This window comes from Apis mellifera, linkage group LG13 (genome assembly GCF_003254395.2).
Source record: "Apis mellifera strain DH4 linkage group LG13, Amel_HAv3.1, whole genome shotgun sequence".
Classification (NCBI taxonomy): Eukaryota; Metazoa; Arthropoda; class Insecta; order Hymenoptera; family Apidae; genus Apis; species Apis mellifera.
This window is the reverse complement of record NC_037650.1, coordinates 981,310-1,101,788: the sequence shown is the minus strand read 5'-3', so window position 1 is coordinate 1,101,788 and position 120,479 is coordinate 981,310. Positions and strand designations below refer to the sequence as shown.

Below are 120,479 nucleotides of genomic sequence, written 5' to 3'. Positions count from 1 at the left end.
CGTAGCAGTGATTTATACAATTTTTTATGAACTTTTTGAAATTGTAATTTTTGTGAAATTATATTTTATTTTTTCAAAATATTATAGTATTTCAAATCATTGACGATTTGAAATTATCTTTCTGCTATATATTTGTTCTAACTAAACATTTTCAATTACATTCAGATTCGGCAAGTATATTGGCCATTCAACGAGATATATATTTGATCTGAGAAATATTCTTTTACTTATATGAATTGCAGCATTATTTTATTGAAAAATATAATTCTGTTCTGCAATCCGCATATTTGTTTGATTGATTATTAATCAATGAAATATTTTTGTCTGTCCATACGGTAGTTTATCTCAATCTTTTTGTGATATTGTGATAATTGTTCAGTTTCTTTTTTCATTTGGCAATAAGAAGCTCTTCTTGTTTTCTCAAATTATAAAAATAATAATTCTATTTATCTAAATTAAATTTATTTTTTGTCATTTTATTTTTTTTCTCATTGAACATGTTCATGAGCAAATTGCAAATAGCATTCTTATATTTTTCATTAAGAGAGATCGTTTTTAATCTTCACTATTGAAGGAGGTTTTACTTGTTGTAGAATATGTTTAATATTTCGAATATTAATTGTAATATTAATTTCTGCACTTGCTAAGTTATCATTAAAATTAAATTCATAAAGTTCATAAAATGACCCATTTTTTATGAACTTTATGAACTGTTACTGTTCGTCTTCTATTTTTTTTTTCAACATTGATTAGAATTTTTTAACATATTATTATTTTACAGTTTCTATTTACTAATTTCACAATTTTTGCAATAAAATAGTTTTTATGTTTTTTCATTCATAAAATACGATCTATTTCATTTTGATTTAACTTATTTCCACAATCTATTATTTAAATTTTTTATTTATTCCGATACTAAATGATAATGAAACATTAATTCTGTAGTTCTTCGTTTCACTCAGCAATTCAACTATGATTAAAATATATTGTGAATTCGTCTTATCATTTTGTCTGAATCATAGTAGCTAATGTTTACATTTTCTTTTAATAACTCTTTCAATGTCATCATACAAACATAATTATTATTATACATAATCGTAAAAATACATACAATATATAGAGTACCAGAAAAGTCATATGTATTTAAACATATAGTATTTAAATACACAGTATATAAAAAATATAACATTGTTTCAGATGTGATATCACCCAAAATATTTTAGCTATAAAAATATTTAAATAATAATATATATTTATAAAAATATAAGATATTTGGCATAGATTTTAAACATCAAAATAATAAAAGAAGTTTATATATTTATACATACATATATATATAATCGATAAAGCTTAACAAATTATAATGAGTTATAAGTATTTTATATGATTAATATATGTATTAAATATATGTGTTTAATATCATAACAATATTCTATCATAAAACGAAATATATTATAATAATATATATTCCATGTAACAATATGATATATAAATATTCAATATTTGTAATTATGAACACACATACATGGTTTCTCTTTTTTATACATGTAATAGAAATAATGAATTTCCATTATATTATTATATTATATTATCATATTATTGAGTAATTGTGAGAATTATCTGGTTTCTATTATTAAAAAATTAAAAGAAAAAGTGGAAAATTAAATAAACATCTTTTGAAATAACAATATTACTTTAAAATTTTGAAATAAAAATTAGAAAATTAATTAAAATTTTATTTTATTAAGAAACATATATATATTATAACAATTTATATAGTTATTATTTAGTTTTAATGTTTGTGATAATTCTATATAAGACAATGATAATGATTATCGTTTTATTGTGAAAAAATATTTGAAATTATAATCACACATACATATAACATACATTACAAATAAAGTATTTATAAAATTGTTAATATTGTTTAATAAAAATATATAATAATTAAGAATATCAATAATGAATTTCATAATGTAATAATTTATTATATAATGAAGAAATGAAAAAAAAATAAAAAATAAAATAACTCTAGATTTTGAATAAATAAATAATGATTTTCAAATAATAAATATTGAAATTTAATTTCTAATTTTGATTGTATTAAATCATTTGTCATCACAATGTCTTCAAACTGTAGTTTTTCTTAAAGAAATCGTTTCTCTTACATTTAATATAGTTATTAGTAAAATATGTTGTGTAATCAAACAGAATTTTTAATTATTTAAATGATATTTAAAATTTTTTATTTGAATATATTAGAAGAGATAGAAATATAATTGATTTTTATTAAAATGTAAATTATTATTATTAATTTTTATTTAAATAATGCTGTTATTAAAAAAGATAGAAATATATAATAATATAATAATTAGTAATAATAATGATTTATTTAAATAAAGATACAAATTAAAAAAAAAAACTATCATTTTTAATTACTAACATGATTAGAGAAAAAAAAAATATAAAACTGATAATGATCACTATCATTAAATAAATATAAATTAGGTATTTTTTAATCTAATAAATAATTTACTATTTACAAAAAAATTTTATTATATTATATTATCAATAATACAAATAATTTACAAATAGTACATCTTAATAAATATAATTACAAGATAATATATAATATAATATATACATTATAAGATAATATAGATAATATAAATATAGATAATATAATATATATTTAATAATTATTATTTATAATGATTTTATGTAAAATATTTTTATAATATATGAAGAATATACACTGTATAAAATTTTGCTATAAGGAAATATAAATTTAATCAATTAATATATTATACTAATAAATTATACTAATAAATTGAACATTTTTTTTCTGCCTGAATAAAATGTTTTCTTTTTGCGCCAAAATAAAAAGAAGATACACAATAATAACTATTAAAGAATAATTAATCAATTCTTATGTTAATTTTTCGATTAGACTCGAAAGATAATTATGAAAAAAATTTAGTATTTTAGTATTTTATGAAATACTGAGGAAGCAGTTGTAATTTGTAATCGAAACAAGATATCAAAATGAAAAAGAAATCATAAAATATTTAACTTTTTATCTTTACCTTTATCTTAGATTTTTCAAATGCAATTTTTTTTGTATTTTTTTATTTTTTTCGTTTTCAAAAAATTTAAAAAAATTGCAATTCTCAAAAAAACGTTATCAGATTTTATTAAAAAATACTAGTAGATATTTGTTTTATATTCATTCAGATAATATACGTAAAACTTTGAAGAAATTTTTTTTTTATAATTTTTTCAAAATTATAATACAAAATTTTTATTTGATTTTTATTCGATATATATTAATTATAATATGTAACAATAATTAATTATTATATTGAAGATTATTATATTGAATAATTTTTTCATTTTTTTTAATTTGATTAAATATTCTTTTTATTTCTTTTTATTAATTATTATATATATTGTATATTAGCATTAATATCACTTATTTTCTTATTTTGTATCTGTATCTTCTTTAACATTAAATGATAAAATATAAGTTGAAATGGATAGTTGATATGTTAATAAATCAATATATATATATATATATATATATATATATATATATATATAGTTTCTAATTCATGAATATGCTTTGTTTCTAATAATAATATAAATACTATAATAACATATAAATTAAAAGTTATTACTATTGTATTACTATTGTATTTGAAATAATATTTTTTTTATTTATTTTCTATTTTTCTTATATTTTTTTAATTAATGAAATACTCATTTTAAAATATTTTATGTAAGCTGGTATATCTTAAGGAAGAATATTTCAAAAAATATTAATTAATAAGATTTAATTATTTAAAATTTAATTTCAAATAACTTTATAATATTATAAATATTATATTAATATAAATATTATACTAATATTATAAATATTTTGTTACTTAATAAATTTGGAAAATTCATTTTTAAAATTCTATAATGGAATAAAACGAAAAAATTAAAATTGTATGATCAATTTTTATTAGTGAATAAAATCTCTCTTTAATTTTTTAGATCTTTTAGATCTTTTAATCATATATATATATATATATATATATATAATTATATAATAATATATATATATATATTATTATATATATATATATATAAATACTATAATATATATAATTATATATATTATAGTAATTTTAATTTTTTTAATTATACATTTTTAAAAAATTTTTTTTATTTTTATTATATTATAATATTTCCCATTTTAATTATATTTTTCTTATTTCTCTTCAGTATATTTTAAGTTAATTGATATCTCAAAATGTATATACAAATGTTTACAATAAATAACATAACAATAGAGTAAAAAATATAAATAGGAATTTTTGCAAAATGATAATTTTTTTGTATTCTAAATTTTGTTCAAATTTTTTCTAAATCTATTTTTTGCATAAGAGATATTATTTAGTTAAAAATTAAATTATTGTAAATTATTATTGTAAATTAATAAACAAAAATTTGTAAAACCAATGAATAAAATTTAAAAATAATTATTAATAATAATATTTATAAAAATTATTATTTTTAAATTTTGTAATTGTTTGTAATTGTTTGTTGCTCAAAAAATTTTTTAGTCAAATTTAATTTTTAATAATATAAGTATTATTAAGAATTATTAAAAAAAATTATTATTTTATTATAATATAATAATATTTTTTATAATATAATACTATTTTGTTATTAATAACCATGAATACAAAATATTGTATCTTTATATTTCATTCCATAAAAAATTTAATAATTATAATTTTATTTAAAATATAATATATAAATTTGTAAGTATACACATATTCAGTAATTCAGTAATTCAAATTTGTATTTATTATTATCATAGTTTTATAAATTATTATGTATAAAAACAATGGATATGAAATTTTTCAAGATGTTTCTTCATGATATTTTATATTTAGTATATATTCAAAATAATATATTTATTTGAATTTTTTCTAAAATTTATTTATTAGATATTAAGATATTAATATTGAATTCAATGAAAAATTCAATGTATAATTTACATGTTCATGCTGTAGCAATAGTTTAGAGAATCGTGACTTCACATGTGATGCAATAGATTGGAATTTAAATATTAGCAAGCATTTAGTGTATAATTGTTATTTTATTATAAAATTTCTGTTTTCAGATTTTGAAAATCTTTCACTTATGTTTATTATTACTATATTTTATATTACTATATTTATTATTATTATGTTTACTATATTATTTATTATCAAGGAATTAAGTAATTAGTTCTATTATTCTATTGTTTGTTAAATATGAAATTTCAAAATAATTTTATATTTATTTTTATATTATATTTATTTTGAAAAGAAATATATCAATATTAAAGTTAAATATATAATATTAGAATTATAATAATAAAAACAAAATAGAATAATATTTCGTTTAGCTCAAGATAATTATTATTTGCTTTGATATTATTCGAACTAATTATTAATTATAAGAATTATAAGAATTTTATAATTTAATTAATTTTAATAAAATAAAATATTATTGATTTTTTGTTATCAATATAGAATAATTTAGAAAAATAAATAAGAAAAATATTTAATGTAATTTTTATATATTTAGTATAGAAATAAAGTGAAATGACAAAATTTTAATTATTCAATATTTTAAAATAAGTAATTGCTATCATAATATAATCTATTAATACAATATATTGATTTACTCTTGTAAAAAAAGATTAAAAAAAAAATAGTCAAAAAGAAAAATAGTACAGAATTTATCACATATAAGATAACATGCATGTAAAGATCGTTGTTACAAACTATGTGAAACATCTTCGAAGATCCATCACTTTTTAAGTGGGGATAAAGTGAGAGTATAAAAGGTGAATTCCTTATTTCCTTAGGATCACAAACGATCTGATTTAGTAGTGTTCATCTTTTTCAAAAGTGTTTTCTTTATTAAGAGAGAGATGAAAACAATTGTAAGTAATTTTTATATTTTTATTTATATATTGATCTGTTTTATATCATTATTTTCGTTATTTAAATAAATATATATGTATATATATTACTCTTTTTCTTTATTTTGTAATATATATATATATATATATATATATATATATTACTCTTTTTCTTTATTTTGTAATAAAAATTAAAAATGAAATATTCTGACATCTTCTTATAAAAATCAGATAAAAAATAAAATTATAAATTGAAACAAAACAACAAAAAAAATAAAAAACAAAATTGTTTATTTTAAATTTAATCAATATAAAATGAATAATGAATTTAATATTTTTTATCAATATTTTATTTTTTAAATCATATTTGTAATAACAAATTTTCATAAATATAATATAATATAATCTATATAATCTTAATATAGATTTTTATTATTAGACTTAAATGAAAGTAATAAAATTTATATTATTATTTAATAATTAATTAGTATAAAATTATTATTATTATAATGATTTAATTATTATAGTTTAATTTTTTAGTTATCGTATATTTTTAAAATAGAAAAAATATTGTTTATTAATGTTATTAAAGATCGATTAAGTAGAATATTTTCAATTTTTTCAATTAAATTGTGAGAGAACATAAAATAAAAAAAATTGAATAGGTATATTACAAAGATTTAAGAAAATATTAAATATAGACTGAATTATATATACAACAAATTCTGGAATTAACTGTTGCAAATATTTAATTAAATACAATTAAAAACAATTATTTAAAATATTTAAGTTTTTATTTCAAAAATTAAATTATTAAATTATTATTTATTAGAATATATATTTATAAATGCTTTTTTTATTATTATTTTAAAATTATATATTTTAATTATTTCTGAATAATATTATTATATGAATAATAAAATGAAATCGGCATGGTTGACCTTTATATACTGTTCTTAGAGCTTATTGCTAAACACATAGTATATTATTTCAGTCTATATTGAATATTTGTTTATAATTGCATATTATTAATTTGATTAATTAATTTAATTATGTAATATTTTAAAGTTATATTACAATTATGTAATATATTGTATAGTATTATATAATATAAAGTATTATATATATTATTATATTGTATTATATAATATATTATATATAATATTATATAGCATTTATAATTATACAGTATATTATTAATTATATAATATTAATAATTATATAGTATAAATTAATTATAACTGTTTCATTAAAAATAATAAATTATTTCATTAGAAATAATATATATTTTTTCATTATTATTATTTTATCAAGTCAGTATTTTCTTTGTTTAAAAAATTTTAAGAAAGTTTAAGAAAATTTAAAAAAAGAAATTTTGTAAATTAAAAGAAAAAAAAGTTAAATTAATATTATGCATACCAAAATAACTGAAATATAAAAAATGAAAATAATTGTAAATATTATTAAATAATATTAAATTCGAATTAAAAAAAATAATATAATTCTTGAACTGTTGTTGCGACATGGATAACTGGAAAGAACACGAAGCAATCTAAATCGAAGACGAGTTCGTAAACTCGTAGGTCAGGAGTTAAATGACCCGCATTGGCATCTTACTTTCACTCATCACATTGATGGTGTTGGTCACAGATTTCTATTATTATTAAAACTTCATTTTGAAATACACAATATTACAATTATTATCAAGCGTATTATAAGAACAATAATTAATTTTTTTTAAATAATTTAACAATAATACAATTTTTTTTTTAGATAATAGCAATAATTTTAGGATTTGCAGCAGCACAAGATTCAAATTATGCTCGTAACAATTACCACGAAGATAGACAAAATTCTCCAACTGATGAAAGGAGAGGATCATTAACAACAACACCCATTCCAATTTTACATTGGAATAAACAACAAGAACATGATGGAACTTACAAAACAAGGTAACTATTTTTATAATTATATATTTTTTTTCACAAATCTTATATTATAAAATCTTATATTATATTTTATATAAAATATATATTATGAATGAATCTTATATATAATATTTATATAATATTTAATTTTTTTAATATTTAAAATTTAAAATTATGAAGCATTTATTTATGAAACTTATTTGAAGCATTTATTTATGAAATTTATTTTTTTTGCTTTGATGCAAATTAAATAAAAATATAAAATATTATTTAATAATTAGTTATATAAATTAAAATAAATTAAAATACATTAATTATAATATACATAGTAGTTTTTTAATTACTAATAATTTTAATTTGAAATCCTTTTCATTTTTATCAATTAAAATTTTTAATTATTAAAATTTGTAATTATTTTATAAAATATATAATTATAAAAATTTTTATGTAATTTATATTTATTATTTTTATCCATTATTAAAATATTTTATTTGAAAAATATTTAACAATAACGATATAAATAATAATATTTATTTATTGTTACAATTTATTATTGTTTTGTTATTATTTATTTATTTATTTATTATTAAATTAAAAAAAAATAAATTATATATAAGATAGAAAAAAAATATATTATAAAGAATAAAATTATTCATTAAAATATACTCAATTTAATTAAATGAAATTTTAAAATTTATTATTCATATATGTTAAAAAAATAGTAAAGGTAAATTTTTTTATTAAGAATTAACATAATTCTTACTAATTTATAAACATAATTTATGTTCAAAATTACAAAATTTCTAATTCCTATTAAAATAATTGTAATAAATATAAATTATTAAATTGAAGTAATATCATAATATTATAATAAAATTATGATAAATTTAAAAATAATATGTTTAAATTTGAATTTAAGAATTTATTTTTTAAAACAATTTCATAATTTATGAAATATACATTAATCATTAATCATTTTATTATTTTAATGTGAAAAATATTTATAAATCTCATCATATAATAATATTTAAAAATGTATTTGTAAATTTGAAAACTTTTTTCGACAACACTACGATGTACGTACATATTAAAATAAAGTTTAGAAGAATGTAATTTGAAATGTGATGTGAATAACTTATTCATAGTTATGAAACGGGAAACAATATTATCGCCGAGGAGAGTGGTTACATCAAGAAAGTAGGCGAAGGCGAGGAACAAGGAGAAGCATTGGTTCAACAAGGAAGTTTCTCATATACGAGTCCAGAAGGGAAGCTGATCACCATCCATTATACTGCCGACGAGACTGGCTTTCACGCGACCGGAGATCACATTCCCACGCCACCGCCAGTCAGTGAAGAGATTCAAAAAGGCCTCGACCTCATCTTTGCGGGCATTCGTCAGCAAGAGGTACGTCCCACGACTTTTCCTTTTCTTATTTTCTGTTTCTTCCTTTCTCTATTTCTTATTCTTTCCTGTGTTCTCTTTCAATTCGATTTACACTTTCTCTTTTTTTCTTTTTCATTTTATTCTTTCATTTTATTTTATATTTCAAAGAAGTATACATATATTAATTATATAAGATAATTTACATAAATTGTGACAAATTATTTTTTTTAAAACAACTATTAATTAAATAATTAGATGAGTTAGGATTTATAATCATTTAGAAATTATACATTATATATGTATAAAATTAAACTTTTATTAAAGATTTTAAAAATTAAAATATTAAAAAAAAGAAAAAAAAACAATAAAAGAAAGTTTTAATGTTACATTTTTCTTTAATTATAAATAAATAATTTTTTCTATGGATATTATTAAATGTATTAACATTTATTTTTATTTAAAATAATTATTATATATTCTTTATTTAAAAAAAAACACGATAAATATTTTTACGATTTTCTGAAATTTTTTTATAAATGTTGCTAAGAAAGAATGTTTCTTATATCATAGATATGATTATAGATAATATTATAGATACTATCTTCATTTGAGTAACAAATATTATCGAACATTCCATCCCATTTAATGAAATAATTTTTAGAACATGTTCATTTTTATTATGTGATCTCGAGATCTTGTGAGATTATAATATTTGATGCATTCTTTATTTTGCTCAATGAATAAAAATTTATTATTAAATTTTATCAGTAACATCAAATAAAAAAATGTATTAATGTTAAATTCGTTATATTAAAGAAAAAAAGAAAGGGAAGAAAATTTTTTCCATTTTTTCCTAGAGATATTATCAATAAATTATATAATTTAAATAATTAAAATATAAAATAATTAAAATAATTAAAATAATTAAATAGTTCAAATTGACATTTAAAATAATTTTGGAAAAACTTCAATTTTATAAAACATTATATGTATTATTATAATAAAATTTTTTTTAAAATATATTATTAAAGTATTTTATTTAAAAAAAAGAAAAAAAATATAATTTCACAAATAAAATAATGGTTTTATAATGTTAGTATAATAAAATTTGTTAATTTTGTAAATATTACGAAACAGAAATAATTATTATAATGATAATAGTTAAGCATATCTATTCTAAATATTTATAATATTTATTTACGATATCAAATGCCAAAAATTTTGTGTTTCTAATAATTTATCAAATAATTAAGAAATTCAGAATATGTGATAAATTGAATAAATAATTTATTTAATTTATTATTGATATTATTAAAGAAATATATAGCGTTTTAATGTATTTATGAAATATTTTATTGATTCTAGAAATACAAATGAACAGTTAAAATTTGCCATACAAAAATGTTGATAATTGAAATTTAGACAATTTGTTTATCATATATTCTTCCATTATTATTACATCATAAATAGTTCAATCTAACTATTTAAAATTATTTTAATTATTTTAACTATTCAAAATCAAGATATTCTATTTTTATTATTATTATTAGTTATTTAATTACATTAGATTTAGCATTAAAATTAATAACAAAGAATTCATGTAAAATTTTAATTTATAATTTAAATAAAACTATTTTCTAATAGTAAGTAAATTTAATATATTAAATAATATATTAAATAATATTTTCTTAATAATATTTTATTTATAACAATTAAGTTTTGATAAAATTTATTTTGATTAAATTAGATTAATAGATTTTAATCAATGAAAAATATAATAGTTTTATAATTTTTTTTAATCCTTTAAAATTATTTTGTAAAAAAAATATATTATTTTATAACTAAATTATTTAAATATAAATTATATTAAAATATATATACAACCAACAATAAAAATATGTGATTTGTATTGTATTTTTAGAGTTATATTATATTTATAAAAATATAATTTAAAAATTAAATTATGAAAATTTAATAACAAATATTAATATAATAATATTTATTTATTAATATATTATAATAATAATATTAATATTAAGTTTATTATGCTTGAATATATATAATACAGATATAAGTATTTAAAATCATTTTCTTAATTCTTATTCATTGTTTATATTAATATTACAATATTTATAAGTAATTATATTATAATTTTTCTATAATATAATTATAATATATAATATTTCTATATTTTCTATAAATATATATATACATACACATACATACATATGTACATATCTAATGTAAGGATAAATAAAGTAACAAATATTTATATATATTTATTAAATGTACGAATGTGTAATAATAAAATTATTATTATATTATAGGAAGCAGATGCACGTGAGGCAGCTCAAAAATTACAACAACAACCCTTGAATCAGCAAATAGATCGACGAGATAATTATGATAGAAAATTTCGAAAATGAAATAAATAAAAAATAAATATTATTAACATATGTTTTCAGGTAGTATAAAAATTAAGTCAAACAATTAAGTCTTTAAATTAAGGATATTTTAATAAAATAAATTTTATAATAATATTATAACATAAATATATAAATGTGTATTTTCTTTCATTGATATTATTGATCTTAAAATTTATATATTAATATATTCATAAATTTATATATTAACATATTCGTGGAATATGTTTGAAGAATCAATTTTAAAAGCTAAAATATATTATAAAGTTGTTATATAAAAATTTCGACTGAAACTTATTTAATTATAAATAATTTAAATTTAGATTGGGAAGATAGAATAAACAGAATTATCGCATTTATTAAATATTATTAATTGCTTATAATTCAATAAATAAATCTTCATCGTAATTTTTATACATCAAGTTTTATATTTATTTTATCTTTAGAATCCTCCAAAAATCCACGAATTATATATTAATTATAAAAACATAAATTATAAATTAAAAGAATTTATTAGTTCAAGAGAATTAAATTTAAAATTAAAATTAAAATTAATTTAATTTATATTATAAATATATATAAAAATTTCTGAATATAAAATAACATGTGTAATACTTTCTTTTAATTTCAAATGAAAAACATTAATTTTTTTTAATGAAAATTGTGGATATACAGAAAAATCGATTTTAAAATATAAATATGAAATGATATTTAATAAAAGAATAATGAATATTCTGTCAAATATTATAAATATATTTTATTTTATTTTAATTAAATAAAGTTCTTAATAAAGTTATACTATAAATGAATTGATAGTACAAATCGAAAAAAGGAATTTATATAAAAAAAATAAGTCAAAAATAAATAATATTTTAAATAAATTTTTTTTATATAATAATATTTTTTTTTATATAAAGTTTGGGTACAGTCCAAATTATTTTATCAAATATTTGAATTCAATATTCGATGCAATCAATACTCGGAATTTAATGAAGATATGGAGCTTTTGGTACTAAAGGCGCCCGATTTGAATATGATCAATCTCCATTAATTTTCTGTTTATACTATTTGAAATTCATGGTTTGGCGTAATTCAAATATTTTTATATATCATTAATTAGATATATGATTTCTCTATTTCTATAATTATTTAAAACATTTAAAATCATTAAATGCATGGGCAAGAGAGAACTGATCATTAATTCTTTCAGTTATTAATCATATAAAAAAGATTTCGTTTGGCCTTAGATGCGAGAAATTTTGGATAAAGAATCATTATAAATAAGCCCAAAATTTATTAGTTAATAGTTATATCTGCTAACATCGATTAATATCAATTTTCTTTATAGTTCGTTATTATAATCACATTAAATTATTATAATAATATAAGTATTATAAATTGCGTTAGATTGATTAAGATAATAAATAAAAATCCTTTTCTGTAATTATTGTTTGCAAATTTCTAAACATATACAAAGGATAATATTATTTGAAAAAATTGTCGTTTTTTAGAGTTTAGTCGACATTTATAATTATATATTTCTGATATATTTTATAGCTTGACTGAATCGATTTTAACGATAATATATTCCAAACACGGTTAACTCAATAAATGACATTATTCTAGTTCGAGAAAATCTAAGAGAGATACGCTGATATGTTCCCGTTTATCAAAGATGAGATCTCTATATATAGATCATCACCCAAGCGAAGAATTTTCCTCGCGGACACTGACCGCGATATTATTCGTTATTGGCATGTCCTACCAGAAAACTATGATCCTCCCAATTTAATTGGAAAGAGATTTTCTGAGAACACGAACTTCACTTAAAATCTCATAATCACGTACTCTGACTGCTGGATATGATAATTAGATAGTGTGTGAATACATTGTGCTCTAATCATCAGACATAATTACCTGTTGTTACTGGTAAGGAAAATTTTACTATAAATATGTCGTAATCTGACTGTCAAACAATTACATTAGTTTTGTTTTAACATCACATCTAACCATTATACACGATTTCCTGCTATGACATTGAGAGATCGTGCTTTCTAATATAAAAAAAATTCCGCAAGCTTTCTAATAGACGCGCTCCATATATATAATATAGTGTAATATGTAGTATACTTATAGAGTCCATTCAACTTAAGAAGTACACACTACTTATTACAATATCTATCAAAGGGCATTCGATAAGTATCCAACTATTAGTTTAGAGATAGATGAAACGCGATTACGATAGAAAGAAAGCAATTTGATAAAATTTTAGAGACCGCGAAGATCGAAGTAATCAATGGAGTACTCATATATTGATCCGAATATAGGAAATCATAAATTAGCAATTTGTGGCTCTTCTCTCGTACTCACTACAATCTCTACAGCAAGAAAAAACCACTTTACACTGTTAGTAATTAATTGATTTACATAAAAAATCGAATTGATTTAAAAATTATTTATATGTGAACTACTTGTAATCCAATCATAACATAAAGGACTGCACTATTGAAATTTGTAAGCAATGTAACGGAAAACACCATACATAATGACACGTAAAAAAAATCCAATAAGGCATCTAGATTGAATGTAACTAGTAAAGAAAAAACATTTGTCCATCTTAATCGTCCAGATCCGTAATAACAAAAAATGCTTATGATTCTACCGGATTTTATTGAATTCGGGTTTTCAATCACATTTCATGACATTTCGTAAAAAGATTGACACTCCAATGTAAGATCAACATTTTCATCATAGGGATAAATCATTGTACTTTAAAAATAAAAAGAATTTTTCGCATGATCATATAATTCAGAATTAATTATTTCAATATCGATTTGTCATTTCTCATTTCTTATCAAACATTCTAACTAATCATTTTATTCCTAAAATACAATTTAATTTATCCCATTCAACATTCCATTGACAAACTCCAAATTCAACATTTTCTCCAAAATAAATTCGCTCTGATCAGCGCGGAGACGTTTTTTGAGTTGATTTATGCGTCGGTCAAACTCTATCGCAAATGATGATGAAATTAAATTACAAAAAAACAAAAGTAACTTTGGTTACTTTGGAAAATTAAACATTGATAGTCAACAAAATCCTCAAAATAACTTATTATCATTTAACATTTAACTCAATCGAAACATAATTGGAAAAAATTCCGCAAGCGTCCATACTATCGACAGACGAACGAGTATGTGAACGTCAATTTGTGCAAACTACATCACACCATCAATATATCGCCCAACTTTCTCAAGTTTTAGATGATTTCATATCATCATGCTGCAATGTTTTCTCACATTGAAATGCATGTTCAAGAAAAATCTGTAATTACGAACAGAATATATTCACTTTATGAATGAATATGAACAAATTATAAATTAGGACACATGGAATGTAAAAATCATATGTATTTACACAACAAAAAATATCTATGTATTTACCCCTTTCGAATTTCCCATGGTAAGAAATTGATCCGGCAAGATCAATATACAAATATATTGTTTATATATATTAATATATTGTCGCCATGTTAAACTTATCACTATTAATTATCGGATGAGCAATCCCTTTGTAAATAGCTCCCAATCATATTTACAATCGAGAGATGATTTTTACTTTTCATAAAGGAGAAATCTATTGTAATCAGTAAAGGATAAAAATCTATTTAATCAATTTTCATCTATTTTATGATCCGAATGGTGTATATTCGAACTAACTATGGATGCCTTTCTCGCAGTATAACAACTGATTATTTCGAGACGCGGTAAATACAGCGATATCTATTTTTATCAGACAATATTTTTATCAGATAATAAACAGATAAATAAGCATTTTCATAAACTGCTAGCCGAATTGACCAATAAGGACCAATAAATCAATAATATATAATCATGGACTAATAAATCAATAATATTTAATCCAAAGTCATCATACTCCGGCGATATTTCGAAAGTAGCGATAAAAATCTGTGAAACATTATCTCGAATAAAGTTATCGCATTACTGTCCTTTGAAACCTATTCATCATCACAATACAAGTTGAGGCTATTCTCAATTCTTCTAACTTCTTTCGAATACTAATGATCTAATATCTGTATACTTCTTAATTGGCGACTCATTAATTAAGTGAGAGATTAAACATAAATACAGTGTTTATACAAGAGTTAGGTCTTTCTTTTCACAATGTCATGATCGTGTCCGATGGTCAAAACATGATGCGTAATTACAAGAATTATCTATTTTTCGTATCTGACAATTAAAGTATGATATGTTCACAATAAAATGTTAATTAGATGTTCTTCACAATGCCATAATAGATAATCATGCTTGATAGTCAGAGTATAATGTTCGCAATAAATACTAATCCCTTTCTAGTTTAATTAGAAGGATGATAATTCTTTGATTAGATATAATAATAATCAATAATATCCCGTCTGGTCAATGTCTGATTCGCGACATCTTCAAGTTAGAAAAAAATTTCTTGAATTGAGTGATCAATGTTTAAAGATATCAAAATAATGATAATCAAGCGTACATTTATTATAGATTTTCTCGAATTAAATTGATGTTAATTACTGTTGAGTTAGCTGTCATCACATCATTTTTTGTTTAGGTTTAATGGAGATAAATGACCGATTATAATAAAAAAGAATTTCCATAGGAGAAACTTCTTCGACTAAGCTGATCATAAATCTCGCGAGCAATAAATAATATTAAGCGAAGTTTTAATTGACATAGAAATGCGAACATATTCTTATTTAATAATCTTTTTCTAATTAATTTATATTTCAAATAGTAAAACAATATTCTTGCTATTATTTAAGATGTATCATTTAAAAGTATTCTCAAGTCTAAAATTATCATATTAATAAAGAACAAAATAAAAATTAGTTAATGTTAAAAATTTAAAATCTATTAGAGCTTTGAATATTTTTATAATGTATAATAAAAAGAAACTGATTATTATAAGTCTCGAAGTAAGATGGATTTTATCAAAGTATTTATAAACTACTCATCCATTATAAATCTAATTAATTTAGATTCAAAGAAAGCAAAGTATCATTCTATCAAAAACTATCGATCACATTTTTTTAACTTATTTATAAGATTAATTTCATGTATTAAAATATGATATGAAATTGACTTTAAAAACTATGATAATTTTTTTATTAAAAATGATATTTTTTAAATTTATTTTATTATATTTATAATTTATAAGTTATAAATGAGATAATATAGTATTTGAATTTTAAATAATATTTTTGACTAATTTTAGGTACAATTATTGAAAATTTTTTGAATTTTATTATAGTTTTCATGAAAATTATTATTTATTTTTCTTTTTAATAAACTCATAAATTTTCTTTTTATAAGATTATTTTAATTTTTAATTCATTTTCATTACATATATATTCATTATATATTTTCGTTATATTCATTTTTTTTTAATATATATAATATTGAACAAATAATATTATGATAAATATATTAAATATATTAAATATATTAAATATAATATAATATATTATTATAGATTTATAATATATAATAATATAATTATATATTAAATATAATAAATAATATTTATGAAATATTTAAAAACAAAGAGAAAAATAAAAATAAAACAAAAATAAAACACAAATTTATAGTAAAAATTTTATATTTTAAAGTGAGTCTAGAGTGGTTGTTTTTTGTTATGATCTTTTTTTTATATTATAATAATTTTTAAATTAAATCTTATAATAATAATAAAAAAGATTTCATAATAATTTTTAAATAAAATTGTTTAAAAATGTTATCTGTTAATATTTTATCTGATTGTGAAATATATAGGGCAATAAATATAACAAATACGATAAAAATAATCAAGAAAGTCACAATTTATATAAAAATCTCAAGTAGAATATCAATTACTTATATTATAAATATTTTTAATAATATTTTAATTTATTGGTAATCTTATTTTTTTGTTAAGTATCTTTTTTTATATGTAATTATATGTATTATTGACTCTCAATTCGTGAAGATAACCGATCTTATTAATGACTATTTTTACTTAATATATTCATTTGAAAATAATATATTTTTTCAATAAAATCTTAATTTTTTAATATAATTAATATTAATATATATTTAAATGTTCTCATTTGTTACATATATAATACAATAACTAATAACAGATGTATTAACTTTAGCAAATATATTGATTCTTTCTAATATTTTCTATTATTATATTTGTTATAACATATTGTTGTTTAATAAACTTAAATTTAATGATTTAATTTTTATTTATTTATACATAACAATTTTATTAATATCAACATATTATTTATATTGATATATTCTAATGTGATTTTCGTAAATTTGTATTACAAAAATGATATTTTATATCTGTATACTTTGATATATAGAACTTTTGCACAAGTATATTGCAGTTTGATTATTCCACAAAATTTTTGTTGAATTAATTGTTAAATTACTCATCTCTACATATTTAACAATTTTTTTAAATATATTATTCTTTTTAATACGAGAATTATACAGATTAAAATTATTCATACTTCTATTATAAATAAGAATTATTATAATTAAAGATTATATAAGTTAATTATTTTCTAACTAATTGATTTTCCGATTAGAATAAATATTTTTAAAACATGATCTTTTATTAACATTTTCTGCACAATATATTTATATATATATGCATTTTGAATTTTTCTCTTCTATTAGTAATAAATTTATTTATTTATATTTTATTTAATAATTTATTGTATTTTTTAAGTATTCAATTTGTGTATTCTTTTTGTATATTTTAAATGAATGTGATGAAACTTGAATAAAATGGATTCAACATGTTAACAAATATCGAAGTCAGCTAAATATAATAATCCATCTATTAATTTTCTAATATTGCATTATTTGATCCTTTTTTTCCTTTGATGATAATGTTTCTTTTTATATTTTCAAGTTTTTGTATTTTCAGACATTGATATATATTTATAATTTTATATTTCAAATTTTTTTTAATAATTCTAAAATATATTTGATTTAATTTAATGCTTCTGATATATCCGATATATCCATCATTTCTAAAGTATAGTACTTAATATAATGTATAATAATGCCGATTAACTTCTTAAGATTAGAATTAACAAGAATTTGTATTAAATTTTTATATCATATTCTACTAGTTTGTTTTAATAAATATAAGAGCTTTGAAAAAGGCATACCTGATTTTTATTCTTCATTAGGAATAGTTCAGATTATTCCATATCAGACTATTACTATTTTTTTTAAATCACATTGAACATAAATTAATATGATATTTAGTTGATCTATATACATTTTATTTTCGAAGCAACTAAAATTGTTCACATTGTTTTATATCTTATTATATCTTATTATAGGACATATTTCTTTATAATCTATACCTATATATACATATATACATATCTATATACATATATACATATATCTATATATATAGTTTTGTTTTATTTACTATTAGTTTTATATTTATATTTATTTATAGATTCATTGTGATTTTTTTTTATTTTAATGCTTATTTATTTGATAAGAAATTATATTTTGTTTTCAAGTTTTAAAACTGATTTTCTTGTTTTATTTTGTATTCATATTCTGCATTCATGGCCATTATCAAAATTATTTTCTCATTTCAATTTTAAGTCATTTTCAATTTTATTAATTGATAGCTGTAAATTTTGCTTAAAATTGCTTCGATGATCTTTTAATTTTTTCATTTGAATATTTTTTTTTTTCTTTTCTTCGAAAATATTATTATTATTATTTTCTAAATTATACTACTATTAATCTACAACATGTTTATGTTTTGTATATTATTTTTTTTAGGCAGAATATCTATTATTACATTTTCATCTGTTTTTGAAAATCATTAAAATTCTTTTTAAATTTTCTGATTTTTATATAAAGCATATATCTCGTTTTTTTATCATATTAATATCAGACAACCATAATTTTTATGTTTTAAATTCATTTGAGTATTGAACTATATATTATATAGATATTATATTTATATTTTATACATATTATATTATGTTATACATAATTATACGTATATCATAAATAATATACTCTTACTTATTTGATTAAATTTTTCTATTTCAGATTTCTCTTCTGCTTTTCTAAATGCAATGACTTTATATTTAAACATTTTCACAAATCTAATATATGATTTTCTTTTGTTATATTTTCTATTTATCCATCTATATTGTCCATCATATTGTTTATATATATATATATATAATTATATATATAAATGTAGATCTTAGATATCTATTTTTAATGTAATTTATTATATTTATTGCATCAGTTATCACAATGTTTCAAGTATATATATTTTAATATTCTGTTAATGTTCTATTAGTTCTTTTGGCTATGCCATTTTATTTACGAGCACATTTAATATTTAATTACTTCCTGATATTATGTGTTTCAAGAAATTCCTTAAACTTTTTTGAAATATTTATTTTTTTATATTGTAAGATCTAATAAATTTTATTTGCATTCTAATTTTTTTCTTAACTTGAACTTTATAATTTTTAAATGTATATTTGAATCTATTCTTTACTATTATTACTTCTATATATGTATACTTTTTATATTATCAATAATAAAAAAAAAATAATAAAATATCTTGCATCGTCTGATGAAATTATCTTTATAAATCCACAAATATTGATGTGCATTAATTCTTAAATTTCAGTTTTTCTTTCTGAAGAAATCTTAATCTAAATTCTATGAATTTTTTTTAAATGATATATCTCACATTCATTTTCATTGAAATTACATACTATATATATATAATACATATAATTACCAGATTTTCTTTTTCCAGTTTCTCAATTCTGAATATACAATAATTTATATGTATAATATATATATATATTGATAAATTTTAGTATTTTTATAGATATGATATAATATTGTCTCAGTAATTTCTAACCATTATTAATCAGAATCATCAATCATTAAATTAATGTTTGATATAATTATATATATTTATATATTAGAATTTTTACTATACTTATTATATATGTTTTCATTGCTATTTTTTGATTTATCTCTTTTAGAAATCTATCTCTTATTAGAAATCTATCATTTTAATCTTTGAATCTGGTTTTCAATTTTATTAATTTTACTTTTAAGAAATTTAGTGATAATGTAAATCTCTAGATTTTATGTATGTACAAAAATTTTCTTATTCTGATGAAAGACAAAGTATAAGTTTGTGATTTTAATATCTATTTCTTCTAATTTTCCTAATATTCATTTACATATTTATTTCTTTTCACATTTTACATAGTTGTTTATAAATGATTTCATTATTGAATTTTTCAATGAATATCTTTCAAATATATCTTCTTATATTATATATTTGATATATATATTTTCTGTTATTTATTTGATTTTTATTAATGTTTAAAAAATTAAAATCAAGTTTTTTTCATTGTTGATGTTCTAATCAATTGTGTTTGCTTTTATTTTATTAGTACATCCATAAATACATATTATATATTAATTTTTTAAAATTTATTTATTTTTAGCATTAATAATTTTTTTCATTTAGTTTTTTGATTATATATATTTTGAAATTTATACCAATTTTTAAATTATTTTAGCATATTATTTTATGATTTTTTGGGCCCATAATTTATTAAATTTAATTTGTGCATATGGCTGATAATTAATGGACTTTTGCTCAACTTATATTCATTTGACATAAAATAATATATACACACTTTCAATAAAATCTTAATATAATAATTTTTTTCAATTAGACTTATGACTAATATTAATACGATATATATATATATATATATATATATATATATATATATATATATATTCTCACTTTTCATGCAATGCGTTATAATAATCAATACCAGGGATACCAACTCTAATGAATATGGTGATTCTTTCCAACATATAGAAAGTCCCAAAAATTTGATCAATAGAGATTTGTTAAAAAAAAATGAGCAAAAAATTGAGCATGATTTTTAAAATTAAATTTCTTTTTATTGAAACATATTTGTTATAAGAAACTAAAAAGGAATATTCTTAGAGAAATCATAGATTGCAAATGATCTTTTGCAAAATTAGTTAGATTCATTATATTTTAAATTAATTTTATATATTTTTATTATTATGTAACGATAATATATTATAAATAAATAACATAATAAATAAACAATATTTTAATAGTAATATAACATTAATATAATAATAATCAATAAAAATATTTAATATTATAATTATATTAAGATTTAGTTCTTAATTTAACATATTGAAGCTAATAAAAATTATTCTTTATTTTTATCAAGAATTAGCAAAAATTAATAGAAAGAAGAATCAGGAAAAATTCCTGATCGTTGTGATTGCATTTTGAATTAATCCAGCAATCTAAAATTGCTAATAATCCAAAAATAGTGATTTCTCAGTATAAAAGAGATATTTTTATTTATTGATATAAAGAGAAGCATCATATCATAATCGTATCATTTATCAAATAGAGATTTCACACGAAACAACGAGAAGTTTCATTGAGAAAAGTTGCAAACCTGTTCGTTAACTATTTATATTTGTAGAATAAAAAATTGATTTTTTAGATCAAACATCTCTGCAATAAAAAAAGTATTTTTAAATCTATAAATAATGGAGAAGAAAAATTTTGTTTTGAAATTTAAATTTTATCTTTATATTTTCTTAATTTATTTATTTTCTATTCGTTCCAATATATAACTAAAATATATGACTAAATTTCAAATCTTTATATCTGATTAAACATGTTTTCAATATCTATTATTTTTCAAATATTTTTTATTTTATTGTATTTTTACAGTTCCTTCATTTTGTTCTAAAATATTATTTTCCATTTTAATTATTCCACAGATGTACACAGTTAACATAAACAATATATCATTTCCTTGAATAAAATATATTAACTTAATAATAATAATAAATATATTAACTAAATATATTAACTCTTCCTAGAAAAAAAATTTAGAGATATCAAATTTTATGATTGAGGCAGTTATAAATATCTATAAATCTGTAAATCCAATGAATTTCAAATATATAATCAGATATTATTTAAAAATTGTCTAAAATTTTAAGTTTAATTAATAATTAAAATAAGAATAAATAAGAAGAAATAAGATTCATTATCTATAAAAATCACTGTATGACATTTATAATGCGGAATAATATGCTATAAAAAAGTGCTATTAAAAAATCAGTGCCAAGAAATCATAAACGATTTAGACTTGTTAAGAGAAAAGATGAAAAAATAAGATAACTTATAAGATAGATATTTTTTTTTTGATAATATCTGTTCTACATATTAAAAGAAAAGTTTTTAATTGATTTTTTTATGCTAGCTAATGTGAGAATTTCTACAATTCCAAATCCTAATAATTCTAATAATTAAGAATATTCCTGGAAATTATTTTAATATAGTATAAAATATTTTCAGTAAAACGTGGATTATATTCTAATTTTTTAGCATCTAACGACAAAATTTTCGTAATATAATCTGTTTTACACAGTTCTTATATTCAGTGAATCTTATAAAGTAAAGTATTACTTTCTCACATATTATTTTTCTTATTCTTTCGTGTGAAATCTCTACCCTTTGCAAGAACTTCTATCATTTTGTGTGCGTATGTGTATATAATAATAGCAATGATATTTGGACATTTTTTAAAACTTAAATAACTTTTTTAAACTTATCAAAGGATCAAATAATTTGAATTTTTTAAAGATATTAGAAGAATTAATTTACTAGATAATATAGAAAAAAAAATTATCATTAATTATGAAAAAATCATGATTTTTAATTTTTTTATGTGAATCTATAAAAAATATATCTTTTTTAAATCTAAAAAAATTATATATATGCATAAAGATTCATTAAAATTGATTAAAAAAAAACTATAGATGTCAAAAGATATCAAATAAAATAATTTTAGATTTATTATATATATAGTTTTTATTATATATATATAAACTGAAAATTGTGAAAAACTGCAAATTTAAACATTTTTTTATTATTTATAGTTTATAATAAGTATTAACTAATTTTGACGAAATTTTATAGATATATACAATCTAATCACCTAATCTAATAAATATAAACAATATAATAGTTTTTCCTTTTTTTACGCTAATATATAATATATTATTAATCAAAAAATAATAATTTCTAATGATTAAAATCAATTTATCAAAGTTTAATCTAATTTTAATTTAAAAATGAATCGTTTTATCTAATGAAGAATCAATAGAATTTTTAAATTATTGAATTGTTGATCCAGATTTTGGAAATTACAAATTAAAAAATTTTTTTTTAAATTTTACTAATTTCTATCAATTATCGATATATTTCATATACTGCAGAATAATTATCATTAGTTTCGTTAATAGCATAAAGCTTAGCTTTAAATTTCTCTACTTTCAGAGCATTTTCTAAAGATCGAATGGAAGAATCTTACATTAACACAATTCTATCCCTAGCCTATTATAGCTATTGCTCTTGAACTAGTTCAAATAGCCTTCGAATAATGGAAGTAAATGACGTTATGTGTAAATTTCGTAATTTCTTAGAGGAGATTTGTATTTAAATTCATAGGTTGTTCTAATATAATTATCTTATTCTTTCGACAATTAATAATAAAATTTTCTATCGCATATGAGATGTGTTTGTGAACGTGTTTATTTGTATTAGTTTGATTCATTAATCAAAGTATAATAAGTTCTAACGAATCGTTTACGACTCATGATTTCTTTAAGACTTTAAGATTTGTTCCTTATGATGAGTATTATATATTTTTAATAAAAAAAATTATAAAATTATACTCAATATCAATTTTGCAGTTTTTAAATTTCTATTAATTTAAATATGTAAAATCATTTTTCGAAGTCAAATAATTTTTTGATATTCTATACAAAAAGGAACTAAAATTATATAATTTTTATGACTAATTTGATAATACTAATTAAATAATATATTTTTCAATTTATATTTTTTTTATAATAAACTATTTTGATTAAATAAGATATTTAATTCAATTTATTCTATCTTACTCTTAATATCACATTTTTTTAATGCAAATAATAATTAATTTTTTAATACTAAAATTATTGTACAATATTTGGTTTTCTTAATTATTTTATATTTATTTTATATTTTTTTCCAATTATAATATATTTTTATGTTACTATTATAATATATTTATTTATATATTATTAATGTATTATTAATATTTTTTATTTTTAATTTCATATAATTATTATAGATAAATTTCATTATATGGGCAAACGTAATGTATATATTTACATGTATATATATTTATTGTTTTGATAATAAAATTCACTATATCAAAATGATCAGATAGTACAAAGTTTGGATAAAAAATTTTCATTATACAATAATTTTTATTTATATTGTATTTTATATAATATATATATATATTATAAGTTATGAGAGTAATATATGTTTTAAGAAATCTGATTATTTATGGCATGCAATTCTTTTTATTATATATACATATATATGTTATATTAATGCTAATATTACGCATAGAATTATGTAATTAATTAAATAAATTTAAAAAATATACTTTTAAAAAACTTAAGAAAAAATTTTAACTATATTTGTTTTATGAATATTATTAATATTATATATAAGAACAATCTGCTATGCTCGAAAATTTTTTATATATATCTTAGAAATTAAGATCGAATGATAGTATATATAAAAATTATTCAAAATTATGACTTTAATAATTTATTTCAAGATTATTGAAATAAATAAGAAATCTCTTTTTTTTCTTGCATAATTAAAAATTTGATACAGTTTTATTTCCGTTACATCACCATCTTGTTCTATCTCTACGTTTTATTTCTCTTGACATAATTTCAATAGTTTACAATTTAATAAATGAATCTCAATCAATTTTTATATATTAATTCTTCTGTTTATTTATTTTAGAAACTAAAGATATAGTCATGATCTACAGTTTACATAGGTAGACTTTGTTCAAAATGTCGTTGAAATATACATTTCAAGATAATTGAAATCATGAGGTAAAAACAGTTTATTTTGTAATAAAAATAATAATTATTTCCATTATATATATGTATATAAATATTTACATTTATTAGCACTTTATAATAAAATAGTAGTGATTGAATAGCTTAGAATATTTATGAATTATTATATATCTTTAAAAACTTCTATTGTTATAAAAGAAAAAATATTCTTAGAATCTATAAAATTTATTTTTCTATATATATTTTACATAATTAAATTTTTTTGTGCTATATCTGAGTATTTTTGAAATATTAAATAAAATTATTAGTAAAATTTATTAAATAAAATTATATAAACAACAAGAAATTATATTTTATATATCTTACACATAATTTTATTACATAAAATTATACCGTTATAATACGGATATGTAAAATACACAATCATATTATGATCCGTAAAGGAGAATTGCGAAGGCGTAAGTCCGGTCTGCTCTCCCAAGTACGGATACGTAGATTTTCTTACGTAGGCTTTTAACTGTGATTCAACTTCAACTTGGTTGCGGTGGATCAGTCAGCAATTGTGATTAGACTTGGAAGGATTATATGTTATATCTCTACAAAGTAAAAACAATTTTATTTCTAATATTTTTTTGATATTTATCTATCATAATTTCAATTGAAAATGAAAATGCTATTGTTATTGTTTTTTGTGGTAAGTATTTCTTATTATTTTTATTATTTATAAATTTATATTTATTTCTATATTAAAATATAAAACTAAAAAAATACACAAAAGAATGTTATAGAAATTTAAATATATAATATCTATATATTTATTTGAATAGTTTTTATTTATTATTTTTTATTATTTAAACAATGAAAATTTCTGTTTTAATTTAAGAATATTTCAATTTATAAATAAAATATTTTTAATAAAACAAAATTATTTTTTTGATATTATATTTTGATAAAACATTGGTACAATATATTTATTATATTCAAACATTTTAAAAATTATAATATGTATAATGTATAATATATGTATACATATTATACATATAATTTTATTTATATTTTATATATAATTATTATTTATATAATTATATAAATAATATAAATAATATAAATAATTATATAAATAATAAATAATTTTATTTATATTTTATATATAATTATTATTTATATAATTATATAAATAATATAAATAATATAAATAATTATATAAATAATAAATAATAATAAATATAAATAATAGTGTATACTATATAATATATATATATAATATAGTATATACTATATAATAGTATATAATATAATATAATATTATATTTTATTAGTTGAACTTAGTAAAAAAAAATTTAATTATGTAGAATATTCTTATAAACAAAAAAAATTCTGATTAAAATGTTAATTATTTTAAACCTTATAAGAAAATTATTTAATCATTTTTCTACCACATTTTTTTTGTTAGTAAGCAAATAATTTTTCTGTATTCAATTTCTAATAAGAATTTTCATAATTTTAATTAACATGGTAATTTTTAATGTATATATATTTATATAATAATGCTTTTTAATTTTATATTTGAAATATAGTTGCCTTCATATTCTTAAACAAAATTTTTAATCAAATAAAATGATTAAAAATGTATAAAAGAAAAAAATAAATTTTTCGTGGAATAATTATTTAATTTTCAGTATTTTTATTATAATAATAAATAGATAATTTATACATAATTTTTATTATAATATTGTGATTTTATGAAAAGAAAAAATTGATTTCCATGTAGTAAATTATATTATTTTATTTAATTATTATTAGTTATTTTATTTAATTATTTAATTTATTAGTTATTTTATTAGTTATTTTATTACTTATTTAACACATTGTATCTTTTTTAAAAGAAATTAAGTTCTATTTGAAATATGTTTTTAATTATTATTAAAAATAGTTCATAAGATATTTGCATATAAAAACTCAAATAATATAATCGTTATTAATTAAAATTTTTATGTAATTTTCTCTTAACGATATATTTATGCAATTTTCAAACATTTATTTTTTTCATTATATATAAGATGATTCTTGCAACAAACTATGTATTTGAATTAAAAGCGAGATTAAAAAAAATCGCAATATTTATCAAGGTCTATAATGTGACGCATTATTGCAAATGCGTATAAAGCAATTGCAAATATATTTTTCTGTATAAGTTGATCTAAAGATTTTATTATTATATTTTTAATTTTCTTATTTTTTCTTCTTATTATTGAAAATAATTGTTAATATATAATTAATTATATGGTAACTGAATTTTCAAATAAATAACAAATTAGGGATATAATTAAATATAAAATGATATAAATATACACGATGATTATAATATAAAATTTTATATAAAGGAAGATTTTAAGCAATGTATTATAAAATTTATTATAAAATTTGAATTAATAATTAACTATCATCTATATAAAAAATATTAATATATTTCGACATTTTTGAAGGATCGAATCTAAAAAACAAAACAAAAAAATAATAATAATAAAAATTGATATAAAAATAATTGATTAAATTTATTTATTAAATTAAATTTTCATTAGATGAAGTAAAGATAAAAACAATAATAGTAATGCAAAAATAGAGTTGCCTCAGAGTTCTTATTTCATTTGTAAACTTAAATTCGTTATAACTTAAAAATTAACCTTAATTGATATTTTTATATCAATTTTTATGTTTGTTTCAATTTCTAAAATCAATCTTTCATGAATATTAACATATACATAACATATATACACACGCAAGTTTACTGATTTAAAATCAATCAAATTTATAAATTTTCTATAAATATTATATGCTTCTTTAAAAATATTAAAATATTATAATATAATATTCATAATATTTTATATTGTCAGATGTATTTAATCTCCAACTTATAAACATTTTGCAATATCATATATCTTGTAATATCATATTCAATAATTTCAATGTTATTAATTTTTACTATTATTTTAAGAATATTGTTATAGCTTTTTTAAAAATTATTTTTTAATATGATAAATTATATAATTTAACCAAACATAATTTGAAATGAAATGTTTTATAAAATATAAATATCTAGTAAAATTTTAACAATTAATTTGTTTTTATTAGTTATATATATTTTATATTTAAGCACAATTATTAATTATAAAATAAAAAATATACATTAAAAAATTCATAAAAAACATACATTAAAAATTATAATAAATAAAATTATTAAAGAAATATTATGTCTTAGAATATATAATGAATAAAAAAAAATTAAAAAAAATATAATTTTATTTAAAAGATGTCTTTATTATAAATCTTATTATATAATAATTATCTATAAAAAAATTTTATATATTTTATTATATTTTTTATCAAATGAAAAAATTTATAAAGAAATTTCTTGCATCTTTTAAGAATTAAAAAAATTATATAATATATAGATAATATAATATATAGATAATATAATTATATAATATATAATATATAGATTATATAATATATATGTAATATATATATATAATTATATGGTTATTTCAAAGAAAAGAAAAAATAATAAATTCATTTCAGAAAATATAGAATTTAAAATATAATATATTTATATATTAATAAATAAAATATATTTATTATAGTATTATAAAATGTTTAATATATGTTTAAATTGCTCATAAGAGAACATAATAAAAAGTATTAAAATTTTAGATGTCAATTTAATGTTATATTAATATTTTGCTTATTTTTTGAATTCATAAAAATATTTAATTCTTTGAATATTATTCTATAAACAAATAAAATTGTTTAAAATATATGTGATTTCAAAAAAACTGACAAATGAAATTAAATTTATAAATTTAGCATTACACTAAATTATTCATTTTATATTATATGTTTCTGGCATATATAAATATAAATACAATTGTAAAATAATAATATAAAATGTAATAGTAATATAATATGTATTATTGAATAATTATTAATTTTTTTTAAATTCATCATAATCTGATCTTAAAATAAAGAAAAAAATATGTAATTCTATTTTTAATAAGTTACTTTTTTTATATAAATTATATATGCATATCATAGCCGTTAAAAAATCATGCATCAAATTACACTATTCTATATATATACTCTATATATATATATATATATATATGGTATAGTTGATCTTATTTTGTTACATGTTTCACAGATTATTGATGTTTATTTTTTTTTGATAATATACAAATATATTATATATTTTATATATAGCTTATTATTATTATTAAATTGTTTTAAACTTGTTTTGTTTTAAATTAATATATAAAAAAAAATTTTTTTTAAATTTTTAATATTTCCATGAAATAAATAAATCAAAAAGTAATAATAAAGAATATTTGAGAATAAAAACATAAAACTTATCAAGAAAATATTAAAATGGAAAATATATACAATACTATATTCTATTATATTCTATTATATTTTAACAAGATTAATTGAGAGATTATATTTCTGATTTTATCTATTTCCTGGTAATTGTTTGTTCTTTGTAATACATCGAAAGAAAAGAATACTGGTCTTTGTATGTTCTGTGAAATATTTGTTCTAAATATTTGTTTTCGTAAGATAATAAAGATCATTGAGATAAATATGAATTACTTACTACTATAATATAACAATAAGATATTACTATCAAATGAAAATTATATAAATTAAATGTTCATTTTAATAAACTTATTTTATTTAAGCTTTATTTATATTCAATATATAATTTATTAAATAATTTTGTTATATTTTTTTACCAAAAAGAATAACAAATGAATGAAAGATTTTCATAAAATATAATTATAATTATTTTATAAAAATATTGTTTTTATAAAATAATATGAACTTTTTTTTATTATATAAAAATATGTATTTTAATTTTTTAAAATTTAATATACTTGATTTTAAAATTTTTGAAAATTGTTACATAAAAATTATTTATTCAAATTTTACTGTTATTAAATTATGTTTTTATTAATGAAAATTATTAATAAATTTAAAATTTATATGAAATATTTGAAATATCATTAAAAAATATATAAAGACAAAATTTTCTCTAGAAAAAATGATAAAATATTATATTTTTAAATAAAATATATGAATATTTCAATTTTTTTTTTTAAATATTATTATTTAATTTATACTGATGAAATTTTAAATAAAATTAATAATAGAAATAAGTAGAATTTAATAAATCGAAAATTATCTAAAATATTCTACTTTCTCTTAACATTGATAGTATAAAGCAATACAATAACAAAAACTTGAATGAAAAAAGAGAAAATTTGAATAAACATTAACACGACATATGTAAAAAAGTTTCACCGACAAACATGATGCTTGATATATACGCACACAGTCACATCAATTAATCGTATACGAGACTCGACTCGTAAAAGTGAAAGCGATGTAAACGAAGGAGAAAATATGACCGTGAAACTGGACCAATTGATGCTAAAAAGATAAAATGAATTTTCGTAAATATATAATTCGATCTTCATTTTTTGAAATTTCATATATGAAAGAAATTTAATATTGCATATCAAAATTCAAAAAATATTTATTTTAATAAAATTCAAATTTTTAATTTTGTTGAAATAAATAATTTTTGAATTTTTTATATACATTATTAAATTTTTTCTTAATATATAAATATAGATATATATATATATTTATTTATTTATGTAATAATTATATATTTAAATTAAATATTTAATTTTAATAAAAATATGAAATAAAAATAATGAAATAATGAAATAAGATAAAAATATTTTATATTATAATATTATATATATTAGATATTAGATAATATATATTAGCAACATTAGTGAAATTAGAATTTTATTTTGTAATTATTTTAAGATTTTCATAAAATTTGTATGAAAATATATATTAAAGTATTGAAAAAGTCTATGTTTATATAAATAGGATGGATCAGAATTTTATTAATTATATAATTTTGTAATTATTTTAAGATTTTTAAAATTTGTATAAAAATATATATTAAAGTGTTGAAAAAGTATATATTTATATAAATACTATGGATGTATTTATTAATTGACAATTAGATGCGCGTCATGTTTGTGTAATCATCGCAATGATCATTATTCAATAGCAATTTGAACTTCCTGTACAGGAATATTTATACATAGATAATTTCTCATCTGACCCTGATCAAACTATGCAATACTATTAAAATGCTCATGTAATCTGACATCTTAATATGCGTAATCAAATCATTGAATATTATTATATATTGTTTAATATTTGTTATATTAATTGTTATATTATTTATATTTTTTATTTTTATAAATAATATTATAAAATTATAGTGATAATTTTTTACTTTAATATAAATAATTATTTTATCATAAATATAATCATAATACTTTATCATAATATTTTGTATAAATATTTAATATTTACAATGATAATAAAGATATAGAATACAATTTAAAATACAATATACATAATACTTAAAATACATTACAAATATATATATAAAAGAATATTTTTTTCGACTTATATATATTTATTGTAATAATTTAAATCATAGCAATAACAGAATATGTAAAATTTGTAAAATATAATATATTCTCATATAATATATAATATATAATCATTAATTATATAAATAACTTTTTTTATCGAAAAAATAATTTAAAATTTTATTAAATTTTTTTTTTTATGCTAAGGAAAGAATCTTTTTTTTTTTTTAAGGAAAGAATTAAGAAATTATTGATTAAAAACAGAAAAGTAAATATGTATAAATAATTCATCAATATTTCAAAAATATGAATAAATATATTTTACAATAATTACATAATTGATATATGAATATATATACATATTTTTTAATCTAAAATATATAATTTAAAAAGATATAATTTATAAAAATCTAAGATATAATTAATTTAAGAATAAAAAGAAAATGAGTTATATTGATATTTAAATGCATTACAAAAACATCTGTTTCTCTTTCTTAGTTTATATCAGATACAAAAATAGAAAAATATTCATTATCTTTAAATAGAAAACTAGGTGAAAATGATTTTATGCGTGACAAACAATGTCAGTTCCTTGAAAAAGTAGGAGAACGTTTATAAAGAAAAGAGTGGAGATCTATAGAGAATGGTTGGCGATAGCTTTGAAAATACAAAGCATCATATCGTCTCAGTCCCTATATTGCGTTTGCTCTGTTCACTTCGTTCATATTCGTGCGAGTGATTCACTATAATATATATCGTTTATTTCTTTGTTTTATTTTTTATTTATTTTCGTTTTTATTTATTAGTGAATAAAATGGAAAAAATGAAGAACATGTGTATTAAAATATCATTTTTGTTTTAATTTTTCCTTTGTTTTAATTTTACAGAAAATTAAATATATTTTTTTAGTTACAAAGAATAAATTTCTCATAATACGTTTAAAATAAATTCTGATTTCTTGTTTTGTCTCATTCTTTATATTATTTGTATAAAAGTAAAAGCTCGTAATATTAATATTTTTAATCATTAATCGTGAAAATTAATCTAATCATTAATTTAATTAATTATTTTTAAAAAATATTATTGAAAGATGTACTATATATAATTTTATATATGATCTCAATAAAGAAAAATAGAATGAAAAAGAATGAAATAATAGCACGCTGATATAATTCTACTTCAATTTTACAATTATTGTAATAATTATGTTTTTGTGGATATTAAACTATTTGAATTTATTAACGGTAAGCTATATAGTTTTATTTAATTATAATAGACACCACATTAATATGTAATATATTAACATATTATTTTTAACATATTAACATATATGATAAGAAACATGTGAGATATTTTAGAAATCAATTCTAAATATTGAAAAAAGAAACAGAAATTTATATGCAAAAATGTCTATTAGGGCTTATTTTTGAAGTTATAAACAATTAAATCTTAATCGATATCAATAATAGTCAATCAATCTTAATCAATAATAATTATGTTATTGTATCGCTTGTTGATGTTATATTTCTTATTTAACCAAATTTTTCAACAAAAAGTTTAAAGGATATATTAATATCATTTTGAATGCTTGAAATAAAAAATAATTACATATATTTATTTTTATAATAATGTATATATCTTAATATAATATTATAATATGTTATATGTATAAATTTTAGTATAATCAATTATATATATGAAAAAAATATAGATAAATATAAAAATATATATAAATACATCTTCTTTAAACTTTCTAATTAGAACAAATGATGATCATAATATTATGATGCACATTGATCGATTGATTCGTTCTATTTTCATATTATTTTATCATTATTATTTTCATTTTATTTTTAATGTGAAATTAAATTTTAATATAAACTTAAAAAAAAATTTCAACAGAAAAATTTTTATATGTCAATTTTTATATTTATTTCAATATAAAATCAAAAATTAATTTTCTGAAACATTTTAACATATTTCTTAATATCCTATATAACATAATATAATATGTTCAAAAAATAAATTATAATTTGATATTATTTTTAATTTTATTTTTTTATCATATTCATATTTTTATATGTATATTCTTATTAATTCTGTATATTAAGAAATTATATTAAACTATATTAAAACTATAAGAAATGTATAATTTTTCTATGATAATCAATTTAAATAAGTATAATTTAAATAAACTTTCTTTACTGATAAATTTCAATAATAGAATTGTTTTAAACAGAATTAAGTAGAATTATATTAAAAAACAGGATTTTCTGATAAAATATGTTGAATGAATTTAATAAGAGAATTCAATGACAGAATTTATTACCTATAATTAATATTTGTCGTACATAATTATTATAGAAATGAAATAAAAGATTATATTTCGAAATTATACAGAAAAGGATCGAGTGATATTACGAAAATCTACTTTTTAAGTAAACTTTTTATCTTTTATAATAATATAATAATATAAAAATTAAATATAAAAATTTTAGTCTATTTTTTTTAAAGCACAATTTTTAATGCACTAATCGATTCAAGTCATTACTTCAATAAAACATTACTTAAACAATTTATATTAAAAAATTGTTAAAAAATATATTAAATTTAATTTAATATAGAAAACAGAGATATAAAAGATATAAAAGATATAAATATACAAATAATGTGTTGTTTTTTTCCTAAAATTTTGATAATCATATTATATAATTATTTAAGTATTATAGAATTATTTTTTTTATATTTTTTTTAAATTATAATATTTAATTTTAATATTTATTTATAATTAATATCTCTTAATATGTTATCATAAGTAGGTATTAGAATTTTATGTATTATTATTATATTTTATTATTTTTTTTTAAGTATCTCTTAGTATATTAAAATATTTTTAATATTGGAATATTACTTTTTTTGTTTAATATGTATAAAAATATTAGAATTTTTTTTCTATGTTGTAAATATGCATTAAAAACATATAAAAGTTTGTTTATAACATCGAGAAATAAAATAAAACTTTATTAAAAGTAATTATAATTTAAAACCTTATATTTATATTTATTAAAAATTAAATATTAAATATTAAAAATTCGTTTAAAAACAAAAAATACAATAAAAAATATAAAATTAAATATTTTATTCTTATTTCTCTATATATATGTATATAATATATTATCTTGAATTTTATAAAATTTTGTAAATTATTTTATTAAATTATCATATAATTATAAACTTTTATTTTCTTATTTTTTTGAAAGTCTTATAATTTTTTATTTTCCTCTTTCCTTATTTTAAATCAATTATATTAAATTTGATCATAGTTTGTTATATATTTTAAAATATTATAATAAAATATAATAAATGAAAGAGTACACATAAAAATACAAAATATATAAATATTTGAATTTATAATACTTAATATTTATATATGTATATATAGAGTATTATTCGTGGCAATTTTTAGAGTGCAATCTTTATAAATTGTAAAAATTGAAAAGAATTGATATACAAAAATGCTTGGTTAACACTTATTTATTAAGTTATAAGCAATTTAAATGTGCATTAAATAAAAAAATAAAAACAAAGCGAGCCAGTAATATAGCAGTTAGAGCTGTCTTCTAGAAGACAGTCATCTAGAACTTTATTATCTTTTCTTTGCCTAACTTTGTTTAGCAAATTTACATTATTTATAATTTAATAAATAATATGAATTTTTTGAAGCTTGAAATGACAATCAATTCTATATTTGTTTCGACTTTTTGACTTGAAATATAATATATTATACAAATATATTATAATATAACAACATATATATATATATATATATATATATATATATATATATATTAATATATTATTGATGATGTTAATATATTAACAATCTTTATAGTATATATATTTCATTACAAATGTTTTAGATTTTCTATATAATTTAATTTAATTTTCTTTTATATTCTATTATAATCAAAGTCTAATTAATAATAATAAATATTACATTAGGAATGAAAATTTTATTTTGCATGTATATATTTACAAAAGAATTTAGTACGCGCTATTTCTACGACAAAGTGCTATTGATTAAAATATACGAATAATTAATACAACGTGTTATGCATGTGAATTTAAAATAGTGAAGGCTGTAATTCAAAATAAGAAATGAAAGAACTCATGATGAATATCAATGCTAAATAATAAATAAGATTATTGTTGTCACATTTAATACTAAAGTAAAATTATTTCAATTAGATATGATATCGTATGGAATAATAAAAAAGAAATTAGAAAAATTATCAGTAATTTTATTATAAAGAAATAATTAATATGTAATAAAATAATTTATAATAATAGATAGTAAATAATCATATTTATAAAATATAGTATTATTTATAAAATAAAATTCATATTTATAAAATTCAAAATAAAATATTCAATTAAATATTGTTGATTTTCAATTAAAATAGTTTTATTATATTTTTCTGATTAACAAAATTAACAATGAAAATAGGGTAAAAAAAAATATTGTTATACAAGTATTTAAATTAAATGTATAATTTATATAGCGATACAATTTGATTGAAAACTACAATCGTATTTAAATTAATTATAATTTCATATTTTCTTGTATTATCAAAATTTTTTCTTTTATTGAGAAATATAAAAGATTATTATTATAAATAATTTCTTTTTGTGATAATGTTTAATAATAAATCATTTTTTAAAATTACTAAATAACTACTAAAGTATCGTCTATACAATCTGTGCCCAGTCATAGCATTTTTATTGTTACCTTTCTCTTGCTTCCGTTGTCCTCAATATTGAAGATCTCATTATTCTTTGCGACAGTAAGTCTTCTTTAGTCATTAATAATGCAATATTAAAGCCAAATACTAAAAGCATTTTTCTATTAAAAAATTAAAATAGAAGTGCAATTAACCTAAAATTAGCATAGATAATAAAATATTAGCATAAATAATATAATATTTTTATTTCATATTTATACATATTTTCATATTAATATCATGTTTATATCAAAAATATATAAATATATAAAAAATATATAGTAAATATATAGTATAATAAATTATTTAATTTTTTCACATATACATATTTTATTATACATATTTTTATAATAATAAAAATAAATTCATTTTTAATCTTAAAAAATATAATAAGATATATTATATATTACAATGCCAATTTATATAGCTAATTTATTATAATCATTTTAACATTTTATTTAATTATCAAACTCAATTTATTAGAAACAGTTATAATATTTGTATAATTTATATTTATCATAAACTGTATATAAATTTAATATTATATTATATTATTGTTATGTTATTATATTATATTATGTTATTATATTATTATATTATATTATTATATTTATGTTATGTTTCTTACAAACAATTATTTGTAAAAACAATATGAAATTTATTTGAAAAACTTATAAAGTATTGTTTACATTTGTTTACATTTATTATTTTCTTCTGATATATTAAAGTTATTAGAATCATCAATATATATATGGACATATTTTTAATACAATTATTATTTTAACATTTATTATTATTATTACCATCATTATTATTATTATTATCATCATTATCATTATTATCATTATTATTATATCTATTTTTTTAAATTCGATGAATTTAAATATGTTATCTAGATTTCTTTCGCAAATTTTAGCTCAACTTCTTTGGAAAAAAAATTTCAATATTTTTTTTTTTTTGAAAATTCATCTTTTTGAAAGAAATTTTTAACGATTTTTTCTTTTAAGATATTATTAGCAAATCCAATTCATTAAAAAAGGAAATCTTTTTTTGTAAATAATAATCACATTAACCTTAAATTTCATCAAGTTTAACTTTTTTGAATAGAAATTTTTTTTGATATTCAATGAAATTTATTTTTGAAATAAATATATACTTTTGAACAAATATTTACAAAAAAGATATCATTTATTTTAATGATTTTTTAATATAATATCAAGATTTAAACAATATTAAAATTTCATCATTTGAACAATATTAAAAAGCAAATGCCAATCGTCATTCATTAAAGAGCTATGAGCCAAGAAAATTTAAATTTTCCAAGTATTATTTAACATATATAAATCTAATATTTTTATTTTCTTTTCTTATTAAAATCTATGCTATATTAACATTTTGATATATGGATTTATATTCATATATAACTCTGACAAGATTGACTTCAATGATAACTTATAAAAAAAAACTAATTTATACTTAATAAATCCTTGTTTCCCATTATATTTCCATTATGACCTTAATTTTAAAATCAAATTTTTTATTATTGCATAGTATTCTATTCATAAGAATAAAAAATTTCAAAGAAATTATGGATTAATCATTCTTTTGAAGAAAAATTAATTTTTTAAATTTTTATTTTATTTATTTTTTAAATAATTTTTTATATTTTTCAATTAATTGCAAAAAAAATAGCATTCATTGTGAAACACACAGATATTTTAAATCTATCTAAAAATATATTTCATATTATAAGTTAGTTGTTATGGAGCATAGAAATTTCTAAGAGAGCTTTCGTATGTAAATATAATGTGTATTTAGATAAAATTCATAATATTTTAAGTATAATAAATCTGTACATAAACATTTCGTTAAGGCTAAAACTAAATCTAATATATTGATTTTTAATCAGTTATACCAAATCGAAATAACAGTAAGCCTCTCATAAATCCTGAATACACAATTACATTTGAAAAGAAATAAAGAAATAATAATTTCACATAAAATCAGTACGGCCAAAATCAAATCAAAAAAATATAAATTCCAAAAATAAAAAAAGCTCCGGATTCGAACTATGTAATATAAGACAAAAAATAATTTCGATATTAAAGAAATTCATGTTATTAGAAATACTAAATGATTGTGAAATATCTAAAACTTTTATATGAAGAAAAAACATCAATATCGATATTTCTAGAAAATATATTGAATGTATAAACTATACAAAAGCATTGAAAACTAGAAATTAATAAAAACGAATATAGTTCAAAAGTAAATAATAAAGTGAAAATTCTTTCTAAAAATACAAAGCATACAAAAAAATTATCAGATATTTGAAAATACTAAACACTAAATTTCACATATCAATTCAAATAAAAAAAGATTATAGAATTGTTCTACACAATATACATTATTCAGCAATTTAAGTAAACTGAAGAAATAATTATTGATACTAAAACATGATATAATAAATATATTTAACATCAAACATAACACATAACAAAACCTATCAATCATTGTCACACATTTTTTATTAATTTACAACAGAAACATAATAATAAAGAAATATACCAAATAAAGATGCTAATAATCTTTTTCTAAAAAAAAAAATAGTACAATGTAAAAGATGTCAACAATACAGATACATAACAATACTGTAATCCAACTTTCACTGAAATGTTTAGGTATACACTATCAACTGCATGAAATCAGCTGATATTTCAGTAAATGCACACTAGAAGATGATTATCTTGCCGATTATAGAAGTCACTTCTATAATTTATAAGGAACTGCAATAATATAAATTTCCAACACAAAGACCCAATATATATCCAATATATCCAATACCGTATAATCGAGAATATATATGAATATAATACATTAATAACGAACGATGATTAATAAATAATCAATAAATATTAATTCATCTATGCAAAAATAATCAAATAACGATTCTAAAGATCATCGATAACCATCGACAAACGACATAATACTGTGAACAACAATTTCAACATCTTCGTACAGATTATAGAAAAACTTTTCAAAAATTAGAGCAAATTCTAATAGAATAAAACGAACAAATGAACCTGCTAATTCTATTGATAAATATTAAAAATAATAAAAATAACTTATAAAATATATCATTTTATGGAATGCAAACTGATTCATATATCACAAATATAAATTAGAAACTTTCATCATTTGTCAAAAAATTTCAAATTGTATTTGTTATCGATATTCATTTCATTTTAAAAAAAATTATTAAAAATAAAAGGCTATAACATATATACAATATAATCCGTGCTGCAGAACACATGGTGATATTGCCATAATAATCAAATTTATTATAAAACACCACATACTCTTTCACCACTTACAATCACGATTACCTAATCGTAACTATGATTAATTAACGAACATAATATTACAGAATTAGCATAGCTCTATTATATCATCAATATGCTTATTTAAATATACAATTTCTAAAGAAAATTTTAATATTTTTTTTGTAAGTCTAAATAATAAATTGAATCTCTAATACGAGGCGATTTGAACACAAAAAATGACTTCTGGGATTCGGGAATCATAAATCCAAGAAATAGAGAAAATTATTAACTTTTATTTTTATTTATTAACAAATTAATAAATAAACTAATACAAAAATGCCGAAGAATCCTCTGACACGAATAAAATATCAAATCTCTCTCTCGATATTGTCAAAAGTCTCTCACTTCGTTATATATAAAACATATTCTAGTACTGATCTTTCATTTAACCATCATTGCAATCCTAATATATCTAATAATTGACACATCACAGGCTTTTTATAATAAATATACAAACTGAACAATAATACACTCTTCCGTCAAATCAATGTCTCAATTATAATATTCTTTACTAAAAACAGAGAATGATGTAAAAGAAACAATGGAATATCTAAGAAGTTATATCATAAAAGCAGTTAAATCTGCAACTCCTGCAACAGTTTCATTATTCCTATATTTTCATTATTCCTGTTCCATTATCTAGAATTCATTATAAAACAGATTGCTGAAAAGAAAAAAACTAAGAAGAATATAACAAAACATATAGTTTTTCCTAATAACAAAAGATTATTGAATAGAGTAATCAAGAAACTCATTTGATTATTAACATAAAAATGAATCCTTCAGTGAATATTTAAATAACTAACTAAAGAAACTAATTATTTCCTCATGAAAAGTATTCAAAAGGATCATAAAATCACAAATAAAAATTTGAAATCAATAGAATGCTAGGCTAGGAGTTCTCAAGAAAAGGCACATTCAGTACTTTTTTACTAAAATATTTAAATTCTTTCTCACAAATTCTCAAACAACAGAATCTGAAATTCAAGAGTATTTGCAAGTTCTCTATCAGTTTTCCTATCACATCATATTTGAAGAAATCAAATTAATATATAAGTTTATATATATAAATATAACAATTTAATGTAACTATAAATTATTTCATGCCACAATATAATGTCAAGAAATTTATTTATAATTCCATGAGAAAAATTGATTGTAAATATCTTAAATCATTAAAAAAAAAAATATTGTAAAGCACGATGCACCAGGCAATATCGAGAAAAATAAAAAAATTCATAGTATCAATAGGCTATGGTGATATCTCTTTCTATTCATAAATAATGGAGCGAAAATGCGTCGAAGAAAAGAAAAATTAGATATATTTGAAAAGATACACTAATCATTTCCAATAAATTCGATTCATACATATTTTTAGTATTTTATTTTCCATTCGATGATTTCTTTATTTGTATTTTCGACAAAACTTTTTATATCTTTTCTTCTTTTTCTTTCTTACTTATTTAAATAATACCTTGCATTTCTAGAAATCTCTATATACGTATCACACATATATAACACATATATCAACTCAAACAATAAATTTAAATTAATAACTCATAAAATATCATTTTATCACTTCGAGTCACATCAACTATTTATATGAAGCCATTAATTAAATTGATACATCTTTCAACGTATATAGAGATATTTATAAATTTAAATAGCGTAAAAGAAAGCTAAAAAAAAAAAAAGAAAAAGAAAAAAATATATAGATTATATAATAGCAGATCATATCATTATTTATATAAAAAAATTTTCTTTGCAATTGACTAAAGAATATAAATAAATTATAATTAAAATGAATTTGAAAAGTAACTTTAAAAAAAAAATGCTTAAATTATAACCCAAAGATATCTTTGAAATCCAGAGTGATACGGTGCAATAAAAAAAAATTGATTTTTGTTTTCAAGTCAAAAGTATTTTTGCATGCACTTATATTTATATATCTTTTTGTGTTGATTATTTTTTTAGAATGATTCATACATAATATATTAACAATATTAACAATAATATTATCAATAATTTAACAATGATAGTAAAATTTCAAAAAAATGAAATAGATATACCTTTAGATACATGTGGATTTAGTATTCATAGGGTATGTGATTTGCTACAAAATATATATGTATATAAAAATCCACATTCTATGAATGGAATCTTCATTATCGGTATTTAAATACAGATCCTTTGTTGTCTTTTATTATAGATAGATGATATTGTTAAAAAAAACAATACGATTATAAAAATCTTCTATAGAAACAGCAATAAAATGAAAACATTGAGCTGGCAATAAAATGTCACTTGTATAGCGAACGAAAAGTAAAAATATATAAATGGCTAGTTCTGAATTTTAATATAATATACAATGTATTATAAATATATAACGTATAATATATATTTGTAAATATAAATGTATAATGCAATATATTTATATTGCTTAAAAAAAAAAAATTTATCATTTGAAAGTGAAGATGAAAATTCTTTTTTATCAAGTATTAAAATAAATATTTGAGAGAAAATATTTTCAACATTTTTTTTTACAGCTTTAAATAATCTTCATATTTATTTTTTATCTTACAAATTCTCAGGAAGAAGGAAAAATTTTTTGGAAAAAATATTTTACAAAAAAATTTATTTAATCCAAAAAAAATTTGATTTTAATGAAAGTTTATTAAAATATCGTTTTAAAAAGATAAAATTTTCAATATGTTCTACAAATATAAGTGTATTTTTTAAATCCTACAATTTTCAAATAAATTTTTAAATAAATTTTCAAATAATATAAATTTACAGAAGAATTTACAAAAAAAATGATCTTTAAGATACTAATATAGTATATAATAAAAACTTTTATTCTTCGCTATAAATAAAAAAAAAAGAGTTTTTTCTTTATTTCTAATTTTCGCATTCATATTCTCCACAATTATAAACAATTTTTTCTTGTTTTTCTTTTCCTAATTCCTTAATTTCTATTTTTTTATGTTTTTATTTCAAAGAATTAATCTTCTATTCACCATTTCATTTTATTTTTTATTTTATGATGTTTTTCGATCTCTAGATTTACTATTGTTCGCTCACTTTATTCTATAAATCTGTCTTCTTATTAATTCTTTTTGCAAGTATTTGTATTTAAAATTAATTATTTGTTTCTAAATCTTTTTTATGTTTCTGTAAACTTATTAATTGTTCATAATTGTTATTTCATTACAATTTAAATCACAATATAAATTATTTATATGATATATAAATATAATTTAATTGTTTTTTAATTTATCTTTTTTATTATGTTCAAATTTTATTATATTATTATATTTTATTTATCTTTTTTGTTTCATTTTCCAATATAATTGAAATAATTATATTGGATAATAATTGGATATATAATTCAACGTGTTTTTCTAACATTGATATAAAATAATTTTCGATTAATATATGTTCAAAATAAATGATGTTATTTTATCATTTCAGGTATTTACTTTATGCTTATCAACCAGTGGATTACAAGCAGAGAAAAGTGGTTGGAATTTTGATCCAAATACACAATATCACATTCAAACAGATGAAGGACCTGAAAGGTATTTTCGTTTTCAAACATTAAATGGACAATATAGAAAAGAAAAAAGATTAGTTGATGGAACAGTTATTGGTACAGAAGGCTGGTTAGATCCTCTTGGATATTTACGACTTAAAGACTATATAGCAGATAACAATGGATTTCGAATTTTAAGGTAATTATAAATAAGTAAATATATAATTATAATATTTCAGAAACGTTCCAAAAATGTATTTAAAAAATTATATTAAATATTTTAAAAATATAATATTGAATGTTATTATTTTTTTAAATCTATATAAAATAGAAATAAAAAAAAATTGAATAAACCATTTTTTTAAAATATACAATAATAATAACAATATCTTTATACATAATATCTTTAAATAATTATCAAAATAAATAATCATGATGCATCATTATTTTTATAAGAAGTAAAAAAAAAATCGTTTTATTGAATAAAAAATAAAAAAATAAAAAGTATTTTTTAATTTTTTACTTTATGTGCATATATATATGTGTGTAACATAATTATAATGAATACCTGGCAAAATATTCATTAAAAATAAATTTTTTAAATGCAAAATACTATGATATAAGTATAAAATATGTGATATGAAATATAAAGTTAATAATAATAAAAAAAATGGAATAATTTAAATTTTTGTATTATAAAGAAGAGATAGAATAAAAAATAAAATGGTAGTTGAAATAAAATATTTAATAAATAGAATATACAAAGATATAATAAATACAATTTTTTAAAATATTTGTTATCTAATATTTTGCGACATTTACATATTTAAATATGCGTTGATATTGAAGTATTGGCTGTACATTTAATTAAGATTTTGCTTTTTCATTATTTTTTTTTTGAAAAAAAAAAAATAAAAAATATTATGTATATTTTTATATATATACTTATAAATACTGAAAAACTATCATTATTTTTAATAAATAATAAGCTATGAAATTATGTATATTGATGTTGTAATGTTCAAATTATATAAGATTAGAAATAATTAAATCAGCACGAAAGCTTTGATTAGAATTAGAATAATTAAAGTATAGAGAATAGATATTATTCCTCAAATATTATTGATTTGGATCAATCAATATCAACAAACGAATATATTGATAAATATTATAAACTTACTTTTATATGAAATAGATCTTTAATAAATATTAAACTTATTTATAAAACTTTTTTATAAAATATATTTCAGAAAGATTAATATATTTGATATAATTAATATAATATATAATTGATATAATTGATATAATTGATAACTTGATATAAAAAAATTGAAAATAATAAATCTAATGTTAATTCTTTTTATTCGAAGATAGCAATTTAAACATATTTCTTATAAATAATAATAAATGAATCGCTTTAAATTCAATTATATAGCATTAGACTAATTACAAATCTCTCTATTTACGCAATACTTTTTTACGTAAGTTTTTTTTTATAATAATTCCACAGTTTCAATTTATACAATCTCATTTTACTTCTCATTTTTCTTTTTTGATGATTATTTTTGTACGAAAGAATAATTTAAATCAGATTAATAAAATTAATAAAAATTAATAAAAATTAGTATTAATAAAAAACTATAGATAGCAAAATTTAATAATTAAAATTAATCAATAAGTTGTTACAATAATTTATTATTCAAAGCATCAAATAACAGCAAATAACTATGCTAAACAGTTTAAGTTATATGAAAATTGAATCAAATGTAAACTATGAATAAATCTTATTCAAAATTTTTAAGTTATTTTTTCAACGAATTAATGTTAAGAATTAATGCTTACTAACATTATTACAATTATTATTAAAACATTTGAATTGACTATTACACTACAATTGAAAATAATTAAAATATAATAAAATATTAGATCATTTTTTAAAAATTATTAAAAATTATATTATTAAAATATATATAATATATAATATATATATATTAAATATTAAAAATTTTATTATTAAAAATATATATTAATTAAAATTTAAATGTTTTTTATTGAATGATTGAATTTTGTATTGTATTATTCAAGATATATAATTTAAAAAAAAATTTTTCTGTCCTTTAATTTTGGAAATATTTCAAAAAATATATATTCAATTCTATATTATATGTCTTTCAGTATAGAATATTATAAAAATAGTATATAGAATATTATAAAAAAAGTATAAATATGTCAAATATTTTTCGAGAATTTTCTATGCAAGTTTTATTAAAATCAATATATACATTCTATATATTACTTTATAAGAAGTATAACAATTTTTTATTCTTTTACGCAAAAAACTTGAGATCATTTTTAATTCCAAACTTTTTTCAATTTGTAATTTTTCGGTTAACTTTGATTAATAAAATTCATTTTCAATAATTTCTAAGAAAGATTAATATAAAATTTCTTAACAAATATATGATATCTTGTTTTATTTTCAACTTTTTGAATAGTTTTTTACATAAAACAAATTATGGAAAATTGGAAAATCAAATAATATTTTGTAAAGTGATAATATGTGATTTCATAGTATAGAAAATTTCAATAAATGTATTTCACTTTTCATTTAGTATATTAATATTATATAAATACATATTTTTCAATTGATAAATTTATTTGGATTATAAGTCACGAATAATATATAATATTTTTTGAATTGAATACCGAATTCGTCAATGGTCTGGTATGAAAAGTTTGAGTAAATATATTAAAAATTTTCTTGGTTTTTTAAATATATGTTTTGATCTTTTTGATCCCTTTCAAATTTATTATTGATAAATATCTTCAATTAAAAAGAAATTATGGAAAAAAAATTATTATGATTTATTGTAAAATATAATATATAATATAAATTATTTAAAATATAATATAATATAATAATATAATATATTATTATTATAATATATATTATTATATTATATATTATATTATATATTATATTATTTATAGTAATAATTTACATGAAATTTAATAAATGATATTATATTTAATACTTAATGTAATACTTATAATAATAATATACTTATATCGTTTATATATTAGAAAAGAAATATTTAACGTTGGAACTATATATTACATATTATTTTATATTAAAACTTTATATTATAAATTAAATAACAGATTTAAATTATATACTTTTATTACATAATTTTATTTATTAAATTTATCAATTATATTCTATTTTTTATGTTTTAATTAGATCAAAAATGGTATATGTGGGTAATAATAGACCTATTTATGATGCGGTAACAGAAGTGAAAAAAGTACCTACTCAAACTGGAATTCTTGTAAAACCAAGACGTCCACCAAATCCTTTCAGGTATTATTATTAATTTATAAGAATATAAATTTAAAAATATAATATTTAAACAGTAGTTTTTAAAGTATTTGAGTATTTTTGTAACATGAAAAATAGATGTAATTCTATTTGTTAAATTATTGCTAAATTATTAAATTGTTAAATTATAATTATTGTTAATTGTTAAATTAATAATATAAAATATTATTTTAATAATATTATATTAATTATTAATAATTATTAATATTATATTATTAATTAAATAAATTATTCATATTTATAAAATTTATAAAATTGAAGTCAAAAAAAACAAATTTGAATTCATTTCTTTTATAATTAACAAAAATATAGATAAACATATATTATTATTAAATTTAATATGTCAAAATATTATTGTAAATATTTGAAAAATTTGTGATAAAATTAAATTTAAAAATAATTTTCAAAAATTTAAATATATCCAATTATTGAATATTGTGATATGTACTATTAAAATATTTATGAATTATGAATATAATTAAGTAAATTATCACGATAAATATAATTAATACAATATAATATATAATCAATTATATTGAAAAAACTAAAAATTAAATACATATTCTATAAATTTTATGTAATTGAAAGATTTGAATCTAATAAAAATAAAATATAATATATATAAATTGTAAATTATGATTTTGCTTAATTATCTTTTGTAGTAACTTATTATTTCATTTTCAAAATAATATTTTACATTTTTTTTAAAATAAAATTATTTTTCGATATAAATAAAATATATATTAAATAATATGTATGTAATAATAATATCTATATTAAATATATAATAAAAAATATATTATTTAATTCAATTAAATTTATTTGTAAATAAAATAAAGAAATTTATAATTAAAAACCTTATTTATTATTTATTTTTTGTCAATAAGTATTAATATTAATAATTGTTTCTTTTCAGATCAAAAACAGAGAATGTTGTTCCAGTTTTTGATAATGATATCAATTCTGAATATTATGTCAGCACAACTGCCAAACCTCAAGCTAAATCTCCTACATTTACTTCTAATGATTATTATTACAATACCAATCCAACAAGTTTGTCTTCGGGATTACGCAATTTAAATAATTACTCTCAATCTCAAAATTATAATATTCTTCGCCATTCAAAAATGCCAATTAATCAACCCCATTTCCAATTATCAACAATTCATACAAGCAGTACGTCACAAAATAATCCAACAGAATTTCCTGAATTTGATGGAACATATAATGTTGCTAATGGATTTCAATATTATTTGAGAAGACAATATCATGAAGAAGAACAAGATTCAACTGGAAGTAATGTTGGTTCTTTTGGTTATATCGATCCATTTGGTATTAGAAGAGTAATTTATTATAAAACTGATCCGCAAAGTGGTAGTTTTTATCATAAAAAAAATAATAAATATGTCGGATTTGCGTCAACTCCTTATGATCTGTCACTGCCTAATTTGTACAGGCGTAATTTAAGATCTGTAAATTAATACATTTTTTCTCAATTCATTTTATGATAAATTTGGAATTTTTGTTTCATATAATTGGATTAATTATTATTTGTAACTGAAATCTATTTTGACATTTCTTTTTTTTTCATATGTTGTTAATAGTACAAAACGAAAAGAAATTGTACAAACTTTTGTTATATATACATTAAATAAGATAAATATCGATAATATGGATCTTAATTTTAAAAATATATTAAAGACAAAGATTTGTTTTTTTTCTAATGAAACTAGAAAGGAGGAAAGAAAGGAAGAAATTGACATATAATCATATATAAATAAATATGATGCAAATTTAACTTAAAATTATTGTAAAAAAAAAATAAAAAAAAGAAATTGATGATTCGAAAAGAATGAGTTTTCTTAAAAAAGAATACAATCACAGTTATGAAAAAAGTAAATAACAAATTTAAACAATACAGCAGTAGAAAAATTCACAAAGTTTAAATTTGTTGTTGCGAAAACTACTTAGGAAAGATTTTGAATAATACTTTACATGATTTTGGAAATGTATGATTTTTAAAAATTTATCATAAATTAATTACTATTGAGAAATATAAAAAATTAAAGAATTAAATAAATTAATCAATATATATAATAATAAATAATATATATTGTCAATAAATAATGACCAAAAAATTTAAATAAAAAATCTAAACTTGAATGCTAGCAGATAGTGGTACTATTTTGCTTCACAAAAATAGCCATTTGATCTTATCATAAACTTTTTTTGATGTCAAGTTTCTAATAAAAATTTAATAAAAATTTAATAAAAATTTAAAAAATTCTTTATTTTCTTTTACAAAAAATTAATTATTATTTTATCACAAAATATACATAAATATCTTTCATTCTTTTAAATTTCTCTTATATTTAGTGTTTATTGAATGCTTTGAAATAATTTAGTTAGTAAAAGAATTTTATGTTATATATATTTAGAATTCCAGAATTTTATAATTTGTTGAATTTCCTGACTGAAAATCTTTTCTAAAAAAAAAAAAATAATTTTAATAATATACTATTTTTAAACAATTAAGAATAAAGATATTTAATAATAAATTATATTTTTATAAATAATATTTTTATATATTAAAATACATAATAAAATAATATTTTTCTTTATAACTAATTTATATTCATAAAAATATTTAATTACTCAATTCACTTTTCAAAAATATTTAAAATATATAAAAATAAAATAAATATATCTATTTACCAATAATATTAAATTACAAATATGATCAGTTTTTACTTATAAAGAATTAATAGATTTTCGAATTTATTATTTATTTATTTATTGAAATTCAATTTTCCATATGACATACAATTTTATTACATGTATTAAATACAATAGTACACTTTACTTACAATACAATAGATATTTTTAATTTTTACATTACATTGATAATATAATATATAATATATGAAAAAAGACTTTTTCAATCTTTAAAGCTTAATTTGCATTGTTACAAAGGAATTTTAAATTGTAATAACTGCGTGCCATGTTAAGTTATTATATATGTTATACGTACATATAAGATATTAAATTCGTGAGACACTTTTTCAGAGAATCAATTTTAGAAGTCAAAAACAGTACAAAAATAATTACTATATAAAAATTTCTTGTTTGAGACTTATTCATTTACAATATAAATATTTGAAATTTTAAATGAGATGAAATAGAAGTGAAATTATTTTACTTCCATTATATTATTGTCATATATTATACTGTTTTCATTTTACTTTATCTAATACGAAATTAAATTTTTTATAAATTTCTATAAACATTTTTATATACCAACTTTCATATTTGTTTTTATGTTTACATTAAAGTTACATAAATCAAAGTATCTCGCGAATATATTAATATTATATATATATATTAAAAAAATTTAATATTATTAAATATATATAGTTAACCAAAACTAATTTTTTACTAACTATTTAGATATGATTTTTAAAATTATATTTATTATAATAAATTTTAAATAATTAAAAATAGATATTTATTATCTACAATATAGTATTAGTTCAATATTGTATTTTATTATAAATGGTAATAAAATTTTTTTTTGTAAAATTCTGAATTTTATAATATATTTATTTTATAAAAAATAAGTTTTCTTATAATAATAAATTTACACAATATGAATGTATTATTATCAAAATAAATGAATTTTTATTGAATTATTATTTAAAATTTTATTTAAATATTATATTATAAAATTTTATTAAATATTATATTATATTTGAATTTTATATATTTAAAAATTAAATTATTATTAATTATTGCATAAATTATCTATATTGGAATATACAAAATATTCAATAATTTATCAAACATCTCAGAATTGGAAATGATTATACATCTAAGAACAGTAAAAAAAGAAAAATGTGAGAAATATTCTATTTATTTTTATATAGGGAAATAATAGAAATATCATATAATTTTTTTTTAAATGAACATTTATCAAATAATTGAATTGGATGTGAAAGATTGCTTGCCATCTCGGATTTTAAATTGAGTAGATTCTTTCTTATTTTTGATATTATTTAAAATTTATTACGTTGCAATTTATTGAAATACATGAAATAAAATATTGAAATGTTGATTTAAGCTAGTTCCACATTATACATATGAAAAAACATTATAGCATTATAACATTATAATGAAGCAAACTATTATAATTTATTATTATATTACAATTTATTATATATTTATTATTTAAAATCACGTCTACGTTATGTAGAATTATATTTTGTTAAAAATTAGAGAAAAAATATAAATATGAAAATTTTTTTTAAATATAATAAACTAAAATAAGACAATAATATGAACATAAATTAATTATTAATTAAACTTATCTAATTTATATCGCGTTTGAACTTATTTTAAAAAATCTAAAAAAATTCATTAGTAATATTTTTATATAAAATGAAAATTACAAAAATTATTTTACTGCGTATTTATTTATTTATTTTTGTCATAGCATTACTATAAAATATTATATTGGATCTCAATCATTCAAAATATTCTATTTATGATTATAAAAATATACGAATATTAACTTCATTTTAATTCTATATATATTAATTATAGAAAAAATAAATTCAAATTTATTAATTATTTATTATTATACTTTACAAAATATTATTAATTTATTAATTTCATATAAAAAATAATATTAAAAATTAAATCAAGTCATAATTATATTTATCTCGTCACAAAAATATTCGGATACTTAAAAAATTTACAATAAAATAACTAAAATAGTAATTTTTTATTAATTATTAAATATTGATTTTGATATTTATTACATATTAGGATGTGCCATAAGTTTCTTTCTTTTTTTTTTTTAATACGAAATGAATATATGATATTTATTTAATTTATTGTGTTATATATGAACCATTCTGCTTTATCACTTTCTTCCATCTCTCTGATTATTTCTTTTTTTCCAAAATTGTTGGAGTTTATTTGCAAAATATTCCTCGAAATGCATTTTTATTTTGTTTACAAATTGGAACCGTAATTTATTATGAAGAAAATTTTTTAATAACAGGAAAAGTAATAATTAAAGCAAGATCTGGGGAATACAGAAGATGCGATAAAACGTCCCAATCAAACAGCTTTTCTCTTACAATTAATACAACATGCGGTTTTGCATTGTCGTGATGGCCTCATCAATTTGCCAATTTTGGTTTTTCTGCTATGGCATCTTTCAATTTATCAAGTTGATTGCAATATTTTTCAAAATTGATGGTTTCATCTTCAGAAAGGAACTCATAGTAGATTATACCTTTCCAGACCCAAATAGACAAAAGAATTTTCTTCAAATAAACTTCGCGACAGTTGAAAGTCTATTGTCCTTAAATTAAATGCATTTTCGATGCACATTTTGATACAACATCCAAATTTCGTCTCCAATGACAAATCTCTTTAAGAAAGGATCTCTTTCATGTCGCTGGAGAAGTAAATCTCATGTAGAAACACGATTCATAAGACCGGTCTCCGTCAATAGTTGTAGAATCCAAACTTTACATTGATTGACATATTTCATTCTGATCAGGTGATCATGTATCGTTGTCCTGATGTTATTAGAGATATTCTTGCACACTATTGCAAGCACACTATATCGCGAATTTTCGCGAACATGGCTTTGATATCCGTCGTTGCTGGACAGTTGCTGTGGTTTTCATCTTTCAAGTCAATTTCTTAAACCAATTGCGGATGATAATAATTATAGCACTACTCCCATAAACAGTACAAATCTCGTCCGCAGCATCATTTACTATCATCTTTTTTAAAGCATTGAAACATAACATGTCGCAAATGTTTCCTTTTGAACGGTATAAAAAAAAGTTTTAAAAGAGACTATGTCGTTAACAAAAGTTACTTTAAAAGAACTTTGAGACGATTGAAACCGATGCCATAAATAGCTAATAAATAAGATGGCATATTTATATAAAAATATCCAGTTAAAGTTATTTCTAAGTGCGAAACTTATGGGACATCTTAATATATTATATTATTTATATATATTATTAATTTAAAAATATTATTTTTTAATATATTATATATTATATATTATTATTCAATATGTGATATAAAAAATATACATATATGTTTGATCTTTTGGTTTTGGTTTCTAACTGATTTATATGATCATGATATTTAAGAGATGATTATTGGACAATGTTGAAAAAATGTACATATCATATATAAATGTGCATGTGTCATTTATATATGTGCTCTTAATATAAGAAAAAATCGATGGATTAATGAACGATTGTGACTAAATCAATCATCAATGATTGGTTCTTGCCAAATGAATTATTATAATTAATTAAAAAAAAAAAAAAAAAAGAAAATATTAAAGTATAAAGATATGAGAAAATTGAAATTTTAACCAACTAATAATATTATGTTAGAAGAATTATATTTAATATTAATATTAAATTTAATATTTAAATTTTCATTAATTGAAAGTACTATTTACAAATATATTAAATAATTTACTAACTTTTTGAATTTAATAATTTAAAAATCAATAAATTTAAAATAAAAATGTATTAATACTTTTTTATAGAGATTAATAAATTCCATTAATTGTCAAAATTATAAAATTTTGTTTGAAAAAAAGTGCAAAGTATAATTATATTTTTTAAATATATCGCTGTATAAAATTGTATATCTGTATATCTGCATATAATTATTCAGATTGTTTCATTGATTTTTTTATTTCTAATAATTCTTTTTCTATTTAATTGTTTAAAAAATATAGCGTTCCATGAGATATATTATACATATAAATGTTATTTTAAATTCTATTATTCTACAAAACATATGTACAATTCTTACTACTAATTTAGTAATACTTATGTGATTATTGCTTATACTAATTATGATTTTGTACAAAATATCTCAATAATGACAATACTTTAATAATTATAATACACTTTGTGAAAATTGTAAGATATAATTCAAATAGAACATCTTATAAATATACTTTTATGTATATTTGCTATATATATATATGTTTTACAAATGGAGATTTTAGAAATTCTAAGCCATCTTACTTTATTGAATGAAATGATCTGCTTTTTATATTATAAATAAATAATAGAGAGTATTAAAATTTGAGTAAAAAAATATATTGATTTTTATATATTTAATAATTAATAAAATATCAGTGAAATCAATTGAGAAATACAATTTAAATAATTCAAACATCCATTTTAACAAATAATAAATATGTAATAAAAATAATTTCATTGATATTTTTTATCGTATGTATTTTTTAAAACATTTATTGATATCAAATGAATTATTTACAGAATATCTAATATAATATCTAATATAATCTAATATCTATCTAATATAATATATTTATGCTTCGAATATCAATATTCAATCTATGGCATTTTTTAATAAGTTATTTCTATCTCCATAAATCATTTTTTTATTTTTTCTATACGATATTCTATTTTATGTGATATCATATACCATTTTTAATTTTCTCAATCGAATGTTGTAACCAAATCTATTTTATTATAAATTAATCTTTCTATTCAATCAATCAACATGAAGGAGTTTTTTTCAAATTTTAATCTCATTTATGCATAAATCAATTTTATTGAATTCAAGTCATATATGTATTGAAGTAAATGTAAAAGATATCCTTTTAATTCATTACATTTCATTCATTTAAAATTTTTTTTAGATTTATTATGTCTTTTAGTTAATTCATTACGTTTATATATTTTATATTTTTGACATGTACAATATTGTTTTCAATTAACAAATTGATCATAATTTTCTTTTGCATATTCTAATGATTTATTAATTTTTCAATTTCTGAAATTACATATTTATCAAATTCAATGTTTTCTAAATTATTGGTTATAATCATTTTTGCTCAAAGTATGATCACTCGATATATTGATAACTTGATAACTTATTGAGAATGGTTATTTTTCGTTAGTCTTTTTTTTTTTACAATAAGATAAACTTGATTCTTATTATTTTGCAATATATAAAATCATTCTTTTTATATAAGATGATCGAACTCCAATTTCTATAAAATATAATAAATATAAATATAAATACAAAGAAATCAGAATTTAAATAAGTAATAATAAAAATACTTAAAAGCAAATTAGAGCTTTTAATCATTGAAAATTATATATAATTAAAAAAATTATATATAATTGTGGAACATAATTTTTATCAGATCACGTAGATTTCTTTAATCTAATAGTTACAAGAATTTAATTAACACATGCAAATACCAAAACTTACATCAAATGGAATTAATACTTACTTCTTTCACAAACTCATTTTTCGACCCAAATGCACTATGATAAATCTATATGCTGAACTGATATTTCTTAATAAGCTAGGATTGTTCTTAATCTGTCAATATTTGTTAAATCATAAAATGTTTCATTTAAATATATAATATTTCTATTTTCCGATTTATAAAATAACAGTAGATAAATAGTATTGCTTTAGATATTTCGCCCTCAAATTGATAATATTCAGTTTTTGGATAAGGAATTTTCTTTAATTATTAAATTTATTTCATTTATATCTCTTAATATTCAGAAGACAATGGAGACTACGGATAAAAATTTCTACGAAAAATCTATGTGCGCTCGTATAGCTGTAATTATTTGGGGAAATTATATTCTTTATTAAATAATCTATCTATGAAGATATTATATTCTTATCTTCTTTTGAAGAATAAAATTATTTTTCTTTTTCTTTATTATAAGCGTTTTTTTCCTGAAAAAGATAATACTTCGTCTTTTTCAGATTTTGAATTTTTTTTTCGTAAAGAATTAATTGATTTCTTATATATTTCGATATAATCCATAATATGAAGATTGATTTATTGAATGAAGAAGTTTATTTCATAGAATAACTTTAAACCATATATTTTGATATTTTTTATTCTTTTGTTTTTCTCACTATACATTATTTATCTTTCTTCCCACATTTAAATAATAATAATCAGAGAATACTAGTATATTAATGATAGAGCAATTCTGAATGAGAATAAGTCTATTTTTTTAAAATAATTAATATATTAATTATCATTATCATAAATTTAATATCTAAATTAATATCTAAAATTATATATATTTTTAACTATAAATACATATATTTTTGATATTAAAAAAAAACAAAATAAAAAATAATTATAGATTTTGAAAAATAGAAAATAATTGAATTTTATGCAGGGACTATCTTATTTTGGTCTCAAATAAAAAGTATATATTATAAATAATATAAAGTGCATAATATAGCTAAGTTTATATACTTTTTTTTATAAATTTATATAATTTTTTTTTTAATATGAACTTTGAATTTTTCTTCATTGTTCATACTCAATAAAGTTTTAGAAACCAAATAATTCTACAATAGAAATGCAATGATTGATAAAGAGATCAAAAAACTTCAAATTCAATATCTCATACAATGCGTCCGATAATTAAAACTAAAGTATTCTAAATCTAATATTGATAAAATGTTTTCAAAGAATATGTAGTAATATATTTATAATAAAATCAGCATATTTGTCCTAAATTCTCTTCATTAAAGAATGAGCCAATAATTTAATTATTTATGATATCGCATTATATATTGACATATCATGAATATTGATGATGTATTTATCTTAATTATTTGAGATTTTTAATAGATCAATAATATGCATATGTCTCAACTTCTTCATGGTTTGTAAATGTTGATTCATCAGAAAATAATATATAATTAAATATGTAATTAATAATTTAAATCAATTAATATTATATTTAATTATATATTAATAATATTAATAATATTATATTTAATTTCTTGATTTCCTTCAAATTATGAATTTTTCATTTAAAAGTATTTCAATTATGTGATAACGTTACTAAGGCAACAACATCAAACAGTAAAAACATAGAAACACGGAACCCGAAACAAATAATATAAATATAGATCTCACAAATAATTTTAATAACGATTATAAATTACACAATGACAATCATACTGAAATTTCTCAGTAAACCATTAATACTACTATAGTAAACAAGAGAGCACACTCTTCCTCAGCGGAAATAATAAGTTTAATTATATGAATAAAATTAATAATTTTTTTTATGATTGGATTATTTATCGAATTCTATTATTAATCAGAGAAGTTATAATTTTAAATAAATTCTGAATAGATTAGCCAGAAAATTTTTTTTCTAAAAAAAAGCAGTATTTATAGACATAATAGTAGTAATATGGTATAAAATTCATAGTGAATTGTTTTATATGTCAAAATTATAAAGAAATTCATAAATGACATTATATAGTTGCATAAATTATACTTATTTATTAATATTATTACAAATTAATGGTGCAATAAACATTTTGAGTTCAATAATACACGCAGTTTGTTATGAAATGTGTTCAATGTACTCGTTATTGTGTCGAATATAAACTCATGAAATATGAGATACATATACGAATGATCTGAAAGAGATAATTAGAATTTAAAATTGATTATTTAAGGTTCCTTGATTATCCTTCAGATATTTAAATCTGAATTTAAATTTTTACATTTTTCAATTTCTTTTTGTTTTTTCTCTTATTCTCTAAATCGATTTTATAGTTGTAAATACCAATTACATCAACAGTTCCTAATCTATTGATCGTGAAAAAAATTTTTTTGGAAAATTATTTTTAATTAAATATTTATTTATTTTATATACGTAATTATTTAAATTTCTTTATTCTAAAGAATATGAGATTCCTTAATAAAATAAAAATCTTGATATTATTCCGATATTAATTTTTAAAAATTTTCTTAGCAGTGTATTATTTTTTATAACTCAAAAAAGATTAAGAAATACTAGTCTATACTATTCTATCATATCTCTCCTTAATGCTATTCCAAAATATTTAATAGTACTTGAATTAATTACCTGTGCAAAACCTTCGATGTTGCCTTTAAATAATCCTCCAAACATTTTGCATTGACATGGTTTCATGATATTTATCATTATAATCAATAATAATTTTCTTGTAGCTACTGGTGCAGTGTACCATAAACTATCATAACTTTTAATACAAAAAATTCAATTCAAAAGATTGAATATTTTGTGCAGTATATTTAACCCTTTTAATGCTATAAATTTATGTATAAACATATATAAAATAATTGTTATATGCAAAAATGACAAAAAAACTATAATAATTTCTTGTTTAATTTCTTGCAATTTTTCATTTTTATGTTATCATTCTTATCAATATCACGTATTGATATTGTTCTTATTATTTTGTGATGTTGTTTTACATATGTATTACATATACTTTCAAATATAGTTATAATATAATATTATAGTAATAATATTATTATAATTTATTTATAACATTTGAATATTAAGAAGTTTTTACATTGAAAGGGCTAAATAATTAATTATAATGAAATTTATTTATAATTATTAATAATTGTTATATTTATAATTATTCAGTTAATTGATAATATATAGAGTGTTAATATATTTATGTTATAAAGAATAAGTCAATTCTAAAAAAAAAAAAAAAAAAAAATACAAAATTGTATTAAAATATTAATAAATGTTAAGGCTTATTTATATTTATTTAATCATTTTGAAGTTGAAAAAATGAAAACAGAAAAAAAAATAAATCTACTTTATTATATCAATTTTTGTATATTAATTTTTATGTTTAAGTTTCAAAATCGATCCTCTAAAGAATGTATCACGAATATATTAACATTATATATATAATATAAATATTATATAATAAAAGTGAAAATACATACCATTTTTCGAAAACTTCATTACTATGATTTTCTATATTCTGTCCTAAATAAGTGATTAAGAATAAAAAACAAAATTTACCGATCAGCAATATTAAATTGATGCACAATTTATAAATGTTCTCCAGTTGTTGAAGCATATAAACAACCTATTGTAAATAAAATAAATTTTATTGTAATAATTATTTACATTATTATTTTCATAGAATAAAGTACATTTGCAAAAATTTTTTTAATAAGATACATTAAATAAATACATTTAAAAAAATAAATTTTTTTTAATAAATGAAAATTTAGATTTTCTTTTAACATTTAATTTAATAATTTTACTAATTTTAATTTTTATCAATTATTAAAAATAAATAAACAATAGCAATAAATAGAAAATATCAATAAAAATTATATTAATCGATAATATATAATATTAAACTATACTTATGAAATAATTTCAAAAGTTACTCACATAATATAATTGAACACTGACATCAAGTACATATAAGAATATAGTTATAGTGTATGGAATTTTATATATACCATTTGCCCATTTAAAAAACCTTTAATAATGGAAAATGAAGATTAAAATTTCCTTGAAAAAAAAAAAATCTGACAAAAAAATACAAACTTGACAGCTAATTTATATACTTCAATTGCTTTGATTAGTTTTGTACAAATAATGTAATATATTTCGATTTCATTCTGTCCTTTGTATGTATCCATAGCATGTTCGAGACGATAACTATAAAATATATATTATATTTATATTTCATTTTTATCTAATTATTAAAATTTGTTAAAACAATTAAATTTTAAAGATATATTTTAAAAATTTTTTTAATAATTAATTAAAAATTAATTTATAATTAATTATTAACTCTTGTATCAAAATTTTTAATATTCAATTTTTGATTAAGTTACTATTTTTTAATAATGAAATTCAAAACATAAATTAAAGCATAAATTATAATAAATATACTAAAGCTTTAATAAGCTATTATACTTAATATAATAAATATACTAAATAATGATAACAAGAGTTAACTAAATTATTAATTTTAATTGAGATTACATCATATAAAATATTTTTTTCTAACCTGGCAATTTTGAAAAATCCGCAACAATGTTGAACGAATATTATTATTGTAAATTGAGTGCCAATAATCGTATATAAAATAAAAATAAGAACCAATGTATACAATAAAAAAATACTAGAATACTCCTGTGGATCCACAAAATAATATATATCGCAAAGTATAATAAATTTACGAGATTCGTTTAACGGTAATATGACATTATAAACCATGGGATATAATATCATCAGCATTGTAAGAAAAAAACATGGAATTAGACATACTGAAAATATAATAAGATTAAATATTTAATATTTTTATTTTCGTTTTAAATTAATTAATAATTAAATAAGAAATATATTTAACTTTTGCGATCCTAGTCTTATGTTTCAATTTGTTATATTTTCATTGCAAATAATTATTTAAAAATTAAAAAAAAATATATTAAATCATAATGATATTAAAAAAATTAAATTCAAATTTAATGTACATATATTATGGTAAAATTAAATGAAAAAGTAAAAATAAAAATTGTAAAAAGATAAAAAATTACTTAGTATAATTTGTTTCAAATTCTTACTTGCAAAAAATTTAATTAAATATGTTCCAATATCGATATAATGTTTCATAATTTTGTGCTCTTCGTTGTTATCTAATTTGTAGTAGTTCTTTTCCATTACATTAAAAATTTTCTTAATCTATTATAAAAAAAAAAAAAGGAAAAAAATATTTTTGTACAAATATAAACTGTAATATTACAGTTATTTAAAATTTTATCTTGATTTTTCAAAGACATACTTTGTTTATAGAATAGCAGTATGATCCATACAGTATCATTAATATCAGATTTAATGTAATAAACGATATATCATTTACAATATTATCCAATTCTAATGATGTTGTAAAAATTGGTATCAACTACAATATAATAGAATATATAAATTTAAATACTTATTTTTTTATAATGTTAAAAATAGTAATATATAGATAAATATATAATGATAAATATAATATAATCACACACAAAGACATAAAAACTCTTTATAATAAAATAAATATTATATTAATAAATATATATTATTTTTATACTATATATAAAAAATATTTTTTTTCTTATAAATAATTTTTTCATAAAAATTATATAAAATCTTTTATGAATGATTGCACATATATCTAATATTTCATTTTATTTCCATAATTGAATTATAATTTGTATCATTAACTAATTATCGATTAAATAATTAAATTTAGCCGATACCTGAAGAAATAGAGAAAATATAAGTATAAAGAAATAAAATACTCTTTGAAGTCGTAACCAAAAATCATCGGACAATGAAAATCTGACAATAAATTGAATTACGTTCATTGTTATACGACTATCGAATAAACACTATAGTTTTAAAGGAATGAAAACATAAAAATCTTTAATAACATTTTTGCATTATTTTTTCATTGTATACTTTGAAATGTTTCGAATGAATGGTAGAAGCTATAATTTAAAAGTTATCTCTATTATAAAAGTGAAATTATTTATTCATCAATATCAATCTTGTCTTTACACATTTTATATTATTTCACAATGAAAATTTTTTAGATTCTATGTATATTTCTAGATAATTTCCTTCAATTTTCTATAACTTAATAGCTGCATTTTACTTTAATAGTTTTGCAACAGGTTGAATATCTCTCTTTTTTTTTTATTTGAAATAACAATTGCATATGTATTGTAGATGATAGAATTTTCATTTTCATTCGAATCGCGGAATAGTCAACGTGAATCAATACAAAAATGTGAGTGAAATGAAATGTAAATGAAATAAATTTTAATTGTTTTATATTCAAATTCATCATTTTTGAAAAATTTACGAAAAATAACATGCTTAAGGAAATTGAAAAGTTTTTCTTAAAAATATTCTTAGGAATACGTAAGTTTAAATTATTATATGTATATTACTTTTTTTCAGCATACTTCATACTTTTGCTAATGAATATATCATAAAAAAATTATTTTTATCAATTATTCTATCATTCGATAATTGAATTCGTTTCAAAATTATAAATTTTTTGAAATTTATTTTATTTACATGTTATTATATTATATAATAATATGCATATGTATATTTTGAAAAAAAATATTATATTAAAAGAAAATATTTTTTGTTATTAATATACTGCATGATACTATTTTTTAATCAACTATAACAGAATATACATTAAATAATTCATAAATATTAGTATCTCGATTTTTATCATCATTATTATCCGTATCAAAACATATTTTACATCAAGGATATTTGAATGATTTTAAGAAGAACATTTTGATATTGTTAGTTCTTTTATAAGTAGAAGATATGTTTTTTTAAATGGAATTATATATTTTTTTTACTGCACCAATTGAGATAATTTTATATTTTTATATTTTCTAAAAGAGAATGAAAAAATCTGTTTGTGTCCAAAATCAATTTAAATTATGTGTGAAAAATCATTTTAAATTGTTCATAAAATTTATCATAAAAGATAAGTAATATGCGAAGCGATATTCTATTATTCATATTCTTTTTATTTTTCACATAATAAATTTTATAAATTTCAAAAATTAAAATAATTTAAACTAATGAGTTTTCGACACGAGTAAATTAATATTTTTTTGTAAAAAATATCAAATTGTACCAAGTACAGTTATCAACTAAAAAAATATACTTATTTAAAAAGCTTTATTATAAATTAATGATTTTTATGTTATTACAACATTAGAGCATGTCCTGAAATCAATACCTGAAAAATTTTTTACTATAAATAATAATGCAATACATAAAATTTAATGATAATAATAAACTATTCTATACAAGCTACTCTATAGTAATGATAGAATAACATGTAAAAAATTATATATAGATTTTTTCATTTAAATCGTTTCATTCAAATATTTGACAAGTTTCAGGATATACATAATCTTAACTTTAATTAATTTTTTTACATGAATATATAAAAGTCAAATTTTATACAGAAAGACTTTAATTTTTTAAATAGAATTACATAATTTTTGTTGTACTAATGGATATAGCTCATTATTTTTTATAAAACTTAATATCTTATTTCTTTGAAAAATTACTGTTATACCTCAATCTATAATCTTGGCTATAGAAAATCAATTCTTAATTTTCTTAAATTTGGAGCAAATAAACTATTATGCAAATTAGCAAATTAGCAAATTTCACTATTCTTAAATATAGCTTTAATATCTCTTATACTTTAACATTAGTATAAGCACTAATAGCAAGATTTAATATACTATTATATTTTGATTTGTATCTAAATCAGAAAATCTTTTTTCATCACACATATGAAGTGCAACCATTATCAAGTGTGAATCTGATTTTTACTTCTGTTATATATCTTTTATTATATATTATATATAATATATTTATATAATTATATATTACATTATATATTCTATTCTATATCTTATGCAAATAAGAATCAATATTATTTTTTTTATAGACATTCATTTTATGATCATATTTTTGATATTTAAAACATTTAACAAACCTCTTATTATTATCTACATATTATTATTTTTATAATCTTTCTTTTGTGATTTAAAATATTGTTTTCCTTTAAGCATTTGATTCAATAACATTTGACTATCTTTCGGTTCATTTTTCCTTGAATCTAAATCTTCTAAAATTTTTATCTTAAGAATATCTATTTGGTAAGTTATCTCTAAATTGCATAGCATACTTAAAACCTAAAAACTTTCTAGAAACTTTATTATTATTATATAATCTTATAACAATTTCTTATTTATTTCAATATCTATCTCATATAATTTATCAATCATTTCAAAAAAAATTATTCATTTGTACTTTTATATCATCACTTTCTTACATTCTATGTAAAACAAAATTTATGAAGTAAAACAACCTTTTTGTAAAGATCTTTTAATTGAAAAATTTCTTTTAACTTTTTATAAATTTCATGAGACATCTGTACGTCTTTTTTACTTGCCTGAGTTCAAAAGATTTATCGCCAACAACAAATCAGCTTTCGGATGGAATCAGCTTCTTGCCAAGTTTTAACATTTTTAAAGAAGCTTCATTTTATAAAATTTGGTTTCGAACATTTACCAAGAACATATTTCCAATTTTTATTTCTCATTAATCATGCTTCCATATAGACTTTCCAGATTTCATAATTATCTTTTGATAATTTAATATTAATGTCTCTATTCTGTGTAATCCTGATGCTGAATCCATTTTTTTTATTATAACAAGCACGTGGCGAAAAAGAAATTTAATCTCACTTTCTTTGAGAGAAAAAAAAAGGAAATTACACAAAATCTTGAGCCTATAATTTGTTATAATTTGTGCACAGAGTATAGGAAATATACACAATATATATATATATGTGTGTATATATATATATATATATATATATATATATATGTGTGTATATATATATATATATATATATATGTGTGTAATTAATCAATTAATGAAAATAACTTTTATTAGAACAAATAACACGCGAAAACATACATGTCGCATCGTCAGCTTATATACATGTAACAGCGCCATCTAGCGTTGTATATAGGGTACATTATAGTCTACATTATAGCGGATTATATTATAGTTTAAGAGTCAATGATTTTTTAATCAAAATCGCCAAAATTGATTTTTATTCATATGATAAGTATGGCATTATAGCCATATATAATAAAGCCTCCTGAATGTCAATGGCGGCGATAGGTGCATTGAACTACGGCAGCCTCCCACGCATTAAATTAATAATTAAAAAAAAAAAAAATAAATCACCAAAGCTCAAAATTTATACATTAGTTAATAATATTAGGAACAACATAAAAAATACATATAACAATATATAATTAGCTAGCTGAAATGTAAATCATTATGCGTCAATTTGTTATATAAAATTATATAAACAATCGTTAAATTTAGTGATACCGTCAAAATTGAAATTTGGATAATTAATAATTACATGATAGTTTAAACAAAAAAAATAATCAGCTGATTATTGTTGAATGAAAGACCGTCAGCTGAACAATCAAAGTTATGGCGCGCTTACGACTGCGGACACATAGCTATAAGAGCCGCGAGCATATTTCATTAAAAGTTTTTTTTAATCGCATAGTCAGTTGATTGTTTTTTTATTTAAATTATTATGTCAAGTATTATGATGCATTATATAACATATATAAAGTTACTCTGCACAACGCGCATTTTATGCACATAGTTTAAGTTTCTTGAATAATAAAATAATATAAATATAAATAAATATATACAATATAAATTAAAAAATAAAAAATTAAAAAAATAAATGGAAAATTCATTTCAATAAAATAAAATAAATATTATAAAATAAAATCAAATTAACTATAATTTCACAGATCAATGCACCAATTGAAAAATTTTTGCCTCTATCTTATTTGCATTTGTACAATGATTTTTTATTTTAATATAAAATTACTGAATCAAAAAGAAATAATTAAAAATCTATATCTTGATTTTATTATATTAACATCATTTTATATGCACTAATAATATGCATTTTTTCTTTTTCATATTATGAAATAATAATATGCATATTTGATATTGATATATTGATAATATTTTTATTCACTAATTTCTTCAAATAAAATTATTTTGATAATCAAATTGTTAATTATAAAGAAAAATTTACTTTTTCTAACTCTTATAATTTGCTTTAATAGATTTCGGCAAACAGATACAATATCATATAATAATTTATATATAAATTTAAATAAAATGTTTATACAATTTATTTATAGATAACCACTTGAGTTAATGCCAACTTCAGCGGTGACTTTTCAACACCATTTGATTTATTGATACCGCAACTTGAACGGTGACAATATTTATTTATATTTGATTTTTTTAGAATATCGGTTCATAAATAGGTTTCTTAGTTCTTACATATAATCTTATTATGAAAGAATAATATATTCTTAAATGGCTAAATTTTTTATCTCAAATTAGACCGAGTTTGCGAGTCGGACATTTTTGTTAGTCTGAGTTTGACAATGGTGGCAATAGAAATATTATTTTCGAAGTTTTTGAGTTTTTTAAGCATGGAATACAATAATGAAATTAGTTCAAATGAAGTTTGATTTTTCGTTATTGAATGACGAAATTATTTCTATTCATAAAGAAATTAACGATAGAGAAAGCAGTGATGAACATAGAGATGAAATAAGAGGTATAAGAAGGCGAAAAACAAGAATAATAGACAATGAATATGAAAACAATAGTTCAAATGAAGATATCGCAGAAGACACAGAAAATGTTATGGATAATATGTACAGAATCGGAAAATATACTGTGAAGAATACAATTTGTATCCAGCGAAAAATCTGCAAGACTGCAATATCTTCGAATATAAATAAACCATTAGATTTTTTTAAAACTATTTTTTATGAAATGAACGAAATAAAACAAACCGATGTAATAATAATATGAGTGATAAAAGGAAATTATTGTTTTTGTATTTGTTAAAGACAAAAATCAAGACTGATTTATACTTAGCGATATAAATATATTATCATTTAAAAAAATAAAAATTCTTGACTTATCAAAAAAATATTTTTTTAAATTTTTTATTTTAATTATACATAGCTAATATACTAAAAGTGATTAATTTCTTGTCAAAATATCGAAAATATTTGAAATGTCGAGCCAATTAAAAAAATATTTAAGAAACATAGTAATACATGGGATTTTTATTTCTTCTATTATCTTGAATATTTTTATTTCATATATTTATTAAAGTATTACAATGAAAATTTGATTAATCAATTCGCAATTATTTAAAGTATCGAACATTCAAAGTTTTTAGAGTATCTGTATTTATCTAGTATTTATATATCTATATATTAGAATATTAATATAATCGAGAATAAAATTGTCGAAAGCTGCAGTATGCAATAACAAAAAATAACTTTTAATAGAATAATTCTCAAGAATTTTATATTCTCCTCAAATATATTTATATTCTTACATAAATCTTGTATCTTCCTTTCGTACTTCTATAATTATTACTTTCTATTAAATTCCTTTCCATCATTTTTTAAAGTAATAATTATTAGATAATTACTGATGCAATAACAATTTAATTATAAATGAATATTCAAAATACTCAAAATAAAAGAAAGCAATTTGTATAAAAAAAATTTTATTTCTACTTATTTTCTTTCGGGCTTCAATTTATCATTATTATTTGTTCAAGTTTAAGTTAATCGAAATTCTATATATCTTGATTTCAATTCAACAATGAATGTTAATCTAAATTAAACGACTTTGAATATTATATAAATATAATATCTGAATTGATGTTATTACTTGAAGGATTATTTACTGTATTATCATTTATGTCATGAGCTGATTCTCGTATTCTAATGCGAATTGTATCATTGTTGAATGTATTGTTTCTAATCCAATTGATCCGACCTAGAAAACTATCGAGAGTCTTGGTTTTTCTTCCAATCATTACTTTTCATGATTCAAAATGCGGCAGCTAAGAGGGAGTTAGAGAGATCAATAGTCGTGTTGGAAGGCGGTTTCAAAGCCATCATGACGTCGCATCGTAACGCGTAGGAATCAAAATATTTGTGTTTGCTTCTGTTGGCACTAGGCGCGCAAGAATGATTTTATTAAGCTGCCATTGCTGTTATATTTTTTTTAGAATCTGGAATTGAAAATCTGGAAAGCGTTGGGGAATTATACTCGCTCATAAATTATTGTTAAACTATTGAAGATTCGAACTATCGAAAATAAAATTTAGACTGTTTGACCGCTTTATAAATCTTGATCTTTAATACTAGATATAAAGGAAGATTAGGATTTAAATTTAAATTTAAATTTACATGAAGTATTATAGTGAAAAAAGCAAAATCTATCGAATTTTCAAAATTATTTTGTTTTTTAATCACTTTTATATCAAATATATTGTAATATTTTGATAATGATAATAGAATAGAAATAAGAAATATATTATTTATAATTAATTTTCATTTAATTATATTATTGTATTTCATTTAATTATATATTGCATTATTGTAATATTGTTATTACAAATTGTCTGTATGCATCGAAAAATCATATGCAAATTGTATCATTTCTGCAATTTTCCTCGAAAAAATAGTGATTGTTTCAATGTAATGATTAAATATAGATTAGTTAGAGTAAGAAGTGGTATACTTAAACAAAAACATTTTGTAAAATGTCTATATATGAAGACTTATCGTATATTATCGGATTTAAATAGTTCATTTTTACCTAAATGATAGAGATCAGAAGTACAAACCATATAGAGAAAATATTATAAATAAAAATTTTATAGAATTAATATATATTCTATTGTTAATATCAATCTACATTAAATCAGTTTCACATATTTAGTCATAAGATATTATACTTCTATTAACGTTATAGATCAATATTAAAGACCTCAACAATTTCAAAGTGATTAGTATATTAAGGAAAAGAATCAGGACTGACTTATCAAGCAAATCAGATCAATCATTTGAATTTCAATAGCTTTTTAAATTTTTAATAATAATTTATTAAAGTACAATTTCCAGACATTGTTTCAAATACTTGATAATAATTATTCGTTGTTAAATTAAATTAATTAATTAAATGTGAAATAAATTTGATATAATTAATCAAATATATTAACATAATTATCATATTAAAAATGAAAAACTTATTTTCTTTCAGAATTAAGGAATAAATGTGCGAAACAATAATTATTGTAAATTAATAATGGCCGAAATGACCAATAATAAATAATATAAATTAACAAAAAAAATCAAAAAAATATTTAGAAGAATATTTGATTAAATATTCACTTTTTTATTAAAGAAAAATAAACAAAATAAGGAATAAATTTCAAAAAGACAAACTATAAAGTAATAATAACTTATTTCAATACTAATATATCTAACATGAAACCATCTATTGTGTGGAATATCAAAGTGAAATATGAAAACGATGTACTTAACATCTGAAATACAGAACATTTTATTACTCTGAATTCAAATGATGATTTGAATAAATTATTTGAATATTTATTTGAATAAATTACCGTCGAAAATCCTGTATGACATAGAGTGAACACACCTAAGATGCTAATCATATATGTTATTGAGCTCTGTATCATGATCAACAATAAAATCTTTTATACTTTTAAGGGTACAAAATACCACATAGAAATATATCTATATATTTTTTTATTAGCAATTAATATATGCAATTAATTTCATGAATAAGAAATTTAAACTTACAAGTCATAAAACAATTCTTGACTGTTGTCTATAAGTATCTGACTACTATAATTACATATAAACATGATCATCATTTGAGAGACAAGAAATATAAAAAAGATGAAAATTTCTAATTGATCCTTTCTAATAAGAATCATATTTACTAGCTGTGAGATATTATACAAGTAATTATAATAAATAAGATGCTAATTTTTTAATGAATTACACGTTTATTTATTATAAATTTATAGCATCTTTTTTTAGTATTTTATAATAAATTCAAAAAAAGTTATGCAAATTATGCAAAACTATTTTTACTTATAGAGGATATCATTTTATGATCTATCCATGCAATTATCTTCTAAATTATGTATTATTACAAAAAGAATATTTTATATAAATCTTGTATTTCAAGGGATTGTCTTATGATGATAAGATTTGTTTAGATTGAGATATTTCTAAATCTAAAAAAATTTTTGTTTTTTTTTTTAAATAAAATTGTATATTTTTATTTAGTCAAGATTATAATTTATTTCAATACAAATTCATTGTTCTAATCAGATGGATTTTTGAAAGTCATTGAAAATTATTTACAAATTGTAATGAATAAATAAAATGATTTATGTATGATTATTTTTTTCATTGTTGAATTAAATCATTAATTATGATGAAATAAAATTTATGAACATAAATATTTTATTAGAGTTATTTTACAATAATTATTTGAATTTTGATTTTTTCTTTTTGAAGTTATATAAAGAAAAAATTTTAGTTCTTCCAAAAAAATTGATCTTCTTGATTACATGAAGTTTGCACATAGAATATCTGCCAAATTAATTATAATATTTTTAAGAAAGTGTAATTATTTAGAAAGAGAATAAATTATTGTATCGATATGTATGACTATTCTTTCGAATATAGAATATAGAGAATAATTTCTAGTTAATGAAAAGTTTTGAATAGCAATGAATAATCTTAAATGAACTTCAAAGATCATCATTAGGATAACGAATTCTTAGATTGCAATCCTTAAAATATATATATATATATATATATATATATATATATATATATATATATATATATAATTTTAACTAAAAATTAATTCAGTCATTTTGAAATTTTGAAATATGATAAATAAATTAATTTAAATTAATAAATTATTTAAATTAAATTATTATTTAAACAAATTTAATGGCCATCAAAAAATGTTTTTCTTGCAATAAAAATTTCATATAAAATATTCTTTTAAATAATAAACAATTTAGAAGATAATGTTTTGGACAGATTAAAATAAGATATCATATACATTATTTGAAAATTATGACAATTGCAAATTTATGTTTACTATTATCGTGTAATACAAAAAAAGGATATTTACTTGATGTAGATTTGCCACTGAAATCACGATTAGAATACTAGGCATCATAAACTGTATTCCTGAATTATTTATTGCATTGATAGTCTTCGCCACATAAAATTCATGAATATATTATTATTATAAACATTATGAAATGAAATTAATTTACTAACTCAATAACTTGGTTATGAAAATCCACTACATGATAAAGCTCCACAAGCTTCGAGTTAATTTGCTTCGATGATAAATTAAATATAGTCAAATATGTAATAATCTTTTGTATTCGATAACTAAAAACACAAAATACTTATAGATAAACATTGCTTAAATTTATTAAAATTTTAAAATTTATTTAAATTTATTTCCTTCAATCCACGATTTATAAAATGTTAATCTAGTGAGTCAATTAAATTTTAAGATTTGTTTTCTAAATACGATAATATTTTTTGAAAAAAATTGAACTTAATTTTTTTTTTTTTTTTTAAAAGTTGAACAAATTAATTTCATATGATACAACATTTTTCTTTGTGAAAATTATTTCGATTTTATAACGAATTATTAATGAAAAATCTGGCATAATCAAAATGTGATAGCGTAAATATTATCTATTGTCATACCGCGCCGCAACGATAATATTAAAATACAAATTATATAAACATTAATCAGAGTTGGACATTAACTAGTTAAAAATCTTGAATAAAATTACTTTAAGTAATTACTTATTAAATACTTAAATAATATTCTATAATATAATATTTAATATATAATATTTATTCTAACTATTATAGTCGATCTACTTTCATATAATTTCGGCCGTTTGGCATTACAATTATTTACAATTACTATTATATTTTGAACAATAAATTATTGAAATAACATTATTCGTAAGTTTATTTGTAATTTTAATTATTAAATTTTGCCTATCACTGACAAACAATGAACGAATTACCGAATTCGGCATATGTTTATTTTCATTGTTTATTTAAGATTGACCAATAATACAATTTCGATACTGTCCAAATACGAAAAATTTGTGATTAGCACTTGTTTTTTATCAATAACTCATTAACGAAATCGAAATAAAAATTTATTAAAAAAAAAAAGTTGCTTGAATTCGTTTCACAATTTCCAATCAAATTTTATCAAAATTCTGGAATATGTATATCACATTAATATATTATATACTAATATATATTACCTAATCTATATTAACTTATCTTGTATATTAATATCTTATAAGTAATGAAGAAAATATAATATTTCATATAATATTGACATAAACTTATGAAGTTATGTAATTGCATTTGGCTAATTATAATCTTATAAATATATATATATCTTATAAGATTACAAATGTTATAATATTATAACATTATATAATGTATATTAAGAAATTCAAATCCAGTTACTATTAATACTTACTATGTAATAAGAATTATATGCGATGAATATGATAACTCACTCAATAATTTTAAAAAACAAGTTTATGTGGTAATTATAAACCGATCATTGATTCCATACATATTATAGATATGAAATTATTGCAAGAAATATATAGTTCAACCATAGTATATCAATATAGATGATTCGACTGTGAAAAAATATTGTAAAATAATGAATAATTCGTGTACGAGATTCGTTCAAAGGGTTTATAAAATCCAATATTATAGGATACAATAGCGATATACTGAAGAATGCAATAACTGCATCCCTAAAATTTGAAATGATCATTCAATAATTTAATTATACGTAATTCGAATATTATTTTTATTATTATGAAATATTATTCTTTGTAAAAAAAAAAAGAACGTTTTTTAGTATTTTTATTATAAAAATATTACGAATAAAGAAATTAAAAAATATCATCAGTTATATATATATATATATATATTAGGTGTACAAATAAATTCCTTTCCTTTTTTTTTTTTACAATCATAACTTCTGATTGAATTAGAATTACTTCCCATTTATGGTGTCATCTGAAAAAGCGTTCTTTTGTTTTTAAGAAGAGTCGTAATGAGCGCTCTAAGTTCTCAATTTCCAATTCTATGCAATAATTATAAGCAATATGGCGTGCAGAAAGCATTACTTTTTGCATTTCAGTTTAAGAAACCAATTATTGAAGCTAAGTGCGGCACTGTATCTTACAGAACATGCAAGAAAAAGTAGTACCAAAGATTTAAAACCAGAAATGTTAATTTAGAAGACAATGATCATTCAGATGCATCAAGAAAGTTTGATAACAGTGAGTTAGAGGAATTGTTCAACGAAAATCCGACCCAAACATAAAAAGAATTGGCAGAAAGATTGGAAATCATTAGACAAACAGTATCTATCCGACTGAAACAATTGGATAATCTTGTATCTGATTTATATAATAATAAAAATCTTGAATTTAGAAAAAAAAGAGGAAAGAATTTATTTGCACATCTAATATATATAATATATATACACTTAATATATAATGTATAAAAAATATATACAATAAAAATATATAAATTACAAATAAATTTACAAATATTTTTTAATACGAAAATAACAATGATGTTAAAAATTGATATAAAAAAATTTATTCAAATTATATATATATTGCTTACAAAAAAAAATATCGATCATATGACAAGAATCATCGATATATTTTTCGTATCTGTGCTTCTATTGAATCTTGTATTATATTTTCCTCCATTTGCATGTAATGAAATAGAAATTTTACCTATATGGAAATAATATAATTGTGGAAAAATATTTTTCCATGAAAATCAATAATTTTAATTTTGACTCACCGTAGGAAAAAATATCATAAAACCTAATAAAAATCGTAATAAAGTTATCATAAGTGAGCAGATTGTAAACGATATTAAAGTACAGCTTTGTAACGTAATTTCAGATCTTAGAAATATTACAATCTAAAAAAATATTCTATTTATTAACTAAGATATGCTTGAGTGCTAGTTTGTTGACATATAAAGTACTATTACTTTAATCGTGTTTTTAAATATATTTTCGGTATCACCTAATCAGTAATTCAAAATATGTATATAAATGATACTATTTATTTTAAATAGTATCATAAATAAAAAACACAAATTGAAGTAAAAAAAAATGATGTAAATATGAAAACAAAATAAAAATTAATTTTAATATGTTCCTCTTATACATATGCAAGATCTGACTGAAAAATCATGTATAAGAAAAAAAAAAAAAGAAATAAAACAAAATTTTGTTCTTAGAAGCTTTTTCGAGAAAATTAAATTTAAAAATTTTTTAAGTCATTCTCAAATATTTTAATTTTTTAATGTGTATTTTTTTTATAAGTGAAATTGACTAACTTTCGATTAGATACAAATAAATTATTAAAGAAAATTATATACATGAAGCAAAAGATGTAAGATAAAAATTTATCATACTATATATATAATATATAATATAATTTAAGATCGTAACATACATATCTATATTATTATTTATATTATTTATATTATTATATAAAATTAAAATAAATATTTTATATTTTTATATCATATATTTCATATAGATATTATTATTTCGGAGAAAAAAATATTATTTTAAATAAATATCTTATAAAATATAAATAAGTACAAATTAAATTACAAAAAAAAATCAATTTTTATTACCTGAAATATTATTTGGCCAAGAAAGAATATTAATAATCATAATCTCTGGATATACACATAAATCGAATTATTATATGGCCATAGTCCTATGATTTTCATTATAGTACGATAGGAATGATAGGATTGATGTTTGTCAAATATATCCATCTTCTTTAGATTCTAAGATATTGTATAAGATTGCCGTATAGAACTCGAAGAATCATATGTTTACACCTCGGCTTCATATATTATTTAATATTTTTCCTTCTTATATTTTTACAGAGTCAGTTATCTATGATATAACAATCTGCTATGTAATAATTGCGGTAAATTACAATCGATCGATTTCTTCATACTCTCTGCAAAAAATTTTTTTCATAATAGATATTTGATTACAAGAAAATTACAATTTTCAAATTTTTTATTTATATTACTAATCTTTGTTGTCTTTCTTTTTTTTCTTTCAATGTTTTATTTATTTTTTCCTCTTTTTTCCCGAGGTGTTAGAGAATAAAAATTTGTTATGACGAATAGTATTTTCTAATTACTTGATATGACAACTTCTTCCTTATTTAAAAAAATAGTTCATATCGTTATTTCATTCAATAATTGAGAAAGAAAGAAATTGAAAGAAATCAATAAATGCGTTTTAAATGAAAATGATAATATAAAATAATATAAAAAAAAGTTATAATGATATGTAATGATATGATAGGTAATTATTGTTTAAAGTAATTTTTATATATTGAAAATAATTATTATTCCATACTATTGATTGAATGCAATGAATTGATTGAAAATCATAAATATTTATTTATTTTTATAATATTTTATTATTTTAATTTTATTTTTCACGAAATTATTCGCAATTATATATATTTTATATATTTCTAATTATATATATTTATATATATATTAGAATGATGTAATGTGAAATATATATGAAATATTTTAATAAAATTCAATACAATAATGATTATACAATATTAAAATGGAGAATGGATCACAAAATAAATATCATAAAATCAATTGAAAATATAAATTATAAACAATGATCAATATAATTTTATTATCAAAATAAATTTATAACTGAAAACAAATATTATATTAGATAATTCGAAGAAATGTATATAAAACTTTTTAAAAATTGCTTCAATAAATAAGCATAAAGCATAAATAATATACTATACAATACAAATCAATTGTGACAAACGCTTCAAATTTCAAAATATATCGTTTTTTAATATTTTTACTTAATTTTCAATTATTCATCAAAAATAGAAATTTTTGCTATTATTGTTTTAATATTTATTCAAATTTCAAATTTATAAAATATATATAATATAGATATATAGAAATATTATATAGAAACAATGCGTTATTATTTATAACAATAGTGAGAGAATTTCTTACTAAATACTGAAAAAAATATTTTCAATTTTCGTGATTTTTTTGAAAATTTTTTGATATTCTTTTAAAAACTCTTCAATATTATTAAATCAAGCAACGATTTTATAATATGATCGTTAAACATGATTTTGTAATTTTTAGAAATTTCATCTTAAGCACATGCAAAGTTTGAAAATTCTTTAATTTGTAAACTGATAATATATCATTATCCATAAAATTGTTACCTAAAGATCGTGAGTCCTGATTATTTTCAATTATACTTTTGGAAATTCCAGGCTGGAAAATCTTATTATCAACTATATTCATGGCCATGAATAATGAGGACGTAGATACTTCCAAGAAACATCGAATGTAATAAAAAGAAGAGAGTTGATCAGAATTGATCAGAGTTGATCATTTCCCAAATCGTAATTCTATACTCTCGATCATCAGTCTTAATTTTCGATAAGTTTAAAAACCTGGAAAAAAGTAAATCGAAGTAAGAATTAGTAATGGTTTGTCCATTCGAATATAGTGAACACTCAGAACGCAACGAACATAATCGAATAGTAGATTCTCGTGGAAACATCTTAATTCGCCTTAGAAATACCTAGAATAAAAAAAAAAACATTCGTTTTATTTTATTTTAAAATATTATACTTTAAAATAATTAAAATATTTCATATTCTATAATTATAATTTAAAATAATTTTAAAAAAATAATTAAAATAATTAGAATTGTGTTAATACAAATATTATAATCTTGTAATCCATTTTATTTTCATTTTAGACTAATCTTTCAAATTAGTATTAAAAGAATCTTAATTGGCATATTACATGCAAGATCAGCCAATTTTGAGAAATTCTTATCGATCAATCACAGAGATACTAATAAATATATTACATTAAGAAAATTTATAGAGAAAATTTTTAATTTAAAAATCTTAAAAATACCTATTGTTAGATCAATAACAGTACAATTCGAAAAACCAAAGAATATTTGTAATTTTTGCATCCATATATAATAACCATAACCGGTATTATTATATTATTTTCTCGTTAATGTAATATTTTACATTTTTTATTCTATAAGAGGAAAAAATCACTGACTTAATTAATATATCGATTTTAAAAAGGACAATGATAAAAAACGAATCATCAAAGTTGAATAAATCGGTGCGAATATTATATATTAATATTTGTCATGATAATTTATAAAAATCTAACTGAATATAATTTTGAGTATTTTGAATTGCACGAAAATATCTCATTAAATACTGTCAAAGGATCGTTCATGTTTAAGATTATAATTATTTGTATCTTGAATGAACTAATCATGATTGGTTTCAACTGTTTACAACTTACCTGATGATTTACTTAAAAGTACAGATGAATTCCTATTTTCTGATTATAGTCTAATTTTTGCAAATAAATTTCTCTGACATCTATCTACAATCTGATCTAGATTTTATTGGATTTTGAACTATGATTCTATCCGAACTCTATTTCAATTCTAATTATGATTTTAAAAAACTGTCGCGAGATTTCGTTCTCTCTTCAATAATTAATCTCTTCTTTAATGGAATAAAAAAATTAAAAAATCTGTATTAAAAAAAAATGCCCGAACTTGAATCCTAACTGTAAATAACCAATTTGTCAGATTTGAGTTCTGTTTATTGTCAGAATAATACATGATCATTAAATGTTGTGTGTCAATGTTAAATAATATTTTAGCGAAATAAATACTATTTCAAATATTATTTAATATCTGTGGAATTTTTTTAAATAAAAAAATATTTTAAATATAAAATTTTTGTAATATTTTATTTTAATTTGATATAGATCTTAATTGAAAAATTAAATCATCTCGCATATAATATAATTTTTTCGATTTATTTTTTAATTAAAATCTAGGCTAAATTTATTAAGACATTGATCTAGAACAAAAATTAAAAATTTTTATCGTTTAAAAAAAAGAAGGAAAAATAAATGAAAGGAAAGAAAAATATTATTATAAATAAATAATTAAAAGAGACAAATTGTAAATAATGATAATAATTTAAAGAAATAATTATTAATATAAAAAATATTTATTGCAAATGGAGAAACTATCTACCTAGTTACTATCATAATTTTCGATACATAATAATATAAAAGAAGGAAACTATCTATATTCATAAATGTATTGAATATGTATTATTTCCAGCAACAATATTATTTAAAAAAAAGAAATTAGCATAAATAAAATATTTCAAAATAAAATCCAAATATTTTAAATATTTAAAAAAAAATACTATTTTTAAATATCATTTTAAAAATTTACTACATCAAATAAATTTGTTTCATTTATTTTCAAAATTATATTTTAAAATAAGTAAAATTATTTAAAAATTATTATTTAAAATAATATTTTAATCAGGCTTTGTACTATGGAATTTAAATGATAGATATCATTGGTACAAATTTCATATCAGTCATATAATTCCCTTTTGTCTTTAACATATCATTGAATCATTGTATATCATTATCACATATTTTGATATATTTTGATGTATTAATATATGTATATATTTGCATAATATGTATACATTAATTTGCATCAAAATTATTTTTCAAAGATTACAAATTTATTTAATTTTCTAATTATTAGCATTTTATAGTATTTTAATTCATATATTTTTAATTTGTTAATGAATTCCACATATCAATACAATTATGAATTATAACATTGACTTAAAATTTAATTCTTATAATAATTTTCTTTTTTAATATTTACTTGATTCACTTTATTTTAAAATCCAATTTATTTATTTAGTTTAAATAAAAAAATAAAAACTCGCCAAAAAATATATTTTAGAATATTGCGATTAACAATATTATGCAACGACTAAGAGTATTTAAGTCTAAGAGCAATTATATGATTGTTTGAAATAATATATATCTAATTATGGCACATTGCATATAAAAAATATTTTAAAATGCTCAAAATTTTGAATTTGAAATCAAGTCAGAATGTTAAAATGTATTGAAACTTCTCGTTGTCATCTCTTCTAAGATACATCATTCTTGCACAAATCTTCTCTATCAAGTTACTAATTATTATACTTATGTTATCTTTGAATTTATAAATATTGAAAAAAATGACAAAAATGATTAATAAGTCAGGTAATTTATATGATTGGAAACGAACATAATAATTGATGTTTAAATTTTGAAGCTAAAAAAAAGAATATCTGTTTGATAAATTAAAATTAATGATATTTATAAATATTATTACATTCGCCTGTTCTTGATAACTTTAATTACTATGTATGCAATTTAATATTAACTTAGGATTATTTTTACAATGATGATTCGTTTATTATAGAATACAATATTTTCGTGGACAGAGGACAATATGTCCGTCTAATTCGCTTTGAAAAAAATTTCGATGTTGTCTTCTCCTGTATCATGATTTATATCGACCATGATATTTCACACTGTAGCTATCATGTTTGTAATATTATTATTTCAAAAAAAGGCGGATAATTTTTCGATAATTTCATTTAACTTCGTTTCGTTTACTATTGGAAAAAGATATTTCTATTTGAAAAAGAGATTTATAAATTTTTATTATAAATCTGTACGATCTTCTGCAAATAACGAATGCCTCAATATTTTATCCTCTTAATCTTAGGGACCACGCCAAAATCCTAAGGAAGGCGCCAGTATATCCGAATATTATCCGTTCTTTCTTTGGATTCATTAAATTTGCATTCCTTCACTTATATCTTTTGCCTTGAGACGGATTCCAAATTTCAATTAAATTTTTCCTCCAAAGTGCATCTCCGATTCACTTGAGAGATTTCTCTTATATTAGAGGAATTTCACTAATCCTTTTAAAATAAAATGAATACCAAGCATATCTCTTTATTACAGAATAATATATATTTTTTTTTATTATCGAATCACGTGTTATGATATTGCGAAAACTTTAAAATTTCTTCTTTTGCGAAAAAATATTTTCTTCTTGAACGAGAACTTTATGAATTCAATTTTTTTTTCTCATTTTCCAATTTCATATTTCACTAATCGATTAATATGAATATATCTTGTTCTCGGCAAATGTTGAATATGATAAATCATATCATTTATTTTACTTGTAATCATATACTGTCTTTCCCAGTCCGATTATAACTTTAAATATTAATATAATTTTAAATATTAATATTAAATTTTCATATTTATTATCATATTTATTATTATATCATTTCATTATATATCTCTAACTAGTAGCAGGCAATACACAAATATGTGATAGTAAAAACCGACCCCTGCATGAAATTGAGTAATTGCCGACAGTTCCTCCTAGTCTTTGCTGGACAGCGATAGGCGTAGTCGGGCACAACTCCGCCCATCGCTGAATAAACGAGCTGTCTCCGTCTCAGAAGGGTAGGTCTTCCTTCGTGTTGCCTAACAACAGGGGGCAAGGTTTTTTCTAGCCCATGAGTGATAAGATATTTACATTGCCTGCTTTCCCTCGTATCTGAAAGTATAACACCAGGCAGGTTAAGTCGATATGGGGGAGGAGTCATTCTCCTCGGAGAATCAATCTCGACTTACTATATTATTTATTCAAATACTCTTCCCCTTTGTTTTTTCACGGTATCATTTGTCTATAGTAGTAACAATATAACACGCAATAATTATGGTAAATTAGAATCAATTCGATCAATTTTATTCATAATCTCTGTAAAGAATTTTCTCATAATAGATTGATTTCAAGAAAATTATAATATTCAATTTTTTTATTTTATTATTTAAATAAATTTAACTATAACCTTTCTTGTCGTTTTTTATTTCTCCTTATTTTTCATTTATTTTTCCTTCCTTTTCCAGATATTAAAGGAATGAAAATTTGTCACAATGAATAATATCTTTCGATTTCCTCACAAGATAACTTGATAGTTATTTCAACAAAACAAATCATAAAAATCAAAACAATACTTGATTCGAATAATTTGATTCGAAAGAATGTAAAAGATTTGCACAATGTAATATAATAATTATTATTAATATAATATAATATATGATATATATTATTATTATTGTTTAAAGTAATTTTTATATATTGAACGTTGTGTTTATATATTTTAAACTTCATATTGTTTATAAAACGCAATTATTAATAGTTGAAGGATTAATTTTATTATTTTTAACTTGATTTTTCACAAAATTGTTTCTAATTGTATTTTATATGAAACATATATAAAATATTTTGATAAAATCCAATTTAATTTTTTTATATAATACATATAAAAATATATATAAAATGATACAATATTAGAATTGAAAATTGATTGTAAATTGATTGTTATAAAATATATATTATAAATTTATTATAAATAAATATATTATAAATATATTATAAATTTATAACGAAAAATAAATAAATTTATACAAAATAATTCAAAGTAATGTTTATAAAACTTTTAAAACTCTTTCAACAAACTACGAAATGGAAAAATAATATAAAATAAAATAAATAATATAAAAATAAAATATAATATAATATAATATAAAATGGAATCAATTGCATCAAACTGGAAAGAATTAAATATTTATTGTATTTTTTAATATTTTTAATTAGTTTTTAATTATTTAAACAAATATAATCTAGAAATATTAAATAGAAACGAAAAAAATTTTAAGAATTTATTTTTGATTCTTAAATACTTAAAAAAATTTGTCAGTTTTCTAAATTTTTTGAATTTCTCTAAAAAATTCTTTAATATTATTAAATCAAGCGATTTTGTAATGCGATTCCTGTCAAAATATGATTCTTGGAATTCTATAATTTTTAAAAATTTGATCTTAAACATGTAAATTGTTGGAAAATTCTTTAATTTATAGATGAATAATATAAAATCATATACATCCAACGAGAACCCTAAAAGCATAGAATCTGTGGAGACTACAGCAAAGAAAATATCTGTTTGAAAGCCATAAAGTTTAATTGCGAAATGCGGCAATGAAGACCTTAACAGCAAATCTGGAAAGAGCATGCCAGCATTGCTAATTCGATCTTTTCACAGTAAGTCTTTTTCTTATCTTAATTCTTTTGTACAATAATGACTCATTTTAAAACATTAATAATCAAAATTTTCAAAAATTCGTGTTTTTATTCGATTTGAAAATCGCTCTCTTTGAGAAAACGAATGAAGATTTATTTAATAAATTTAATTAAGTCCAAGCAGTAAATAAATAGACAAATTAGATTTAATTGTTTAAAGAAATGCAAGTCAAAGTCTTTTGAGAGTACGTATTTCGATGTGATATAATCACATAGGCAGCTTTAAAAATTCAGAATAGATTAAAGATCTCATCAATAATGATATTTTATCTGTGTAATTCACAATTTGCATCGGTTCTAATTCTTCTTTCAAGCGTTCATAATAAATTCGAAAGATGTATTTTCTCATGACGTAAAAGATGCTTAAACCCATAAACGATGAATTTATCGTTTAATTTGCGCCATCAAGAGAAGCAGAAGATTCACAGGAATGCGACAAATCGATTAATTTTTTGCGAAAACAACATATCATAATGATCATGCGAAACGCTTTGGTTAATCGTTTTATCTCCAATTACCAGCTTTCATGGATTTAATGATTCAAGCGCAGTCTCGATCAAAAATTTATAAAACTATTCGCATTAGATAATATAATTAAAACATTTGATGTTGGAAGTTAAACTTGCATCAAATTTTCAAGTTGAATATTAACAAATTGCAAGTGATTTCAAGAAATTGATAGACAAGATGTCAATTTGTAGCATATCCAACCAATCGTTCAGAGTGACTTTTTATCTTATTCGAGTTTGATCATCTTGTATTGTATCGTGTTTGTAGATGAAAAATAACAACATAGGATCGTAAATAATCGTTCTTAATTATTTATTCTTATTATAAATAATAAAAAATAATATGATCTTCCAATAGATGGCTGGCAAAGATTGACTTGAAATATTTCTTCTGACTTGATATTTGATCCTGATAAATTCTTCTTTCGAAAAAGGTTTCGATGCATATACATTTCATAAAAGATATCATTCTTTATCATATTATTAATCTTTAAATGTTCATTCCAATTTGTTATCATATTTTAAAATTTATATATACTAATTTTATATGCTATTGTTTTGATATAATAATATATTCGCTTCTATCATAAATACTGATGTGAAATTTAATTTATGTAATCTATTATCAAGTTTATTTCTCTTGATTATTAATCTGAATACACACTTTTTAAATTATTTTTTATTTGCATATAATCCACTGATTATACGACATATAATATCTTGGAACATCTTACATGTTAAATAGTTCAATAGAACCCAAATGTTTAGGATTTTTTTCATTTTCGTTCTTTTGAGCTACCAAAGATTGTTGTTGATGTTTTTTTCAGTACAAATCCAATGTTCGAGTTTTTTTACAGAAATAATATGTTACTTTTTTTGTTATTGTTTTTCAGAACCATGGAAATCACGAAAATCATGAAAAACATGAGAATCAGAATGATAATATAAGTTTTTTCTATCTCTTTATGGGATATATTAGATGATTTGTTAATCATTCAATAATCTATTTTATTCGTGATTCAATATACTAAACAATGCGAACATTATCATGTTTTGCTTTTAAATTCGACAAAATTTTTGATATAATAAAAGAATCTTTTTGTTCCATATTTATATCCTTAAGTCGTTATATCAGCGATATTATTTTTGAAAATAATTTTTGAAATATGGTCTGCGATGGATTCTTTCGGATCCATTTTTGCATTTATAAATTGATTCAAAAGTATTTGCATTAATTAATGACTTTTTTCAGTATATATTACACGTAATTTAGCTCACATGCAGCAGTAGAACAATTTCAGTTGATTTAATTCAAGACTCTTCATCAGAAAAGTTTCAGCATCCTTTTGAATCCATGATGCAACATCTGCTTCATTTTCAGATCTAAAAATAGAATCATCAATGTACTTTTTCAGTTTGTTCTCTATTCACTTATTATTTGAGAAATATAAACAGCTTATTCGAAGAAATTTTTCGTATAAAAAAACTCTTTTTATTCTTACCGTGTGCGGATTTCTATTAAGCCTAAACAAAGGATAGTGTTATCTGAGAAGACTTTGTCTTTGAGAATTTAATCGACACTTGTACATTCTTGACGTACTTCACGCTAGCTGAACCAATCCTAACAGTTATATATTCCAGACGGTGATTCAAAACGGTTGATTCAAAAACAAATAACATTGTTCTTCGAGGAATCTGTAAGAGATGCGACAATTTGTTCTTATTTATTATGAGATCTTTGTATATATTCGTATTTATATTGTTATTATTTGTTATTGGCTCACTGAGAAACTGTGACTTTCTTAATTGAAGATTTTTCTGAGGACACAAGCTTCATTTGCAAATATAATAGAGTTCTATATCCGAACTAATAGGCAGATAAAAGTGGCAGACAATAATGAAATTTTCGGATAAAGGAAAAATTATTTTCTTTTGCATTAATTATTCAAATTTATTTATTTAAGTAGAAATGAACAAAATTAATAGTTTCTTTTAACATCTAAGATATATAATATCTTTTTAGCCACTAAGTCACAAATTTTTTATTATAAGCAGGTGCGTAGAATTACATTCCCATTGCGCCTCCATCATCGAATTCTATATATAATTTTAAATATCTGTATTATGTTTTTTAATATCTGTAATTGTAGATTTTCCAACATCATATATTCTTGCTAATTTCGTTGCACTTCACCACTTTCAAGATCTTTAATTATTTTGAATTTCTTTTCAATAGTTAAAACTATATGTTTTTGTTTACTTGCCATTGTGATATCGTTCTCTACTTCAGATTGAATTACATTTGTAATTACAAAATGATTACATTTAACTAGTCAAACACAGGAAGTATTCATTAAATCTAAATATATCATATTTACATTGTAATCTAACTATGTTATATATAAACATCGCTACAAAATGTATGGATAATAGATAACATACGGATAATAGAACGTCTGTATATTAGGGTATTTGGATAATGGAAGTACGGATATGAGAGTTTATTGTACAACGATTCAACGATATTGAATATCATGGAATTTATTTAATATAAATTTTTGTTAAATAATAAATTATATTAAATATAACTTATTGCATTAGAATTAATTTAGAATATTATATAATTAAATTATTATTATATTATATAATAATATAATAATTAATAATTAAAAAAATGTAATTGACTCCTTTTTCAATCCGGTTACATTTTAACTACTATCACTTTATTTATGTATCTTTATAATTTATTAATGAAGTTATTTTCATTCATGGTTTTGACCATATATATGTATATGAACTTTTTTTATATTTTAATGTCTATCTTTCAAAGATGTTTCATATTTTCACAAATATTTTTACAGAATAATATATAAAATAATATTCAAATAATATATAGAAAAAATGACAAAAAAGAGTAGAATAAAAGTTATTTGTCCAAGACTGTTTTCGAGAAAATGTTGAAAATGTAAAATGGTCAATTTTTGATTGAACATAAATGAACTATTAATAAAAAATTATTATATGAAAATAAGCAAAAAATAGAATCAAATTTTATTATTTAAATTTTTATTTTCATAAAATCAAAATTGAATATACAATCAAGAAGTATATAATTTGTCCATTCATGATTTCTAAAATTGATTTCGCATTTTCAAATATTAATTTAATATATATTATACATTAATTTAACCGAAATAGAATTAATTCTATTCTATTTAATCTTATCTTCACATATAGAATCCTCCTTAAAATTTGATTTAACTTGAAATTACAAATGAAAAAATTTTATTTTATATTTTTGACATATTTTTGATATTATTTTTTCATAATTATTCTATGTCCACTTATACATGTAATTCGACCGGAACCTGTATAATAATTAATATACGTATATATAAGATTCATAAAATTGAAAGTGAGAATATCGGTTAATTGAAGATTCCAAATTTTCTCTTCTAAAAATTGGCCAATCACAAAACGCCTAGCTGATCAATGATGGTAGCATTATCTACTACTAAAATGCATAATACATGAAGAAATCCAAGTAATATAATCAACAAAAATGTGTTAATCAGCCATCTAATTAAACTAATTCCTAACCTAAGAAAAATTTTCTAAAACTAAGCTAAAAGTGATATCGACTTGGCTTTGGATATTGTTTTCCATTTTTGGTTCCTCTTTGACTATAAATATTATAAGATAAGTATCCTGTTAATAAGTTAATAATAAGTGTCCTATGGACTTGAAAAAACCCTTCACTAAATATCACCAAGCAAGTTGGACTTATCCCTCTTATGGAAATGGCTCAATGGCTGTTGGGTATGATCAAGTATCACCCAATCCATCCGATACAGATCGGTTTTCATCGCATCGGAATAAAATCTTTTAATTTCATATACTCACGTGAAGTTCCACGAATGAATTCCAACGTCCATCTTTATTCCTATCTAAATAAAATTCTGCTTGCCGCTTCTTTGAACTCGTGACTACATAGCTTTCATCGTCACATACTCAAGTTATCATTAATGGATTTTATCGGGTCTAATACTCCTCTTAGCAGAATTATGTCTGTTTTCTATACCAAAAAAAGCTAGTTTCTCCTCCGAGTACTAAGCCGATCGTTCAAATTCCAAGAGCAGATGCTTCGAACTAAAAGAGATTTTCCAGTGATCATTCTCTTGTATGCAATACACATACACATATATCATACTCACATATCCTCTTGGGCTGCAGCTAAGATCAGGTTTCAGAAGCTTGGATTTAATATAGATCCCTACGGGTAATCGTGGCGAGTTTGGAAACATTGCCATGTTTACTGAATCTCATTTGGTGCGTCTACTACCAAAAAATTCAATAAATTTCTCTTTGTTTCAAATAGCGGAAAATGTTCGGTTACGATAGCTCGAAAGCTCCTTTAATATCTAATAATCTGGCAAAGACATATTATGTTCGCCAGAAATCGCGTCCACTGTCAACTTGCTTCTCCAAAATCCAAACTGGTTCACGCTCGCGAATCATTGATCCGAAAACATTGACTGAAAATAGATTTGGTCGATACGATGCCGGATCTGATCCTTTTAATCAGCACCTTTTAATTAAATCCACAAATTCCTAGGAAGAAATTATAGCATAAGCAGACATTGAAGAGATCTCATAATTCTTTCTGGATTATGTCATATGAGATCTTGACAACTTCGATTTCAATCCTATCAAGATTCTTCTTATTCCTCGTGCAAAAGATCGCGTGTCATTATTGCTTTTCCAGCGTCATTGTAGTAGTAGATCATGAAATCAGCGGGATCAGAGAATCCAGCAGTCCGCGGACATACTTCTTCCACATTGATTGTTTTCTCTTCACCATCTCATCAACTCCTCGGTATAGCGATTATAGCTTTCGGTGCAATTTTTCTGCCATATAGCTTGTAGTCCAGAGATTGCTCTCAACAAAATTGTCAACAGAGCTATCTTGCTTGATTCTCTCAGTCGCCATTTTATATGCTCGTTAAAGGTTCAAATATATGGATCTTTTACTTTCTTTCGACGTTTTATTTCTTCTGAAATTTTGTTCACGACATTTTTCTTCGCAGGATCAGGGATTCCGTCCACCACGTTACCAATTTGATACACGCCCTCTTCGTCTTTATAGCATGGTTGCATATATCAATGATGTAACCTGTAGGGCAACTATTTTTCGGCCCAATCCATTTTGCTCAGGTGTACGCGACTTCGCAATTTCCGAAGTTTTTTCCAGTTTGCTGTCCTTATGTTATATAAATTGCGCCTCATGATTGCTTTACGGCGCCAAATATATGACGTTGTGGCCATTAATCGTCTATTCTTTCATGACAATCCCTAATTTCTTAGAGCACTAGAATTATATTGATTATCCGAACAGAAGATTGAGACCATATATGATTCGTTCAGTACCAATGCTAATTTGAGTATCTAATCGCTTACAATTCTAAAAGAGAGATTTCGCGTTCAAATCACTATAATTAATTCTTTTCCGGATAGAGCAGATACGAATCGCTTCATCTTCCGAGTATACGGAATATTGAAAATATATTATTAGCCAGATATTCGGTCGAAAGTTACATCCATGCACACATAATGGTTGTATAAATAGATCAGCTTCATAGTCATAACTATTGAATTCTACCACAATGTTAAACTTCTCATTATTTCTTACAGCAAAATGTTCTCCTCATCCAGATTCATAAGATCTCGAAAGTGACGCATTACGATTTTTTTATATTTAACTATCCATAATTCTTATTCATTTCTTAGCTTTCCATGAACCATAATCCGTTCTTAATAGGATTTGATTCAATGCGGTCACGTATGATGGATAGGCCTTGTTTATCACAACAGTGTCCGTAGATTTCTTTATTGCTTCGGCAATACTTAGCCGAAGCTGTGGCATTTATAACATTTCGTAGTCATTAGGTTCCGCGTTCTGTAGCAGCTTCAATTGATGTAAGTTTATCTTTCTTCATATTTCTGGTTTTCTTCGATGTCTCTAAAATGCAATTATATCGATTCTTATTTCTATTTCCTAATTTGAAAACCAACTTCATTTGCTGCCGGAACTTTTCCTTATTTTATTCTATGTTTTGCTCGATGAGATTCTCATTATTTTGTTTGATTTGGAAACATTATAAATTATGGGTTCTTGTTTGCTGCAATTTCAACAAATCCGCCTCCTTTAACTTCTGATTCCGAGGAACATCGCTAGATCGTTTTGTCTCAATGAGAATACCATTATCTTTAATCTTTTGATGGAACAATAATGATCATATTCGAAAAATCATTTAATGATATTCAGAATTGCGATTCCCGATCTCATGACTTGCATACGTTAAATTTTGACTGGCTACCATGATCAATTGCGATAATCTTTTCCACAGCTCTAAAATGTTTACTGTTGCGATCGTAAACTTTGTTGCAATGATTAGAAATTCTAAGTCCTAAATTCTCCTAGATTATTGCTATAAATAAGGCTTCGTTGAAATAATATCTGCAACTTTTCTGCTTTAGAAAGTTATGCTAATATGCTTGCTAACACTTTTGAAACATTGTTGTCCGAATCTGAAAAAAAGCTGAGAATTTCTTTATATGTATATTTTCAACCTTCGACTGTATTTAGATGATGGAGATATTCTCTGTTTTTTCCTCGTATTCCATTATTTTACTGGCAACTTTTTCGGAGCTCCCGTTATTCTTTTGCTAGATTTCCTTTTTGTTATCTCTGCATATCTGAAGACATCTTTTTTTTTTCAAAAAGTCCTCGGCCTCTCATATATCAAAAATTTTCGTAACAGATCTAGCAACTCTCAATATTTCCGTAAGAAAAGTTATTAAAAAAGAATTATTCGAGTATGAGTCAGCGATGAATTGCCGAACCCGGCGCTAAGCCAATCAACTGATTAGCTGAATCTCATAGCATATCAGATAATCAGCAACAAGACACAAGCGACAGTTTTACGAAATAGACACTTGGAGACGTTCCGATCGCCTAATCACTGACTCGGATCACTCACCAATTAGTGTCGAGTACATTAGAAAGTAGTACATAAAAGTGAACGTCTGGTAGCGCTATGATCGGACGGCGCTAAGTGACCAATATGGCCGTCTCTGAGCCACGTGTTCCTTGAAATTATTTGATCACTTGTGGGACCTATAATTCACTATAATTCAAATATAATAATTCACCAAACATTACCAACTTTTTACTAAACATGTTTTTTTTACCATTTTAAGGTCGCACTGTATCTTCGGTAGCATTAAAACTTTGAAGTTAAAATTCTCAAACATGGCATCACTTTCGGATTACTCTAGTATATTTTTTCGCGATTTTTCACTATCCATGAATTCGATTGCCATAAAACCGTAGTTACTAACACTTTTCCACTTTTATAATACGCTCGAATACCATCTGAATTAATTTCACTGAATTTACCACTTAAAATCAACTCGAAATACGGAGCTATGTAACCACGTGTCCACATTGTTCGAAAAGAAGGCAAGCTGAGGGGACATAGTAGTATAGTTTATAAAATAATAACTTATTTTCACAACATCATACAGTGCCACCTGTTTTCAATAAATATTTCAATAAAATTTTCGAATACATTGAATTTTGTATACTTATATATTATTCGTTGTACTATATTATCAGCGATTAGAATATCGGTGCGAGATCACCTTAATACGAGGTATTCCATGGTATCTCAGATAATATCTGAATTTCAAATAAAATTATTCAGTTTTTAAAGATCATGTTGATATCGTTCTTAGATAATTCTTCGATAACTTTTTTCTTATTTCTTTTATTTTATATATATATCACAAAATAAAAACTATAGATATAACTAACTTAGAATAATATTAAAAAAATTAAAAAAATTTTTAAATTGATAATTAAATTAAATTAAATTATGAATAATTAATGAGAATGAATAATATAATTATTATTATTATATATAATTATATATAAAATAGTAATTTATTATGAAATATATAAATATTATTAAAGAATACAGATACTGTTTATTAAAATATTTTTAATAAAAAATTTAAAGCTTAAAAAAGATTGAGTTCTTATTCTTTTTGTGATCATCCAATTCCTTCGTTTTCTATACTTATAATTAAATTATGTTCTAATGTACCTATTTTATATGTTTATTATTTATCTGTAATCAAAATTTTTTTAATCTCAAGAATTTTAAGAAATTTCGTAAATTTCCTATGTTCGTCATCAATTATGCATATCATTGTTTTTAATTGAAAAAATAAAAGAATAGATCAAAGACAAAAAAAAAACTATAATTTCTATTCCTTTTTTCTTTTTTTTTTATTTTTTGCTTTTTTCTTTTATACATTGACAATCTTAAGATAAAGATTATTGCTTATTTTTTTTGCTTCCTTTTATTTTTTTCTTTTTATTTTTTTTTTTTTTTGCATATGAGAATAAAGTAAAAGAATTATTTTTATTCTTCTTTTAATTTTTTTGTTATTTTTGTTATTTTTACCTTTCACTTAGAAGTTCCTAATATTTACGTAATATATTTAGATAAATATATTTAGATTATTATGCATAGATAAATAGGTTAATTAATTAATTTTTTATTCTTGTGCTAGAATTTTGTTTTAACATTTTTTTTTAAGAGTACATTTATGACTCTTGATTTTTTAAAACTTTTGTTTCTTGTGATGAATATTACACAATGCAAAAAATTGATATTTATATTTGCGATTACTTTTTAATAGATTTCCATCCAAAATAATTATTCATCGAAGTCATGGCAAATAATTTTTAAATATTCTGTACAATATTTTATTTAAATCTATAAATGAATCGTTGTATTAATTTAATCTACTTAATTATTAAAATTCATTGAAACAAATCAAAACTTTCATAAGATTTCGAATTACAAAAATTGAATTTGATTTTCTACATAAAATTACTTTCTTTAATTACTCTAATATATAAAAAAAAAATCATGCTTTAATTAATTCGAATTTACAGATCATTAAACGTATCAATGAATCAACTAACAAATATTTATTTCCATCTTATTGAATTCAATATTTCTTATTCTAATATAAGATTACAGAATTGAGAAAAAAAATAGACGAAACTAAATTCCATATATTAATAATTCAATATAATATATAATCAATATAATAACTCAATATCACGCAATATCACATATCTATAAAAAGTGCATATGTATTGTACATTGTTCTTTTTAATTATATTCTGAATAAATATAATTTAATTATATTATAAATTATTTTTTCTTATTTCTTTTTAAATATATTTACAAACAAATGAATCGAAATCAGAATAAAGCAATATTATCTTGATAATAGAACAAAAATTCTTGAGCTATTCGCTTTCACATTCTTGTATTTAATACACATAAACATAATATTCGATTTCTAACGCTCTCGATCAATGTTTAATGTTAAAAATATTATTTCGCATAATGTTAATATAATGATGTGCCATATCAAGTTCGAAATTTAATAAAATGATACATATACATTTTTAAAATATATATTTAAAAATTATATCTTCATATAAGAAAAATTACACAATTATAAATAGATATATATGATATTAATGGATATATATGAATTTTTTTAATTTTAGATTCTGCCTTCCAAATGAATTTCATATTTTCGTAATCATTCTATAAATATAGAATCGAATAATATATATAGCTGATTAAGATTAATTTTTTATGAAAAAAATAAGAAAAAAAAAGAAAAGAAAATCTTTTTGTACAAGACTTTGTTTTTAAGAAAATTAGTTTGAAAATATTTTAAATACAAATGAAATTGATTAATTTTTAACTGGATACAAATGAATTTTCGAGAAAAGAAATATTCTATAAAAATAAATGAAAAATATACAATCAAATTTTATTATTTAAATCCTTATTTTTTGAAAAATCAATACAAAATTAATACAATATAATCAAGAAGTTGTATAAAATTGATTTTTATTCATATTTAGGAATTAATTTTAAACGAAATAAAATTAATTCTATATTTTTTACTTATTTTCACATGTAGAGTAACTTGCCATTTATAAATTCATTCATATTACATCAGAAATTGATCAATTTCATTTGTATTTAAAAAGAAAAGTTTTGAAGCCTCATTATCTTAGAATTCAATCAAATCTTAGAATTTTTTAACTAAGAAAAATAAATAAATAAAAAATATAATTTAAATTATGAATTGTTCAGAATTTTTATAAAAGATTAATTTCATTAAAAAAATTTTCAATCTCAACACGCAAAAAAATCAAATACACGATTAATCATCAATCATTTAAACAAAATAATTTCATAAGTATGCAAAAAAATGATATATAAATAATAATGAAATAAAAGAAAAATCTGCAGAATTTGAAAAACTGCAATATTATGTTATTATATTATATTATATTATATTAAAAATAATGTCTTTTCTTATTACATTTGTTTGTACTTTTGATTATTATATATTTAGTTATTATTATATTGAGGCTACAAGTATCGATATATTAAAATTAATTTAATGCTATAATATAAATATGATACAATTAATTTGATACAAATATTTAAGAACAATATCAAAATGTTTATTTTCTTTTTAGATTAAGAAATGTGCGGAATAAATATTGCACTTATTCTAGATTAATTACAACAATGCCAAATGATTAACAAATAATATAAATTAGTTGACAATTTAAGAAAATATTAATAAAATATTTGATCGAGCAAATATTAATAAGAAAAATAAACAAAATAAGGAACAAATATTAACAAAAAGTATAGAGCAATAGCAATTTATTTCTATGCCAACATGTCTAACATGAAATCATTGATTCTATTGTATTGAATATATCATAGTAAAATATGAAAATGACGTACTTAATATCTGAAATGCAGCAATTTTTATTAAAATGATCATATACTTATTTAAATAAATTACCTTTGAAAATCCTGTATAGCATGGAATGAACACGCCTAAAATGTGAAACGTACATGATGTTGAGCTACGTATCATGATCAGCAATAAAATTTTTTGTACTTTTAACGGTACGAAATACCATGCAGAAATATATCTGTCCAATGAATAGTAATATTTTTTTATTGTTAATGCAATTAATTTCACTAATAAAAAATTTAAACTTACATTTATTCAGCAATTCCTGACTATTATCTATAAGTATTTGATTATTATAATTACATAAGAACGTAATTATCAATTGTGCCATTAAAATCATAAAAGAAATAAAAATTTCTAATTGATCCTTCTCCTTCCTAGCAATAATCGCATTTACAAGCTGTAAAATATTAAAAAATATACATATATAAATGCATTCAAGATATCTATTTCTAAGTTAGTTATACACTTATTATAATTCGAAAATTTTCTTTCACAATAAATTCAAAAAATTCACGAATGTCACATAGAAGACTAATACATTCATTAAAATGCAATTATCTTCTAATTATGCATTATTAAAAAGAAGTGTTTCATAAAATTTGTTGTAATACAAGAAACCATCTTATGATGATCACTAGATTTGTCTAAGTGGAAATGTTTTTAAGATCAGAAGATAATTTTCGATTCTTTAAATAATTATATAAATAACTATGTCCTTTTTTAACCAGAATTTATTTCTAGCTATGAATTCATTGATCTATTTATGCTGGTCTTTGAAAATTATTCGAAATTAATTAAAAATTGCTTAAATTTTGTTATATATATAGCTAGAAAACTTTTTTTATTAGCAAAATAAATCATTAACATGATGAATTATATGATTTAGAGAAAAATCGAATATTCCTGATTATATAAAAATACTTATATAAAAATATATATAAAAAATAATTATATAAATAATTCTTTATATAATAAATTATATAAATAATCTTTCAAATTATTTGTGATATGATGCATTTTAAGAACACAGTTATCATTCAAAAATAAAATAATTGAATCGATATGCAAAATCTCTTCTAAAAATATTTGAGAATAATATCTACGCAATTAAAGATGTTGAATAATCTTCAGAAACTATAACTTATTTAATGTACTCAGAATTAGATGTAATTCTCACTGAATAAAAATATATAATTTTATATAAAAAAATAAGATTACATCGAAATCTCGAAAAAATCTCCATGTAAACAAATTTAATGTCTTTTTAAAAACATAACAGGTTTCGTACAAAATATTTGTTTAAAATGCATAGTTTAAAAAATAATTATGTGAACAAATTAAATTAGGATACTCATATCATGCATATTATGTGAGATTTTTAACATTTGTAAATTCATTTATTATTATCATGTAATAAAAAAAAGTGCTTACTCGATATAGACTTATCCCTATTGAAATCACGCACAAAAGAGAAGATAGCAAAAACTGCATTCCCGAATTATTTATCATGACATTGATGAATCTTCCATTGCAACATAAAATTCCGAAATAAAATTGATGTAAGAATTTGTGAGATGATATAATGATGTAATCATATTTTAATTTACCAACCCGATAGTTTGATTATGAATATCCACTGCGCGATAAAGTTCTGTGAGTTTCGTATCAATTTGTTTCGATGAGAGATTAAACATAGTCAAATATGTAACAATTTTTTGTATTCGATAGCTAAAAACATAAAACACTTGTAGATAAACATTACTTAAAATTTTTATAATTTATCGTTTATTCTGTCCAATGCTAGCCTACAGACAAAAAAAGTCAATCAAGGTATTAGTACATCTTTTAATTGTTTTTCTTTTTTTAAATTTGATTTAATAATCTTAGTTTTTTTTTTAAAAAATTGAGCGGAATAATTTAGATGATGATTATAAAAAAACTTGTAAAAATTTTAATTCATCAAAGAAAATACTGAAGAATTTTCTTTTCAATTTTTATTTAAGCATTTAATAAAAATATATCAAATAAAGATTATATTTATTGCATTTAATTCAATTATATACTTCAAAAGTCCCAAAATCGCAAGAATTGATCGATAAGTCTGTGGCAAAGCTTAAATAAATTGATTTCTGATGTTTCAAGCAATTTATTTCTTTATGAAAATTTTCGTATCGACGTTTTAAACAAATTGTTAATAAAAAAAACCATATTTGAGCATATTTCGTTAGTATCTAACAAATAAAAAATTTGAAATAAAAATTTATGCAAAAAAAAGTATGTAATAATCTCACAATCGAATTTTGATAAAACCGATGTAACTGATATTAATGTATGTTAATTAATTAAATAATATTAATGTATGTTACCTTATATATAATAATGTCGTATATAAAGTATAAGAAAAATATAATAATTTAAATAATGTTATTATAAATTTATGCAATCGCACCTTAATTGTAATATAATAAATATTATAATTCATATTGAAATAATTATAAATATATTTGTTAATTATTAATTTCGCAATAAATATCATGAGAAGAATATAAATTTACTTACATAATAATTTTAAACAATATACTTGCGTGAAAACAGTATAGTCCAAATATTGATTCCGTACATGCTAAAGATAATGATCCAAATATTCCAACAAACATAAAATTCAAGCTTAGAATATCAAGATACATCGTGCGATTGTAAGGAAATATTGTAATATAATGAATAATACGTATACGAGTTCTGTTTAAAGGCATTATGAAATCTAATGTCATGGGATACAATATGAATATAATAGAAAGTGCAGCAATTCCATAAATTATCCCTAAAATTTGAAAATATCATTTAGTTAATGTTTAAATTTAAATAAAAAAGAATCATTCGTAATAAAAAAAAACAATTTTGCAAAAAATAAAATAAAAGTAAAGAGATTACACATATTTTATAAATTATATATACAAAAAGATATAAATATATAATAAAGATATAAAGATAAAAATTTAAATATAATATAAATAATAAATATATAATTATTTTGAAATATTTTGGAATATTTAAATGATTGCAATGACAATAGTATTAATAAATTGATGTCAAAGTAATTAACATATTTCTTACAGAAAAAAATATTCATCATATGACAGGAATCATTAATATATTTCTTTCGTATTTTTATTTCTGTGGAATCTTGTATTATATTTCCTCCCATACGCATATGATGAAATAAAAGTTTTATCTATATCAAAATAAAATAACATATAAAAATATTTTTTTATAAAGATTAATTAAAAATAATTTTAATTTTTACTTACCATAGAAAAAAATATTACACAGCTTACATATCTTACTAAAATTATAGTAAGTGGAAAAATCAAAGATAATATTAAAATACAATTTCGTAATGTAATTTCAGAACTTAATGATACAACCTAAAAATAAATTCTGCTTATGAACCAAGTAGTATTAAATATCTAAATTTTTTTTATTAATATGATATTTTTGAATAGATTATATTATTTTTTAATACATTATCATCATCATTATTTAATCGGTATTTCAAAATTTGTTACAATTTAAATTAGAACAAAAATAAAAATAAAAAACAAAAATAAAACCATATATAAAAACAAAAAAATAAATAGATGAAAAGAAAAAAATAAATTTTAATTCCAATATTTCTTATATATATATATATATATATATATATATATAGAATCTAGCCAAATAAAGTAAAAAAAGTAAAAAAAGAAAATAGAAAAAATTTCTTTGTTTGAGCCTTTGTTTTTCAGGAAATTATATTTCAATATTTTTTAAATGAAATTTTCAAATTCAATTTTTATAGTGAAATTTGTTAAAGTGAAATTGACTTATTTTCGATTAGATATAAATAAATTGTGAAGTAAAATCATTCTGTATGTAAAAATATGCAAAAAAATATAAAACAAAATTTTATTGTTTAAGTTCTATTTTTTTTTAAAAAATTGCTGAATATATGTAGATCCAGATGTTGCATAATCGATAAATTTTAAAATTTATTTTTCTCGAAAATTAATTATATTTTTAAAATAATAATATTATTTCGTCTATATATATGCTATTCAACCGAGCCCTATATATTTAATATTATAAAAACTTGTATTACAAATAAATATAAAATAACAAAATGTATTTATTTGTATTAATGCTATAAAATCATATTATAAAATATTTATTTATCGTTTAAATTAAGATATATAATATAATATAGGTATCAACATTATTATTCTATAACACAAAGAAAGATATAAGAAATACATAAAAAAAGAAAATATAATATAAATATAATATATATGTACATATAGTATGTATGTAAACAAAATATATTAATAAATACATATTTTTATTTTGAAGAAGAAATGCTAATAAACATGCTATAATAAACAAACAATATTTTATAAATCATTTGATTAGAATTATAATCAAATTTTACAAAGAAAAATCATAATTTTTTATTACCTGAAATATTATGTTACCAAGAAAGAATATCAGTAGCCATAATCTTTGAATCCACACATAGATCGAGTTATTATATGGCCACAATCCTACAATTTTCAACATTGTACGATAGGTACAATAGCGTTTATCGAATATGTCCATTTTCCTAGTTAGATATTGACTGCATAAACTTTGATAGATTGCATCGACTGTATAGAATTTGAATAATCATTTGAGTATAACTCGGCTTAATAAATTATTTACGCAATTGTTTTTCTTTTTTATATTTTCATAGTTATATATTTTTATAGTTTCTTTTTTATAGTAATAATGATATATAATGTACAATAATTGTTTTAAATTACAATCGATTGATTTTATTCACAGAAGTTTTTTCATAATAGACATCAAGTTCGAAGAAAATTATAGTTCTCCAGTTTTTTGTACTATTAATCTTTAGTATCGTTTTTATTTTCCTTTATTTTATTTTTTTTTATTATCTTGTTTTATTTTTTTCTTCTTTTTTTTTCTAGATGTTAAGAGAATGAAAATTTATTACAATGAATAGTATTTTCCAGTTACCTGAAGATATAACATGACAACTTTGTAATTTCAAAATAACTCTCTTATTATAGAAATATTTCATATTGTTATTTTGTTCGACAAAAGTGACAATGAGAATTGGAAGACATCAATAAAAAAGAATGCGTTTGGATTAAAATAACGGTATTTATAAGAAATTTCTATAATATAATGTAATAAAATATTATATTAATTTTTATATTATTATAGAAAATAATTTGTATATGTTGATACTCATATTATAAAAATAATTATTATTTTAAATTATTGTTCATAGAACGCAATTATTAACAAGCAATTTTACTATTTTTCTATATGATTTTTCACAAAATTGTTTGCAATTGTATTTTATATAAAATAATACAATTTAAAATGTTTACGAAATACTTTAATCTAATATAATTTTATCAGAAATATATGTTAGAAAAATATATATAAAATTATACAATATTACAGTTGAGAATGGGTCATAAAATCATTTTAAAATATGAGCTATAAACAAGTGATCAATATAAATTTATTATTATTGAAATGAATTTATAAACAAATATGTTTATACAGCATAATTCGTAAAACTTTGAAAACTGCTTAAATAAATAAGTCATGTTGTGAAATGATTTGATTAAAAGTAACAGCAAGAAAGAATATATATTCAATAAAAGAAATAGTAAAAAAATGTGTTATATAGATGTGATTGTGCTGATTCCTTTGTTCAACTATGTTGAACAAATGTCGGAAAGTAATTCAGAAGTAGTCAAAACAGAATCGATTTATATAGAATAAGACATCTCATGAAATATTTTTTAGATATTATATTTTAATATTTTTTCTGATAGATAGAATCAATTTCACAGAGAAATTGATACAAATAAAAAAATATATATATTTCTATTGATGTATCATTGATCTAATAGCCATAATGATCTCTTGTCTCCATTATTATTATATTTATATTATGTTTATATTTATTGTTTATATTTATTATTATATTTATTATATGGCTATTATTTAAATTCCTGTAGATCGTTGATATATTAAAATTAATTTAATACTATAAAGTAAATATGATACAATTAATTCGATATAAATATTTAAAGACAATGTTTATTTTCTTTCTAGATTAAGAAATGTGCGGAATAAATATTACAATTATTCTAGATTAATTACAACAATACCAAAATGATCAACAAATAATATAAATTAGTTGATAATTTGAGAAAATGTTAATAAAATATTTGATCGAGCAAATCTTAATGAGAAAAGCAAACAAGAAACAAATATTAACACAAAGTATAGATTAATAGCATGTTCATTTTTATGACATGTCAAATATGAAACCATTGATTTCTATTGAATCTATCTATTTCTATTAAATCTATTGTCTTTTTCAATAAATATTGTGTAAAACAGAAATTTATTTTTAATTATCGAATTGATTATATGCTGATTTATTTTGCGAAATATTAATTTAAGATGAAATCATGTAAAATTATTATATGAATTGAAGAAAAAAAATGAGAAAATAATATCTTTTCTTGTCGTTGTTCCTATTTTTGCATATCGAGATTTCAATATTATATCATTGATCGATTCAATAAAAATATTTAAGAAACTATATCCTAAATGAAATGAATTTATTTTCTATTAAAATTAAAGAAAAAAAAATAGTAATTATAATTATATCGATATGATCAATAACAGATATATAACAATATAAATTAATTAGCAATTGGAAAAAGTATTTATAGAATATTTGATCGAATATTGATCGAGTATTGAGGACAAATATCAAATAATGAAGAGCAATAATAATTGTATGAGTAATCAATACTAACTACGTCTATGAAAATATTGTATTGTGTCGATTCTATTGTATCGAGTGCATCAAAGTAAAATATGAAAATGACGTACTTAACATCTGAAATCCAGTAATTTTTATTAATTGGAATTAATACGATTACTTATTTAAATTATAAAAATTACCTTCGAAAATCCTATATAACATGGAGTGAACACACCCAAAATATTAATCATACATGCCGTTGAGCTTCGTATCATGATCAACAGTAAAATCTTTTGTACTTTTAATGGTACAAAATACCACATAGAAATATATCTAATGAATAATAAATGAATGTCCAATGAATAAATAATGATACATATCTATATTTTTTTTTATCATTAATACGATTAATTTTACGAGTAAAAGATTCAAACTTACAGTTCGATAAACAATTCTTGACTGTTGTCTATAAGTATTTGATTACAATTGTTATTCAAGAACGTAATTACCAATTGAGTAGTAAAAAATATAAAGGATATTAAAATTTCTAATTCATCCTTCTTAATTACAATTGCATTTAATAACTGAAAAATTAAAAAATTAAAAATATAAATAAAATTATATAATTATTTATTATAAATTCGAAACATTCCTTTTAGCATATATGTTTCACAATAAATTCAAGAAAATTCAAGAAAATTTTATGCAAAATTTATATTCATAATGTCTCATTTCAAGCAATTATTTTAAACTATGCGTTTTTGAAAAAAAAATATTTTATATAAATTTTCAAGAGATTGTCTTATGATATCAGATTTAAATAGATAAAAATATATATGAGATTTGAAGGTAATTTTTGTTTCTTTTTTTTTTAATGGAATTGAACATTTTTATGTAACCAAGATTGTAATTTATTGAATGAGTTATATTGATTCTTGAAAGTCACTCAAAATTAAACTTTATTTTGTATAAAGCTATTAAATTCATTTTCGAATTTTTAAATTTATTCGTTAATGTGATAAATACGAATAAATACGATTTATCAATTATTGTAAATATCTTATTAAAGTTACTATTTCACAATATTTAAGAAAAAAATTTTTTTTAAATATTAATATAAATGAAAAAATTTATCAACATATCTATTAAATTAATTGTGATATTTTTAGGAGAATGAAATTATCATTTAGATACAGAATAAATCATTACATCGATGTTCTTTTTTTGAATTTCTAGGCAATTAATTTTTGAATGATTTTGAATGATTCTTAATCTTCAAAGATTATAATTAGACAGTAAATTTTGAAATACATTTGTACAAAATAAAAATATACTTTATTTATTAAAAAAAAAGCTCAGTCTTCTCCTAGATAAATCCCATAGAAAGACATTTCTCTTGAAACACAATAAATAAGTTTCATATAATATATATTTTTTTAAATTTATAGAAATAGTAATATTTTTTTAAATAATATAGAAATTTGAGAGATAATTATGCGAGAACAGAGTAAAATAAAATATTGAAATTTCGATATCTGCAAATTCATTACCGTGTAAAAAAAAAAAAAGATACTCACTCGATGCAGGCTTATCGCCATTGAAATCACACTTAGAAGAGTAGATATCATAAACTGTTTTCCTGAATTATTTATCATGATATCGACAAGTCTTTTATTGCCATATGAAATTTGCAAATGAAATATTAACATAAGTATCAGTGAAATCAATCTACGATACAATCATATTTTTAATTTACCAACTCGATAGCTTGATTATGAATGTCCACTATGCGATAAAGCTCTGCGAGTTTCGAATCAATTTGCTTCGATGAGAGGTTAAACATAGTCAAATACTTAACAATCTTTTGTATTCGATGACTAAAAATATTTACAAAAAAATATTCCTTAAGAAAAAGTATAATTTAAATTTATTCCGATCAATGTCTAACAGAGTCAATATCTATCAATCAGAGCATTGCATATTAAAAAAAATTAATTGATAAAATATTGATATAACACATAATTTTTTTAAAATTTGATTAATAATTTGATTAAATTTTTTTATTTAAATTTTGGCGGATTTAATTTGGATAATATACATATAATAACAAAAATTTTGAAAAAAATTTTATCGGAAGAAAATAATAAAAGATATTTATTTCAAATTTTTTTAACAAATATTTTAAAAATTTTGTTATTATATATATTTATGTCAGTTATATACATAAAATCACAAATTCAAAATTAAAAATTCAAAAATCTTAAAAATTGAACAAGTAATAGTACATTTAATAGTATCAAAGCTTAGTAAGAAAGCTTGATTTTTAAGATGATTTTAAGAAACTGTCTTTTTTATGAAAATTTTCGTTTCGATTTCATTATAACGAATTATTAATGATTACAAACACGTAGACACTATTACATTGCAACAATAATGTTAAGTCGACAAATCATTAGTGCCACAGTGAAGTATTTGCTTCTTCAAAGCAGAAAAGGAACTTTTCTGCTTTGAAGAAAATAAATATTCTCAAAATAAAAAAATTTTTATACTGATAATTAATTGAACATTTAGTTCACAGTCTAGTATGATTTTTTTTCATATTTTTCAATTATTAATATAGTTATATAGTTTTAAAGAAGTCAATCTCCGAATTATGCAAAAATAAAATTATTATTTACAATTTTGTTATTCTTTTAATTTTTGATTGAATTAAATGTACTAGATATGTATTTGTACCAAATTTCATTTTGATATTATCGATTTTTAGAATTATATATTATTTAATATTTTTTATTTTCAATCTTAATTTTAAAAAGGAGTTTAACGGATTTCAGTGTTCTTTCTAGTTCTTTCTAGTGTTATTATAAAAGTCTTAGTTTTAAAATAAAAAGAAATTAGCTGCTATTAATTGCTTTTAAGATATTTATAATGATTTTTATTATTATTGATACGAATAGCATCATCTCAAAATTATAAGATCAGAATTTTTATGTAAAATTTTTTGGATTATTAAGTTTTTTTAAATAATAAATTTTTAAAATTCACTTTTTTATTACTTTCTAAATTTAGATAACACGAAATAATTTTAACTCAGTTTTATAAAATATATAAAATGTAATAGATAGTGCAAATAGATAATAGTTTAATTAATTAACATATACGATACTATTGTTGCAACGTGACAAATTTATATCTATAATTGGCTATTAATTGGCCATTTTTCGTTAATAATCCTTTAATAAAACCGAAATGAAAATTTGGATAAAAATAAGCTTGAAATCATCTCACTGTTTCCAATTTAATTTTGTCACAATGTTCTTTCAAAGATATATATTAATATTCTATAAAAAATAAAATATAATATTTCAAATAGCATTACGTTTATAAAGATTGCGATCACATTTTGTTAATTTTAATTTTATGAATGTATGAAAGTAAGTATCATGTGAGATGAATAACTTTACTCACCCTATAATTTTAAACATTATGCTTGTGTGATAACTATAAAGTCCAAGTATTGATTCGGTACATGTTGCAGATAATATTACTAATATCGCAAGAAGCATATAATTCAAGCATAGAATATCCATATATATAATACTTTTGTCAGAAAATATTGTAACATAATGAACGATGCGTGTACGAGATTCGTTCAAAGGCATTATGAAATCCAATGTTATAGGACATAATAATAATATACTGCACAATGCAATACCTACATAAGTCATCCCTAAAATTTAGAAAGATCATTCAATAATTAAAGTTGATGTTGAAGAACAATTTTTGTTGTAAAAAGAAAAAAAAAAGAAAAAAAAGAATTCTGAAATTTTTGTTATAAAAATATTAGAAAAATAAAGAGATACAAATATCATTTTATATGTATATATATAAAAAGATAATAAATAATATATAATAAAAATTTAAATATAACATAAATAATACAAATATACAAATATTTTCGAATATTAAAATGGTTACGACGACAATGATAATGTTATAAATTGATATGACCAAATTACACATTATACATTATACATTTATACAATTATACACTTACAGAAAAAAATGTCGATCATATAGCAAGAATCATCGATATATTTTCTTCGTATCTGTGCTTCGATTGAATCTTGTATCATAGCTTCTTCCATACACATGTGATGAAATAAAAGTTTTATCTATGTCAAAGATAACGTGTAGAAATATTTTTAATTATTTAATTTAATTATAAAAAGAATTTATTTAATTAATTTATTTATAAATTTAATTTTTTTTACTCACCGTAGGAAAAAATAGTATTAAACCGATATATCGAAACAAAACTATTATAAGTGGACATGTCGTAGAAAATATTAAAACACAGTTTTGTAACGTAATTGCAGAAGTTAGAAGTGACATAATCTATAAAATATATTTTATTTGTTAATTAGAATAAATTTAAATAATAAATTTTTTCGAAAAACGATATGATGTATGATGTGTTATAATTTTTAGTCTAAAATTTATTTTAAACTTATATAAATCCTATAAACAAAAATAAAAAGTCACAAATAAAAAAAAATGATATAGAAAATAAAGATATTGATTTTAAAATATTTCTTTTACACGTGTAGATTATCATGTATAAGTTGATAAAAAACAAAATAATAAAATAAACATTTTCCTTCAAAGTTTTCAAAAATTTCACAAAAAATATTTTCAAATTTTTTTTTCTACAATTAAATTGCATAACTTTCGATTAGATATAAATAAATTATGGAAAAAAAATTATTCTATATGTAAAAATATGAAAAATATAATAAATATATATTGCATAAAATTATACAAACCAAAATTTTCGTTACCTGAAATATTATATTGCCAAAAAAAAACATTAAGAACCATAATCGCTGAATCCACACATAAATCGAATTATTATACGGCCATAATCCTACGATTTTCATTAGAGTACGATATGTGTGATAATGCTTATCGAACACGTTCATTTTCTTGGTCAGATGTCGACTGTCGTACAAAACTCGAAAAATCATTCGATTACACCTCGGCTTGATACATTATTTATACACAATTATTTTTCTCTTTTGCATTTTCATGATATCGTTCCTCTACAATAGTAATACTATAATGCGCAATAATTGCACTAAATTGCAATCGATTTTATTTAAATCTTCTGCAAAGAGTTTTTTCACGATAGACATTGATTTTGAGAAAATTATAGTATTGATCGTTGTTGTCGTTTTTTCTTTTTTTATTTTCCTTCATTGTTTTATTAATTTTTTTCTCTTTTTTCCAGGTATTGAGAAAAAGAAGATTCCTTACGATGAATAGTATCTTTCGATTACTTGACAAGATAACTTCTCGATAACCTCAAGATAACTTTGTTACTCGTAAAAATATTTCGTATTTAAGAAAAGTGACAAAAAAAAATTGGAGAAATTAATAAAAAGGGATGAATTTGGCCTGGAACAGTGGTAATAAGAAAAAGATTTGCGTGATAGATTTGATGTGATATATTGATATATTAATTATTGTTTACATATAAATATGTTTAAAAACATAATTATTAATAATCAAACAATTTTATGATTTTTAATTTGATTTTTCATAAAATTTTATTAAGAATACATATGATTGAAGACATAATATAAAATAGTATAAAATTATATTGAAATTGAGGATGTCAAAAAATAAATATCATTAAACAAATTGAGAATATGAATTATAAATAATGGTCAGTATAATTTTATTATTATCAAGATAAATTTATAACAAAAAAAGAATTTAGAGCATAATTTGAAAAGATATATTTATAAAACTTTTAAAACTATTTAAATAAATAAGCATGAAACAAAAAAATGATAATAATATTATACAAAATAATTACATTGAGTTGGAAGAAATTTGAGTATTTATCGTTTTCTAATTAATTCTATTTAATTAGTATTTTTAATTAATTATTAATTATCTAGAAATGCAAAAAATACAGAGAAAATTATTTTTTTAATATTATAAACTTCAAATATAATTTATCAAACATATATTTAATATAGAAATTATTAATAGAAGCAAGATAAATTTTAAAACAATTTATTTCTGATCGTTAAATAGTTGAGAAAAAATTTTTTCTCAACTTTTTAAATTCTTAAAAAATTCTTCAATGAACTACTACAAAGAAAATTTTTTATTTTTGAATTCAAAGAATTTAGAATCATTCATGAACAATAACAGCATTTTAGCATTATAGTTAAAAAATACATACATATATATATATATATAAATATACCTTTGTTCTCAAAATCAACATTATTTCAATCTAACATTTTGCACTTATTATTCTTTTGCAAGTTGCTCATTTTATCGATCATTATGTATATTCATTTTATCGATCTTATGGCATATTTACATCGATATTTATATCATATAATACCTTCAAAATCCTTTTTTCTTCTTAAATCTCGATTATTTGTACTATTGTTTTCAGATATATCAAAATGTAATTATAAATATTCCACAAGTATCTTGATTTACATACATATTGATGAGAGCTTAATACTTAAATTGAATTGTTAAATGAATAACTAATTACTTTAGAATTGTAGCGTAACATACGATATATACATTATGTAATTCTTTATTTAACAAAAATTTATGAATAAGTTATAATAAATTCAAAAATATTGGCATTATATTTTATTCAAATCCATAAAATACATAAATTTTTGTACAAATTTTATTTAAATCCATATGTGAATGGTTATATGATGATCAATCTGTATATTTGCCAATTTATATACTATATTAGAAAAAGTGTTTCTTAAAATATTATTATAAAAATAATTTTCAGAGAAATTGATAAATAAAAATATGCAACAAAAGAAATAAAAATATAATATTAATGGATATAAACTATAGATATTGAATTTTGACTATTATTTCTTTTGCAATAATTTCATATTGGAATAAGAAATCATTGAATTGTAAATGAAGTGAAAACAAAATTGATATATCGATCTTATGAAATAATTAACATTAACATTATACTTATGTATAATGTTATGTTATGAATAATTAACATTATTACTTTTGAATAGAGTACAGCATTATGAAGCAAGACCATGTCAATTTGCATTGCTATAAAACATTATCCTCTTGTTATTTAAATAATTATAATTTTTATTAAAAATAGACTTCTTACCGTAAGTAACATTTCGTACGTAGGCACGAATATTCCACAAATTGACAATAACACCGGTTTTTTTCTTCCTTGTATGATAAAAAGTAATAATTTTTGTATGGATAACGGTAAATCATACCAATTCCCATTGTACCTAGAAGAAAATGAGATTAATGTTAAAATATATAAATGAAATAATATAAAAATATGTTTTTAATACAATTTTTTTACTGTAGAAAAATTTTAGTAAGAAATAATTTTTTGCTCAAAACGTTATCTTATTCTGATGAGATATGAATAATTAAATCTGATGACGAATAGAATATATTTTTAAACTTTCGAAATTCTAAATAATGGAGTAATTTCGCGAAAAATTGACTGAGATCCCGAAATTTAAAATAGAGTAAATCAATAAAGATTGATCACACAATAGATTGATGGTTTTATTGATTTTCCAACAGATTTAAGATTTCGAAGGAATTAAAACTATCAGTGTCGAATTTTTGTTATTTGTGCCGATTTCTGAAAGGATGCTACATACCTGGACTAGTAATATCTAATGTGATAATTTGAAAATATCAATAAATTTAAAATTGTATACTTATTGTTAATTTTGTATATTATCGATATGTATAAGTTGAATACAAGATTAACATATTTTTATATGAAGCATGATAAGCAACGACACGGAGGATGTTAATTTGGAAAATAAAGTATTATTTTACGTACTTACGGAGTATCAAAAAACTTGAACGTTTCGTCGACAACACATTGGGACACGTAGTAGAGGAGAAAAATGAAACACGAAAACATTATAATTACGTAAAATTTTATAACATAAATGTAATTAAAGTGAAAGTGTCGATTGAAAACCTAAAAGCAATGTATTAGTATCAGTATTTGGTTACTTAAACTTTAATGATATTAATTTTATTTACATTAAAGATTAAAGCTGCAAAAGTAAATATGGATAATGCAAAGCTTACTAGATAATTGTATAATAATTTATCGTTCACGTATTTAATCCACCTATGAATTCAATTAATAGAAATTCAATTAATAGAAATTCATTAAAATAACATACATATAACATCATATGTTAAAACTCAGTCAAGATCTTATATAAAAAAATAATAAAAATTGATATCTTTTATTAAATTAAATGTTAAATGTTAAATGCTAATACATTAATAAATATTTATAATTTTTTTTCCAAGACATAATATTTTTCTATATATAGAAAAATGTATAATAAATATTATATATTTGTATAATATTTTATATATTGCAAAATGAAGAAGATATTAACTTTATTATGAAATTATATGTTTTCATTGATTCCCTTATTTTTTCATGAATAATATTATGTTCTCCAGAGATGGCTTCTTTTAATTGATATCTAAAAAGTAACAAAATTCAACTATATTTAAATTTCTTGTATGATAAATTTGACAAATAAATTTACTTACCTAGCAATTTTATATAATCCACATATATGCACAACAGTATTTATAAAAAGAATATCACGGTTTAAAAAAACTGAGAAAATAAAAACGTAATAGCAGTTTAAAAGAATAATACCGAAATAATTATTTTTATACAATTCGAGGAAATGACATGTAGTGAATAGAATAAAAGTTGATTGAGACTTGTTAAGAGATATCGCGATATGAGTAACGTGAACTTCAAAATATATTATTAGGAAAATAAGAAGAAAAATTATAGAAACGGCAACTGAAATATTTAAAAATTCAAATATTACGTTCATAATGACTTAAGTTGAATTCTCTTCTTACCAAAATAAATAAATGTAATACGTTTTCCAATCAGAATGTTTGATTTAAGTATTCTAAACTCTTCTTTCTCCCGTAATTCATTCCAATTAAATTTTACTTTCTTTAACCAATCCTTGAACTTTACGATATAAGAATTATTAAAAAAAAAAAAAAAAAACGGAAAGAAAGAAAAAAAGAAAAAAAATATTTAGAGGATAACTCCAAGATATTCAAGACTTACGTCTACACATTGGACAAGCAAAAGAGTATATGATAGGAAACTTATAATTGTCACAATTAATTGTTGCAAATCATGTATTAATATTTCATGCTGAATACAAATATTCGTATAAGTGGGAGCGAACTCTAATTAAAAAAAATTAATAATATAGGCACAAAAATGATAAAATGAAATATAATAAATATATTTTAATAAGAAATCGAAAAATCGCTTCATACTATTATATATATAGCGATCGAGAATATTAAATATATGATAGCAATATGAAGTATCTTTAATCGAGTGTATCTATACGAGGATAAACCAAATATACTATAGCTAATTCTTATAATTTTATAATACTCGTCACCATTGAAATCCATTCTTTTCGATGGTCGTAATACTTATGATTGTACTTTCATGATTTTTCAACTCTCTCACGAACTCTTGCATTTCTCTGGAAAAAGATAAATATAGAGAGAGAATAAAAAAAAAACATTAATAATTGATGTGCGTTATAACTCGTACATGCAAGAAGAAATACGCGATCGATACGCATGAATTATTACGATTTTCCAAAAGGAAATATTTATTTGATTATTTGAATAGCAATTTTCCTTCTGCAATTTTCTTGCAGATCTATATAGGATTTTAAGGAAAAATATATTCTCATGCATGTATAGAGCTATCAATCAAATTCAGTTATTTTTTATTTTTTTTTTTCCTTCAATTTTGTAATAACGCACGTGCAAGTTTGGAGAAATCAGTCAGTATTTGATAGTTGCTTGAAAAGAAAAGATATATTTTTTCTTATTAGAAATTGTTATTCTGTTATACTTCTTCTTTCCATTTTTTCTCGAGTATGATAAAACATTGTAAATATTCTTTTCGAAACATCAGGATCCAAACTTAAAATTAGGCTGTGAATGTTTATGTGAAATCATATTTTTATAAATGTAATTAAAAAAAAAATAGATCTTATATAAAAATTTTCTTCATTCATTGAAATATACATTATAAATGAGTGTTATATTCCCGATATTTTGTGTCTTTTTGTATTTTATGAATTTGATAACTTTTTGTATAATTAAATTTTGCGTATAAATTCGAATTTATTTAAAAACAGAATATATGTAATATTTAATATTGAAATTTATATCAATCATGGAATTTTTATGAATATTTTTATAAATGAAACATTATATAAATATCATGTTCAGTAGTAAAATTTTTTGAATCAGTCATATGAATTATGCTGAGGTATGTAATTTATATTTATATTTAATAATATTACTAATATTATTGATTTTTAATAATTATTTTATTATATATCCTTTATATAATCCTTTTATTTTATACTGTGTATTTAAAATGTGTATTTTATAAAATTTGTTTAATAAATTATGTTTTGTTACTTATATCATTAATATACATAGCAATTTATAATTTACGATTTAATTTGCACTGCGATTGGTGGAAAAAATATATATTAATCTTGTTATATTTACATCTTTATTCTTTATATTTTTATCTTTATTGTCAATTTCTTTAATTGCAAAAAACTTTGATTGAGATTGTTATCCTCTTAAGATTGCAGATATTTTCCTTTAATTACCAACATTCAATCTAATTTAATTCTATAATTCTTCAAATGTTTTTAAATACGCAGAACAATCAATCGATCAGTATGCAATTTTTAAAATATTTAATCCCATTTTTTAGATAAGTCGTTGAATAACCTGTAAGAAATCATAAAAATCGTACGTATTTTTTTTCATAGCTTTAAAATAATTTTGCTTTTATTCTTCTTATTATTAGTTCGAATACTAGAAAAGACTAATGGTTATTTCTAATCTTACGAAAATTTATTTTACAAAAATTTGAATTTAAATAATCATCGTATTTCATTCATTCATTCTTATAATTGTATTTTTTTTTCAGAGGGAAGAATACAATTTTTATAAACCAGTGATATTCATCCATTCAGTGATATAGTCACAGATTAATTATGAGGAATTACTGAAACATAAACTATGAGCAAAGAAACTAACGAAATGGAGATTTTTAAATTTTCCAAGATCCAAGACATTGTGCATTATCTATTAAGAATGCTGAGAAAAATTACAGAAATTAATGGAATGGATGCTAATTGATCTAAAACTATTGTCTATTTGCCAATGTTTTTTGCTTAAAATTAGCGAAATGAATGCTTAAAACTTTTTATATTATATTAAAAATCTACTGGAGTATATGCTATCAACGAGTATATTATTACATTATGTAAGCAAAGCTATATAACTAGAGGAATAAACGATCTAAGAATTTAATATCTATGGAAAAATCTGCTTAACACTATTATTTTTCATACAAAATTATTTTTTTTGTCCATTATAGAATGATGGACAATTATGTTAAACTGCATTTTTCTAAAATTGCTTTACTATCAATCATACAGGCAATGACAGGATAGAGTGATAAGATAATATAGTTGTATAAAAAGGTAGAGTTATATAATTCGTATATGAAAATGATAGAAGAAATTCATAAATCATATTAATTGCATAAATTATTTGTATTTTATTGATATTAATAATATAATTAAATAAATTATATATTTTGAGCTCGATGATGTGTTTAATTTGATGTGAAATATGCGTTCGATATACAAAGTTTTATCGAATGTATGCTCATGAACAAATAGATACTTAAAAAAATCTGAAAGAATAATCTGAAAAAAAGGTTTGGGATTTTGAATCTATTATTTAAAGTTTCTTTCAAATTATTTTTCAAATATTTGACTTTGAGTCTATTCCTATATTTTTTAAGTTTTTTTCTCCTATTCTCTATCGTTTTCATAGTCGAAAGTATTAATCTATAATATAATTCCTGATCTGTGACTTCTGGAATATTTTTTTTGAATGATTTTTAATTGAGTATTTATTTATTTTGTAATATAATGTAATATAATAAAAAATAATAAAAAAAAATGATAAAAGGTAATATTCCGTTGATAATTATTCCGATGTTGAAATCATATTAATTATTTGAATTTTCCTCAGTAATGAAAATTCGAAAAAAGGAAATAATAAGTAAGTAAATTTTTTTAAATTTTCTTTGCTACTCATCAATAATAAATTTATTAAAAACAATTTTAAAATTAAAATGAATCAGTATAAATAATGAAGAATTGAAAATTTATTGGATAATATAAACTTTTTTTTCATTGTCGATTTTCTGAATTGTCAAGATTTGACAATTGTGAAATTGAAAATATATTGTAAAGTATCGTATTTTCTTTGTGTGATGAAATGATTTTGTTTTTCTTTTTATACTTTTTTTTTTTTTTAAATAAAAATTTAAGAAAAAAATATAAAAGTAATAATATATATAATATAGTAATATATGTAATATATTCACAATTGTAATATATATATATTATTATACAATTATACAATTATATATATATATATATAAATATATTCATAAACATGATTATAATATTATAATAATTAATTCATCTTTTCTTTACATATATAATTATACAATAAGATTATTTTAATTTTAATGAGATTGAATTTTTTCAAAAATTACGAAAGACTTAATTGCAACGTATAAAAGTTGTTATTAAATAAAATTTTATAATATCTACATATAAAATATATATTTCTATGAAGAATAATTTTATAAAACGTAACACGAGTATTATTATTTGAATGAAAGTTTTTTTAAATATTTTTAAAAATCAGATAGATGCTCCAAGAGATGCTCCCTTTTTACAATCAATATCTGCAAACATGTTATAAATGGAGTTTCTGAAGATTGATTTATGAATGTCTTTTTAATCGGTTTCTTATCCAAAAAATGATTTTGAGATCTCGTTTTATCAAGAATGCTTGACATGGAAGGAAAGGATATCAAACATATACCTTGATTAATTTCCCAAAAAAGACAAAAATCAATCCAATCAGGAATACACGACGAGAACGAATTGAACAAGCAACAGTGACGAACAAATTATTCTCAAGCAAATCCTCACTTATCAGCAGCGTTTATTTCGCATTAACAGGTCATTATTTCAATATATAATCAGAACAATGCCATTCATCTTGCAAGATCTATATTTTTGATTATGTTGATTATATATGACTGACGAAAAATGTCTTCCAAATGAATTCTATAAATCATCATACAACTCCAAACGCGGATAGTCAATCGTCTTGAAGAGAATCTTGAGGAGAATAATAGACGAAGCCTTATAGTAAGAATAAGAAGCTCATAGGCATAGAAAATCTATCCAACTCTCATCATATTTCTATTATCCATACACAAAACAGGGAATAATAACGAATAAATTTAATTTTCTTATAAGTATTCGTCCTACGAAATTGTCAAGGAGTTTGAATTGCAATTTCGCAAGAAGAAGATCGAAAATTCGTGTTATCTCTAAAGGAATGATTCGTTTTGTAATTTTGATCAGCCTTCATCTATCATAAAATCCATCGTAATTAACAAGATAGATCTTTCCTTTATATGCCCTGCATATATATTATTTGAAAGATGCCAATTATAAGATTATAAGAACTTTGAGTTTTTCTGTGTTTTAATTTTCTTTCTCTCAGCAGATATTAAGAAAATGTTCTGATTCCTCTAACTGATTTCAAGGACTGGATATTGTTAGTAAAATCTATCTATATTATTTATTAATAAACGTTCGCTAAATTGTCGATGGAGATAGATAATATTTTTCATCTGAAAAAAACGAACAATCTTTCCCTTGAATGCAAATTTTAGGTAACTCAATCTTTATCTTGTTTTTCATTCATCGTTGACTCACTGTCGCGGAAGAAGATCCATTCTTCAAACTTGTTATGAAAACTCGGCAGTGGAATTAGAGATAAACAGAGCAGAAGCTGATGCCACGAATATTGCTGAGAATTCGTTTGTGAATCTCGTTGACGAATTTGATATCGACGACGTTCATTGTAAGCAGAATCTTACATATAATTTCGAAGTACATGGTTTTCACGAAACATGTTGATGTTTGTGCTTTCTCATTAATAGTGCTCTGAGTGATTCTATACGAATTTATCAATTAATATCATAATTCAATTCCTGAATAGAATTCCTAGAAAAGGGAATCAGTTGAAGTGATTTTTCTATATGCGCATAGCAGAAATTTTTAAATTTTGTTAAACTGGCCTTAAATCTTGTTAATTAATTTTCGAAACTTATCGTTCATGTTTAATGAATAAAAATAAATATTCGACTCATCAGAAGCAGCCAGGATGAGTGGATATTGTTTAATTAATTCTTTAGGAACAATCGTTGTTTTAGTTGATTAGCAATAAAGAGATCTATTCGCTTAATGTTTTTCGGGAAAAAGTTTTTTCATTTCTCAAGGTATGTATAATTATATCATTTAAATCACACCAAATACCTATTTTCTGAAACAGTTGCTAAAAATTTAATATTCCTAGATCATGATAATGTTAACAATGGATGGAAGATTGATAGATATTTGTGCGCAGAATAATCTTAAAATTCGATTGAATTTGTAATTTGTAAGATATATTTTTTCACAATAATGGGTTATATTATAATTGCGCAATACAAGATACGAATGAAATATTTACCTCTCAAAAGCGGAAAAAAGTTGCTTTTCATAAATACTCTCAAAATGAAAAAATTTTTATACAGATAATTAATTGAATATTTGATCTCTATAGTATGATTTTTTTCATATTTTTTGATTATTAACATAGTTATATGGCTACACTTTAAAACACTTAATCTCCAAATTGTTGAAAATATAATTATTATTTACAATCTTGTTATTTTTTTAATCTCATTAATTTTTGATCGAAGTAAGTGTACTAAGATACATATTTGTACCAAATTTCATTTTGATATTATTCATATTTTTGGAATTATACATTATTTAATATTTTTTATTTTCAATCTTGATTTTAATAAAGAGTTTAACAGAATTCAGTGTTCTTTCTTGTATCATTATAAGAGTGAAGCCTTAGCTTTAAAATAAAAAAAAATTAGATGTTACTAGCTGCTACTGAGATAATTACAGTAATTTTTTTATTATTATCAATATGAATTGCACGTTATGTAAATAATATATTAATAATAATAATAATATAATATGTAAGAATATATTTAATAAAATGACGCCTAATTCACAAATATATAAGATATGATCTTACATTTGCATAATTGCTATTCGATATCAATCATATCGAAATACATTTTTTTAAAACATGTTCAGAAAATGAATATATTGAGAAAAAAGAGACAGAAAGCATCGTTTTATTTTAATATAAATCATTATTTTAATATTATAAACGCATCAGTTAAAAAGCTCGAGGAATCTCGAATCATCTTTAATTTTTTGAAGTTTCAATTTTAACTCGTTCCAATTCGAAGTTTACATTGACAAAATGAATTTTAATAATAGATTTTGCAAGTTTGATTCAAAGATTTAATCGATAAAGATAAAATTATCAATTAAGAAACTCGAGAAACAACTTGAGAGCGATTAGGTTTTACGAATGATAGGACAAATAGTGAATGGTTTTATATTGCAAATGATAGATAGGATTTTTGTAATTTATTAGTTTAGAAATTAACACTTGGAAAATTGAAAAGTTTTTTAATTATAATAATAAACCAACATCATGTCATTATAAGATCATTGCCCAAAGAATTGTGGATCCTGATAATTTCAAACGCTCAAGAGGGGAAAACTTGTCGCTAGGCAACAGTCTACCGATAATTGATCCCATACATTCCCTTTCCAGACAACATCTCGCACGTAAGCGCATTGGAGGGAAGTGACTTCGGATTGGTTATTTCTCGAGGGTGACTCCACCCTCTCGAACCCCACTCTTGATTCTTAGAAAGAGAATTGAAAGGGAAGAGATAGTTTAGTTCTGATAATTTTGACTTAATGGAACGTAGTCGTTAGAACGTATAAATAATTGAAATTAATAGATTCTCGTGAAATCATCTTTAAATATCTTAGAAATATTTAGTATAGAAAAATATTTACATATTATAATGGTTAAATACAATTAGAATCTCACTAATTTATAAAATTTTATAAAAATCGAATTAGTAATATATGTACAATAAATCAAGTTTAGTGAAGTTTTCCAAGTTAAAATGGTTCGTCGACTTATTTATTAGAAAAATCTTACTTGCTACACCACGTACTAAATCAACTTGGATGGATTTATGGGATTGATCACGAAGATACTAACAATGAATTTTAATGTACAATTATTCGATAAGAAAGATATAATTACAAAGGATTAATCATGATTTCAAATAATTTTAATGAAAGTTTTATTTCAATTTTTCTCTCAAAAGATCTAGTTATAGTTACAATTAATTAGAAATTTAATAGTCCTTCAACTATCTTTCATTTTAAACAACTTATATCTATAAAATTGCAAAATAATCAAAGCATTAATACATTTTGTTGCAATTTACTAACGATAAATTTTTCTTATATGTGCTATTTTCTTAAGTATTTATCAATAATAAATTTATTAAATATAATAAATTTATTAAAAATATATTAAAAAAAATTTTAAATACAGAATGAGCCAGTATGCAGATAAATAATGAGGAAATTCAAAATTTGTATGAAATCAATAACATATAAATACAAACTTTTTTTTAGTTTCATTGATTTTTTGACAGTTGAGACGATAACTGAAAATATGAAGTATAACATAATTATATTTTTCTCATGTTTTGAAATGATTATATTTTCTTTTAGAATAAAAGTTTGATTAAGAGAAAAAAATATTAAACATATACATATAATTGTAATATATAATATATAAATATATTCACAAATATGCCTAATTAATAATAATTAATTCATCTTTTGTCTGTGTATATAATTATATTGCTTTAATTATGAGATTGAATTTTTTTACGCATGAATTTAATTATAATATATAAAAGTTGTTACCATAAATTGAATTTTATAATATTTGCACTCAATATCTATAGAAAGTGTTTTATAAAATATTTATATTTTATATTGGTCGGATTTTATATTGATTATTTATATTAAAATAAAATTATTAAAATAATAAAATATCAGATAAATATCGGTGTATGATCGAATTTGAGATTTAAGAAATTTTAAGCATCATTTAATTAAATTTGAATAGAAATAGAATTGCAATAATGTTTTGCAATAATTCAATTAATTCAAAATATAAAAAAATTAAAAAGATTAAAATTCTTTGAAAACGAGCATTATCAATATAAGGAACATATTGATTTCCTAAAAGAGAATAAATGTATCATTAAAAGAGCAAAAGAGAATGAAAATCAATATTTCTTTGTGATAAAGCGGATATGCAGAGGTCTTGACTTTTGTCGCATAATAATTCTATATAATTTCATTGATCATTTTTCATTGAATCGAAAAAAAGTGATCGATAATCTTACAAGTTTTTACAACAATTTTATTATATTCTTAAGATTTCTGCACTAAACATTAATACTGATATTAAATTCAAATATATTTATTAATAAATGAATATATAATATTTAATTAATCCTAACTTTTTTATTAATGATTAAAAAGTATTGAGAATTAATAACACTTCAATATATATATAAAATATTTATAAATTTTAATATTTTAATTTAATAATTAATAATTTAATAATTCATCGAATTATTTAACAGAATATATTATTTTATTAAGTGTTATTTATATTTTCTTTTTTTTTACATATAATGTGATAGTAAAGCTTTGATATATTATATATTTGTATCGAGTATTAATTTATCTTAGATGCTGACAGGAGAATAAAATACAAAAAATTGAGATTATATATAGTTTATAGATAGGAGAAAAAATAATCTGAATAAATAGAAACTTGAATAATCAAAGGCCAGAAAAAAATAAGATATAATTGTATATTATGCATTTTGAATATCTACCAAGTCCACCAGGTCTGTGAATTTGAGTCAATTTGCTTCGATGAGAAATTGACTATGGTCAAATATATAATAATCTTTTGTATTAGATAACTAAAAATATGACATATTTATAAATAAAGATTGCTTAAGAAAAAATTGTATATTCATCATTTAGATTTCTTTCAATTTAAGGTTTATAAAATGTTAATATAGTTAAAATTCATACTTTCGAAAACATAATACTTAAAATTAAATAAAAGATAATTTTTATAAAATTGGATTTTTTTAAAATTGACTTGATTTTTTTTTTGAAAAATTAAATCTACATAAATATGTAAAAGAAAAAAATATTGTAATATAAAAAAAATATAAATTTTTATAATATTTTCCACAGGGAAAATAATGAAAAATATTTTTTTCAATTTTTTAATAAAAACTTAAAAAATATATTTTATAGATTTATGTATGTATTATAAATATTATATTATAATAGATTTATGTATATGTTATAAATTTCCAAATCTTAAAAGTTTAAGATCGATTAAAATTTAATAATAATAAAATTTAAATGATGATTATTGAAATGATTTCAAACATTTTTCTTTGAATTATAATGAAAATTTTCATTATAATTTCGTTAACGAATTATTAATGAAAAACCATATGAGTACAATGGAATTAAACAGAGAAAAATCATAATTTTTGTCAACTGAAATATAACATCAGGAAGAATGAATGTCAATAATCATAATCTCTGAATTCACACATAGACTGAATCATTGTACAATCATAATCCAATAATTTTCATTATTTACAATAAATATGATACTATTTATCGATCTTTCTTATTAAATTCAAAAAATTTGTATAAGAACTCAACTATACTTCAGCTTAATATATTATTTACGCAATCATTTTTCCCTCTTTCATTTTCATATCATTTTTCTATAGTAACAATAAAATGTACAGTGATTGCGGTAAATTACAATCGATCGATTTTATGTCTACACAAAGATGGTTCGTTCCTTCATAGTAGATATTGATTTTGTGTAAATTAAATTTTTCAAGTTTTTTATTTGTACTAACTTTTGTTGTTAATTTTTCTTTATTGTTTTATTTATTTATTTCTTCTTTTTTTCAGATTTCGAGGAAAAAAAGATTTGTTATGATGAACAGGATATTCCGATTCTTTATTATTTATAGGAATATATTAATGTTGTTACTTTGTTCGACATAAGTGATAAAGAGAAATTGGAAAAGATCGATAAAAAAGTTTGATTTTTTTTAAAAAACAATGGTAATATAATAGTTATACTAATTATTAATTTATAATAATTAAAGTAATTATCTTAAGTATTTTTTACATATTAAATATTGTACTGATAAAAATTATTATTTCAAATTATTATTTGCAGAAGATAATTATTAACGAATAATTTTATTACTTTTAATTTAATTTTTCACGAAATTATTCGCAATTGTATTGTACGTAGAATAATATAACGTAAGGTATGTACAAAATATTTTGATGAAATTCAATATAATAATTCAATATAATTTAACAAACTATAAGTGATTAAAAATATAATTAATTATCAATAATATTAATATAAAATGTATTATATAAAGAATTATATAAAATAATAATTATATATTAATAACATATATATATTATAAAATTATATTTTGAATTAAAAATATTATAAAATGAATATTATGTAATTCATAATAATCCATATTCTTAAAAAATACAAATGAAGTGCCTGAACTGATAGTATTATTCGAAAGATCCACAGTTATAAAACTGTATAATTATTTTTATTATGAACTTGAAATGAACAAATGGTAGTTTACTTTAACTATTTATTTTAACTTATTGATAATTGACTGCAATATTGATTTGATTCTAAATGATAGAATTGATTGATGTGAATTGCATCGTTGCTAAATTTCATCTAATTTAGAAGACTTAGTTTTTTCTTCAATCATTATTTTTAACAAAC

General features: G+C 19.8%; 6 protein-coding genes and 1 pseudogene across 10 annotated transcripts; 2 read left to right on the top strand and 5 right to left on the bottom strand.

The window, feature by feature from the left end:
• The first annotated feature begins 5,891 nt into the window (after positions 1-5,891).
• Positions 5,892-11,735, top strand: LOC726995 (endocuticle structural glycoprotein ABD-4). 2 transcript variants are annotated; one of them, XM_001122709.5, is made up of 4 exons: positions 5,892-5,986; positions 7,739-7,917; positions 9,039-9,300; positions 11,607-11,735. In XM_001122709.5, exons 1-4 carry the CDS (start codon positions 5,975-5,977, stop codon positions 11,703-11,705), a joined length of 552 nt encoding a protein of 183 aa, XP_001122709.2. In that variant the 5' UTR covers positions 5,892-5,974; the 3' UTR covers positions 11,706-11,735. The 2 variants fall into 2 exon arrangements, with proteins under 2 accessions (XP_001122709.2, XP_026300406.1); XM_026444621.1 differs by lacking the exon at positions 5,892-5,986 and adding an exon at positions 7,407-7,418.
• Positions 11,736-26,150: 14,415 nt separating this feature from the next.
• On the bottom strand, positions 26,151-64,636 carry LOC102656271. 3 transcript variants are annotated; one of them, XM_026444636.1, is made up of 6 exons: positions 64,291-64,635; positions 59,838-59,951; positions 59,679-59,769; positions 59,219-59,364; positions 58,356-58,491; positions 26,151-26,394 (listed from the first exon to the last, which is right to left on the bottom strand). In XM_026444636.1, the coding sequence occupies exons 2-6, from the start codon at positions 59,930-59,932 to the stop codon at positions 26,380-26,382; spliced, it is 483 nt and encodes a 160-aa protein (XP_026300421.1). In that variant the 5' UTR covers positions 59,933-59,951; positions 64,291-64,635; the 3' UTR covers positions 26,151-26,379. The 3 variants fall into 3 exon arrangements, with proteins under 3 accessions (XP_026300421.1, XP_026300420.1, XP_026300419.1); XM_026444635.1 differs by lacking the exon at positions 26,151-26,394 and adding an exon at positions 57,741-57,903 and having other exon boundaries at positions 64,291-64,634; XM_026444634.1 differs by lacking the exon at positions 26,151-26,394 and having other exon boundaries at positions 57,911-58,491; positions 64,291-64,636.
• On the top strand, positions 26,355-48,960 carry LOC727578. 2 transcript variants are annotated; one of them, XM_026444632.1, is made up of 4 exons: positions 26,355-26,492; positions 43,952-44,211; positions 47,254-47,373; positions 48,308-48,960. In XM_026444632.1, the coding sequence occupies exons 1-4, from the start codon at positions 26,463-26,465 to the stop codon at positions 48,870-48,872; spliced, it is 975 nt and encodes a 324-aa protein (XP_026300417.1). In that variant the 5' UTR covers positions 26,355-26,462; the 3' UTR covers positions 48,873-48,960. The 2 variants fall into 2 exon arrangements, with proteins under 2 accessions (XP_026300417.1, XP_001123287.3); XM_001123287.5 differs by lacking the exon at positions 26,355-26,492 and adding an exon at positions 33,409-33,560.
• Positions 64,637-69,240: 4,604 nt separating the features above from the next.
• Positions 69,241-90,304, bottom strand: LOC100577892 (annotated as a pseudogene).
• Positions 88,510-98,256, bottom strand: LOC102653858. The gene is made up of 9 exons (XM_026444786.1): positions 98,006-98,256; positions 96,823-96,939; positions 96,629-96,746; positions 96,074-96,335; positions 95,126-95,242; positions 94,946-95,036; positions 93,757-93,911; positions 93,496-93,689; positions 88,510-88,586 (listed from the first exon to the last, which is right to left on the bottom strand). The coding sequence occupies exons 1-9, from the start codon at positions 98,144-98,146 to the stop codon at positions 88,510-88,512; spliced, it is 1,272 nt and encodes a 423-aa protein (XP_026300571.1). The 5' UTR covers positions 98,147-98,256.
• Positions 98,257-100,401: 2,145 nt separating this feature from the next.
• On the bottom strand, positions 100,402-105,548 carry LOC102653814. The gene is made up of 9 exons (XM_016917288.2): positions 105,191-105,548; positions 104,628-104,747; positions 104,407-104,524; positions 103,818-104,079; positions 102,110-102,226; positions 101,927-102,017; positions 100,788-100,933; positions 100,550-100,682; positions 100,402-100,484 (listed from the first exon to the last, which is right to left on the bottom strand). Exons 1-9 carry the CDS (start codon positions 105,374-105,376, stop codon positions 100,434-100,436), a joined length of 1,224 nt encoding a protein of 407 aa, XP_016772777.2. The 5' UTR covers positions 105,377-105,548; the 3' UTR covers positions 100,402-100,433.
• Positions 105,549-107,282: 1,734 nt separating this feature from the next.
• LOC107965763 (odorant receptor 30a-like) lies at positions 107,283-108,536 on the bottom strand. The gene is made up of 3 exons (XM_026444637.1): positions 108,254-108,536; positions 107,542-107,674; positions 107,283-107,477 (listed from the first exon to the last, which is right to left on the bottom strand). The coding sequence occupies exons 1-3, from the start codon at positions 108,331-108,333 to the stop codon at positions 107,424-107,426; spliced, it is 267 nt and encodes an 88-aa protein (XP_026300422.1). The 5' UTR covers positions 108,334-108,536; the 3' UTR covers positions 107,283-107,423.
• Between the last annotated feature and the right edge of the window lie 11,943 nt (positions 108,537-120,479).

What these genes read in the sequence shown, in the direction of transcription:
- LOC726995 (XM_001122709.5), top strand. An exon ending in GATGGAACTTACAAAACAAG is followed by an intron (nt 7,918 to 9,038) that starts GTAACTATTTTT and finishes ACTTATTCATAG; the next exon opens with TTATGAAACGGGAAACAATA. An exon ending in CGGGCATTCGTCAGCAAGAG is followed by an intron (nt 9,301 to 11,606) that starts GTACGTCCCACG and finishes ATTATATTATAG; the next exon opens with GAAGCAGATGCACGTGAGGC.
- LOC727578 (XM_001123287.5), top strand. Translation starts at nt 33,522, where the DNA reads ATGTTTTTGTGGATATTAAACTATTTGAATTTATTAACG. An exon ending in ACTATTTGAATTTATTAACG is followed by an intron (nt 33,561 to 43,951) that starts GTAAGCTATATA and finishes TTATCATTTCAG; the next exon opens with GTATTTACTTTATGCTTATC. An exon ending in CGTCCACCAAATCCTTTCAG is followed by an intron (nt 47,374 to 48,307) that starts GTATTATTATTA and finishes GTTTCTTTTCAG; the next exon opens with ATCAAAAACAGAGAATGTTG.
- LOC102656271 (XM_026444634.1), bottom strand. Translation starts at nt 59,932, where the DNA reads ATGGATACATACAAAGGACAGAATGAAATCGAAATATATTACATTATT. An exon ending in TCAGTGTTCAATTATATTAT is followed by an intron (nt 59,365 to 59,678) that starts GTGAGTAACTTT and finishes TATTTACAATAG; the next exon opens with GTTGTTTATATGCTTCAACA. An exon ending in AATGAAGTTTTCGAAAAATG is followed by an intron (nt 58,492 to 59,218) that starts GTATGTATTTTC and finishes TTGTATTAAAAG; the next exon opens with TTATGATAGTTTATGGTACA.
- LOC102653858 (XM_026444786.1), bottom strand. Translation starts at nt 98,146, where the DNA reads ATGGACATATTCGATAAACGCTATTGTACCTATCGTACAATGTTGAAA. An exon ending in TTGGTAACATAATATTTCAG is followed by an intron (nt 96,940 to 98,005) that starts GTAATAAAAAAT and finishes ATTTATTTTTAG; the next exon opens with GTTGTATCATTAAGTTCTGA. An exon ending in GTGTAATATTTTTTTCTATG is followed by an intron (nt 96,747 to 96,822) that starts GTAAGTAAAAAT and finishes ATTTTGATATAG; the next exon opens with ATAAAACTTTTATTTCATCA.
- LOC102653814 (XM_016917288.2), bottom strand. Translation starts at nt 105,376, where the DNA reads ATGATTTTTCGAGTTTTGTACGACAGTCGACATCTGACCAAGAAAATG. An exon ending in TAATACTATTTTTTCCTACG is followed by an intron (nt 104,525 to 104,627) that starts GTGAGTAAAAAA and finishes TCTTTGACATAG; the next exon opens with ATAAAACTTTTATTTCATCA. An exon ending in TATGATCGACATTTTTTTCT is followed by an intron (nt 104,080 to 104,406) that starts GTAAGTGTATAA and finishes TCTAAATTTTAG; the next exon opens with GGATGACTTATGTAGGTATT.
- LOC107965763 (XM_026444637.1), bottom strand. Translation starts at nt 108,333, where the DNA reads ATGTTTTCGTGTTTCATTTTTCTCCTCTACTACGTGTCCCAATGTGTT. An exon ending in TTCAAGTTTTTTGATACTCC is followed by an intron (nt 107,675 to 108,253) that starts GTAAGTACGTAA and finishes ATTTTCTTCTAG; the next exon opens with GTACAATGGGAATTGGTATG. An exon ending in CGTACGAAATGTTACTTACG is followed by an intron (nt 107,478 to 107,541) that starts GTAAGAAGTCTA and finishes AATGTTTTATAG; the next exon opens with CAATGCAAATTGACATGGTC.